This window comes from Thermobia domestica, chromosome 10 (assembly GCF_964235325.1).
Source record: "Thermobia domestica chromosome 10, izTheDome1.hap1.1, whole genome shotgun sequence".
Taxonomy (NCBI): Eukaryota; Metazoa; Arthropoda; class Insecta; order Zygentoma; family Lepismatidae; genus Thermobia; species Thermobia domestica.
This window is the reverse complement of record NC_137463.1, coordinates 133,003,404-133,147,582: the sequence shown is the minus strand read 5'-3', so window position 1 is coordinate 133,147,582 and position 144,179 is coordinate 133,003,404. Positions and strand designations below refer to the sequence as shown.

Sequence of the window (144,179 nt, the reverse complement as noted above, 5' to 3'; positions counted from 1 at the left end):
TGGCCACAGTCTTCTGAGACAAGGATGGAATCATCCTCATTGTCTGGCTAGAACACTGAACTACCATTAACAGCAAATCATATGCGACAACACTTCGCAGTTTGCGCCGTAAATTCAGAGGAAACGAACAGGAAAATGGTCGAAAGGTTGTCGAAAGGTGTGCTCCTGGAACACAACTCTCGTCCCCACATGAATCGGGCAACCAAGACTGTCAATAGTGAGCTTGGGTGCTGGGTGCTGCCACATTCACTTTATTCTCCTGACTTGGCTCTTTCTGATAACCACACATTGAAGAAACCGCTGCGTGGACATCATTTCGCCGACTTCGAGGAACTGCAAGACGTTATTCGGAAGTGGGTGAGACAGACTTCGAAAATGTGGTTCACAGAGAAACGTTGCTACATCGGTTGCTCAAGTGTGTAGTTACTAATCGAGACCATGTTGAGAAAGTGGACGTATGTTCCGAGGTATAAAGGTTCTTATAAGTGTTAAAAATAAAGTGTAAAACAATATGAAACGCCCCTCGTACGTGATCACAAACTCTCGACGGGGATTTAAGATTGGAACTAAATGTATATAATGCCTACTTAAGAATTTACTGATATATACAGTTTGTAGAATATACTGTTTGTTTCAGGTCCAAGATTTAAAACTTTCTAATTGTTCTCATTTCGACTTACAGGCTAAATATGGTTACCATACGTCCCGTTTTTATTGCGATAGTCCGTTTCTAGGCTCTTCTCCTACTGTCCTAAAAGTTTACACTTTGTCCCGGTTCTCAGTTTTTACTATTTTCACCCCTTCTCTGTATGCCGTCATCATTCAAGTATTCGAGTATGTTTTAGCATTCTATAGTTTTACATTAATAATGTAAACACACATAATATTTTATGCAAGTATGTAGACCGAGCACGCCACTTCACAACCTTTGAATCTAAGATGCATGTCAGTTTTCTAACCACCATAACTGATACATCCAAGAGGAATGAAATTAAATTGTTTCTTATGTTGATTTAGACGTAATGCAGGGAGTCAGCAGGGCAAATCCTCCCTTTAGTTGGAGACGTATATAGACATTTTAATCAATAATATAGTAAAATACAAAAAAGAAACTAAACCTACTTATGCCAGTGGATTGTCTTGGCCCCCATTCCGTTAAGCAAAACCTGAAATAACGTTGCTGTAGTTAGGTTCTTTCTGTGGGTAGAAGGAGAGAAAGTTAATCATGCCAAAAAAGAGTTTTGATTTTGAAGAATTATCTTTCATCAAAGTGTTAGGATTTGGAATACCACAATCATTTCTATAGCACAGAATTTTTTGGTTAGTGTATAAAAATAATAAATAAATATTTAAAAACGTTTCTACTTAGAACCATAGAGTTACTACTACTTTTAACAGAAGTTAGAGGTAGTAACTCTATGCTTAGAACTCAACAATAGAAACAACTCCCCTCAGGAAGATTCAGTTGATAAAGAGGAAGAATCTATAGAAGAATAGATAGTATCAAATTATCCATTATAAAAATTAGCTGTTTTGAATGAAATTTAATTCAGAGTTTAAGAGGTCAGTTCTTAGAAAACTAACAACAAAATCAAATATTATTAAGACTCCTTTAATGCATTATAATAATTTCCTTTAATTTTGCTTATGACTCTGTACTTGTATTAAACTCCTCATTACTTTCTTGTTGATGATATCTGACAAACTTAAGTTGGCCTTCCGAATGTTATAAATAAATCAACGCCAGTGAATAAGATTTACTTTCTTTTGATAATTTTAATAGTTGCGATTAAACTTGTCAGTGGCTCCTTTATGTCTAAATAAAACTACACTACTCAAGACACCTCGCGAAACCAACTCCATATAACACTTCTATCGCATGCTTATCTTTCATTGGAGTTCATTTGAGTTTAACGTCCCGTTCAGCAGCGAGGCTATATGAGACGTGGACCTACTGATTAAGTGGAATCCGACCACATTAGCTCCCGCCGGGAATCGAACCCGGGTCTCAAACGCCAAAGGGTTCTTTTCATCTTTAACATGCTATTAGTCTATGTATTTTAAGCAACGGACTCTAAATAAACGGTGTCAAAATATTACAAGTGGTAGTTTATTCTTGTCCAACCCGGAGTGACGTTGGAATTGTTCTGCAATTCGATGGGAAAATGATATTGTGAAATAATAATGATAATAATAATAATACTAATAAGTGAGTATCGCTCCACAGTATGAAACTACAATAGTCTTCCAATTATGCAAATTCAATAGTGAAACCGTGAATCGATTTCCGAAAACAGTTTGTGGCTAGCTATTACCTTTTCTGATTTATTGCCATTACGGTTAGAGTCGGATGTGGTCATTTAAACCAATTCCGGTTTAAGTAGAATTTTGTTGAAGGAGATGTAATCTATTCTTGGTATGCTGAATCGATTCCCTGAAACTGCTTGTCTATAGCTCTTATCGATTTTACTGCGAAACCTGTTGACAGACAAATAGACAGACGGACATAGCCATCCTATAAGACATCCTATACATATGCATAGCATAATTTGGATGTCTACTAATAATAAAATAAAATAAGCCAGTAATGATATAATCAGTATATAAATATATTTAGCTTGAAGTTTATTGAATTTGCTCCTAATGCTCCTAAAGGTATTAGTTATTTAATCAAAATTAATAATATATTACCCCCACGACTTTAGAATAATCAAAAGTATGGAAAAGTTTTGATAGGTGATATTATTGACAACTTACCATTTGAGCTACATGTTCCTTGTGATCTCAGTACTAAGTTAAGCAAGAGATTAGCAAGAGCAGTTCAAGGAATCAATGTATTCGATAAATCTTCTAGAAAGCGTGATATTACAAGAAGTACTCGGGATTACAAGAAAATAAAGCAGAAGATAAAATAAATAAAATGGCCCAAAACCGGAGTGTACACTACAGCATGCCCATCAAAATCCTTACAAATCTTCAAACAACAATAGAAAAGTATATAGAAGAATGCACTCTTACGAAAAGGTGTACTAATAAATACAACATAAAAATCAAATCATGGATGACAATGGCTATACTTAATTCAATTGAAAGAAAGGATACTCTTTGGAAAAGGAATACTCAAAATCCATTGAATTTAGGGCTTCACGAAAAATTCACGCAATATTGCAATACTTTAAAGAAAGTTATCGAGAATGCCAAAAACACCTATTATATGAATAATATGATAGAAGCAGGGAATAATATTAAGAAAAAATGGGAGGTCATCAAATCGGCAATACATATTCAAACAAGAGGAAAACATGCGGTAATATATATCATTAATGAACTTGGAACCATATTAATAATCCGATAAAAGTAGCAAATGAGTTCAACAGTTTTTTTTTTCATAAGAGTTGGGACCAACTTGGCAGCTAGTATAAAATCATTACCAGGGGACTTTTCTCACCATATATATATATCTAAATGTTGAAGCAAGTCTATTTCTCAAGCCTGTAAGTGAAATTGAAATATGTAGCATAATTCGGTCTTTTCCTAACAAATCAAGCATAGGATATGACAATACATATACAAAAATTATCAAAGATTCTAGTAAGGAAATAGCACCCATTCTTGAACATACAATTAATAGAACTTTAGAAACAGGAATATTCCCTGGTGAATTGAAAATCGTGAAAGTAATACCAGTGTACAAAGGCGGTAAGAAAACATGTACAACTAATTACAGACCAATTTCGATACCCCCTATTTTGAGCAAGGTATATGAAAAAGTAGTTTATTTGGGATTAACACAGTTCATAACAAAACATAAAATAACTGAGAACAACATGATTTTCAGAAAAATAAGTATACACAACTTGCCATTAATAGTCTTTCAAACTACATCTCAGATGCACTTGACGAGAGTAATTATGTCATAAGTGTGTTCATTGATCTTAAAAAAGTGTACGATATCGTAAATCACAAAATATTACCGCAGAAACTACAATGTTATGGAATACGGGAAGTCGCCTTCAATCTTATGAAAAGCAATTTTAAGAATCGGTTGCAATACAGTAGTATGAATCGACAAACATCAACCACAACATCTGTAAACTGTGGAATTCCTCAAGGTTCCATATTAGAGCCATTACTGTTCCTTTTGTATACTAACGACTTGTCATGTGTATTGAAAAATTCCCAGTGCTGTTTGTTTGCGGACGATACAGAACCAGAGCTTAAAACAATACAGAAGTCGATTAATTTTGAGTTAGACAGATTATCACAGTGGTTTCGAATTAATAAATTAACTTTAAATGTTGATAAAACTAAGTGCGTATTTTTTAGAAACAGACATAAAATGTGAAACATTAATAACTATTCTATTACAATAAGCTCTCAAAAAGTAACAGTTGTTGAAAACGTAAAATACCGAGGTGTTTGGTTTGATGAGCATTTCACATGGGAGAAACACTGTTCTGAAATCAGGAAAAAAGTTTCGGTATACACTGGGTTATTGTCTAAAATATCAAAAATATTTCCGGAATCTATCGCAAAAATATATTACTATGCATTCATCCTCCCATACCCTTCATACGGAATCGAAGCCTTGTATGAAAACTTAAGTGCTGAGCTTAAATATAAGCTCCTTGTTCTTCAGAAGAGAGTAATAAGAATAATAAAAAATGAGCATTATCTGGCACATACAGAACCGCTATTCCATGAACTGAACGTATTAAAATTAGATAAACTTTATATTTATACGATAAATTGTATAATGTACAGAATCCTCAAGAAAGATGCAGTTATATTTTCAAAACAATTTGTTGAAATAAAACACTCAGTTAGTACAAATGCAATGACAAACAAAGAACTTGAAAAACCAAAAGCACGATTAAATTACGGCTTCAAAAGTATCAGGTATCAATGTATTAAGATCTGGAATGCCCTTCCCCTAAGTATCAGAGAACGAAAAACTTTTAGCAAATTTAAAAAAAAAACAGCTGAAAGAGTATTTAAAAATTAAGACAATACCATGTTAATGTGTCATTATTATTATTATTATTATTGTTAATAATAATATTTGGCAAACAGTTGATTTTATCTTGTTGTGTGTGCAAAAATCGATTTCATGTCAAAAATTGTTTGAAATTTGGATGTGTTGAGTATGAAATATACATGGCCATGGGCGGCGATTAGGGGGGGCAAAGGGGGGCAGTTGCCCCCCCACTTTTTTTAAGTAACCAATTAATGTATATGGTTTCATTTGGAAATGTAACGATTTTGTATGTGTTACTGATTAATAGGAAAAAATGCTGCCATATAATATTTGCCGTTGCGTGAATACGTATTGGTTGTCTTCCCGTGGAGTAAAGAAAGCTACAGTAATTGCGTTTTAATCGCCACAGAAAATACTCCCCCCCCAAAAAAAAAACTATTGAAGCACAATTTCAGCATACTTTCATTTCTTCTTACAAGGGCTCGATATGTTAGTGAGCCGCTTTGAAGCTAATCGAAAGAACATTATGCAAAAAAGTAGGGCCTATTTCACAAGTTATTCTTTAATTGCACAAAAATTGACAGTTCCTAAAATATCTTTTCTTCTTTCTAAAGTAAGGAATATCGATTAAAAAGAGCGTGATAAGAAACAACTTCTACCTTTTCCATTGTTTTGTAGTGTAATATACGAGTGAAGTGTTGTGTTTAAGGATGTACGAGTGTATATAAATACAATAAAATTTAGTAAATTGAACATAATTCTAGGTTTTAAGTTTATTTTGTATAACTGAAGTGTGGATTGTAAGTATTATTGTGTTTTGATGTGTTCCAAGAAAGTGAAATCTGCACCTAATGGCAACGAACATATTTCAAGAAGTTGCAAAAGCAAATATTTCTTTAAATGTCGTAGCATATGCTTGTAGTATTTACTGTCTTCCATTTCTAAGAGTAATAACATACATTTAATAGCATGTGTGGAATTAAATATTAAGTTTTTCATTAATCCTCAGTTTCAATATAACTTTTGCAAAACAAGCATCATTATTCATTACTATGATTAATATTATCCTTTCTATTTATTTGTTTTGCAAATTTATTAAATAATCTGATCACACAATTTTCCAGACAGAATTTTAAGATGTTCATGAGCAAGGAATCAAATCTCTTCTTACACTTTCGTTGTTTAAGAGTACAAAGGGCTAGTATCTACTTGCGTTGTTCTTCTCAATTTACTTAATAAACTATTATATACGATATACGGTATTTTAACTGAAAATATAGTATCCTATTAGTTATACAACCTTTCGTCAAACAAAATGTTAGAAACAACCAGGAAAACTAACATTTATATACAAATATTCAAATCATGTCTTGCCCCCTCACTTTTAACGTCCAACCGCCGCCACTGTACATGGCAAAAGGTGTTTCAACATATAAATGATAATGATTGTAACAAGAAGAGGGACGACAACACAGTAGTGATCCCAACTATTGTGAAGACAACGAAAGTATCTGAAGTTTTAAACAATAATAACTCATTAATAGAGTCGTGTAGTGAAGAAGAATTTGAAAATAACTCAATTAGTGACTACAAAACAGAAAATGAAAATGAGAACTGCAGCAAATGTTTTAGTGTTGTGTCTGTATGTTTGACAGAAGTGCTGGCAGCTTTACAAAATGTGAGTGATAATTATGAAACCCTTAAGGCTGAAGTCATTTCTCTCAAGCAAGAAAATGTGAAGTTACTTCAGTTGTTAGAAAAATCCAACACAGTAACGAACGCAACGTATGCTGAAATTGTAAACAAACCACCTCAGGATACAACTCAGGTGCAAGGACAACAACTCCAAAGCAATAGCAATAGTGTACAGGTTAGCAGTGCTAAGGTCAGTTCCCCGAGGCAAGACACAGACACCGAGTGGCAAGTTGTGCAAAAAGCAAGAGTTAATAGAAGAAAGCATTTGGTTTCTGATAACACGAAGGCACATGAGCCTGTCAAAACTATATCGACATTGGTGCAAGGAAGAAAGGTGAGTGATAAGCTAAAAGTAAACAAAAAACCACAAACAAAAGCAGTTTTTGTTACTAGACTTGATCCGACCGTTACATGTAAAGAATTTTCGAATTTTGTTAAAGACAGTGCTGATATAGACGTACAAAAATGTGTAAAATTAAAAACAAAATACAACAGCTACTCTTCTTTTTATGTTTCCGTCTTGTCAAATAATTCTGATGATATTTTGAATGCTAATGTATGGCCGGAAGTAGTACTTTTTACTGAATTCTATGGAAGATTCAGAGATAATATGTATGTAAATACTTTTTAAACTAAATAGAAACATAATGAGCGATCAATTAGATAAGTCAATTATATTGTTTTATAAAAATGTAAATGGTTTAAATAGTAAAGAATCAGACTTTATTGACGAAGTTAATTGCACTGATTATGACTTAATATGCATATCTGAGAGTTGGTTTATAAATAAAATATTAATGTTTGTAAATAAAATATTAATGTATGACGTAGTACAAGTACCGTTTCCGAACCTAGACGTGATTATTATAAAGTTTTGTATACCTAGTAATCCCCTAATACTAATTGGTTTGCATTATCTTCCACCTAACTTGCCACCCAAAGAATTTGTAAATTATTGTGATTGGGTTAAGAAGTTATTAATGAGAAAATATTGAAAATGCTGCTTCTTGGGGATTTTAATTCCGCACATATTGATTGGCATAATGGAATCGTAGAAACTAAGCATTCTCATGTAAAAACAAAAGCAAGGAAGATATTAGACTTAGCGTCTATATTTAGCTTGAAGCAGTGTAATCAACCATACGACTCTCAGTTGCCGTATCTATCAATTATACGAGGACATTAAAAATGAGATGGAAGTAGATAGGTTTTTAGGAAATGTGAATAACAGTACGGTATTATTGAATGATTGTTTGGAAAATATATTGAAAGCAAATGTACCGAAAAAGCGTATTATACAAAAGAGGAAATACAAAGCTCCTCGGATTACTGAAGAGTTAAAAGCATTAATTAATAAAAATACAAAATATTTTGTAAAATTTAAGAAAACTGATAATTTAGTCGTTTAGAAAAAATGTTAAAAGAATGTACAATAAACTTAAAAAATGTTATTTTGAGCAATTGGAAAATAGTATCTGTACCAACAAAGTGTATTTTTGGAATAACTTTAAAAAGTCTCAAGACGAAAGTGTACCAAATAGAATTTTATTCAATGGTATCACCATTACAGGAGTAAAGCAAGTTGCTGAAGTTTTAAAAGATGTATTTTACAATAATTTTAATTTAAAAGTTAATACCCTAGATTGTGCTGTAGTTAGTAATCTGAACAGCAACAATATAACGATTTCCGTAGGATGTGAAAATGATGTTACTGAAGTAATAGGTAAACTTCGGCCATTAGCATCTTCAGGACCTGGGAGCTCTCTAAATTATATCCTTAAAGCGTGTTCGAAAGAAATAGCTAAAGTCTTGTCAAAAATATACAATACCTCATTAAGAACAGGGTCATTCCCATCTAAATGGAAACAGGTATCGGTTTACAAGAATAATGACAAGTTAAATCCGAACAAATACAGGCCGATAACCTTATTGAACATATTCTCTAAAATTTTTGAAGCCATCGTTCACAAACACTTGTTTTTTAATGTAAAAAATATATTGCAAAAATCACAGCATGGCTTTTATAAAGGGAAATCAGTTGTAGCCAATCTCTGTGAAATAACGGATTTTATCTACTGTGCAATGAAAAGTAGATCACAAACTGATGTCACATACATTGACATGAGTAAAGTTTTTGATTCAGTTGACCATAGATTACTATTTAAAAAACTGTCAAATACAGGTGTAACACCATTGTATCTGAATTTTTTTGAAAACTATTTGACTGGTAGAACACACCAAATTAAAATTGGAAATGTCATGTCAGATTCAGCCAGTATTAGTAACGGTGTTCCTCAAGGTTCTCCTCTGGGTCCATTACTTTTCTCTATTTTTATTAATAACTTACCAACAATCTTAAATCATTCTAATGTTTTACTTTATGCTGATGACATTAAACTTTTTAGTGTAGTAAATAATATTGAGGACAACGATAGGCTACAAGATAACTTAAATAGAATTATTATGTGGTGCAAGGATAACGAATGAGTATCAATTGTCTGAAAACTAACTGGATGACCTACAGTAAGTAATCGCAATACTATGTAAGTCAATACGAAATACAAGGTACTGTAATACAGAAAGTTGACACAATAAAGGATTTAGGTACAACATTTGACAGGTTGCTACGCTTTGGTGATCATATACAAAATGTATGTAATGAAGCAAGAAAAATAATTGGTTACCTGCTTAATCAATGGCCTGCTTTCTGTCAATCAAATACATATGCACTCTTATATAAATTACTGGTAAGGTCGAAACAAGAATATGCATCAGTGACTTGGAACAGGCTAACAAAAACTCTCGTAAACAAACTCGAGATGGCGCAAAAGTGCTTTATTAGAATACTTTGTTTTAAGTTAAGACTTGACTATTATTCTAGCAGGTATGAATATTGGATAACGTATTTTAATTTGGAAGACTGGCTGACAGGAGAAAATTGATTGAATCCGTATTTGTAGAAAAGTTACTTGACAACCAATGTACCTCAGACTATATTTTGAAAAATGTTGATTTTAAAGTTCCAACAATGGTACAAGGGTAAAAATTTTATTGCAACCGCATAATAGAAAACATATTTTAATCTGTAGGATTTTGAAAAGTTATAATGAATGCGTATCTTAAAATATGACTATTTTAGAATTTTAAATATCACTTAGTAGTTTTTATATTTTTACTTTTAATTTTTGACACTTCCTTATTTTAATAATTGACGTACACTACACTGTCAGTGTTTTATTATTAATAATTTGTTATAGACGTAATCATAATTTTATCACTTGTACTATATATTCATTTCTAAAATAATGTAGAATAAGACAAAGTGCTGTATTTTAGCTGTTCTCAGCACGTAAAAACAAAGTTTATTATTATTTTATTATTATTATTATTATTATTATTATTATTATTATTATTATTATTATTATTATTATTATTATTATTATGAACTTGTTAAGTATTTATAACCTCATGTAACTTTGTGTTATCTACATATATTAAGTATTTACCCGCCATCCTATAATATGTAAATAATTTCTGAAAGGGAGAACCATAAACAGCAGAAGCTCGGCCTCTCCCTGAATCGCTATAAAGATTGTTAAGTAACTGTTTTGTACTCATATACATAGTAATAAATCCTAAATTCTAATATTGTTTAAGATAAAAATAATGAATTGGAAACATGACATAAAACTAGTACTCTTCTAAGGAGATAAATCATTTCGAAGTGTATTTGGGATAAGATTAAAACTTAACTACACAGAAGTTACTAGCTTTAGATATAAGTACTGTTATGAAAGTAAAGAGAAAACTTGGATTTAGATTAACATTTGTGAAGGTTTTGTAAATATTAAGTACAAACAAAATGAGACTTATAACTTTACTTGTTCCAAATGAAGAGGATAAGAAATTAAAAATTGATAATATTTTTACAGCTAAACAAGTTCAAAAGAAAGAAAACGCCATTTAAAAAGTCAGATTTAAAATTACTTTACCAATTCCACAAATTAAAGGAATAAATATTTAAGAAAAAATAAGAAAGGAAATTACAAGGGTTTTGTGTTTACATTTCATACAATATTAGCTGGTGCAAGTATAACAGGTCGATTGCTTAACTGTTACAGAGAGTAAGAAGAATCAAGTACAATTAAAAGAGCAAAAATACATAATAAGGAATTGGAAGCTATTACTGCTGCAAAAGTTGGTACAGACATTTAAAAAGGCGGCCAAAAACTCGTAGCTAAGAAAAATTTTGATATTAAAAATCTTGTTAAGGAAATTAAAATAAAAAATATTGGAGGAATATTAATGACTAATGAATCATCATTAAAACCAAATAAAATGAATGTGTATCTGTAAATTTAGATAACTCGAATAACAGTGGAACTCATTGAATTTGGTATTGGAAAGAGGAAAGTAGTAAATGTACATTTGATTCCTTGGGTTCCGTTCTTCCTAATAATATTATTAGATATTTAGAAAAGGAAAATTTGCCTTATGATGATGAAAGATTTCATGAATTTTATTGTTTTTTTTGTGTCATTGTTTTTGAAAGGAAATAACTTTAGTTGGATACTAAGTAGGTTAAGAAATATTTTTTAAATATATCAACTAGTTGAACCTGTGCTATCTAAACAGCGCATCATTTACAAATGAGTATTAATCTCCTTGTCATTTCTCACAACATCTATACGTGACCCTTTACATACACAAGTGAAAGACGTCTTGATAAAAAATCGATAGGAGGTATCACATTAAGGGAAGATTTTTTTCAATATCTCGCATCGTTTGCAAGATTTGAGCCTACTTCCAGTTGGAGTTTCTAATTCATGTATGATCAGTGTTTTCTTCTTGCATGCAGTATGTAATAGTTGAGTTGATTCTGAGTTTAACGTCCCGTTCAGCAGCGAGGCTATATGAGACGTGGACCTACTGATTAACGTGGAATCCGAACCACATGAGCTCCCGCCGGGAATCGAACCCGGGTCTCCCGCGCCAAAGGCGCGTACGCTAACCGCTTAGCCACGGAGGAGCTCCAGTATGTAATAGCAAATACATTACATACACACTTAATTATAAAGTCAGTGATATATGGTGTTCATTGGACAAAACACTCCAAACAATAAAGATTCATCTTAGCCTGAAGAAATGGTTATTCTTCGTTTTAAATTATCATTTGCCCATGAAACAAAGGACTCAGAGGCATACAACCCCTGTATACAACTATATGGTGGAATTTCAACACTTTCAAAGTACCCCTAAAAATGCGTTAATGGATTCTGTGAAATCCCAGAGTATGGTATGCTGCAAAAGCTGTGCACCTCCTGGAAAACAACGCACCCGTTCACTGTTCAAATGTTGGCCAGACAGATGCATGAAATTCGTCATGGTTCCGTGCAGATGCATGGATATGAAATTCGTCATAGTTTGCGTTTCTTCTTGGCAGCACACAATCTTCGTTCCAACTCTTCCCAACCATAGAGTCATTTCCTAGAAGCAAGTACTTCTGCGATCTTGGCCTGCTGCTTTCTGAGGTGCAATAATGGATTTTTGGACCACTACACCTTACTTCACGTTCGGACCTATAACACAGCAACAGTGCAGAGTTACGATCTGTACATTACCACATGACCTACGTAGGTATGCAGGATTACACACGCAAAACTTCAGCGCTCTACGATATGTGGAAATGGATGAGGGAAAAGCTTTCTCGCCTACTTCTCGTTAGTCGGTAAATTTCAAAGAAATCACACATGTGCAAACTATTCCGAAACCGTTGATTTGCGACCACTGGTTCATTATTATTATTATTATTATTATTATTATTATTATTATTATTATTATTATTATTATTATTATTATTATTATTATTATTATTATTATATAATTACTATTATTAATTATTATTAATGGTATAATTAATATTAATGCATTCTGCAGATGACCACTTTTCTTTTGTGAAACATACTGGACCTATCTTAAGGCCAAATCTTCTGAAATTCTAATATTTTGTATTCTTTTTCCCTACTTCGTCTGCTATCCAAGTACGTTGTAATGTTCTTTTCCCTCATTTTGATCGTAAATTGATACCTAATTTAATTCATCATAAGAAGTACGACAGAGCGGGAATTAGTTTTTTTATTATTTAATTTATAAGGACGAACGAAGTGATAGAGCTTCATTAATTATTCTACATTTTTTTGTTTAGAATATTTGCATCTCTTGCTAAATAGATGGTTGGATGTCACATTGGATTTTTAAAATTTATAGAAAAACGAATAAAATAAATTTGCATCCAGATACATGACTTTTTTCTTCATTATCTTTAATTTATGGTACATTTTAACTGAATTAGTATAATTTCCGTAGAATGTGTGACAAGGATATCACAGTGTTTTGCTTGTTAATGGATGGCTTGTTACATACTTTTCTCGTTTCTGTATTTTCTTCTAATTCCATCTTAAAAATTCTTAATCACACAAGTTAAGTTCTGTACTTCTTATTCTTCTTTTTATTAGTAATGGCATAGATACTTAAAAACATGCATGGTATCTTTTTCTTTGTTGTTTCCCTACTGAGCGGAGCGGGCAGCTTTCCCTGAACCGATAGATGGCACTCAAACATGAGTCATTGGTTTAAACGCACGACTAACAGACCGAAATTCAATCGTTTGACTAGACAGAATCAACACATGAGAGAAAGGAAATGTTTGCTGGCTACCTCTAAAGAATTTTATAGCTAGAAAAACTGGAAATGTCCGTTCTTATTATGTATCTTTCTGACATCGGAGGGTCACGAAGTTGCTCCACTGAGATCCGGACGAGAGAATTGTGTCTGCATTTAATATCTTATAACTAGACGAATCCCAAAGTTATACGTGCTACCGGGCGGGATATCGTGAGTTACAACATATGTTGTAATCTAAAACCTACAAAAAATTACCTGGCAGAATAGCTTGAATCAAGCCATTTGTTCGGAACCGGTCGAGGAAATGGAAAACTCGGCGAACACGCACCCCATTATTTTCAAGGACAAACTTTTTAGGGTACAAAGTTTTCCCCAGGGTCCCCGCAGGGTCAAGAACGGGTTTCAACTCAACATTTTCAAATGGCAAGTGAAGTTAAGTAGTACATCGTTTGAAAGATGTTGTAAAATGAAAGAAAATGGAAGAAGCCTCGACTCTCTACCACAACCCTGTGCAAAACGGCGGCGGGTCAAAATGTAAACAAAAACTTAATTGAAAAACTCCATGGCCACCCCTCATAAATCGGAAAGGTGAGGCAAATGTGAAAACAATAAAGGAAGCGTGGTATTATTTTCATAGTACAACGATTTATGTTAAAATGTCTTGTCCTAGGGCCCTCACAGGGTACCAGGTAAGGTCCAACTAAAAAGTTTCAAATGGCAAGGGGGTTAAGTAGCACATCGTTTGAAAGCTGCTTATAAATGAAAGAAGATGGAGCAAGTCTCGACTTTCTACCACAACCCTGAGCAAAGTGGCGGCTGGTCAAAATTTAAACAAAAGCTTAATTGAAAATTTAGGGCCACCTTGAATCTAAGATGATTGCTTAAAACCTATATCGAAAGGGTATGCATACCAAACCGCTGAAGCTAGGAAAAACAAATTTGGCATGAATGTTGATCAGTAATTGACGAAAAGATTTGAAATGTTCAAAGCCGCGACATCTGGAGTTCAAAATGCTGTACTATGTATCGAACGCATGTCCAGCCCAAACCATTGGTGTTGAAAAAGCAAAATGTGGTATTTACGTTTATGGTTCATAGAAGTATCCACAAAATATCGAAGAGTATCATCTGTAATCCAATATGGCTTCCAGCGTGAATAATGAGTATGAATATAAATATGGTATTTTTTTGGAATATTGTGACAAATCAACAAAGTTTGCGCAGCTCGATGTACTGAAATGATTTACAAGTGGTTTGATACTGCTTGCAAATCTTGTAAACGAATGTTTTTCTTTTTTGGCATATTTGGTATTGCTTGAAATATTGCGATCAAACCAACAATGGCATACAAATGTAACCATCACGAATACGTTACAATAGAGCCTCCAACCTGACAGCGCAAAAGGTCATTTATGTATGAACTACATATGACAAAATTAAAAACATCCGATGATATTCAACATTTGTTTAGCAGTATGAATAGGAAGTCAGAGTTTGTGTTCATCGCATACTCGTTATATTCACGTAAATGATATCGAGCCCGCTGTTTTGCACAGGGTTGTCGCAGGGAGTTTCTTTCATTTTACAACAGCTTTCAAACGATGTACTACTTAACTGACCTTGCCATTTCAAATGTTGAGTTGGACCCTGCGGGGACCTTGAAACAAACTTTCTTTTATCCCCCAAAAAAGTGTGTCCTTGAAAATGATGGGATGCGTGTTCGCCGACCTTTCCATTTACTCAACCGTTTCCGAACAAATGACTCGGTTCAAACTATTCTGCCAGCTTTGTAGCTTTTATACTCGTATTACAAAATATCTCGTAACTCACGATATTCCGCTCGGTGGCACGTATAACTTTGGTATTCGTCTATTTATAATATATCAAATGCAAACACAATTATCTCGTTCGGATCTCAGCGGAACCAATTCGTGACTCGCCCTTGTGAATGCCTTTCATTCTAGCTTTGTAACTGCTATGATTAGGAAGTAAAATATTGCTTAATTAAAAAAATAAAATTTAATGTGTCTCGTGAAGACCTTGATGATGGTACATTGCGAAAACTGCAAACTGTAAACTGTGGTTAGCGTAAGCGCCTTTGGTGTTTAAGACTCGGGTTTGATTCTCGGCAGGAGTTCATGTGGTTCGGTTCCCCTGTAGGTCCACGTTTTATATAGTCTTGCTGTTGAACAGTACGCTAAACTCAAGATCAAACTTTAATAAATTATTTACTATAACTTTATTTTCTAATTATATAAAATACCTTTACCTTAGCTCCCTACTTATAATAATAATAATAATAATAATAATAATAATAATAATAATAATAATAATAATAATAATAATAATAATAATAATAATAATAAATAATAATAATAATAATAGAATGGTGGTGGTTTTGGTGGTGCATATTTTAAAAGCGATTATTACTCCTTGTATATATAGTGTAATATACAGTACATAAAAAGTAATGCTCGTATTGGAAGTTTGAGTAGCTTCCTATAATTAATTTCTATTTATTGTAGTAGATATATATTGGAAGTAGTTTGGCGTTTCAGTATCATAACTAAAAAATATCATTTTTTTAACCTACTGTTCGAGTTCGTCTTTCACTACAATTTCTTTCGCAATATATATTGTTATACTGCTGTTTTCCTTAACCTGGGCAGGTAAGTGTGGAGACTCTTAACAATGCTCATGAATTACTAACTGTGAAATGGAGAACAACACATGAAATTATAATAAATAAGAACAACACATGGAAAGATTATATTATAATAAATAAGCGTTATGCTTTTTAATATTTGAAACCATTTGATACAACGTAAATTATTTAATTGAGCTCCTCCGTGGCTAAGCGGTTAGCGTAGTTCAATTCCTGACGGGAGCTCATGTGGTTCGGATTCCAATTTAATCAGTAAGTCCACGTCTCATATAGCCTCGCTGCTGAAAAGGGGCGTTAAACTCAAAATCAACTCAACAACGTAAATTATTTAAATAAATATCCGAGGAATTTATTAAAACACATAGGCTTTTTGGAAAGAAATTAAAGTTACATATCATTGCAAAATATCTCGTTCCCATTTATAAAATTACATCGGTTCATGTTGCAGTTATTGCTAATACATTTATTTGTGAAATGTGAACACGATAATAGCTCAGGGCCCGCGGTGGCTCAGTGGTAGAGCGTTCACTTCTGGTGCTTGGGGTCCCCGGTTCGATCCCAGCCCCCGCCAAGTGAACTTTTTGGTGGACAAACACCGTGTGCGGGGGTTTTCTCGGGGTTCTCCCGTTTCCTCCCACTTTCTTCATTCCACCATTTCACTCATTTCTCATTATCACCGTCTCCTTTAGCCTAACCGGCATAACCGTAGGACGTAAAACTCAAAAATTTCATTTCAATTTCATTTCACGATAGGTCTTTTCGGAAAACTAATAACACTTACTTCCAAGGACTGAAACAGTTTCTTGAACTTCACCTAAAAATGACGTATGCCAATTTTTTTTACAAAATTGTAGAACTCACTCCAAGAGTAAACTATTCCTTGTGGACATTTTCAGAAGACATGACTCAGATCAAATTAAAGAGTTGTGTAAGAAATACATATGAACGAATTTTTCTGAGCATTGTTTGACAAAATTGTCTTAATTAAACTTGCCGTTGGAGTAAACAATCAAACGGCTTATAATACGAGTAGTTAACGTAATATAACAATAAATCATGAAGAAAATCGTCTAAGAAGTATTTTGAGAAAATCGTTCGATAAAATCTCGTCCCAAAGAATATAACTTTTTCTCTTTAAAAATGGCTTATATCATGTCATAGAAGAACGACTTGTAGCATATTATAAAGTACCCGAAATTAAATCATAATTTATTTTGGGAAGTTTATAAAATTATAGTACATTGTACATTGTTTTCTAAAATAGTGTATAAACTAAAGAATTAGAGCTGCTCTTCTTTTCAGAAAATCACAAATCTTAATCTTCAACGTCTAGTAAATCATCACTATTCTGGGGATAGAAGGAAGATTCGAAGTGCCCGTAGGGAATCAAACGCTTTTAAGTTTAAAATTATGTTTAGACTCTTGAATGTTGTGGTCTCTAGGCAAGCGAATACACATTGGGTCCCATGAACGGATGAGTTAACAGATAGATACAACCGAAACGTTTTTTTTCTTAGTGTAAGGGTCATGAAAGAGTAAATTTTGGAAATGTTGAATTCGATTATTTTCACGATCACCATAGCTTCTTCTGTCCTATGGTCGCTAGAAAATAAAAGCAAGCACAGATAAAATAGCATATCGTCGCTGCGCCTCGAAGAACCGCTATGTGTTAAAACCACAGCTTTTCAGAAGAAGCAAAAAACATTTCAAACCTTAAATTTTGCCAAATATACACAGAAACACTTGAAAAATATAATAAAATTGATTCTGAGTATATTATGCACTGGACATTTTTGTTTGCTTCAACAATATTGTATTGCTATTTTTGAGTTGAAGTAGAACATGTCGGTTTATCTTTTGCGCCTTTACAAGCACATGGAGGATCAATAGATGCGTGATGAGAGCTTGAAGCCTTTAATTTCAATCCATTATTTTTTCATTGTTGTGTCGAAACAATTGAATATTCACTTATCACATCCTAAGGGACGCTGTGATAGCTTTAAGGTTTATCTACACGTCATAACTGATTTTCAACAAAAAGGTCACATAGCGGTTCTTCGAGGCTCAACGACGATATAAAGGATTACCTAATGTACAAAGTTCATTGGTATTTAATTTACGAAAAGTAAGGAGAGCACAATATTATAAAACTTCCCGAAACCATGCATTGCTAGTCATACCAAACCTGCACAACTACAGTGTACTTACATTATTTCTTCTTAAGTAACCACCTTCTTCCAAACTTTTCAAATTTGTGGTGTCGTGTTTGAGTGCAGCACCAATTAAATCTAAGATTCAATAATTACCACGTTCCTATCTTCTAGTAGTTTGGAAAACAAAAATAATTACACTAACTCTGTTTTCAAAATTAAGTATATTTTCCCTACTTTCTCACTGAGTTATCAATTTATTTTCACTTGCAAGATCCTAGACTCTACTCAGGTATAGAAGAACGTCCGAAGTTCTGTCGGAAATCGCAAGTTCTGACACTTACTTTTATACTTCATGCCACCATCTAAATCAATATCTATTGCGCATCATTCTGCTTAGTACGATTACTATCATTCAATTCCACTCGTTACATTTTATTTATGATGTCATTGAGGAATTAGCAAGAAATCTATGTAGACATTATGCTGTTTTCCCTATCTGCCATTATTTCTAGCTTTTTCTACATTTCTTAGCCTTGAATTTTCCTAAAAGGATTAAAGTAAATTTAAAATAAACCGTACAAATATTTAATTTACATTTTTAAATCTATATCGCACACAATGAAACATTGTGTCTGGGAAACCAAGGGACATTTAAAGGGGGGAGATACAATAGCCTCCTCCTTGCTAACGGACCTGCAACTCTACACCTGATTAAGATCTTCTGGAACAAGATTTGGATCTCTGAAAAGAAAATTTGGATATTTATACTTGAATGAAATAATGCTTCTGAATGTGAAATATATTGCGTCATAATTTGCATTCTTTATGATAGGAAGTATTCTGACATCACATCACCATATTTCAAGTTTGATTGTCTTTAAAAAGAATAGACGTGCTTCTTTCTTCGTCCTTCGGAAAGTATAATATCTCATATTTTTTGGTGGGCACGTGAAAGATATATAACGCAACTAACTCTTGTACTATGCCAATATATGTCTGAAAGAGAATTTGGATGTTATGGTGTACCGAGTAGAGTGGAGCGAAAACATTATATTTTCAAGTATTGAATTCCAATAGGGGTCGAAAGTTCCGTATTCGCGTGCTAAGCAAGGGAAAAATACCGTAAAGAATCACACTTAGGATCTTCGGTTCGCGCAAACGCCCAAAAATGTTAAAAACTACAAAAAAAAAAAAAAAACTGTACCTTTACACGTAATAATCAGGTTTTCGAGTATCGAATTGTAATAGGGCTCAAAAGCTGCGTATTTACGTGGTAGTTAATGAAAATATGACGAAAAAATCATACTTTAGATCTTCAGTTCGCGCAAACGGCCTAAATTTTGAAAAATACTAAAAACACCAAAATTTATCTTCACGCAAGAAATATACAGATTACTTTTTTTATTTCTACAGCATGTAAGTACTTTATTTTAGTTGTGTTAGGTTATGTTTGTTAATAATTCGTCAATATGAGTAATTTATACATTTTATTTTCACTGATTTTGCAGCTCTTCGCCCATTTTTCAACATTTTTTTTCATGAAATGGCTCAGAACCTACCACGAGGAGGTGGCTGCAATTCGAGTTCCACCCACACCCTACGCAATCATCCTACCAATTAGGGTATGCAAAATTATCTTATTTAGTCAAGGACGTTGCCTTAAATTCTCATTTTTTAAAAATCAAATTTTGGCATTGTGAAACTTGAGAGCTAAGTTACCCTTTTGTAGCCATCTCTGTTTTCTTGTCCGCACACTTTTGGTGAAGACTCTGTAACAAGTTTTATACATCCTTTAGCTTCCTGTGTACGACATGGAAAAATCAATAAAGTCAAACTCATGAGCAGATTTGTCATGCATAAGTGATAAGATAGTATCTGTTGTCAAGCTTACAGTTTCTCTAATCTTTCCACTCACTGTAGTCCGTGGCATCAAAATTGTTTTAAGGAACCATAAAGTTCTAACCGAGCAATTCACACAGAGCATTGTGTTCCAGATGTGGCTATAAAAGATCCTGGATCTTTCAGTCACTCCTGACGACTGACATGTGCAAACCGGGTCTTACGGTTCTACGATTGTACTGGGTCAAACAAATCCTGCTTACGAACCCAAAGTGCTTGTAAACTACATTATGAAGACATGTCCCCTGTCTGGTTCGACATAAAGACATATCAGTCAGTAAAATAAGAACCTAAACATATTTTGAAAGTAGTTCGAACAACGAGACATTTGCCATACAACATTAAAAGAATAATCGATCCTGTGATGGATAGAAACGCGTCCTTCTGTCATCCAGAGATCATATTGTTTGCTATAACAGTAGATGAGAGACAACACGTATCAGAGTTGAGTTACAGGAGTGTGCTAGAGGCAAGAAATCAAGATCCGAGTGGAAATCTGTTAGAACTTTTATGGTACCTCAATAAATGTTGATGCCACGGACTACAGTGAGCTGATAGATTGGAGAAAATATAAGCTGATCACCCCTACAGTGCTCGAAAGCTCTTATCACTTATGATGGCAAATTTGCTCATGAATTTGACTTCTTCAATTTTCCATGCCATACTTACACGGGAGGGTCCAAGAAGTTGTCGTTAAAATCTGACTGCCAGATAGCACATCTGATAGAGCATCATGAGAAATGAAAATGAGCAAAATTTAAGGCACTATGGACCAAAACGACAGGAGCTAGGCGGCTTCAAAATGGAATTATGTACGTTTAAAGTAAATATCTTGAAAACCGTTAAAGCAATTAAAACAAGAGTTGGACAATATAATGAGAAGAAAACACCATATCGAAAACAGCAAACAATGTTGCCATAGGTGAAGGAGTGTTGCCAACTCAACATAAAAATACTTTGTTTGAAATAGAAACCATATTCAATACAAAGATTTGAAATGCGCTATTATCACTAAACAAAAGAATAAAGTTCAGTGATACAGTGTTGCACATAATTAGAACTACGTGTGATGAAAATGTACAATGGAGAAGTATGATATGTGGCAACAGATGGTAATAAAGAAATATGGGTCTCATGCTATGAATTTACTCCAAATGCATAACACAGATAGTATAACATAGCAAAATGTCAGCAGTGTCACAAAATATTGATGCATTTGAAAAACGAAATTGAGTGATGCCATTTTTAAGTCCTGTGTCAGCTCCGAATCTTTATAGGAGTGTAAAGTGGGATCCGAATCACTATGAAAGAGAAAGATTACATTGAAATGTAAGGTGAAAAATACAACAAAAACATGTCCGAGGCGGGATTGGAACCCGCGATGCCTAACATGTCGGTTGTGTAGCCTTCGAGACCACATGGCCTACCTAGCCGACTAGAAACGAAATGAGGTAGTAATAAACTAATTATATTTCCAATGTGAATATGATAATAATACAGTGTACAAACGTAATCATATGGTGTGTAGGAGAGGAAGTAAAAGAATATGTCACTTAACACGAAAGACACAATCCGAGAAAGTACTCTTCCAAATATTGATAAGATAATCGAGAACCAATTTACAGAATTAGAAAATACGTATTTCTTTCCTCGCGTGTATCATTTTGTTTTCGCGAGTAGTCTGCTTATTCATCGGGGCTACAGAAGTACAATGCAAAATCCTCACTTATTTCTATTATCGAGTTACTGAAAGGTGGCCTCGGACAGATAGCTGCACATGTAAACAAAACGAGAGGTAGGATTGTTCGCCAATCACAGTAGTATTCTTTCATTAGTAGTGTTGCTAGGCAACGAAGGTCACTGACCAAGCTGATGCCGGTAGTTAAAACGACTTTTTAAACATTTTAAATTTGTCGACAGAACTGCTGTCTCTGTTACCGAGACTCTGGCAACTGCGCCCCCAATACTCCACGTGCTCTACCCAACTGTCAGAAGCCACCTTTCCTTGCGCACACAGTAGTGCATTCCTTTATTACCCTTTGTTGCCACATATCAGACTTCCCTATTGTACATTTTCAGCACATGTAGCTCCAATAGTGTGCAACACTGTACCACTACACTTCACTGTTACGTTTATTGATGATAGTGCATTTTAAATCTATGTACACTTATATATGGTACTATTTCAAACAAAGTATTTTATGCTGAGTTGGCAACACTGCTTCACCTATGGCAACATTGCGGTTTTCTATAGGGCATTTTATCTCATTATATTGTGCAACTTTTGTTTTGATTGCTTTAACGGTTTCTAAGATATTTACTTTAAATGTACATGATTCCATGATATAATTTTTTGGATATTCAAATTTTGAAGCCGCTTAGCTCCTGTCCTTCTGGTCCATAGCACTTTAAATTTTGCTCATCTTCATTTCTCATGATGTTCTATCAGATGTGCTATACGGCAATCGGATTTCAGCGACAACTTGTGGGACCCTTCCGTGTTAGGAAGTTGAAAGATGTGTCTAACTAATTACAAAGTCTGCAGGGAAAGTGGGCTTACAAGAAAACAGAGATGGTTACATTAGAGCAACTTTGCTCTCATGACTCACAATGCCAAAATTTTATAAAATAGTCTGAATTTAAGGCAACGTCTTTAACCAAATTAACATAATTTAGCACACCCTAATTGGTATGATAGTTGCGTAGAGTGTGGGTCGAACTGGAATTGCCGCCGCCTCCTTATAGTGAGTTCTGGATCACGTCATGAAAAAAACATTGAGAAATGAGCGAAGAACTGCAAAATCATTATGAAAATAAAATGTATAAAATCACTCATATTAACTAATTATTAACAAACATGACCTAACACAAATAAAATAAAGCAGTTAGATGCTATAGAAAAGAAAAAAGTAATCTCTATATTTCTTGCATAAATATAAAGTTCGGTGTTTTTCGTATTTTTTTTTCAAACTTTACACCGTTTGCGCGAACTGAAGATTGAAAGTGTGATTTTTCATTATTTTCCTATTGATTAGCACGCGAATACGATATGTTTGAGTCCTATTAGAGTTCGATACTCGAAAATCTGATTTTTTGTTTCATCCTAATACCTAGGGTTTTTAACAAAACAAAAATTAACGTTGAAAGAAACTTGCATACAAAAAAAAAATTATGAATATTCTTCATACAGTTATTACCAACTATGGTACGATTCATTTCTTTCTTTTTTTCTTTTTCTTTTTTTCTTTTTTTTTTTTAGATTTTGATGGAAATATTGACGAGTAGAACATTTAGTAACTTGCGACATAAGTGGATTTTGTATAAATTTCTAATTCAATCCGTCAAGTTTCTATATCAATTGTACGTTACTAGTTGTTGAATATTTTGAGGTTTGTGCATTTGGCTTGACATTGAAAATCTCTGCTTTTAAAAGTGAGTTGAATCTTTATTATTTCTTTTGTGAAAGTCGAAAATAAATTTAAACCATAATATATTAATTTATGAAGCATCAAAATCAAAAGAAAGATGATTCTGTTCTTTGATTCCTGTGGCAATATATATTATAAATACGTACAGGAAGAACGTGCAGGTATAAAGGCTTCTTTCTATACATTTTCCTCGTCCATTTGACGCCTTTCGTCCGAGATGACCAGATCAGTGGAACTCAAAGCCCAAGGTTGCATGGGGGTAACGATTCTATTCATGTGTTCATGTAATTGTCATTTTCGATACAGTCCAACACGTCGATGGTTCATCAAGCTTCGTAATGAGCCTCGTGAGATTTTATCTTTTTCCGAAAATCAAAAAGCATCAAGAAGAAACTCGCTCTCGAACCCGAGAGGAGATCTAGCACAACGCGATGACTGCTCTCGCAGAATGTTACGATGAGAAGTACCATGCCTCTTTCAAGCGGACAAAAGATCACCAAACTCGATGTGTAAAAGCACGAGATAATTAGTCAGAGGGAGACTAGGACCACGAAAACATTGTTCTCCGGGACCATGGTCGGCCACTTTCCGACAGGCCTCTTTTGGTAAAGTTCTGTTCAGATATTAAATCATCGTAAACGCACTAATTTGAGTACTTGCGAAGCATACGTACACTCATGTCCAAAATTATTGCCGCATGTCTATAAATATGTTGTTGTAGGAATATAATTTGATAACGAATTCGCCTCTTATTTCTTATAATATTAGTATCTGTATAATCGGCAAAAACAGGTATGTTGCAAATTTCATGCTAAAAGAGCAGTAAATAAGAACAATGAAACGAAAATAAAATTTTCTTGTCCATTTAGTAACATTTTGTTTTACTCATTCTAATTTTCGTATTTATAATTCTCTTCCTATGAAATTTACCACAAATATGCATTTCCCGATTATACACATAGTAACAGTATTAAAAGTACCGTGTAAAATCACTATCAAGATTCTTACAAGAAGGCAGTTGTAGATATGCGACAATCATTTTGGACATGAGTGTACGTGGGTGACAGAACGGAAAAGTAAATTCAAGTTTTGTGAGATTTGTTTCTTAAAATATCCGTTAAAATTACACACAGTTCTACGTGTGTTACTATTGCTGTTTGACAGTTGCTGTTGGAGTAATACTTTAATTAACTTATTAATTGGAACCACTGTCTTACCCTTGAAACATATCTCGCCAACAGTAGATGTTTAGCTTTTGAAATCACGATATTATAAAGAACAATGTTACGTCTGCCTATTTCTACAGTAGAATTAACTTATGAATCTGGTTTCGAAATGACTAGGGACAATTTCCTTTTCGAATAAGCACTATCTGAAAATTTGAGCCACTATCCAAGTCTAAGGAAGAAGGTATTAACAAAATAATTGGCTAAGAGAAGGAGGAAAAGTTAATATGGAATGTAAATATGTATAAAGAGTTTCTTAGCTCTATTTTCCATATTAAAATAGTCTTGTTGTGCATTATATGATTTAAGAAATCTTATGAGAAAATGAGAATTCACCATTAATATCTTGTACTTACTAGCTCTTGAGTAGTATTCTAAGAATTGGAAATGCAAATATAAATTACAAATAAAAACTTACTCAATGTTATCTCCCAATATATCGTTTTGATCTTAACATTATGGATTACTTTTCAAGTTATTATCTCTTATTCAGTGAGAAATAATACATTATATATAACAATAAAGTTATTATTCCCATTAATCTGAATTTTACTATTTTATTGTATTCCGCACCATTATAAGTAACTGCAAATTTCAAATTTGCAAATATATATACTATATTTCTTATGCAACGCTTCTATTTCTAATTTACACGCTCTGCAAAAGCACTAGGAATATATTTATATAAAAGTATTCTTAATTTGACCTACATAAATAATTACATAACGTATGAGAAATTTCACCCAGGAAAGTAAAACTGAGTATCGAAAAGCTTAATTGTCTACTCCTGTTGAATTTCTCCCTCAAAAAAGTGGACGAGGATCTTATCATTAAAAGTTGAGATATAAAAAGTAAGTCAAAAATATTATAGTAGCACAAAGAGTCCTCTCTGTTAAGTACTATTACAAGAAGTATTCAACGATAAAGAGTTCACGCTTGAATTTGAAATTGGTCGTAAAATACTGAAGTAATGAGGATACATTGATAATATTAGTTGAGAATCACTATCAGTGCCGCAGTAATAGCAAAGCGTTGAAGCAACTTGCTTTTGATAATACTGTCATATTACAATAACGAAATTCTCAATGGTCCACGACGTACAGTATCATTAGTGCTAATTGTGAGTGTGATATTAGTTGCTAAAAGACATTTACAAGTAATAATTTTCATTGATTTAGTTTCTGCACATCCCAGTCCTTTGAATAATTGTTTTGACAAATAATAATAATTTCATCAATCCGTATATGAAGGCCTTATCCTCGTAAATATGGTCAATTTAGTACAATAGCTACCTCGCACCATGCTTCATTTAAATACTAAGAACGAGAAATTTGTGGAAATTCTGAAAGACAATACCTGGTAACAAAGCGAAGCAAATGAACTAAGGTTTTAAAAATCTTGTCTTTACTTCTCATTTGCTTCCATCATGAAATATTTTACGCCTTTGATTGCGTTATTATTTACGACCGTTGCAGTTCAAACTCAACTGTTTAAAAGTAAGTAAACTTATATTTACTTTAATATAAGTTCTTTCTTTTACTTTACAGAAACATTTTCATCACTAAAAGGTATTCTAAAATCATAATTAAACGTGTGAACACAGTATGGATATAGATCATTTTTTGTCGTTATATTATAGACTCGTTCACTTAAAAAGGTAATTGTGGTGTTATCATAAATACTTTTAATTGTTTTGACAATGTTATTGGTAGTGAAAACAAGGAAACCAAATCTGAAATCAAAGTCTAGTTTTGCAACCCCTGTATTTCCCTATTCTTCTGAAAGATAATTTCTACATTGGCGAAGTTGTATCGAATTGCACGGTTAGGTTTGTTATTAAAGTATTGAGAGTAAGTAAACCCAGGGCAAAACCTTATCTTCAATGTGTTTCTTCCTTTTTTAAAAGACCCATTCAGTTAAAACTGGACAGCAATAACAATTTTCTCATTTCATTGATAAAAGTATAAATAAATAATTTAATAACTTATTAATTTTCCCCAGTTACCATGGAATAATTAATTGTATTCCGTATTCCGTACAATTTAGGTATAGTTGCTAACGTATTATTTTAAAATTAATAATTATGTACCGGTAGTCCATTACCTTCTACTTGCAATAAAATTGTTAAATATTCAAATACTTTTATTAATATGTATTTAGTTTGAACAATTTCTTAAAGTTTCTTGTCACAATATTCTGAAGAAAGCTGTATTTGCATAATATAATTATGGAGTGAAGAGATACGGAGATAGGATATACTTTGATATTAACCAGGGAAATATTTTGTTTTAAAATTCATCCAGTTTTTCCTCTTCGAAGTAGATACAACGGATAGCCTATGATTTGCGTAAACGTAATGTTGTGCTATATAGTTTACGATTACATCCTCATAATGATACACCATCCATTTACTCGCAAAATTTTGAAGAAATATTTATATCCAGTTACTTAAATAAAAATACCAGAAGCCAGATATATCCTCAGGTTTACAGTGTTAAGTACATGAGACACACATTTAATATTAATGACTGTTGTTTTAAATTGATTATTATATGGCACAAATAGATTTTTTGTAAATGAACTAATGATTATGCAAATATATGATAGCAGCAAAATAATAAATTCAACTTGAATTTTGCCTTAGATGCGCATTTCTTAAATATTAAAATATATAAACTACCATATGGATAGAAAAATAGTTTAAACTATAAAGTATATTATCATTTCAGACGCTGTATAGCGTGTATTCCTACAACGAATGTAAAACAACTAATAACATCCGAAAGTGGTAGAAGACCTTCCCAACAAAAGCGAGAACAGTAAATGAAAAATTTCATTTTTATAAAGACTAAGTACATTATTTTCACATTTTCCGTGAACATGTCATATAATCTGTAAACATTTATCTAGATTTGCAGGTGTAAGTTTCTTTATGGAACAACCTTAAAAAAGTTATTTAAATCTTATGTCCAAATCTATATTTAAACTAATATTTCTGGATATAATAGAAACGAATGCTCTTCATTGCCTATTTACAAGATTAGAACATTTTTGTTGGAGTACATTTTAGTAAAATTCTTATAAGAAATTTTGAAAATTAAAATATATAAACATATTCCATTTTTTCGTTTCCTGTAAATTGTGTTGGGACAGTGAGGAGGAAGAAGAGCAGAGCAATGGGCAAATAACTGCACATGCTGTGAAGTTAACCGAAGAGGGGAGTTCCATGGTACATGTGGTAGTGTTAACATCTCTTGAAGTGAGGTGCAGAAGAGGAAGTGGATGAAGTGAACATTTCTCATCGTACACTTTTAATACAATTTTACAAATGCTCATGAAAACATCTCCATTCATCTACAACTACTTTACACGTCTTCATTTAATTTAGTTTCCACTTTTTCCAACTTTTACACCCTGACTACCTGGGTAACTGGCCCTCTTTTTCCCGTTGGAACTCCTTCATGATTTTGACTATTATTACACCCTACTGTGACTATATATTTCTTTGCCTGACTTTGACAGACTGTTATTCCTGTTCTTGAATTGGCACAATTACAATTTTTACTTTACTACATTTTTCTTACTATATATTACGGGCAATTCGACTCGAAAGTGGGTCAAAAAATGCAAATGGTGTCATCCACCATTTGTAAACTTCTTTACAAGTTTTAATCCAAGTAATTCAATTTTCGAATAAGTAATTCAAGTTACACACAATTATAGCATACTTGGTCAATAAGGCTGATGCACTTATTAATTAAAAATACCGTTAATGGTGAAGAACACAAGACAAAAGTTGGCTGAAGAGAAATATAGTGAGTTTCTTAAATTACTTACTGAAAGAAGATAAATGATTTAAATAATTACGTTGGGGTAAAGCTCAGTAATTATGTGCAATGTACTAGCAAACGCAGGTGGTTCGCAATTTTCTAATGATATTTTACAATAAAATACAGCAGTTCGGTGTAGTTGCTCTTCTTCTTGGCGTGGTACACCCTCTATGTCTTCCACCTTTTAATCCCAGCTTTGCTACAGAAAATCTTTGGCACTAATAAGATATTCTCTTTTTTCTATTTATATTTACATTTTCATTATTGTTAACGATGTTTGTAATCTGTTTGATTGTCAATGCTTGTGTATTCTAATGTCTTTACAAAACAGTTGGATGGAAATAGATGATACAAACTATTTACATTATAAATAATCACTTAATTCTGAGACATTCTAAACACCTTTTCTGGAAGAAAATAAATGATTAATATAGTAATTTATCCTTGATGTACATCCTTTTAACCGGTTCGTAGAATTATGGCGACTACTTAGAAAATACCTAATGTAAAATTTTCTTTTCGTCTTAAATCTGTAAGAAGAGGGGTAAATCTGATATTTAAATAACTATACACTACCATAATATTCAGTGAACGAAAAGAACACAATATCACTTGAATTGTATACAAACTTAAGTCTACTCAATTTTATATAAAAATTATACCAAATAACATACAATCTGATACAAAAGGATGAACAAATTCCTTTGTTCCTTAGCAAATTAAAATTACTTAAACAAACTGAGCTGTATCAGTTGCTAAATGCCAGTTTACTCACTACACTGGTAGGAACAGGCCAAACATTCACAAATTCCTCTAGTTCGTTGCTATGTTCATATTTGCTTCATTTCATTCCGAAGAAAAGATCCCTTTCACCGCTGATAACATCTGAATCGCTGATTTGAGAAACATCATATGTCATCCATATGCCGAAAAGGAGTTTACATGCAGCTTTAATTCTTGAAAGGAAGCTACAAAGTTGGGTTGTTATATGTCCGAAGTCACGCTAATAGTTCGTGCAATATCGAGCTGAAATAAGTGTCCATGAATTGAGAAACGTCACAAATCATTAACTAGGGTACTACTGACATTATTGACTATAACTTTCCTGAAATCAGAGATTCAATTGAATAGTGAACTGAACGGCGCTGCATCCTTGCAGAGCAGACAACATGGAGCTCGCTTCCACAACAGAAAGGTAGTGACTGGACTCTTTTCCCAAGAAAATGCAGGTTTTTGGATAATTTAACTCTTACTTAGAAAGGCACAAAAGGGGAAACAGGCTGTTTCGTTGTTTCATGGAGGAGTAACTGTGTGCAGATTATAGAAAATACTACGAACACAATTTTGACTACTAAAAATATGATTGTATGCTTTTCTTCTTATGTATAACTGCTATAGATTGAAACAAAATTGCTTCCTTTTGCTATATGGCTACCAATTCCTTTTTGTATAATTATTAAAGTGATGGAAAATTTTGAAGGTAGTATCTGCTTCACGTTACTGACTATAATGACAGATAAATTTTTAATGATAGATATGAGCATAGTTTACTTTTGGGGAGTTAAAATTGTTAGACGTTAATTATACAGTCTATTTACTTGTTGAAGAATTAATTGGGATATCAGCGGTGAGGAAGCAGTGCGTTCGTCCCTGCAATGCGAACTACTTGAATTTTTATCAGAACTTCTCGAAGAGTTCAAAGTGGTTCTGCGTCCTTTTCAAACCCTCCGAGTCAATCAATGAAATACATGCTTTCCTCCGCAAAAGTTGAGCTGTTTGGTCATATATATGGAGAGAGAGGCAGTGAAGAAATCGAATAAATTTTAATTTATTTATATTCTTTTATGAAGCATCGTTATTTGGAATGAGGACGATAAGAATAATTATGTCTAAAATGGTTGATTTTAGGTGTACTGTTGAAAGTGAATTTGTACTACTAAAAACTGACATAATTAATTGTGAATACAACAAATATCTGGAAACTTTGGTTGATGATTTGTAATTTTTTTTCAAATGAAAGTTCTGGGATTTTACTAAATCAAAGAAATTGCCAGAAAAGTTGAAGTGATACGGAGAAGAAAGTAACTTACGGGTTGGTGATAGGCTTCAAATTTAATTATCTGATCGGATCTGATACGATACATAGAATTGGTTTCAAAATGCCAGAAATGATAGTGTTATTGTATGCGGAAAAAGTAGAAGTAATGCATTCTTTTAAAAAATACGTTGGTCCAATATACATGTTTAGTGAGACTGTTTAAACTTGTGGCACAATGAAAGAGATAAATCATTTCTATAGAAACGCTTCAAGCAATAACTTTCACGTAATTGCCATAACTGAAACTTGCCTGACTAATAACCATACTGACAATACTGACAATAAACTGCTTTGCAACAATAAATTCCTGATTGTTAGATTGGTTAAAAGTTCAATTTCTCGGGATCTGGTTGTTTCTTTTCTGTTAGGAATAAGGAAGAACTTCAAAGTCCAACGACTATCTCATCAGATATAGTTTTAGATTCTTTCTTTAGGAAATTTAATATAAATAATAATTTGTCTGTAATTGTAGATCTTGTATATTTTCCACCTGAATGTAAGAGCACTGTATATTAACATTCTATAGTTTATTTCTGTAGTTTTCTTGATATTTGCCAAGTAGGTAGTGGGAATATACTCCACATAACCAGATTTTATTTTGATTGTCCTCTTGGTTCTTCTAAAGCAATCAATCAGAAGACTACGCGATCGATGAAACTTACCCAATCTTGACCATAATTGATATGGTGATGGATCATTAAGGGTTAGTTCACATATAAAATATTATTATGTAGGTCTTTCGTTTCTGAGTTATAAGCAATCAAAATTAGGTATGGAACTAGGAAAGGAAGTTATATATCGCTTGCTATCAATGAAACTATTTCGATCTTGACCAAATTTAGAATGGTGATAGACGTTAATGAACTCAGTTTGTATAAGAAACATTATGTATGTGGTTATGGTTATAGTTGATTCTCTAGTTATTGGCCATCAAATTTCAGTTTGTATTTATTAAAATGAAGAAAGTTCGCTGTCGATATCGCTATCGATAAATCCTATCCGATCTTGAACAAAGTTGGCATGGTACTTAGTACGTATTTGAGCTTAAAGTGAAATATTGTGCTGCACAAAGGTTTGGTCCCCGAGTTACTTTCCATCAAAGCTGGGGTTTCGACTTCGTGAAATTTACAAAGAAAACATCAAACGCGATCGATGGAGCTAACCCTATCTTGACCATATTCAGTATAGTGGTAGGCCTTAATAAGCCTAATAAGCATATGAAATATCATGTGTTGAGCTTTGGTTACTGTTATTTGTCATCAAATTTAGGGTTACTTTCATTTGAGTGAAATCTCCAAAATTTAATGGCGAATAAGTCAAGTACCATGATATTTTATAAGCTTATCAAGTTTGTTAAGGTCTATCTATATTGCAAACTTGGTTAAGTTAAGGTATTTCACTTACAAGTTACTGCTAATTAAATTTCGGAAGTACGTTATTTGAAGAGGTTCAATGTGTATTTGTGACAAAAGTTTACTAAAATTAATGAATGATTTGCTTCGCTATAGGGAAACACACTAGTGCTCTTAGTTCTACAAAAGCTTACGAAAAGTTTTTAACATACCTACGTATATCGTTTAAAATTAACTTGTTAGAACGTAGAGGATTATTTGTAAATTTGTTGAAGTTCAGTGCCCGTTTTCAGGACCATGATTATATGAGACGTAGAACTACGGTTTAAGGTGAAGCAGAATCACCAAAATGGATTCAATGCTTTCCTACCGGGATTCGAACCCATCTCATGGACTAAAGGCACACACGGTAGTAACTAGAACATCAGGAAGGGTTGGAAATTGACTAAGTTCTTGAAATATCAATTATATTGAATTAGAACATGAACTACATTATTAGTGTCTAAAGATGCTTGTTATCCATTCTATATAGCCTATTCACTTCCACTATGATAACAGAATAAAAATAAATCGAAATCTTTAAGTTTTACGTCTCACGGTTATGATGCCTAGGCTAAAGGAGACAGTGATGATGAGAAATAAGTGAAATGGTGGAATGAAGAAAGAAGGAGGAAACCGGAGAACTCGGAGAAAACCCACGCACACAGTGTTTGTCCACCAAAAAGCTCAGTTGGGAAAGAACCAAGAACCCATGCATCAGAAATGAAACTCTACCACTAAGACACCACGAACTTCCGCTATAATAAGAGAATTTGTATCAAATGTGCACATATTAAATCACATCAAATCTTTTACAAATACAATTATCGCAGTTTTATTAAGCAATTATGATCGACAATTAGGAAACTGTGGCTTGGAGTTCAAGAGTGACAAAACTGCTGATACTATCTATAAAATATTGAATGATATTTCTGGTAAGGATGCAACACGCTAGTAAATTAATTTAGAAATAAAATTTTAGTTCATACTTCAAATAATCAAACTTACAAAATGTATTGCTCAAGAAATTTGAGACAACGATTCGAGGATATTATCTATCAGTTAAATATTTTAGAGAAATATGTACTATATCCAAACGGGAGATTTCAAATTTTGTGACAGATATGTAAAAGTTCGCGGATCAGTATTTCTGAAAATTCAAAAATGAAGTCTAGAAGTAGATGTTGCTAATCCATTTACTCAACATGTTCTGATTGCTAATGCATTTACTCAACAATCTGAGTATGGTTTAGAGCATTTATTACATTATGTTATTTGTGATCTGCTTAATCAATTCATATTTAGTCATGTCGAAAAAGTTATAGATGCTATCGAAAGGTTTTGGTCTCAAACCTCTCAAGATCGTGACAAAATTTCAGCACAAATGATGGAGGCTTTGTCCTAACTACTTAAAAATAACCTGCCTGTAATATTTCGTACTTTATTAGCCAGTTCTTATTTTCCAACTACAAGAAAAGTAACCAATATTTGCCCAATTTCCAAAGCTAGCGGAAATGTACTGATATAAAAAGTATAATACCGATACTGATATATGTACGACTAATAATATAACCAATATACATATGCTGAAGCGGAAATATAGTGATATATAACGGTTTTAGTTCGCTACTGTTTCTGTTAAGACAGAGAGTTTGTGCATTGTACCCAAAGTTACAGTCTTCTTAGTGCAATTCGATTCAGAGACATTTTGTATACTTTGGTTTCCAAGTTCGCAAGCAATGGAAAGTAAGATGAAGAAAAAGCCCCATAGCAGACCAAGGCGGGAAAGTGTGAAACAAGGCTTATTTGGCACTCCAAGTGAAATAAGTGAAGTGCAGTTACCCACGTACGCTGACGTTATGCGACATTGTCATTGGTTTCGAAGTGTTTTGAGTGGTGACAAAAGTGTAACTAAATTACCAGTGACTGACATTTGTAAACTAGTTGGAGAAACAGTTGTACACATTTGGCGTAAAGCAAGCATCCCTGTGGTTTCATAAAAGAGAGTTTTTGACATGCTGAAAACATTTTATAATAAGTGTCGCACCAAGGAAAAACATTTCAGTCGACAAGGACAAGAAGCAACACTTCGTGAAGGTTTTGTTGCACACGCGGAAATGTCTCTTTTTGATATTGCGTCTTGCAAATGTAAAACCGCCGAAGATTGCAACTGTGGGAGGACACGCAAGATTCCAAAACGAGAATTCAAATTTCTTTTTGACCAGAGAACATCATGGAAAATGAGGATTGGTAACATTGACGCCGGAACAAGCAAATCTCTGTCAAAGATGTTTTCCCGTAAAGTGAGAGATTTAAGGGACAGACTACCAAGAAAGACGCTGGAAGTGTTGAAGCAAGTCCATCAACTAGTGGGATTAGGCATAGGCACAGTTCAAAGATACTGGCGTTGTCAGAGGAATCCAGTGAAGCTATTGAATCGGGAGGTACGTCAGGATCTGACTTCGATGCGCGTCCAAGAAGGAAACATAGCCTAAAGTCCAATTGTCTTCAAAATACAGCGGAGGCCGCGTTTAGAACTGGAGCTTCAGGCAGACAGGTTGCTTTAATCAAAATCTTGTTGTTGACAGATCTAAGATACGAAGAGGGAAATATAAACTGGGTGACAAGATCCAGAAAAAAAAGGCTCACCTAGTCCGGGCGATAACAAGTACCTACTTGGACGGAAAAAATGATGAAACTCTTGTGCAAGAAAAAATTAACGGCAAACTACGAAGACGAGAGATTACAGAAAAGCGTATTACAGTTCTATCGGAGCCCAGTTCAGAATACTTGGGCCATGCCACACCTAAGTCAAGCACTGGCAAGGATATTGCTGACTCTATATTGGAGCCTTTAGAGAAGAACCAGTACGACTGGCAGTTAAGTCTTGAGGCAGTCGGCAGCGATGGTGAAGCCACGAACACAGGATGGGAAAACGGCGTGTTAAATCAGATACAAAGATCCCTAGGAAAGGAACTGCAGCATCTTTGCCTTCTTCATACCAACGAGTTGCCATTTCGACATCTGGTTACCGAATTGGATAGTGGGACTACCAGACTCAACACTTTTTCCTGCCCCATCGGAAAGAAATTAAAGGATTGTGAACTTCACCGATCGTCTCCTTTACACTCATTCCCGTTGAATGGGTGTCTGAGATGGAAAAACCAGATGGTTTAAGCAGCGACCAGAATTATCTCTGAAATTTGTAAGGTTGTTCCTACAGGAATGTGTACTACCGATCTAGCAAACAGAAAACCAGGACCATTATTACGTTCACGATGACTTACATTGGTCTGTAGGATGCTTCGCCACTACATCAATACTGATCAACCTAATTCAAGTTTGAGTCTACTTTGCCAGTACATTGTTAAAGTATACGCTCCCGTCTGGTTTTCAATACGGCCAAATCCTTCGTGCGAAATGGGCGCCATGCATCTGTTTAGCATAGTTAAGCTATCACGTTTCCTGCGAGGAAATCTACAACACATAGTTCATTCTGTTCTACAAACAAACGGATACTACGCTCATCATGAAAACCTGCTGATAGCGATGACAACAGATGAAAATCCACATATTCGAACGTTAAGCTGGAGAAGGATAAAAAAACTACCGCAGTCAGAAGACTCCGAGATCAACCACCCACGTGACTTCATTGTTCCGAAATTAAACTTTACAGCTGAAAATTACTACGATTAATTGGCCTAAATGTCTAATAGAGCCACCAACCATACGAAACATAAATGATCAGCAGCTTGAAGAAAACATACTAACTTCAGTTACTCTAACAACAACATTCCCTTGCCATAGTCAACCTGTGAAACGCACAGTGAAACTGGTGTCCGAGGCAGCGTCGAAAAACTGCGACCAGAACGCAAGATATATCTACGTTAGAACCAAACTGAAGCCTAGAACAAGAATGTCCAGCTTGGAGACCAAGGAGAACTACGTAACATAAGGTCAAATGTCCACGTATGCCTACTGGGTGTGTTGGTGGGCGGAACTCGATGTGCAACCACCTCTCTGTGGTGAGTTCTGGGTTATTTGCGTACAGAGCAAAATAAGCGAAGAGTTGCAGAAAGAAAATCGTGTTATATCAAGGGCTATACCTATAATCGTCGTTAACGTGGCATTCCAAACAAAATCTGGACATTAATTCCAACAACTGAGCTAATATGGCTGTACTTTAACTCATAACCATTTTAAAATTATTTACTGGTATTGCTACAACTTTCTTTTAATAAAATAATTGTATTATAGCATCAGGTAACTCTTTAAACGACCACAAGTAGCTTTCTGTCATTGGTGTTGTGCGTATTGCCTAACTAAACACTTAAAAAACTTTAAGTCCGTTGGGGTAGGGTAAGTGGTTGTCCAATTTAAAAAAAAATCAGTATGGTCGGTGCCACTAATGGCACCTTTTCCGCACTAGCCGTCATCGAATTTCCAACAGAAGTGCAAAACGCTCCACTCTAATAACCAATCTTCTGTGCTAATAAGTCAAATCTCTCATTCGATAGTAATTTGAATCATATTGTGAATGATATGTACAGAAATATTGGACTTCCAATGACACTTCTATTGTGAACTGAAGAACCGTAATGAGTTTAAAGTATATAGACATCTTTCATCAATACGAAAATGTGATACATTTATACCTAATTATTCATCGCATCTATTGATAGAAGAAAAACTGTTTCTCTTTTGTGTTCTCTAGATAAGAAATGATACAGATTCACCATATTGTTATCCGAAGTCTTTTATCATGTTCCGAATAAAGAAATGCGCTCGTTGGTACTATCACTTCATGACCATCACAGCTTAGAAATATTATGTATATAAGCTACTATAAACATTCGCACTGTAAATAAAACTGTCTAAATAAGAAGTTTTACAATAATAGATAACTAATGCACATTTAAGCTATATGCAAACAAGTACTTGGAACATAATTTTACATAAAGAAGAAATATCTATGAATTGCAAGTACAAGTGTATACTACTGGACTCTTACAGTATACAACAAATTTCGAAAATATGTAGCGAACTACTGCCTTGGAATCTACAATTAGTGACACTTGGTAATTGGTTCATCGATGATAGTATTATGTTTACTGAAGTGATTGTATTGATTATATTTGCTAATGGTGATGGTATCGAAACAAACATTACTTTTATTTTGTTTCTTGCATTCAAATGTACACAGATTATCTCATATATATTAATAAACTAGTAATTGTGAATATTATAGAAGCAAGAGAAAGCTATTTTTTTAAATGAGTATGTTGAACACTTTACCCTTTACCAATTTCAATACCAAGCAACATGAGTAATTCTAGATCTTGAAAATCACCGTTTCCTTAAGGAACAAATTTTGGAACGTATTTACCTTGAGTAGGGAAAGGTAAGTTCACTTCCATACAATTTTCGGACTTACATCAAATGAGAGGCAATGATTCGTTAGAGTTTAGTGTCTCGTTTCAAAACGGAGGTTATGTAAGACACCACATACAAAATTTTAATAATCTATATTAATAAGTGTTTGCCAAATTCAAAGGCTTAACATACCGATTCTTTTACAGATATTTTAGGCACAAGTTTATTTTTTTTTTAATTTTTGGATTTTGCGGGTAGACTAATAGTACATTTTAAATTTAGTGTTTCTGTATTATCAAAACACACCGTGATAAATTGATATTTACGATATTTTCTGTAATTTTATTTTCAATTCAGGAAAGAAGTCATGTGTTGTCGGCTCCGATTACTGGAACGGATGCAATTATTGCCTATGTCTGCCCCCTGGGCAGAAAGCTTGTACCACTCTAAAGTGCGCTACAACTCCGAATGGTAAGTCATGTTTTTATAGACATTTTGGTACACATTGATCTTATAAAGTATATATAGAACGTTGACTTTCGCGATGTCTCCTCTAACAGTGATTTAATTAGGTTTGGTATATTACGTGAATTATTTAGTACAAAAAGACAAAAATAGTTATGAACAGTTTACCTGTGTTTTTATTGAAAGAGCAACCAATAACTACGTACGTTGGCTGGTCCTAATTATAACTTTTGAAGTTTTTTACTTGATCATATTGTTCGAAAAAATGTCTTTGCTCATAATGAACAATAAATAATAACACACACATATATATATAATAATATATAAAAAAGTGTGTGTGTGTGTGATTATTAAACGACTGGAAGTTATGGCAAAATAGATTCCAAACTTGTCACTTTATGTGGTTGAAATAAGCATATTCGTTTCACTTTTAAGATTTCTTCTTAGTAAGATAAAAAAAACGTTTCGTTGATCTCTAATAATACAAAGATCGTTAAAATTAATAACTAAATAATTATTATGGATGTAAATAGTGATTATTAAAAATAATCATTGCAAGTATCACTGATTTAATTCATGACTTCGGAATTATGAAAAAAGAAGACATCAACATTTTTAGAAAAATGGTACATAGCACATTATATTAGCAGTGTTTTCAGCAGAAGGAAAGCTCAACATGAACCAGCTTATGCGTCTTTGAAGAACAGACGTCTAACAAATGAGATAAGCCTATCTTGGCTCGCGGGAAAGTAGTCCTGCTATACAGCACATAGTTCACTTCTTGTTGCGTGAAATAACAAGAAGTTTTCTTTTTTTTCTAAATTTTCCACCGTAAGATTATGTCGCCTGTCTGTTAAGATCCATTTCAAACGCAAAAACCAAGTTTCAACATATGCCGATGTGAGAGAAGTATAAGGCATTCGACATCAATGGGATTCAAACCCTCATCAACCGTGCTCTCACCCTCTGAAACTTAAGAAATATTACTAATTTTCTGCAAGTCACGGTTCTCACTAACAAGACGGCCACATTTTTAGTTCAAAACTTCACCTTTTTCACCGGGAATATTGGACACATCTTTCACACTGTTCCAGATTTTGTTTTTCCAGGGAAGTGATTGACGTTGGTATCTGTAAGAAATTTGGAGGGAACAATGTGAGGCCCATTGTTCACAGATGTCTGTCCGAGTAACTCCTGAGCAATTCTAATGGAAGAAGCATCCTCTTCATCAAATGCATTGACAATTTCGTTGATTTTCCAAAATGCTCGTCATAACACTGACCCATCTGTTAGAAGCACGTCCGATCGAAATTCTTTTATGGAGTTAGCAATTTTGTCTTTCAACCTTTGGCATGTTGCAAGAGGAACAGTAGCTCACACAACAGCACCAAGTAACAAACAAGACTGAATTCCCTTACTTGAAAAAATCATTTGTTATCTCAGCATCTGCTACCTTTTATTTTTTTCAGGAATTTGTAGGACTTGGTTGGTCAATAATATAGTCATTCAGTTCCTATGTCGGGACTGAGAGAAACCTTAAATTCCTTATCTCACTGAGTGACAATGCATTCCATTCTATCAATTAGCAACGTGACATGTATTTTCGTAGTCAGTAAATTACAAATATGTCATTAATTTTTAAAATGGCATTTAGGCTATTAAAGGTATTTTTAAATAGAAAAATATGTCATTTATGACATTTTACCATTACTTCCGTTCTACAGTAATTGCGTAGTTCTATTATTGTGCGACTGGTGCAACGAATACAAACACCGTATTTTTTTATTTATGGACAGGATTTTAGTTTTTATTCACTTTTAAGAACTTACCTAATTTTCTTTTTCATATCTGCAGACCTTGTGTTTCGTTCACTGGAATCGCGGATTAGTGCTGCTTTCGTTCCAATTAAGCACATTGTAAAATACCAGAGAATTCTCTGCTTGCATTATGCAAGGTCTTTGACAATATCTGGAAAATGGAGATTTTTTTTTAGATTGTATGATCTGAGGGACATCCAATCTTGAAACCAGAGAAAACTACAACTACCACCAGCTATAGATCAATTGCTCGCACGAGTCGTGTTTGAAAGCTTTGAGAGAGCATGATGAAGAAATGTCTCGTATGGTGTTTTGAGTCATATTGTTCCGTAATGTGAATTTCGATATTCAAGTCTATTACAGGCATTCTTGGTCATGTCGATTATGAGTTAACAGATTCAAGAACCATTCTCCTGTCTTCAGAACTTTACTACTACTTTCTTAAACGTAGAGAAATACTATAACACAACTTGGCTTTACGATATAGTAGAACAGTTTAATGACTGAGGTATATATTGTCATACTGCAAAATTGATTATGATCTTTCTGGATGAACGTTATTTTAATTTGCTTTGGGTTCTAGTCACTCGAAACGATTTCTTTAGAAATATCTTTCCCTGAGGACAATGATTTGGTGTCACACTATAAACAGCGTTCTGTCTCAGATAGAGGCTTATGTCTGTGGTCTGTTGTTCATTGAAGATCTTGTTATATTGCTTCTCCAGATTCATTAGTGCTTTTGCTCGACATCTTCAGCTGGTATAAATCGTTGTGTTTTCTGATCGAATGAAACAGACTTGCCGTTTTTGGCCGGAAACCAGTGTGCACATTTTTGTCACCAACAAACTTGTGTTGTTAATGTGACGTGAGTAATGGTGACACTCGCTTCTCTTTTGTTGATAGTTACAAGTTCTTGGTGTATTTATCATCGACTAAGGTGAGTACCACACATTCGCATTGTCTTCAAGTTTTGAATTTATTTCTTTTCTTTCCTACAGTACCTGGACTGCTATTATAGTCTAATTTGATTTAAGTTATATAACGATTGCATTGCTTGTTCATCTGCTTCTTCTCTACTGAATTGAAGTGATATTGCTCATTACCTGGTTACCTGGGTAGTTACTGGTTCTTCCCGAACTCGTTCTCTTGCTAGCTTTAATGCTGAAGCAAATAAACGACCGTTAGTCTGTCGTCATTGGAGAGTTGTACGTATGCCTGCATTTAGTTTGTATCGTTTGTGTTCTGTTTCCACTCCTGAACTAACAGCAGTTCAGCTAGTTCTTAACCAATGGCTTCATTTATCGTTGTCTCATGTGGTTATCTACACCGATTCTCAAAGTATTACTTAAAACGTGCCGAATGTTTTCGCTAAACACTTTCTGCGTATTATTCTTGTGAAGTGTCAAAAGGTTGTGTGTTATTTTTTTGTGTTAGATACCGTGACATATCAGTATTTCAGAAAAAAAGCAGCATTCCGACACACCTGCTAATACACGGCTCTCCCTCCCATGCCTCGATGTTTGTCTATCGATAGTTGTTCTTGTGTATGACTCACTGTTACGAGAAATCGAACAACAGTAGATATGATTAGCAACTTAACGGCACATCACTTCATATAGTACATAATGTAATAATTAAAAAAAAAGTTTTGCAGGAGAATACAGAGTATCAATCGCATCTTATTGGCAACAAACGACATATAATTTGATGCCATAAATATATATTTCAGATGATTTTCTCGAAAATTACATCTTAGGTTCACCCTCAAGATGTCATGTTGTTCACCTCAATGTGATATGTTTTATCTTTAGACCATGTCATTGTAAAACTAAAATTACACTTTAAGAGCTGTCATAATTTTAGGAATATATCTCCTTACTTATGCTATAGTCTGTCGTTCTGCTGGCGTCATAATATATAGATTGATTAGTAAATACTTCGTGATCAGTTTCAGCTTAACTCGCTGCATGCTGTACATTCTTAGGTTTACAGAAATGAATTTTATTTTTATTTGTTTTCTAGAGAACTATGCATGAGGATTTACACTCACTCATATAATTTTGTTAACATGAAGAAAACATATTGAATGATATGTCTCTCATCATTAGCTTTTTTTGTCTTTAAAAACTAATAGTATTGTAGAATATTCAACATTTACTGTGAGATAGTTTCATGAATATGGGACTATTTTTCATTTTGAACGTACCAAATAGTCCGGAATCTTAAGCTTTATTTTGTTACCTTACATTTATTCGTTAGAAATCATTTTCTTTATTAGCATCACCTCGTGAATCTGAACCTTGAAATAAAATTACATCAACAGTAAAACTCAGAAATTAAAACATTTGGAGAAAAGTATACTGTAAACCATATAATCTTACAGAAAATTATAGTAAATAGTAATATATATGTTCAATTAATTTATTCTGAAAATGGTTCTAGTATATTGTTTTGAGTGCGCTTTGTTTACGTATTTATGTTTCCATATCTTTAAAATACATAATACACTGTATTGATTTGAAACTACACTTTACAAGTATTGAAAATTGGAATTTTAATTACGAATATTAAGACATAGCAATTATTGTGTTAATTTTTTTCCTAGTTTCTATTTTTGGAAAAGAACACAAACACCTGTGAAAATCGAATCAAAGTAACCAAATATTACCAGATGTTAAAGTGTGTAAATAAAAGACATATACCACTGCTAGTAAAGCTCAAGATCTTATATTTAACATAGTATTGTTTTAAAATATCCAGAACATAAATCTAATTATAAACAATCTGTTCTAGCGGAAGTATGAATTATTATTGGCAACGGACGACCTAGTTTATAGTGCCATGAAAGTTTGTGTTTTTGTTGAGTTTATCGGAAATCACGCAACAGTGATTAAGCTCGATGATCTATTAACTGATGCATGTCTTAATGTTGAACAATATTTTCGTTAAGTACAAAGTAAATTTAATGTGTTACTTATAATTTTGGGCAATATCTGATTAACCACAATACAATAAGTGGCGTGGTTTCCGTTCAGAGCCAATTTTTAGGATTACAAAATAATTTGATTTTATAAATTTTCTCAAGAGCTACACATGAGCTTTAAATAATGACATGTACAATTTTGTTTAGTTTAAGAAGTTTTCTCAATTGGCATATGGCTGACCTTTGAACAAATATTTACCTCATTAAACGCTAGAAATATAATATAATTTTGTCCAATGGATGTTCTTTCGCTGGCACGAGGATTGGAATATTGTGAATAGAAACAAGCCCAGGGCTGGATTAAGGGCGGCTTAGTGGGGCTATAACCCTGGGCCTCCAGATTAACAGGGGCCTCCACTCTGATCAATATCTCAACTTTCTATCTAAAAAGAGTAACAAAGATACAATTATCATTACAAAATAAAATATGATCAAAAATATAAAATATATTCCATTAATCTTCCTATAGTACTTTCACAGAGATGTATTAGGTGAAGTCAGCATGGGCCACATACTTTTTCTAGTCCCGGACCTTCACTTGGGTTAATCAATCCCTGAACAAGCCTCATTCTATTAAACCTATTTTGAACTTTAAAAGCAGTCACACACACAAGTTGGCGAGTTGAAATGATCGTTGCGAATTTGCGTATTGGAAAATCTCATTCCTCGCTTTCTTATTTAGTGCTTGCATACAGCATTTCTTATGGTAAAAACTGAATATTCAACGCATTCTTTTAAAATGTCCAGAATATTCAGATCTCAGAACATTTAACACTACCTAAGATTACTAACAGGTCTTGAAGAAGAACCCTCTTTTTTTGAATTGCTCTAGTATTTATTTGTGAAATTGAGCTGGTTAATGTTTTTTTGAGGTTTTTCATTGTCTTCTGCTTTGTTTAACTTTATTATTATTATTTATTTTCTTAAAATTATTTTCTTGACATAAGTTCCCTTCTTGCGTTTCACGATGTGTGTTAGATTTGACATAGGTTTTTCTTTTTATTAAATTTTTCCGTCGAACTTATTTTGTATCTATCTATCTATCTATCTATCTATCTATATATATATATATATATAAAAGAATATATAGATTGTTATGTTAAAATATGAAAAGCATATGCCGAGCATTAGACTTTTCATGACGAAGACATAGGTTCGCCAAAAAACAATCAATAAAGCACCAATGTTTATATAATTCCTGTAATATTTGTTACAAAACGATAACACTGAAGGTCCAGAGAGGAGTTTGCAGAGTCTAATTATCAAACCTTGGTATCCATTTATGTGTCTTTATCTAAAAATCGCCTCAAATAACATAAGATATTTTATACAAAATCTATTGACGTATTTTGCAGTGAATCATTATAGTCCGTCTAAACCCTGGTAGAAACAATAAAGAGGACCTCTCGACAATTCTTCGGGTATTTGTCTCGCTTGCAATGAGAGACTCTTACAACCCCTTTAAAAAGCTTGTAATTTTAATTGTATAGCAAATAGGTACTATCATAAGACTGTCTCAAAAGACCCATCGTCAAAGTCGTTGTAACGCATGAAGATACTAAAAGATTGACTCCATTAACAAACTCTGCCGAAATAGCCACTCTACATATAAATTGCAGAAAACAGATTTTAAAACTCACTTTTTCGAGAGTTATCGTGTAGAGTAATGGGTGACGTTACCTATCAAGGTGTTAAAAACTTATATTAATAAACTCAATAGAAGTTATGGTTACAGCTGTATAAATACAATTGAAAAATTCAATTTTACTCAACAGCTGTATGGAACATTGTGTGGAACACTGAGCATGCTCAATATGCCATATATGATTGTAATATTATTACGTCCGACAGCCCGAACTTCGATTGCCTTACACTATAACTTTTGAACAAAAGAATTATCTGCTGGAATTCTCGAATTCTGTTTTTGCAGTATATGACTATAGCTATTATCTATGCTGAGCTCGTTAACGGAGCCAATCCGGTATCATCTTCATGGTTAACAGTGACTTAAATAATAGGCCCTTGGAGACAATATTATAATAATACGAACGCTATGCAAAGTAAATGACAAATTTGTCGAAGAGATTGGATATCATTGCAAAAAACACAACATCCTCTAAGAAGTTTCGAGTGATCCTCTTTAATGTCCATACCAGGGTTTATTTGTATTAGAATGGACGTTCCCTCATTTTGCTTCTAATTACTCTCCGTACTTTCTCTAATGATGTTTTAACTTAGTAAACATTTTGGGAAATATGTATTTATAAAATGAGAGTCTGTTTAAAATGGTACATTCCAATGTTAAAAATGAATTATACCTACTTTCAATTCCATGTATGTCAAATCTAGAGGTTGCTACCTCAGAGGACAATAAGGTAAGATTACGAGTGTGGCATCTCTCCTGGACATACTGGGAGAAAAGCCATGGATTTAGAAGTGAGATGCTACATAGTAAGAAAGTAAGAAATATTTTAAATCCTTCTTTCATTTCAATTTAATTATCACAACTACGAGAATATGTTTTCTTATAAAAGAAAGTGAAAGAAAATTATTTATATAGCCTACTGCTGTAATAGAGAACTATAAAATAAAATTTGATAGTAATGGAACAACAAGAAAGGACAGCCTTCCCTAAAATTCACAAGATAAATTAGTGAATAACCCATACTTCATAATATAAGCCTAAAGAAATAAAACACAGTTATTCATAACTGTTACGTGGCAGTTGAATATCGTAGGAAAAGTTGTTACATGTTATTAGAAATCTAACTCATTTAGGTACTTGCGTATGCCTATAATTTCATGAAGAACTAAATTAGAGCTAGACAATTTGAGAAATTTGGAAAGCAGGCCTATTTTTCTCTTTGAATGCCTGTCTTTTATAATCGATACAAGAATCCGTTTATAAAGAATATAACTCGTTTAACCAACGTTTACAAGAAGTACATTAGATCCAGTCATCTCTTGCTTTTACATCTCACGTTTCAGCAGCCGCTTTATCTAAAAATGTAGTATGTTCAATGGTGTTAATCGAACTATATTTTTGTTTAATAGACTTAAAAATTTTTTGTGTACGTTTTCGCTTCATCACACTTCTTTCCTCTTTCTTTGAACTTTCATCCTGTTTTTTTTATATTTTTATTTCGTGTTTCAGCATTGGATCTGAACATGAAACCATTCCTACTTGAGATCTAGTAAAAGATTTTCTTTGTAGCAATTAGGGAATATGAGAGTTTTTTTTTTTAAATCTATTTGGTATTTTCCTCCATGCTGTTTGTGGTGTAAATATTATAGGATCTGGCATTAAAGACAAATGCACAATTACAAATTCATAGGATAAGGTTGTTCATTTTTAATTAGTGCTGAAGGGTTGTTTGGCTGCTTTGATTCTCACTGATCGTAACACATGTGATATTAAGAAATATTCTTCAAGAATTTAGTTTGAGTTCATGGTATAAATACATATTGACTCCAAGCCACTTGCATCATTCTTTAGGGTTGCTATTTTTTTTTTCATTACATAAAGTTGTCCTTTGTCTCATCTATATATTTTAAGTCCCTGATTTTTTAAAATTGCCATCCTCATAATTGCTTTGGACCGACTTTTTCTTTTAGAGTTTAAGAAAACATTTATCTAAGGGTTGTAATTAATGTTGTACATTTCTCGGGAGTTTTGAAGAGTGGAAAAGTTCCCGGGAAAAACGTTTTTGGGGGAAAATTGGTAAAAATAGTATATTCGTAATATAAAAGACAGTTTTTGCAATTTAGTTTGATTTTCTAATATAGACCGTTTTTAAATACTTGTATTATTGAATATACCATCGACATAATCGATTCGATTCCGAATATACTGAAAACTAAGTACGTAAACTAAAACAGGATAAGAAAAATTTGGAAAACAGAGGATTACTTTTCCAAACACAGATGAATTATTTCTCTGTTGTGTAAAACATGTAATTGTAATCTAAAATTTACAACACCATTCTAAATAGGAATTGATTTATTACATACGTATCTATTTACGAAAGAGTAAGAAACAAAAGTACTTCTATCTCCGCTTTTGAAATCATATAAATAGTAGTATAATCTCGAAAAGATGAACAACTTACAATAATGTAAATTTACAATAATGCACATAGGTTTGAAATGTAACTTAAATGAATATGTGAAAGGTGGTAACTTGACATACGTAAGCTACCTATAGTATTTCCAAAAGATTTCTCAAACTGATATTTAACAACTGACAGTAAAATAATGAAGTAACAACCAGCATACTGTGAACTATGTAAAGTAAAAGAAATATGTTAGTAAATATCACACGAAGTATCATACATTGCAGCTTTGGAAAATTCAAGATTGCTAATAAATCTCCAACTGACCAAAGTAGTATGTATAATCTTGAAATATTCATACTGCTTTGGTCAGTTGGAGGTTTATTAGCAAAGTAACATTGTATAGAATACGAATATGTACCAGCATGAACAGGTGCCCAATATGTCTTATCTGGACAATGGAATTACCCCACATCTTTGCCTAGCCATTTCTTTAGCTTATATCAATGCGAACACAATAAAACATTTCTTCATTGACATATTCAAAAACTTATTAACTATACAGGGTGCACGCAAAATGTCAAACACAGAGAACTACCCAGTAGAAATCAATTTTCCTTGTTACTTCCGAAAGCAAATTATTTCATACAATATTTGTCCTTGGTAAAACATACATATAGAGACAGTAGTATGCACGAGCTTTAACATACCGAAACTATAAAAACATGTGTTGTTTGTGTTCCATTGTTCTGCTCAATTTCTACTTGCTAATCGATATCCTCTTCACTAGTGGCATTAACTAAATCTTCTATTTCCATACTTTCTTTGCTTAGTAAAATTAAGTTAGATGTTATCGAAACAAGCTTCGATACTTTATCGTTACTTAATCTGTTAAGCAGAGATGTTTAAGTATTCCGAAAAGCAGACTAAATGAATGCTAAAGAGCAGTACTGCGATTTCAAAAACTGGTTGATTGCTCAACAAATCTTTCCACAAAACTAGGGGGACATAGGGTTAAAACTTTCCCACAGAGCCTGTTTAGAGCAGATGCTACTGCAAGCTTTGAACTCTGTAAAATTCGCAACATTTTTTCCAAAATCACTATTTTTGTTTCCCATTTCAGAAATAAACTCCATTCCAATAGCACACTACCATGGCCGGATCTACGGGGGGAGGGCGGAGAGCAATTCGGGGCATTTTCCCCGGGGCGCAACTGATTGAGAGCATGTAGGGGGCGCCATTTCGAGGCAATATTAACGCTGGCAAGTTTGGAAGGCTGTGCATCAAGTATGGACGATGATCGAATGGTTGGTGGAATGAAGAAAGTGGGAGGAAATCTGAGCTGGAAAATATTCTCGCAGTATTTGATGAAATTATAACCACTTTCTCTAATTCAGAAGTCAATCAGTTGCCAAGAACTTAATGAAACCAATCAAAGATCTCAAATATGTAATTAATTTACTATTTTAGGATTCAGTTTTGCATGAAATAAATTGAATTAACAAAGAAAAAATAAACAGTGTTTCTTTCAGAAAAATATGTTCCTTGGGGGCACACTCAGTATTCGGAGGGGCATATATTATTTTCACACGGTACTACTCTATTTATTACTATATTTATTATTATATTATATACGCATTAATTTGGTCTCCTCCGGGGGAGCAGTGCTCCCTAGAAACATGTCTGGAGAAACATTGAGAATAAAGAATTGAGTTTGCAAATGTCTCTTGATTTGTTATCTGATCTTTTGAACACAAGCTTCAGGTTCAGAATTATGGATTTGATAGATGGCTGTCGGAAGCGAAGGTTCCTGTTAATTTGACAGATGTGGAAGGTCAGAGAAAAGTGTATCTTTAAGAAGAAGAGAATGTCAGGAGAGGAGGAAGGAAGACTTTTTACTGAAGAGGATCGCCTTAGACACTCTTTCTCCAGAATTCTTGACCTCTTACGAGAGGGACTCTTCAGTAGAATGAACAGGCTCAAAAAAATAAGCAAGGACTTCAGCTTCCTCAGAGGAAGTACATTGTGTGAAATGTCTTCGGAGGACCTGAAAAAATCGTGTGCGGATCAGGCTTTGAAATATCAAGACAATTTGAATGATGTACAATTATGTGTAGAAATTGCAAGTCTTAATGAGCAGGTTGTTGTATTCTTGCCGGGCCTCAAGAGGTCCACCCCAAGGAACATACTCGACATGATTACCGAAAATGGACTTCAAAGTGTCTGTCCAAACGTCTCAGTGGCTCTTAGAATTTTTCTTAGAATTTTTCTTATCCTTTCATGCAGAGTGGCACCTTGTGAAAGAAGTTTCAGCGAACTAAAACTCATTAAAACACACTTATGTTCATCCATGGGACAGGAAAGGCTCTTAGATTTGGCAATATTAGTTAATGAAACAAGGTTGCTCAATCAACATCTTATGAAAACATTATTGAGGACTTTGCATAAAAGAAAGCCAAAAAACTATTTTTGTGAACGCGTTACAAAACGAGAAGGGAATTATATAGAATACGCTTTTAATAGATACTGTAAATAAAAGTGCTTGTTCTCTCTATTTATTGTTACATCTAAATGGATGTGAAATGTGTGTAACAATCTACCTTAAACTTACAGGTGAAGGTCCACACATATAGACACGCGAAAAGCAAGGGTAAAAGTGGATCTGAAAAGGTAGGGAGACGCATGACGTCACACTGTCCCCCTTGTTTATCTTTACCCATTGTATTTTTTTAGAAAGTGGGGGACGTCAGAGATATTTTAGGGAAGTGGGAGCACGACATCCCCCTCGTTCCCCCTCACTTTTGCCCCTGGAGAAAAGCCAATATATACATGAGAAACTCCAATATTGCATGTGAAAAGCCAATATCACTTGACACAAGTCAATATACATAATTATATACATACAGGTGGAAGGCCCGCACATAAAGTGAAGCAAAGTATACAACTAAAAAATCAAAATATACACACAGGAGGAATCATAAAGTAAGTAAATGAAGAATCTTCTACTGAGCCAACAGAAGAAGAGGAAGCTACAGGTTTTCAAGTTAAGGGTCCATATTTAAGGAAAAATGTTTCTAAATATAAAGGTAACCAAGAAAGTTCTGTGGCTTTTTAACCCACCACTTTTGAATATCGATATGTCATCTAAGACGTAGCTGGAAGATCAAAAATAGTCCCCATCAGCATCAATGACCTTCTGCCAACGTTCTGGAAGGCCATGGCTACCATTTGAAACGCCCCCTTCCGCCTAGCCCCGTCCAATCGAAACCAAATCAAGAGTTTGTAAAAAAAGTAAAATATAAAAAAAACTGTCAACCCGGGCTCAGATGACAAAGCCTGGCAGAGAGGGCTTGAGAGAGTGGGGCTGAGCCGTATCGCGAAACCACTTCGATGCACAGGCAAAAATCACAGATCCAATATTTCTCTTTCAAAAGGCAAAAAGGTAAACACATCAAACATAAACAAAGTAAACACCAGCACAATTTTTCAGTTTTGAAAAATTAACAATTTTATTGACAAACGAGGGAGATGTATATGTGCTAAAACGTTAGGATAGAATATATACACTGCATTCAAACATGAAATAAATAACTATCAAAACAACTATTTTCCTGTCAGTTAATAATCTGACTAATTTTCAATCAATTAATTTTAACTTCAGTTTCAATGTCAAATATTCTTTATAATCCAATTTGTCAATATATTTTTGAAAGAAGCAATAATTATCAGTTAATAATCCAATTAAATCTTGAATTTTTGCAAGTAACAAATCTCTTGTTCCTTTCTATCAACTCTATTACTCAAATCCAATCGCATTCGTGAAATCTTAATCAATGAAAATTTTATTGAATCAGTCTTCTAACAATATTTTAAAAACAATCTTTGATAAATTATAATTCAAAAATTGATCATTAATTATGTTCTTGTTCAAATTAGCAAATCGTAAACCCTATTAACAACTTCAGAGAAAAATCGAGAAATATTCGTATTCTGAGAAAAGTAATTAATTTCGTATCTGTATAAAAATATAGCAAAATAGCTGCAAAGAAAATATATAAATTAAATATTGGAAATACTGGATCCGGAAATGGTTCTAGTCTTAATCTGCGGTTTCCGTCAAAATCAAGAAAATGAATATCGCCACTTAAATAGGGAGGAGTCTTCCTACAAGTGAAATGCAAAGGTCCGCGAGTTTTATCCCTTTTGGAATCAAAACTACACACAACCGCACCAAATTCACACTGTTAACGTGATACAACTACTTTATAAATATAAATCAAAGTAGCCACTCACCTATTTTCAGATTGTTTAAATCTTTACCTAACAATAGTAATATAAATAGGAATATTAATGTATAATATATACAATTTTTCTCCTTGTACGCATCCATTCTTCGTTTTACGAGAACTCGAAAGGATGGTATGGTACAACCGCCGCTCCTTAGAATAAAAAAAAATCAACAAGAATTCTTTTACTGCAGGAAATCTATAACATAGAAAAAGAGACTATTAGCCAAACAAAATATATACAAATTTAATAAATAATTACATATATACAATTTTTTTAAAATCCAATAATATTAATTCAAATTCTCAATCTTTAATCTGAAATATATATATATCTATTAACAAATTAATATATATTCAGAAACTTCCTATTTACAGATAGATCTCTACATTCTATATATATATATACATTTACTATTTTTTGAAATTTCATGGTCATGAAATGTCATCTCAGAATAAATATCACACATAATATGAACAAAGTATATATAAAAGATATAAACGAGATTATTGAATAACAGGATAAATAAATGAGTAATAAATTTAACTTCACAATAAATTCCTTACTAAATATTTTCAAATTTCATATCTCTTCCAGTTTTTTTATTCATTCAAACGTCTAGATTCCCGATATACTTTAAATTCTGAAACATGACTTCTTCTAAACGAATTTAAATCATTACTTTCGTCCGAAACTAGGACAGTACTTGGTGTTAGGAACCGACGTACCACAAATGGACCAAGCCATTTATCACTCAGAGACTTATCAATTTTATCCTTTAAAGAGGATTTCACGTGAGCACGTATCAAGACTTTATCTCCGAGACCGAACGATACTTCTCTTTTTCTCTGAAACATTAACTTCTTTCTCTTATTCCACGATTTTTCCATGTTTCTCATGGCATTCAACCAGAGCTCATGGGTTGATTTACCCAATATATCTGACTCAGTGATGTCCCATCGATTCTCCAAAGGGGTGTTAGTAGGACGTCCGTAAAAGATTTCGATTGGAGCCATCTTTAAGCCAGAATGCTCGCTTATAGTAAGAGTATATTGTAAATCGGGAATACGATTTGACCAGAGGTGCTGCTTATCAGAAAAATAAGCACGAATTGAAGCCTTCAAGGTTTTGATGAAACGTTCGGCAATGTTTCCTTTTGGATGATATGGACTTAATTTTATATGTTTTATACCAAGTCCAAACATAAATTTCCTGAAATGCTCAGAAATGAAAACTGAGGCATTGACAGTAGATATAGCCTCAGGAAAACCCACCCTACTAAACATAGACATTAATTTCTCGGTTATGGATGCTGAAGTCAATGTTCTTAATTTTTCCAGCACCACAAACCTACGTGCATTGTCTACTCCTATTAGGATATATTTAAAACGTTTAGAGGTGGGTAATACTCCTATAATGTCTATCATCCAGTGAGAATCTATTCTCTTGTTATATTCGGAAATTAAATGACCCATTTTCTTTTGATTTTCCTCTTTCGTTAATTAACAACGATGACAGCATCGTACAAACTCTGAAACTTCATGTTTTATATTTTCCCAAGTAAATCTTTTAGACAACTTCTTCAAAGTTCGAAAAATGCCAGAATGGCCGCCAAACAATTTATCATTATGATAATACTCAATTAAAACATGCCTCAAATTCTTGGGAATAACTATCTTATAAGGGTTATTTACTAAGTTAGTCCTTTTCATTAATTTTTTTTTCTTGTTCAGAATATAACCTGAAACAGACTAACCCTTCTCAATCTTCTCTATAATATCCTTAAGGTCAGAGTCTTCTCTTTGCAATACATCGATAGGTTCTTTAATTAATGGAAGTCTCCACATATGGGCTAACCTCAAATTTTCATCAAATGCTGCTAGTCCCATTGGCCCATCTATAATTCGAAATTCAAAGGGATCATATACCCTTGTCAATGTGTCAGCTACGAAGTTATCGCAAGACCTAACATGTTTAATCTGAAAATCAAATTGACAAAGGGTCTCGACTAATGTCCCATTTTTCATTAGTCTCTTTGAATTACTAAGTATCCAAATTAGAGCCTTATTGTCCGTTAGCACATCAAATTCTTTCACCAAGTAATGTCGGAACCGAGCAATCGTCTTAACTAAACTAATACATTCAATTTCGTATATGCTACGGTGTTTATCAGCTTCAGACAATTTCTTATTGAAGAACGCGACGGGTTGATACTCCCCCTTGCTGTTCTCTTGTTGCAAACACCCAGCAATACTTTTTCCTGAACCATCAACATTAACAATGAAACGCTTGTTAAGGTCAGGAGTTTTCAATACATTCTCCACCAATAAACATTTCAATTTATCAAGAACCTTTTGATGATCTGAGGTCCATTCACATTTCTTATTAACTGACTTAAGTTCAGTCAAGGGTCCCATTAAGTCTTGCATTTCTGGGGCGAATTTAGAAAAGTAACTAAAAAGCCCTAAAATTTTCATGAGACCTCTTCGGTTTCTTGGTGGAGGAATATTCCTGATTGCCGATACTCTTTTCGGATCAATTTCCATTTGGTCTGCTGATACAACATAACCTAAATAATTAATTTTCGTATAAAAAAACAAACATTTCTCAGGAGAAACAGTTACATTGTCTTCTCTAAACCTATCGAAAACATTTCTAATGGTATTTTTATCAAGGGTGGATAACTTAACGAAATGTGCAATATTTACAATTTGTTATTTGTTACGGTTACTATTTTGTAACCCATTTCTGCACCTAGTTAATAACGTTATTAGGCAGTGTAACTTTTAAAATGGTACGCTCTGAATTACGTTACAATGAGTAACGTTATTCAATGGAACATTCTGCATTTCGGTACTGTAGTTACAGTTACCAAAGGATTAGCGTTACTCGAAATACCACCTATGTCGTACCTGCTTGAGATTGTTAAGATAAAACTGGTTCCACTGAATACCAGTTCTCTCTCGAACCCAAAGTGTTTTGTTCCTTGATTTTAGCGATATGAAACGTATTGAAATTCTGCAGAACATTTTTGTGTAAGTAGCCATATTTTTGTTATGATGAGTACCATTTCTATGTTTCTCTTTTCTTTATTGGTTACCTTTTGTACCTGTATTTCATCTTCTTCAATTCTGAGGGTCTTGGAGTTACACTTGAGTAACGTTTAAACATCCTTGGCGACAGGAAGTCTAAGGTTGGCTTTAAAAGAATCTCCATTATACTAGCAAATAAATTGCACGTTTTTCAGTCTGTTTTCTTTTTCCTCATACTTAAGATTCAGTAAACACCTTAGGCCCCCAGGCACATGTCCTTTGAGAATAGCATTACTTTGATTGCTCTGTATTTAAAAAGAGGAAAAAGAGAAATGATCAAAGAGTGAAGTTTTTAATATAAGCTTATTGATAAGATTTTCACTTTTTGTGATAACACTGCCGATAGTTGAGTTGATTTGGAGTTTAACGTCCTTTTCGGCAGAAAGGCTTTATGAGACGGGACATATTGATTAACATGGAATCGAAATCACATGTGCTCACGCCGGGAATCGAACTTGGGTCTTGCAGGCCAAAGGTGCTAAGCGCTTAGGCATGAAGGAGCTCACTGCTGGTAGTCACCATATATGTTTATTTTACAACAGTTCTTTTCTTTTAGTTTCTTTAGATATTACTCACTGGACATGAATATGGGCATATGCAAAACAAATTGGATCAAGTACTACTTCTGAAACATGTTACCTACCCCGCCGCCATCTTAGATCCGCCATATTAGATTTTACTTTTGGTTTTTTCAAATGGAAATAGGTGCAAGTGTTACATCGGACACGTGCAAGTGTTACGTTTACATTCACTGGTGTAATGTATTTTACCGTAGCTTGCACCATTTGGAAGGCATTACATGTTTATTCCCTCCAGGCACTTTGCGAATAGACATTGCAGATTAATATCAGTTACGCTTACGTTTTTGATGTTGACAAATCAAAAGAATTTCTAACTGGAAAACTCCTTACAACATAGGTGTCATAATCCTATTACATTTCCATAAGTGATTGTTATTACTTCTATGTTATACTATAATAATGAAGTTTTGTATTACTGTCAAAATGCCTAATGTAGATCCAGTTCCTGCAGAGTTGGGTGAAGACGTACCATTTCCGTATTGACGTCTGTGTGTCTGCATGTATATAAGTTCAGAGAATATTTCATCAATGATAACACATAAAAGATTGCATATACACACGGGACCCTGCACAACTTTCTATTTGGTTCAATATGAAGTGCTTGATATTTAATGGTACAACATCCGTTCGGCTTACGCCGGGAACTAAAAAGAAAAGTCCTAATATAAGGATCACAAATAGAACATACTATATGTAAGGGGAATCCACTTTCAACATCGCAACAATAATGGGGGGGGGCTTGAGCCGGGTGATCCTCCCTGGCTACGCCACTGTCAGACATGACCTACAGCTTAAGGTGATGTCTTCCCATCATCAGAGCCTTCAGAATCTTCATAACATGTAAAATTTAATTCATAAATATCTTAGAAAATACTGCATTTAGGAACTTGTAATTTTGTACAAAGTTGGTAATTTTGTTGCCAAAGAGTAATACAATTCAGATGACTGTCACAATTTTGCACCTAATTACTTGGATTAATTGTAATGCCAGTAAGTACGCCAGAAATTTTTACTTAGGGGGGTGTTCAAAATAAAAGGGGTGTGTGCTCTCAGAATAGTGATATAATTTTTAAACAAACTCAAGCAAGAAAACATTATATTTTTTATACAACTATTGCAATATTATTATTATTATTATTACTAATACTAATAATAATAATAATAATAATAATATCAACTCTTTGCAGTGGTAGGTTCAATAAAGTAAGTTTACACATTTGAGCATTTAGTATTACTATTAAACTAAGTAATACAGTGAAACCTCTCAAAACGGACATCGGTAAAACCCATTATTTGTACGTAAATGAGAGGTGTCCCTAAAAGGAAGGGTTCTCTCTCATAACACCACATCACAGATATTTATGGCATGGAAAAATAAGAAAGTTTGTCCTCTTACGAAGGCGTCCACTATTGAGAGATGCCCGTTAAAAAAGGTTTCACTGTATTAGGAATTAACCTCCACTATTTTACCTAGTAATTACATGTGAATTGATTACATACGAATTATTGTAGTCTAATTATTTTACAAAATTCTGCTATTATTTCAAGTAATTCACCCCAGCAAGTTTTAGTGTTTTTTTTAAATATTAATTGGGAAAAATTCACTCGTCCCACGCTGAAATCACATTCGTTTAGTAATTAATACTGTACATAGTTCAAATTTCATTTCATTTAATATTCTAACCCTGTTGTTAACGTTAATTGTTGTAATATTATTTGATCTCTTAATGTCCTTTCCTGCCCCTTCCTGGCTACGTTATTGGCTCTGAATATATTTCATAAGAAAATTATTCATTGATTTAGTTGTTTTCCAAAAATCCAGTTTTTCAATTTACGAATATGTTGTATCTTTCTGTTTTGTCTTCTTTAATATACCCTAATTTTAATAATCCCAGGGCACATAGTGGTCTGCTCTCTTGTAAATAGTGGAAAGTGACCAAAAATGGCCAAAAGCACAAGAAGTGACCAAAATCTCATCATGCCCCTTTTTCCCTTTGTCAATTTCTCTGTCACCTCTCTCTCTTTGTTTGTTCTTTTGTTTCTTCTTTACTTGTTTTTGAGTTTCCTCTTTTCTTAGGTTTTCTAAGTATGCTTTGTAGTTACGGTAAGCAGACTTAGCAGATGTAAGAAGTTTCTGAGTAAGTGAAACCAGTTCTGGCCTATTTCCGAATTTCTTCATCCCAGACATTATATTTAACTTCGCATTAAGAGTACTCAATATTCAAACGTGAAATATTCAAATTCATCACCTACTCTTAAGACGAACATACAAGAAGCATAACACAAGACGAACATGATGAACCACACAAACACACTCACACAATGTTGAACGGAGCGTTAACTATTACGAGAGAAAACTAAAAGATTATTATGATAGAAGAAAGAATAGGCACAGAAGGCTTCTCAACCCCACCTTGAGAGCTTAAGCATCCACCAACCGTCCACTGTGCTTTAGAAAGAATAAAAGCTGAAGTGAGAATAAAGGTGACCGTTTCACATGTGGCAGCAAGTTCTGAAGTTTTCAGAAGAGCAATGAGTAACAAATTTCTGCCTTTTTTCCATTTCTTTTTATATTTTTCTTAGAAAACTGCTAATGCAAAACATAAATCACACGAAAAAGTCACTTTACCTCTCCAAAAAGTAACTTTTAGTGACAAATTTTAAAGAAGTAACTTTTAGTGACCAACTTGAAAAAAAAAGTAAATTTTAGTTAAAAAAAGTGATTCGCTATGAGCCCTGTTCCGCTCAATGAATTTATGTGAATAAAAATATACTTTACAAAAATTAAGCTAGTGCCAAATGCGTTCCTGGATAACACTAGACTCAGTCTAAAAAATATATAATTCTTACTTTGATCGATCTCTTCATTTCTAAATACATCTTGACTACACCCATGTAACGTCCGTCCGTTGATACACCACTTGCAGAGCAGGCTCGAAATCAGCCACAGAGCTTTGGGGTCCATGAATATGTTAAGAAGGGTCAAATCATTAAAAATTATCTTATAAATATCTAAATTGTGCATTTTGTATTGAGCTCTGGACTGGACCTAAAAATTTAGGGAGTGCCAGGCCCTCCTTAGCCCCCTTCTGGTTGCAAGCCTGTTCCAGAGTAGCACTTACCAACTGAATCTGATGTAGGCTTATTACTATATTATCACATTTTTCCTTATTGAGGAGGAGGCAGGTGAATGATCGCTCAAGATGTTGCCAATTTAGTAATCTGCACCTGTCCATCAATCTCTTTTCCCGGAAACGAACGCGGAGCCCAGGAGGGTAGGTATCAGCGGTCTGTTTTGTCAATTGTTTCGATCGAAACACCGCCCGAAACAACGAGGTCATGTGGTTCTCGAAGCCATAAATGAGAACGAGGTCGCTTCGTATTTTGAAGTGAAATAAATAAATAAGAATATTGCCTTCTTTCCTAAACGCTAAATCTTTTTTAACTTGTTGTAATAAATAACCTATATGATACTGATTGATACAATTGGATTTGGGGGAGTATTCCAGGGGGTGTGTAAAGAAATTTGGAGGGGTATTAGGGGGTGTTGGGGGGTGTAGATTACTCCCTGTGTAATGCATTCTTCCGTATTGAGTTACTGCAGGTAAAGAGTCAAAAGACCACTTGCAAACCTCATGGATGACATTCTTTGAAGAACAAATGCTGAGGAGGGATGTATTATGACAATCTGAAACGTGAAACCCGTGTCTACCCCTCCAGTTTCATAATCATTTATGCCTTGAGCAGTCTCCCTTCCCACTCCCACCCCCCACTTCCTACTGATTTCCCACAACTTTACGACGCAACTATCTGAATGTGCTTTTTCGGCGTATGTTGGTATGATTCACGTGTCAACAAAATACTTCGTAGAACAAAGATAATGATCTTTAAAACCTCAGTATGGAATGTCTTTCCAATTGCTTTTCTACATTTTTTCGTTGCTTGGAACGGATGGATTCTCCTTCGAAGCAGTAGCTTTAATCTCTTCCACTCACAAATGTACAACCAAAAGAAGTCTAAATGTTTCTTATATATTTGCCTATGTCTTTTGTTTTCTGGAAGGATAGATTTCTTTTCATTTTATAATATTTATCACAAAAACACACATAGTATGATGTTTCTGTGGTTAGAATGGATTAATTGTGTGCAGGGATGGGAAAAATCAAGTTTTCGCTGTAAGTTTTTTTAAATAACTAGAGCATTACCAAAACTCCATTATATATTTCGCGTGTGTCCGTGTGTGACAAAAAGTAAATAAATAAATAAATAAATAAAGTATTTCATGGATCATCACCATTTTTTCTAAATACAAAGAGTCAAGAATTAGGAAGTGAGTTTATTATTAAAATAGTCTTCTCAAACCGAAAGTGGTTTAAATAAACCATTTCCGGTTTGATCATTGATCATCATAGATCGAAAAACGTAATACGTATTAAGATTCGGGTTTCTGTTTTGTAAGAACATATTTAATCTATATTATTTACTCTCTACTAAAACCGGAAGTGGTTCATTCAACTATAATTTTTCGTTTCAATAAATATTGGTCTACATAGAGCAACAGCGGTAAAAGATAGATTAAAGCAGTTTGCTCCAATCGAATAACTCTCAAGTGTCTCAAAAGTGTAGTGGCGTAATCAGGGAGGCTCAAGCTCTCCCCATTAGTGTTGTGATGTTGAAAGTGGATTCTGCTTACATGAAGTATGTTCCATTTGTAATGTTAGAACTTTTCTTTTTAGTTTCCTTAGTAAGCATAAGGAGGCTTGTAGTTTTACTGCAGATGTAATTAAGTATATGTGTATATAGTACTTTATTCCTCGGTAACTACCAGCTAAATTTAAACCAAATTAGATGTACAAGTACCCAATCATATAAGGAATAAAGATGTCTACATGTGATGGCCGAGCTTGGTCGGCGACAGGCTCGGCTAGGCTTTCCTTGTATGTTCTATTTTATTTCTCCGTAACTACTGGCCAAATATCATCGAAATTTGGTGCGCAGATAGCCCATTGTCGAAAGAATAAACATCTATATACTTGGTGGCCGACTCGGTAAAGGATAGGCTCGGTTCGGCTCTGTTTGTATGTGGTACTTTATTTCTCGGTAACTATTGGTCAGATTTAAATCAAATTTGGTTTCCAAGTATCGCTTAAGGAATAAAGAGCATTATACATTATCTCTTGGCTCGGTCGCCAACAGTGTCGGCTCGACTTGCCTTGTACGTTGTATCTTCTTTTTCAGTAACTACTGGCCGAAATATTTTAAACAGGGACGCAAGTGGAATGCAGGACAAAATTGTCCTTCTCTCCCCTTGCCTTATGTTTTCTTACTTACTTGACAAAAGTTATATTATTTTGCTTGGTGAATTCTTTTCCTTCAACCTTCAGAAAATCATGCTTTTGCAAAGCTCTGCTTTCTTTTAATCTCCAAACAGAAACATGATGGCAAAAAGTTTCGGAATGTGTTGCTATTTTCACTGCTCGCTTCTCATTTCAGATAGTGTATATTTACAACGAAGGGGGGCCCTGTATATCTATATCTATATCTATCTATCTATCTATCTATCTATCTATCTATCTATCTATCTATCTATCTATCTATATATATATATATATATATATATATATATATATATATATATATATATATATATATAGAGAGAGAGAGAGAGAGAGAGAGAGAGAGAGGCGGTTCCAGGATATGAACAAGGGAGGGGCTAAACCATAGCTTGCAGCTTTATCCAGTGTGCAGAATTGAAGCCCATTTTAACCAGTGTATACCTGATCGTCAAGGGGGGACTATAGTTCTAGCCTTCCCTCGGATCCGCGCCTGTATACAAGGGCGCCGATTTCTCTGTAAAATGGGGGGCCTCATTTAGATGAAGAAGGCATATATGAGAATTTTAAAACAAATTGCATTCAAATTATTTCAAATATTATATCTTCTTAAATACAATAAGGGGCCCACATGTGCTTTGGGGGGGGCCCGGGTCACCTTGGTCCCCCAGGATCGGCGCCCATGCTTGTATACATATATAAGAAATGCCTGTGTGTGAGCGCCCCCTTGATGAGTTTCTCGCTACGCAACTGCAAGAATACCTTTCATGTTCTCTATTAATCTTCAATTGAAACCGAAAGTCGTAGGAATGAACCACTTCCAGTTTCAATAGTCATATCCATAGAACAGGAATTGTAACAGTGAGAAGCAGTTCTCTGCATTCTATTCAGCGTTCTAAAAATAGCTGCCATCTTCTGTCTTAGGCCTCTATTCAAACCTGAAGTGGTCGAAAATCAGAAACTTCCTGTTTTAACGTTGAGAGTTATAGAATAAATCTATAATAGATAACAAGAAGCTGTTTTCTGCAATCAGTTAAGCGTCCCAAAAATATACATTTGGTCTGTACTCTAATCTCTCTACTAAAATCGTAAGTGGTAGAAATCTACTACCTTTTGGGGTTTCAATATTAATTGTGAAAATAAAAATATTGCACTACAGAAACCTACTTTGTTTTATGAACTTTTTTTTTTTTTTTTTTTTTTTTTACTTTCTTGAGTAGCCCTAACGTGTATTTTCTTTTAAAAAATGAATTAAGTCAAACTCGAGGTCATACGTAAACTAGTTTTACAAATGATTTACCAGTAAAGCACAAATTATTTACCACTCTGCTCATTCAGTACTGTCTAAGGTTGACTAAGTCAAACGGAGTAGCGCGTCTGAACAAAGGATTATGAATTAGGGAAACTAATATATAACACTGCCGTATACTGGTTTGATGGCTTGGGCTACCACTAACCTTTATGATACCTGTACATTATTATTATTATTATTATTATTATTATTATTCAATTTGTAATAATAATAATAATAATAATAATATTATTATTAATAATAATAATAGCTCTTCTTCTTTGGAGTAATGAGCAGTTGCTAGTCGAGAGTAGTTCCTCTTTAGTAATGCCTATGCTCTTCCTGCTGGTCTAAAAACCTAGAGCCCGCTCCTTTGATGGACGTGGTTCCGGGATGATTTTTGGTGGAAGAGGTTGAAGGCATTATGATGGTTTAGATCCTACCTTAGGCTGTTGGTCTGCATCTCCTGTAGCCTCGGTACTACACCGGAAGGATGTCAGTGTAGCTCTGGGAACACTGCTTTCGAACAAACAAGCAAATAATAATAATAATAATAATAATAATAATAATAATAATAATAATAATAATAATAATAAAGAGGAGGAAGAAAAAGAAATGAAATGAAATCTTTGTTTTACCTCCCACAGTTATACTGTCTAGGCTAAAGGAGGCGATGATGATGGTGAGAAACGAATGAAATGGTGGAATGAAGAAAGTGGGAGGAAACGGGAGAACCCCGAGAAGACCCACGTACACAGTGTTTGTCCACCACAAAGTTCCCTTGGCGTAAGCGAAAATCGAACCACGGACCCCATGCACTAGAAGTGAACGATCTGCAACTGAACTACCGCGGCCTCTTAAAAGAGAAAGAGTACAGATGAAGTGTAAAATCAAATTTTTGTGCTATATCAATCATTTCCATGTTGAACAAATACAGTTTTATTGAGAAAGTGTACAAATATATATATAGTTAGGATGTTTTGAGGGGGTCCAGACCTGTTGGACCCCGTTAGTGTGTCACTGTGTACCAGTTATAAAGAACGCTGAACTAGGCGATTAGCAACAAAGGAGCCCAGTCTACAAGAGTTAAGATGTCCGACACAGTTCCCAAATACTCCCAAAATGAGTTGTCATTCTCGTATAACTTCATGTTACCTTCGCCCACGCCCAAAAGTGAATGCTGTATCACTGAGCCACGCGGTCCTTTGTCGTTGAACAGGATCGTGTGAAAATACATAATGGAGAACGCATAAATGCGATTGGTATTTTGTTCAAGTGTTCAAGTTAAAATATTCTTCACATCTAGCCGCGAAATACAAAATGGATATGCTCCAGTAGTGGTGAATGAACACACTATATGGTATTGGTTTGTAAACTTTCGTGCCAGTGAAAACATTGAAAACTAAACCCCGCGTCCACCGACTAACAACATGTTCTGATGAGCTTCTTAGGATGACTGTGAAAGCAGATCTTCGGAAAAGTATTCCTAAAATTGTAAACGAATTTGATACAGATCATGACAATATTATTTGAGGTTCCACACAATCAGAAAGTAGAAAAAGTTGGATTAATGGCTACATGAGTTACATCGGCTAATATCGTCGTTAAAACGTATGCCATTCTTTGAGTGTATGGAATAACCGAGAAGTTTTCCTGCATTAGATTGTGAAAAATAGATATGCAATTGTAAACAATCAGGACTTTAGACAACAATCGAAAACGGTCAGGACAGTAGTTGGATCGTGATCACTTCAGGAACATATTTTCCAATACCACCACCCACGTACAGAAGGTGCTGATATGATAATGTTTTATGGTGGAGATGATAGATCATGTCTTTCTGTGTCGATGAGAAATTATCACTGCGGATCGTTCAACGGCAAGAAAGTGGAAAGAAACGGGAGAATTCACGTACGCAAGGTTTGTTCACCACAAAAGCCCACTTGGCGCGAGCTTGGATTGAACTGAAGATCACACGAACCAGGGGCGAATGCTCCATCACTGAGCCACCGCAACCCCCTGTCATTGAACAAAATCGTGAAGGTGCATCACGGAAGGCGCTTCGGCTAATAAATATCGAGGATCTTATACCTTTTACCATTGGTTTCTCAGACCTCCTAAGATAACGTAAATTTTACTTCATGAATATCTAATGAAATATGGTACTCAACAACTAAAAATGCTCCAAATGTACACAGAAAAGCAATAGAAGTTGGATGATTGTTTCAATTTTACACTTAATTTTAGATCAAGAGTAACGAACATTTTTTGGTAACATTGAAGGTTGTCAGTTCCAATTTGATCTTTGCGATCAGATGTGCTGCTCACAGGCAGGGATTTTCTTCCCCCTCTCAAGACCTTTTCCAATTCATTCTCGTTCTGCCTCCAGCACTTTGTAGAGAATATTTTCAATGATCTTATCTGGAAACACTATGCCATTTCTAAAAGAACTGAAAATAATTTAAAATACTGCTGCTAGACCAACATTATCTTAAAAAAATGAAGTATAAAATAAATGTAATTCGTGCTCTACTTCCACTAAACACCAACTGGTGCTTCTAGAAGTAATACAAGTCTTTATTGAGAATTTAAATTCTGCGGACCCAAATATTAGTTCTTGCCCTTCCAGGGAAACTTCCCAGTTACGGCGCTGTCATCTTCATAGCTATATACTGTTGGTAGCCATACACTCAGCAATTATAAACAGCCTGCGGAAGAAAAATATACAAGTATTCAATGTACTTCATTATAGCAAAGGAGAAACTTTCTAATAAACACGAGTCGTAAAACAACTTTCTTCAAAGCAAAGATGGCTCCTATACTGAGACGAACAATACTGTCTCGAGATGTGACTGAGATTTGATGTGTCGAGACGAGACAGAGATAAATTTATAATTCGAGACGATATCAATCCAGTCCAGGCCAAGAATACTATTGCAAGGAGTGCGTGTTCTGTATAAATCGATGTATTTAGCAACCTTAGAAAATAATACAGAATTTCATTTTTCTAGAAACAACGGGCATAAAGTAAAATCTCGGAGATACCCTAGTATAATAATAGTGGCTATAAATTGGCTCCGTATCTGTTAAGATTCTACTATACTGTACATAGAGTAACACAAAAATTTTACTTTTTACATTTTTGCTTCATTCGGTGTAAAATACATAAAACTGAAACCTAAATAATATAAAATTGTTTCATGGTTTTCCCGGGAGAATTCTGAACTTCTGGACTATTTTCCATCAGCCTAACCTCTGGATGGTAAGTTAAATAATGAATTACGAAGAGAAACAGACAAAGCGAGGGAAGAGTTTTACAAAAGAAAATGCGAGGACATAGAAGAATTAGAAAGAGTTGGGAAATATGAGGAAATGTACAAGGAGGTGAAATCTATGGAATTTCGGAGGAAACAAGGGAGTATTATGATGGCAGTAGAAAATAAGAATGGGAAGGTAGTCAGCGAGAGAAATGAGGTCATAGGAAGGTGGAAAGAATACGTTGAAGACTTATATGAGATTAGGGATAGACCGTGTAGCCTAAATGTTGAAGTGGAAAATGAAGTAGGCGAGGATGATAAAGGATTTAGTATTCTTCGGGATGAGTTTGAAAAGGCTATATCCGAGATTAGGAATGGAAAGGCAACAGGAATAGATAACATACCAATTGAATTCATTAAAAATATAGGAGACAAGGGAAAGAAAGAATTGTTCCGACTATGCAATGAAATATATGAAACAGGAGAATGGCCAAGAGACTTTCTGAAAACGATCATGATACCGATGGCTAAGAAATCGAACCCAAAGAGATGTGAGGATTATAGAACTATTAGTCTCATAGCTCATGCAGCTAAAATTCTGCTCCGAATACTGAACAGAAGGTTATATGGAAGAACAAATAAAGATGTTGAGGAAGAGCAGTTCGGGTTCAGAAGAGGCAAGGGCACAAGATATGCTATTGGATTATTAAGGGTGATCGGTGAAAGATTTATAGAAAAAGGGAAAGAGGTGTATGTTGTATTTATTGATCTAGAAAAGGCTTTTGACCGCGTGAATTTGGAATTGTTGTTGGGAGTTCTAACAAAGATAGGGTTGAAATGGCAAGATAGAAGACTCATAAGAAACTTATACATGAACCAACAAGTAAGTGTTAGGATAGGGGAAGAACTGACGGAAGAGAGTGCAATTGGAAGGGGAGTTCGACAAGGATGCTGCCTCTCGCCAACACTATTTAATGTCTAACTAGAAGAAATAGTGAAAAAGAGCCTACATGATGATGATGGCATTTCGGTAGGAGGTAGAATGATTAGATGTATAAGATTTGCAGACGATATGGCGCTTGTTGCAGAATCTGAAAAGAAAATCAATAAAATGTTAGAAAAAATTAGAAAGGGCTTTGAAGAATATGGGATGAAAATAAATGTTAGAAAGACAAAAGCCATGGTGATTGGAACGTAGGGGTCTGTGTCAAATATAAAAATAGGAGGGGAGAAAATAGAACAAGTGAATAGTTTTCTTACCTGGGTAGTGTTCTTAGTAATGACATGAAATGCGAACGTGAAATAAAAGCAAGGATAGGAATGGCGAAAGAAGCCTTTAAAAGAAAGAAAAGTCTATTTTGTGGGACCTTGAATAAAGAGTTGAGAAAAAGACTCATAAAATGCTTCGTGTGGAGTGTTGTACTGTATGGGGCGGAAACGTGGACATTACGTAAAGGTGACGAAAATAGACTGGAAGCCTTCGAAATGTGGGTGTGGAGAAGAATGGAAAAAATTAGTTGGGTCGAGCGGAAAACGAATGAGAGAGTGTTAGAAATGGTGGGTGAGAAAAGAATACTTTTAGATATTATTAGGAAGAGGAAGAGAAACTGGTTGGGACATTGCCTAAGAAGAGATTGTATTATGAGGGACGTCCTAGAGGGTATGGTGGCGGGAAAGAGAGGGAGGGGGCGAAAGAGACTACAATTAATGGATGATATTAAAACAGAAAGATCATACGCGAAGACGAAAAGGTTAGCGGAGGACCGTGGAGCATGGAAGCTTCTCACCTGCGGCAAGTGACCTGCCAATAAAGGCAGAATACCTATGATGATGATGAACCTCTGGATTCATTCCTGTTCAGCTGTTGTACAAAGTTGCCATTAACTCTTTATACTAGTTTTCACAGAACAGGAAAATAAACATTATCTCTTATTTATTGTTGCTATGTTTGCACTAAGTTTCAAGTAAATTGGATATGGTTTTCTATATTATTTATTATTTAAAAGATAAGTTCACTACCTAGTTTAAATCGAAGTAGTGGAAATGAATTTAAAGCTTCAAAAAGTATATTCCATGAAAATCTAATATTTTTACGAAAGATATCTTGGACATATTTCTTAATATAAAGAAAGGGGCGAAGAAGTGATTCATCACTCATTTATGACCGATTTTAATTACAAGAACCGGAGATTACGGAAAAAGTCAAAGAAAATATATATAATACTGCATCAAACCGAATGAGATTTATATAAGTTATTGTGAAACTATAAGTAATCGGGGAGAGGGTAAGACCACTAAGCTATTTTTTACTGATTTCGGCTCCATGTAGAGTGAATGATTAGGAAGCCTTAAGGAAAATATACGGCATATTACACTAAAATCGAACAGTTGTAACCGGGGAAAGCGACTAAACGCCTTACCCCACACAAAAAAATAACTATGGCATTTCCCACTTCCTAAAAAAATTAAAATGGGCAAAGATAGGCTCGGGAGACGGAATGACGTCATGCAACCCCCCTTCCTTCCTTTTCAGAAAAAAATTAAATGAAATCTTTGAGTTTTACGTCCCACAGTTATGCCGGTTAGGCTAAAGGAGACGGTGATGATGAGTAATGAATGAAATGGTGGAATGAAGAAAGAGGAAGGAAACGGGAGAATCCCGAGAAAACCCACGCACGCGGTATTTGTCCACCACAAGGTTCACTTGGCGGGGGCTGGGATCGAACCCGGGACCCCAAGCACAGACGTGAACGCTCTACCACTGAGCCACCGCGGCCCCCTTCTTTTTCAGATCCACTACCCATACACTGAGAAAAATTCGTTCTCCGGACAGCGGTATATTGTACAAATATACGGAATCCACTTGCTTACTAGAGAAATCAGTAGGGAACAAACATTATTCGTATGCTACATAGGCCCTGGCCTTAGATGTTACATCATGCCGTTGCACGATGTGGAATATCTAATTGTTTTCCTTATAATATACATATATGTATGTTACCTTCGTCAGCTATGTTATATACGTCCATTTGCATGTGAGATCCTGATAGCCTATATTGTTTCATACGGAAAGTACGTACGGATGGAATTGGAATACTTATGCAGAAAGTATTATAAAACATGCGTTTTCAGTTATACGTTTGTTGTACGTTAAGTCCAAAAACTACAGAATAATACAAATGTAACATACAATTTTACGTATCACTCATTTTTTTCTCGCTGTAGTTGTAACGGAAATTAGCGAGAAAAATATTTTTTAAGTTCAGGGGGAAGAGGGTTGAACTCACCGCTCATTCTTGAGTGATTTTAATTCCAAGCACTGGGGATTATGGAAAGAGTAAAAAAAATATATATATATATATTGTATCAAAACCGAATGAATTATAGAAAATTTACCATTGAACTCTAAAAGAAATGCACAGGGGCTAGGAGGGTAAACCCACTAATTTATTTCTTATTAGTTTTAACTCAGAGCAGAGGGAATAAAAATCGGGAAGCCTCAAATGAAAGTACGCCAAATTACCCCAAAATCGAATACTTTCTAACGAAAATTATCGTTGACCATACATATATTTTTTTAAAAAAAATATGGAGAAAGGTGAACTTAAACTTTTATTCTTGGCAGATTTTAACCTAAAATTGAGGGATATACACGATGTCATAAAGAAAATATATTATACACCAACTTTTGTCATAAAAATATTTTACATAGTTTAAATTGAAATATTGTTTTCCATGTACATGTGTAAACTTGCAACATGGGATTGAATTTACTCCCCCTTCCTCCCGCAGTATACTTTATGAATTTTGACCCTAAACAATAGCATTATTGCTGCAAGTGAAAGGAAGACACATAGGACGTAAGTAGATTCCGCTAGTCTACCGTAGTTTTAACTTAGGAAGTTTTCCCATTGTCTCAAGATGCTGGGTAACACTTTAGCTCCTACTGAGAATTGAAACCAGGAGCTACGTGGGGTCTACTGAATTCAGATTCCCCGCCCCCACTAAACTTCGTAGGTCGACGAATGTTTGTGAACTTTCTTAACACAAGTATATTTGTTTCATATCGAAATGAATGATATGGCCTAAAAATTGTATTTTATATCTCTAGCACTATCATTTTTTCTGAGAAATAGGAGGCACTAATTGACAATTACATAGTCTTTTCAGATGTTGAATAACACAGGTTAAATACTACAATATACGTATAAGACCCCCAAAAAATCTTTGGATCCATCAAAAAAAAAAAAAAAAAAAAATGGATGCGTGCCTGATGTGCTCTAAACATTCATTTATTTATGTAACAATATTTCAAATACAGCCTCTAAGGCCAATTTACAACAGAATATTTTAACATCAATAGTGGAGAAAGGAAAGAAGAAAATCAGGCAGGATTTATGCTTAAAGATAACATCCCGACATTCACCTTGTAGAACCGCGAAATAACTGGTGTAACTAGTCAGGGTAGCAAGCCACAAGCTTTGCACCTAGGATCTCCCTTTTGCGAAGGAAGAACGCTAACCACTAGCCTACGCTCGTTAGAAATAATAATAATAATAATAATTATATATATATATATATATATATATCCTTACTCAATATAGTGAACCAATTGGGGATCTACGTGGATTAAAAATCAGCAAACTCCGCTGAAATACCCCGTGGCCATGCATCACGCAATTTTCTAGCTATTTTGTGGGCTGTATAGAACTGTAAAGTTTTGTTTTAGTAATAATAATAAAAATATGATTTTCACAGGCTTGCGCCCCCATTCATGGAACAGGTCTCACACCAAATAATCCTACTCTTGTTGTGGACAGCGAAGAGCGCTATGAAAACAAAGCAAGATGAAGAATGAAAGACATTGTCTATTTTTCTCTCCCCTTTGCTACTTTTGGCTCACTCTATGCTTCCCCCTGAAACTGCTGCCCCTTCCACGGTGCCACCTGCCTTGTGACTGACTTTCTCCTGTGATATTCACAGAAATCAATCAAGTTCTTTTTTCTCCCTACTGCTTTAGATTTGCAATAACAACATATGAAAGTGAAATTTCTTTCTGCTTCACCACCTGAAGAACGAAGTTCAATGTGACCCTCTGAAGAACGATACAATTGAAACCATGCCGAAGGAACTCTCCAAAGATCTGATAAGATCTGTAACTGATGAACACAATACCTTTATCAAACCTGTCTGATCAACTGTGTTACTCATGTGGCAAATACTCTTTGTAACGAAATAGCTTCTGTTCCGCACATTTTCGTTCCATTAGAGACCCGCATAGGAAAGAATCTCATTCTGGTGGTACAAAAGCTGGACGTTCTGGCCAGAAGAGTGATAAAGCATACCAGAAACAGATTTGTTCCTTCAATTAGTTACGGTACAAAAACGTTACATGCTTGAATAACATTACTGCCTCATAACGAAAATGTGTGTTATGTCTTGTACCCACCGACATTAAATAACCAATAATTTTGTTACAGAGAGCTATTTTCGTTACGTTACAGTTACGTTAAGTTATCCACCCCTGATTTTTATGTTCTTCGACAGTATCAGAAAATATTAATACGTCATCGAAATACGTTTTAACACCATCCTTTTCTAAATCTCCCAACATTTTCTTCATAACACGAGTTAACAAGTTACTTCCAGTTTTAATACCAACTGGAACTCGTGTATATCGATATAAGCCTTTCGGGGTCACTATAGTTGTTATGTCTCTTGAGTTATCATCCAATATAATTTGATTATACGTAAGGCGTAAATCTATTCTTGAATATAATTTCTTCCCTGATAACCCCGTAAGACATTCCTTTAGGTTCGGAGCTGGAAAAGGATCGTTAACAATTAAAGAATTAGCTTTAACCTAATTACCAACAATTCGATAAGTATTATTCTTATTTTTGACCAAGAAACAACTACTTGCGTAGTTTGAATGGTCCACTTCCTGTAAAATTCCTTGATCTACCAATTCCTGAATCTGTTCATCAAATATTTTTTCTTTTCCTTTAGGGATTGGAAACGGATACTGTTTAAAGGGTTTATTTTCCGTAAGATAAATATGACCAATAAAGTCTTTAATGCACCCTACTCGCTATGAGATAACATCAGAATATTCATTGGTAATCGAATCAATGAATGAGACAACTTCCTGATCACGATATCGCCAGTCTTCCTCAATCGGTTTTTCTCCCTGTGTAATTAACGGGTCTTTCACCTGTTGAGATCGTTTGTATGTGGTTTCCCCCTGTGGAGTATCCTTAATAATATATGTGATTTCTATTCACAAGTTTGTGGAAATTTTCCGCTTGTTCAATGTCTACATCGGATGCCTCAGATGAACTTTGAGATTGTACTGTCCTTATCTTAGATGCAGAAGAAATATTTCTAACTGTGTTATCAACCTTAGTACTCTGACCATCATCATTATTCACACGATCCGTACTCTTCTTCTTCTTCGTCTTCCTCTTCCTAGACTTCTTGGAAGAACCTTTCATTTTTGAACAATTCGATGATTGATCAACCATGTCGCAGATCTTCAATTTCGTTGTTCTTCTTCAAGGATGACTGATGTTTAGTTTCATCTGGTTGAATTTTAACTGAATCTCCACCATTTTCATCCGTGGAAATCATTGCCATATCGACACAAGTTGATTTTCCAGGAATTTCTTCAGGTTGGATGGTTGGAAATCCTTCAAGTCCAAGTTCTTCACAATTCAAACCAGGAGATCTTAGTTCATCGTTCACTGCATTCACCGAAGTTCCCTTGGCGTTATAAGTTCTTGACAGATCGCATTGATCCAATTCTTCAACTCTAATAATTGCGACGAATTAGGAACATCAATGGTAAACATCCGCTCTTCTAATTGATGCAGTTCTAATTCACATTGAATACCCCTATCACAATATCCATCTGAATTGTAATCAACTCTAATAAAAATAGATGAGACACTCGCTGAATTCTGTTTCACTGGAGTCCTTCCTGCAGATCTTCCTACAAATTGCTGCTGGCCTTTCGGATCAACAGATCTAAACCCACTTTTAAACAAATTCTTTTGAAATGTCAATCGCACTCTCTTTCTTCCTCCATTCAAAACTAAGACTTTGTTCTTATAGTCCAAAACAGCCGATGTTGAACTAAGAAAGGGCATCCCTAATAAACATTCACACGGGAGTTGCTCTACCACTCGAAACTTCACAGTCTGAAAATATCCGGGTAGATTAACGTTCAAAGTTATTTCTTCTCCAGTAGAGAAATTCAATCCCGAAGGGGCATTAACTGTTCTTTCATCAACAGTACGTATATACTGTTCAGCACCACTTCGTCGAACCAAAGATCTCGTGACAAGATTAAAACTGGAATCACCGTCCACACAAACACTGGTTAAGATATTATTTATCTTGCCAATCACGAACGTTGCAACTAAACCATCCATCTCTGACGGAATTTTCTGATTAAGTTTCTTTCCTATTATTTCAGAACGATCTCTATTACCATTATAATTAGAGAATCCTGAAGGTATCGAAACCTCAGAACTTCTATTCAATTGATTCGATTTTACATTACTAGTTGAGGAATAATTATAATGTTTCAGATAATCTTCACCCACCTTAGACTTACTATTCGACAGAACCATTTGATTTTTACTTTTAATCCCCATTGATCTATTGTATTCGATTTGTTCACGGGTACTCATAACAAATCGTTCGGCTATATCTAATAACTCCAATCTGTTATTAGGGAAATAACTTCCTAACATTCCATTTCGCTGATTTGGATTCATTCCCATTAGAATGATTTTAACCAATTCGCTTTCTTCCATATTTAAACCTAGAACATTCATTGAGATCAACACTGATTTTACATATTCGTTCATTAGTTCAGATAATTTTTGTTTCCTATATACCCTATCACTCACCAAAGAAGGAACGACGGTTGGAGTAACAAACCTAGATAACAAGTTATGTTTGAAAACATTCCAATCTAAATGATCGTGTAAAGCCGATGTAACTATCCTTAATACAACACCATCGCATTTTGGAATGAGTACTGACAAAATCATATTGAATGAATAGCTGCTTTCCATTAAAATTTTTTCTATCTTGAATAACAATTCAAAAATTTGCAAGCTATCATTTACATTTACATTTTTAATACCCATAAAGCTATTTTCCAAATATGTCAAAGATCTTACATGGGTGTATTTTACCATTAGCTTATGTTCAGCATTCAATCCTGAATGATGATCACCTGATCTCAAATTAGTTTGAATTCCTCTTTCCAAGTTTCTACCATCTAAATTTCTAAATTCCGAACCAAAATTTGCATTACCAGTATGTATATTATTAACGCTTACTCTTGGAGTTGAACTGAGTATATTAGAAACTCTACTGTAATAATTTCACAATTCTAGGTATCTATTACGAGAACGAATATCTTCAGAAGAATTTAAATTAGGAGGAGAAACCCCCATCTCGCTTCTTAAAGGCGGTTCAATAAAAGTAACTCTTTGATCAGCTCTCGAAAAATTCATGCTAGGAGGATTGGCTACACGACTAAAGCCATAAGTCCCCGTAGAATTATTAACGGATGAATCTAAATTATTTCTAACTGGTGTAGGAAAAAATCTAACACCTGAATTATTCCGCATAGTTGGCGTTAAACTCATACTTAATGAGCCAAAATTTGAATTTAAACTAAGTTGACCAGTAGCATCAATCGTAACAAATTCAGAATTGGGTATATCTATACTGACGTAATCACGTTCGCTTCGAACATTCTCCATAATACAATTATATATGAAGCAAAACAGCAAAATATGTAAATAATACTTATTACTAATTATACACATACACTAAACAACTAATACTACTAAAGAACATAAACTAGAAATTGATTCGAAAACTCTGGAAGAGATTTGAAACAAGTTACTAACTACAATAATCATCGACCAACTAACGACCCAAAATTTAATGAACTCAAACGGAGTGGCGATTTTTTTTGAATAGTCAGAAATGTATATTTTTATTTTGAAAAATAATTCTCAATTCACTTCAATTTATATTTAGAAACACTAAGGAATTCAAAATCATTCAATTTATGAAACTCGGATATAATTATAAACACTAAGTAGAATGACTATGTTGGAGGAAAAAGTCCAACTGACAATTTAACAAAGCAAAAATGTAAGTCTTTTCAAATTAGGCATTAAATGACTCAATAACATTCATATTATTGTACACGAACACATTTATAAAATTTTTTGGTGGAATTATAATGTAGGAAGAAAAGACTAACTAACCATAAACAGGGCAAAACAGTAGCAAATTTCAATTCTAAATGTATTGGCTTAAATAGCATTCAATATATTTTATTCTAACACTATTACAAACATTTTAGTAGAATTCGAATGTTGGAGGAAAGTACTAACCAACACTTTAAAAGTAGAAAAATTATAAACAAATTCAATTTAAAGTATTCAACAATCCAAAGCATTCATAATATTGTATCTCGATTCAATAATAATCATCTAAGTGGAATGCTAAAGTCGGAGGAAATTGATAATGCAACAATGTATTTATCAAAAAAATTTTAAAGTTAAAAATAAATTTCAAACTAATATTATATTAACTATGTTTCCAAGTCTTATATCTTTTGCAAAATTTTAGTGGAATGATAATGTTGAAATAATGTCTAAGCATAAGAACATAATAATGTTAGACGTGATCTAACACGTGTAAGACGGTGGTCTAGTATCTTGGCAATTGAAACGTTCCCTTCCGCTTAGCCCCGTCCAATCGAAACCAAATCGAAAGTTTGTAAAAAAAGTAACATATAAAAAAAACTGTCAACCCGGGCTCAGATCAGTGGCGGCTAATGTTAGTGTTGCAGCGTTGCGCAACGACCGAAGTATTTCAAGAAAAAAAAATTATCATCAATAGTAGTAAAGAACAGAAAAAATATTTTTTAATACTTGCATATATATACTTTAAATAACATATTTTTTACTTCTGTAACTGTCCGTTCCGTTAATCCATTTTAAAAAGCGAAAAATAATCCGTCACAGAGTCTCTAATTTACATTGTGTTGCAGCGAGCATGCAACGACCAGATTCCTTCAGCGCGGGAATTGCAGTAAATGTTAAGTCTCCTTTCCCCTATCTCAGAAGTTAAAGGGACTGGTCGTTGCAGTGCTTCTGCAACACAGCACGTTTTCCAGTGAATGAGAAGGTTTTTCACGCTAAATAAGATTTCTGAGTTTTATTTCACTAGCAATTAACAAATGGAATTTGTTTTTATGCATTCATATTTTTAAATTACGGGACCATACTGAAGCAAATCAATATAATGACAATTAAAAACAGTGATTGCAAAATTACAAAATAAGAAAGAAAATATCTAGTAGAGGAGAAAACAAATGAAAGTAGACCCACATTTACAAGTTAATTCTTAGCTTATATTGATAATGAAGGCTTTTCCTACAGTAATTTGTGAATCAAATATTAATAAGTCATATGTAGAATTGCTCCCCTTCCCTCTGTGGATAGTATTTTAGTATAAACATATTTCTTTTATAAAATAAGTATATTTTATACTCTTGGTAATTTCCACATAAAACTGTATGATGGGGAACGCAACATTGAATTTGGGACTAATTAGCAATGCTCAGGGGCGTAGCCATGAGGGGGTCCACCGGGTCCGGACCTCCCAAAAATTTCGAAACTTGACTAACATTTGTAAACTTTCTTAATAAACTATACTTTTCTAACACAGAAACGATTGATGTAGACTAAATATTTTATTTTACGCCTCATCATGTACTCTTCTTTTCTTATAAAATTAATCGTTCTATCATTTTTTCTAAAAATATAGGTGACAGTAAGTAAGAAATACTTATCGTCTTTTCGGGTGCAGTATAAGACAGGTTCCATATTATGTAGACGTATTGGACCTCCCTCAAATACTTTGGACCCTCCCAGTTAACATTTCTGGGTGTAGAACTGGCAGTGCTGTTTGTTTTGATGTTCTTTGATTTTTTTGCCTTCTGTTACATGCTGATCCTTCATCTGGCGGGTTTCGAGGTTTCCTTTCCAGAACATATCACATTGGTAGGCATTGTTTCTCCTCATGTGGAAGTAAGTGTATTGTGTTCATCGTGTATTGCGTAACAAGCAAGACGGATGATTTGGAATGTAGTTTTTTCTTTTACGCACATGTGTGTGTGTTGATGTATGAATATGTGACATTCGGAATTGATATACCAGTACCTATTTTATATCAGCTGTTTTGGTTTTTAATTATTAGGTTTAATTTTATTGTGTGTGCTTTAATTCTGTAAATAACCTACAAATTCTGAATGAATTGTATACCATGACTTCTGTAAATAACTTACAAAAAACATTGACCAGTTTTCAACTGAGGAAAAATTTACAATTAAGGCTTAGACAAAACAAGCAAAGGGCAATTCAAGAGAGTGTTCGAAAAAAAAATCCAGTTTAAATTTACAGGATATCTTACGCAGTAGTGTTGTTTGCACCAGATACATTTCCTCAATTTATTTTAAATTTTCCTGGATAAACTGTGAATAAAGTGTGTCCAATGTACATTTTTTATAACACTAATCTCTGCTACGAACTCTCTACAGTCAACGCTGAAGAATTCGGATCACTGTCAAGGACTGAGTTTGCTAGAATGAATCGTTCGCAATAATCTAGAAAAAATATTTAATAAATCTACAAAGCTTTGAAATTAATATTAACAGTACCTATGGCGTCAACAAAAGACGAAAAGTATTTTCTACATGAGAAAGAATTGACACTTACAAGGAATTGAATGTCCCAAGAAAGGTTATCACCATTGGTTATGCTTTCCATCGAAAAAGGCCTGACAATAAGAATACCAGAGTTCAACCAGCATGTATTAGTCAGATTTGCTCCAATCAAAGAGAGGATAATGAACTTACTAATTAATTAAGGTGATTAATCGGATAAAATGTTCTGCATTTTTTATTTTTTAAAAACAGAATTTTATTTAATTTAACGTGTCATATAGCATTTGCATCTAAAGTTATGCTGATTAGTCAATGAGTCAACTTTATATCTTCTGTCTATTATCGCTCGTACTGCAACACCCGAAACCACAATCCACCGACCGCCACTGGCTCAGATGACAAAGCCTGGCAGAGAGGGCTTGAGAGAGTGGGGCTGAGCCGTATCGCGAAACCACTTCGATGCACAGGCAAAAATCACAGATCCAATATTTCTCTTTCAAAAGGCAAAAAGGTAAACACATCAAACATAAACAAAGTAAACACCAACACAATTTTTCAGTTTTGAAAAATTAACAATTTTATTGACAAACGAGGGAGATGTATATGTGCTAAAACGTTAGGATAGAACATATACACTGCATTCAAACATGAAATAAATAACTATCAAAACAACTATTTTGACTGTCAGTTAATAATCTGACTAATTTTCAATCAATTAATTTTAACTTTAGTTTCAATGTCAAATATTCTTTATAATCCAATTTGTCAATATATTTTTGAAAGAAGCAATAATTATCAGTTAATAATCCAATTAAATCTTGAATTTTTGCAAATAACAAATCTCTTGTTTCTTTCTATCAACTCTACTACTCAAATCCAATCGCATTCATGAAATCTTAATCAATGAAAATTTTATTGAATCAGTCTTCTAACAATATTTTAAGAACAATCTCTGATTAATTATAATTCAAAAATTGATCATTAATTATGTTCTTGTTCAAATTAGCAAATCTTAAACCCTATTGACAACTCAGACATAAATCGAGAAATATTCGTATTCTGAGAAAAGTAATTAATTTCGTATCTGTATAAAAATATAGCAAAATAGCTGCAAAGAAAATATATAAATTAAATATTGGAAATACTGGATCCGGAAATGGTTCTAGTCTCAATCTGCGGTTTCCGTCAAAATCAAGAAAATGAATATCGCTACTTAAATAGGGAGGAGTCTTCATACAAGTGAAATGTAAAGGTCCGCGAGTTTTATCCCTTTTGGAATCAAAACTACACACAACCGCACCAAATCCACACTGTTAACGTGACACAACTACTTTATAAATATAAATCAAAGTAGCCACTCATCTATTTTCAGATTGTTTAAATCTTTACCTAACAATAGTAATATAAATAGGAATATTAATGTATAATATATACAATTTTTCTCCTTGTACGCATCCATTCTTCGTTTTACGAGAACTCGAAAGGATGGTATGGTACACATTGCGGTAGAACTTGGTGAGCCGTAAAGCGAAAAAGGTATCAAGTGTATTTTGCACCTCTACTAGGCGTCCTCTAAGGTGATTGTTCAAGGAATTGAACAGGTGATAATTAGACGGGCAATGTCCAGGGGCGTAATCTTTGCATCCAAGGCGTAGAATGGTCTCCAGGGTCATCCTAGCCACGGGGAGGTTAGATTTGTCCCGTAACAGGAGAATCCCTTTGCGATTCAGAAGTGCTGGCTCCAGAGTTTTGAGTTTTTCTTGAACATGGCTCAGCTGCTGACAGTACACAGTTGCATTGATGCTCTGACCAGCTAGTAGCAGTTCTCGATGCACAATGCTGTGTGCAGTCCACCAAATACCCAGGAGGACCTTCTTTTCGTGCAGTACTGGCTTCAGCTGTTTTGGAACCGGTTCATAAGATGCTAATGAATGATAAGGGCCCCGTGGAGCTTCGTACAGGACCCACTTCTCATCACATGTCAACACTTTGTTCAGGAATGACTCCTTCCTCAGACGAGACAGCAAAGAAACACAGGTATTGCTCGTCTTGCCTTTTGGCTCGGAGTCAAATCATGTGGGGCTTATCGAGCCAACTTGTATTACTTCCCAAGTTGATGGAGGTGCTGCGGATTGGTTTCTCCACTCACACTGAATTATAGTCCCAGTTCCTCACACGTCTGGTCATTGTTCACCTCAACTGCTGTCTGAAGATCTTCATTTTGTACATGTGTTGGTCTTCCGTACGTAATGCGTCTTCGAGTGTTTCGTCATCGTCCTTAAACTTGTTGAACCACCGCTGCAATGTCCACGTGGTCACTACACCCTCACCAAAGGCCTGGCATACCTTCGCCACCAGTTTGGACTCGTAAATATACACGCCCTTATGACACTATGAGGATGGAGGTCCCATATTCACTCTGTCCTTACGCAAGTTCACGGTGTAACTGAACTGTCACTACCATGTAGTATGTTGAATATACTCACACCAACAACTGGCCTTCGCCTTTTCTCCATTCACATTCAACTCACAATGTGAGGGCCAATGAAACACAGACTTCCACAAAAAGCAACAGAACTTGTTTACCTTTATAGCTTGTTTGAATAGTTATGTATTTGTTTTATTTTTCTATTACAACACTAATATTACTTTGGGTTAAATTCTGACGGAATTTCAAAATAGGTCACAATACCTGTATATAACAAAGGTGCATCTTTTACAACTATGTATTTCTTAGAGTAAAATCTTGAGAATTTTGTTTTCAGTATAACAGAGTATTTTATTTGCGAAACAAATGAGCTTCAGCCGAAGAACCGATTTCAGAATTTAAGTTTTAAAAGATCATAAATATTTAATATAAATGAAATGTAAACATTGCATAATGTATCGGTTTTTGTTTCGATTAAACGATAAAATGACTTTTAATACTTCTCAGTTTGAACTTTTGGATACGCTTCGTAATTGGTTTCAAGCTCGTATGCGTACACAAATTTCAGTTAAAGTTATAAAAGGTGGAAAGATGACAAATAATTTAAACTTTTTAAAATACATACTTTAACCTATGATTTGTTCCAATTCCTAACATAAAGTACTTCGACTTGGTGGAAGGAAGCGCCAGAAAACCTTCTTTGTCCCGAGCGCAATATTCCGTAGATCCGGCCTTGCACACTACTCATCTATAAGATTTTTTCCCAGTGTAGCGTGGGTCCAGGTGATTAGCAGAAAAATGAATGGACTGACAGTAAAATTCATTTTCTTTCTGCACACAGGCTAAAACCTCACTATCTTCTCCTTCCAAGAAACGAAATGACGCTGCAGTTGATGTTGCAGTTGTTGGTTATTTTCCAAGAAAGTTTCAGGTATATCGGATAATAAAGTTTCATCGGACTATTAATGTAGTACCTGTCGCTATGTGCTTTAGTAATGCCATAGTGCTTTCTAATGATTTCGAAAAGCCTGGTTATCCAACAAAATTTGCCTAATATCTTTATCCACATTGACATAAGCAAATATCATAGTTTCTTGGAGGGATTCCTTTCCTTTTACAAGACTTTCCAGCATGATAATAGTACTATTCAATCGTGTCGGGAATGGAAGTTTAAGCGCAGATGCAGTTGATCCTTTTCTCGATTTTGTTTCTCCCGACATACGGAGTGAACAATGTGTTAAACCTTTAATATATTTCACTATTGTTTAGCTTTGTTGCACAAATCACTGATTTCAAAAAAAATCAGAATTTCGCTACACAATAAATTTAGAACGCGTGCTGCACATCCCATCGTGTTGATATGATTGTATTCTATGCTGCCTTCATGTTGGCAGCATTGTCTGTAACAAGTGCCATGACTTTGTCACTTCCAATTTCTTCTTGCAATTATTTTAAACGTTTCTCTTGCAATATAATCACCTGTATGTTTTCTTGCACCGGGCTCTAGTGACTTGTAAAAATGTGCAACTGGTGTAACAACAATGTAATTAGTAACAGTTAACATTGTCTCTTCTGACATTGCTTCAACCATATGTGATTGCTGTCACATAAGTAGATTTAACAATATCATCTTTCACTGACTGACGTACTCGTTCGTATTCATCTGCGTTATCTATTGCTTAAAACGTATCTTTTGGTATTTCGTATGCTGGTCGAATTGACCTTATGAATTCCTTCCAATAGAAGTTCTCTGAGAACGAAAGAGGGCTATTCGTTGCATATATCGCTTCACGAAATTTTTCATCAATTGTATTTTTCTCATCGTCAAACATAGTTTCAAACTACGAAAGGATTGTACGCTTTTTAGGGTGAATGGGCTTTGATGAGCTGTCCTGTGAACGGCTTGAAGATTCGACTGAAATGTCGCATGGGTTACTCGTTGACTTGTCAATTGTTCTCACCTAACTGAAACACAGCACAGGTACAGCACAGATGCCTAGTGACATTTCACGTGGAATTTGGACTTTTTCACACGTAGGGGTAGGGAGTGCTGTTGAATTGAGTTTGCATAATTTCACGTCTTTATTGGAGGTACACTGGACAATAATCAAATACATGCATTATGTAATTAAATTTATAGAGCTTTTATAAAGTTTCATTAAAATTAAATACTTTATAACTGATATTTCCTGTCACTAGATTCAATATTTTTATTCCCATTTTTTTCAATTTTCCCACTACCAATTTTCCCATTCCAAATTTCCCGGTTTTTAAACCAAAAAACGGTTTTCTCCCGTACTTACAACACTACTTGTAATGCGTGAGTAGAATAACTAAGAAGGAATGCCAAAATAACGTCATTATCAACACACTGGTGCAGTAACTGCGGTGAATTCCAGTGTTACTGTATGAGACATGATCATCCAGCAGTAGCACTGTGTTACCTTCTGGTTTGTGTTGCAAAAATGTACTTTAGTACTATTTGAAAAAAAGTTCACTTGAAATAAAAGATGATTTGCATTCATGAATCCTTGATCCCGGTGGCAAATCGCGATTGTATCCCCTTATCATGTACATATTTGACAATCAGTTCTGGTGGCAGAAACTCACTATCAGCATTGCAACAACCAATCACTGCCACGCTTTCTCTTCCTTCAACCAATGTTATAACATGCACGGTTTCCGGGCTTTTTCTTGTGATAACAGAGTCTCCACTATTAATAGTTTATAGCCTGTTTTCTTTAAGGCTTAAACATACTATGATGTTTGTCAAACACTGTTCACATAAATAGCAAAAAATCAACGTTGTGTTTATTCACCCTTGACCTCTTGTAGTAGACAGTTCATATAACTTTTTCGCATGAGTTATTTAGGCAATCTCATCTTGATTATTCGGTTTTTTAATTAAACGTATGTGGTAAACGTATGTTGCAATCCTAAATGCTACAAACCTAACCGTTGCTTTATGTGGTGCTAACCCTGGTGCAGGCAACGCATGAGTACGATCAAATACTTTCTTTTCATTTCCAGATCGCAGAATTCCTGTAACTAACAGAAAAATAATGGTATTAGTTTGTTGTCAATTGAATTCGGTTGAATTATCACAGATCATGTACTGCTTCTTTGATTGCATCCATACTCTAGCTTCCCCTTTTCACCAAGGCTTTCTTTTATAGTGTGTAGGCATTTTTCTTCCTCTAAAATAACAAAAATAATGATGATATTACTACTATTTATGAAGAATTTAATATCGTGCAGTTTACAACAATGACCTAATACAATTGGATTAATACTGTGTCGTTCTCTATTAAGAAGGCCAAATTATAAAAGGAATAATACTAATAAATTTAGCTATATATCTATAAAATTTATTTACGTGCTTATATCTGTTGTTAAAATTAAACTAACATACATATTATTAATCTTTGCCTATCTAAAATGAAAAATTGGAAATGCAATACAGACAATGGTAAATACATTGTGGAATATTTTTCACTTTGGCAGTGGCAGATGCCCATCCTTATGCAAAGGTAAGCTTCGCTTTAGCATGGCTACATGCACTTTAATATGTCCATTTAACGCTATTGGCATTATTGCTGTTTAATTTAAGGTAGTTAATTCAACAAAAGACATTTTAGATAGGCCCTGACAATATTTTCGTTAAAGGAAACTATATGTTTCCTTACAAAAATCGTTACTAAAGCAAAACAATTCTGATAAACACTTAAATGTAATATCTTTTCCTCTACAACTATGACATAAGTAATACCTATAATTGATTTTTTTTGGAAGAATAATTTTTATGGTGTGACATCTTACCTGGAATTACCCTATAGTGATATGAGAAATAAAATATTACGATTATTTTAATTGTGAACTTTTTAAAATGAATTTGTAAATTTATTACATATAAACTTTACACAAGCTATTAAAGCACTTCATCGCAATAACGATAACTAACTAACTTTTGGTTCTTTCTCGGCTCGTACCAAATGGACTTTGTCGTGGATATACATTGTGTGCAGGGTATTTCTCCGGCTCCGCTCGTTTGCTGTTGCTTCTTTCACTTCACATGTTTTTTTGTTCATTATTATAATCACGTTCTCCTTAGTTTCGAAGCACAATCGTTCTCTGTTAAATAAGAAAACAACTTACACTTTTCTTGATTTTTGTTTCTTTTTCTCCTTCTTTCTTTGGCTAAACATGTTGCCAAACTTTTTTCTTGGACAGTTGAAACATACATTTGGTACTTACATTCAATGCACCTTTTCATTAACCTTAGGGTTGCTAAGCACAACTGTCAGGAACCTATACATATAATTTTCTGTTTACAGAGTCTAGAGAACAGTGCACTCCTGGAGAATCTTTCCAAGAGGATTGTAACTATTGCATGTGCAATTCAGATGGAATAAAGGCTTGTTCTGCGGGTAGATGTTTCAGTTACCTACGAAGTGCATTGTTGGGAGGTAAGAACGACGAAAATTTTCTATATTTACAAGTAGATGTAAGTGTATAACTTTTTCACCTCTGTATGTTTGCTCTTCTTTTACTTATATACAACACAAATCAGTGTTGTTTTTATATAAAAATGAAGTAACAATGTTTAGTTTAATGTCCACCGATTGTGCCTTTCAAACTGAAGTCGATTAATGGAAGATGAAAATGAGTAATTGCAAAATTCAGTTTTTCTGCTCTACTATCAGGAATGGAACTTGGGACCACATGCCCTACATGTATACGCACTAGCTACTACATAAGCGTCGAGGGCATTATTTTCCATGATATATAATATTGAAATTAGTAACTTCTCTCAGATAACGATAAGTTAGTAATACTTCAATACTAAAGCAATATTTTTACTTTTAATTTTGTTCAGTGTTGTTCCTTTACCTAATGTTACCACCTCATAAGATCTTTTTCAGCAGTGTACAGTGAGCCACCGAAATTCTTGATGTACAAAGTCCGTGAGTTAGGCAACCCAAGGATCGCCTGCTCGAAGATTAATTAGAGTAGGTAGAGCAGCAGCATGGAGTTGCCATACCTGTTAAAAGAACAAATCGTAAAGTGAGTTTTTGTGCAGGAGTGAGGAGAAACGCTGGCTGATGAAATGACAGAAGGGAGTCTTTGGATACTTGCACTCACAGTAAACAGCACAATACCAGAAAAAATATAGGGAGGGGGCGCGGTGGCTCAGTGGTAAAGCGTTCACCTCCGGTGCTTGGGGTCCCTGGTTCGATCCCAGCTCGCGCCGTGTGGACTTTGTGGTGGACAAACACTGGCGCCACTGATTGATACGTAATGTTACTTCGAAAGAAGAAGAACTCTGATTTCATTATTCGTTAAATATTTTTCAAAATGCTAAATATTGTTATGCAGTAATTTATTTGAAAATATTAAAAATGCAAAATTGGATAACACACAAACGAGTTGGAGAACTTACCTGTACTAAGCGTATTTCTCATTAGATTGCAAATATAACAGCGGGTTCGTGATTTGTTTAATATTTGTGAAAATTTACACATTGAGATAAAAGAAGAAGAAAGGAAAATATAGTGTAAATGCACAAAAATTTAAAAATGCACGAAATTAACGGTTAATATCAAATATAGAACGATTAACAGAATTAACTCTGTAACTCGTTTTCTTCATTCACTTTTCTTGCTTTATTATCAGGATTACATCATCACTGATTTTCTCCACTGGAGATTATCTTTCATTTAGCACCATCCAACTGGAGCTCAGCCTTGTAAATCAAACATTTTAAAGAGGATAAACGGCGAAGGCGGGAATCGAACCCGGGCAGCCAGATTAGAACACTAGAACTCTAACCACTCATCTAAATTGTTACTTCTGTCGGCTAACCTAAATAAAGAGCCTTTTCTAGTCGTTCAAAACAGTAGCTTGTTAATTGATTCATTGGCAAAACAGATGAATATGTAATTGACTCGGAGGGCATTATGTCACTGTATTCACTAAATTATCAACATTATAGATTTTTTAGAAACAAAATACAAAACTCCTTTATTTTGAATCAAATACGGCGCGTGTATCATACTCATAAAGAAAGTAAGACAAAGCAATTGTTGCGTAGTAATCGTGGAAATCAAAACGAGACGAAAAGTATCGTAAACATCTCACGTTTTATCTCCATTCTCGAAATAGTGTATGTACATTCTTTAAGTAAAAATTGCTTTCTAGACTTAACCTTATACGCTATTTTTTAACTTTGTATTTCGGAGCTCAATAAATTTATTATGGTTTGTGTAAGTATTTTTGTAGCAAAGCTTTTATACGGTAATTACTTCTCTATATCCTAAAAGTTACATGCCTTACTGTTCAGTGATATTAAGTTATTTTTATTACAGTTATCTTCCTCAAAGCGTAGAGTAGAATTCTCTCTACATGAAACTTCAGTGGAACGTTTTGTTTAAAATTTTTGGTAGTTGCAAAGGTGTGTCCTTGATGTCGAGACACCCTCCCAAAACTCCGACTTATCTGTAAGTTTTGCCTATTTTAGGCAACTTTAAAAATTTTAATGCAATAATAATTATTTTATTACTCAAAATTTAAGACCTCAATATTACATCGTATTGCAATGTAAATAAGCGTACTGAAGTTGATAGGAAAGGAAAAAGAAAGGATAAAAGATAGTGATAGACAAAGGATAAGAGCGATTAGTGTCCGAAAGGAAGGTAAAGGGGAGAAAGAAGGTGTCAGCTCCTGGACAACATTAATATCGAAACTTCGGATGCCTAAACAGAAATTAAGTGGGATTTGTCTTCACCACGATACATAGTAACACGCTTTCTTTGGCTGAAAGACTTTGTATTATGTATTGTTATATTGATATTTTAACAAAATATACATACCAATGTAAGAAAGAAAAGTTCCTATTTACAAATTATGGTTGAAGGATATATGGAGCGTGTTGGAAATGGCGAACGAAAATATTATTATTTCTAGCAGTAGGAGTAATAGTGGAAAACGTTAGGAATAATTGCTGGGACACAATATCGTTTCAGACACATTTATGACTCATACTAGGATCTAAGCATGACCGTTAGTGGTCGTTTTCATGAATTGTTTGCTAAAGACGTTACGTTTTCCACCACAGTACGAATCAATGCTGTAGACAGACATGTGACGTAATTTATTTCCCCTGTGAAGAAAGCCGTCTCTATTCTAACTTGTAAGACCGAAAGAAATTGAGTATTTTCCCTTTGATAACTGTTACGGTATTGCTATGTCTTCTTTCCTTCTTTCTTCGTTACGATCTATCATTTCTATTCTCTGTTTCATGTTCTTTATAAAATTCTTCTTATTTCCCCTGTCTACCTCTCTTATTGTGACAGTATATCCCGGCATCGCATTTTTTCCTGTACCATCTCGTTTCGAATTTTTCTCCTATTTTCTCTATAGTCATGTCTATGAAGTTGATTTTCCTCCCTTCTTCTATCTCCATTTCTAGCCTAATCCCTTTTTCTCCGTCCTGAATTATTTTAACAAATTTCTCCAACTGTCTCTTAGTTCCTTTCCATATTCCAAGGTGATCAATGGAAATAAAAAAAACGTTTCAATTACGTTACGCGTGCAGTTTTGCTGCACGTATCCATAGTATAGGTAGTAATAGTAGTAGTAGTAACAACGGGTCAGAAGCCCCACAGGGTTCGTTTCGTTCAAGCTTGACTGCCATGATATTTATTTAACCTCAGCTGCTTCTTCAATTTTCTTCTTCTTTAATTCCAACAAAGTGACAATTTTCTTCTATTACTTTAATACACAATAGATACACGAGGTTTGGACAATAGCAAACTGCAACCAATCAGAAACGTATAATTAGTTCCTATGGCTAGGGTCGCGGGGGAAATAAAAATGTACTTTTCAGAAGATAATGTCTGCAATGCAGTAAGTAGAGTGGGTCGGTAGAATAGATTGTGTCGATGGATCGCAGTGTGTCACGGTGGCTGGTATATCGCAGTGGGTCACATGCTGTTCACCCTCGACCCACTGATCCACTCAGAAAACTCGACCCACTGATCCACCGACCCACTCCAACTCTGATCTGAGGATGGGGTATTTGGTCCGTTCCCAAGGCAAGTAAGTTTGAAGTGGACAACATCGTTCTCGTGGGTTTTCTCGAGACACTCCAATTTCCTCCCATTTTCTCCTTCCAATAATTTACCCATCATAATTCACTTGCTTAAATCACGGTCTCCCTTAATTTAACATGCATAATCATAGACCATTAAACGCAAAGATCACGAAATATCAAAAGTGCTAATAACAGTATGCCAGAAGTGCCTAAAAGACATGATGAGTTGCAACGAAACTTTGGGTAGGGAAAATACGCAAAAAATAAACGAATGTTTTCTTTATTTTCTGTGGAAAAATTGTTTTAGTGGACAAAAGCCCCCGTCCAAAATTTTGAAATTTGACGCCGGAAAATCAAAATGTGGACCAAAGCGAACGAAATTGTGCACATATATTTAGACCCAAAATGAGGGAATATGTGTTTCATATTTTCCTGGAAAAAAAGGTTGGGTGGCCACGGATTCCGGAAAGCTTTAGATCATGAAATATCAAAATTGCTAATAACAGTATGTCAGAAGTGCCTAATGGTCATGAAGAGTTGCAACGAAATTTTGTGTAGGACAATACGCAAAAAGGAAACCAATACATTTTTTTTTAGTTTCTGCGGAAAAACTGTTTTAGAGTCCAAAAACCTCTACCCAAAATTGTGAAAGTTGACGCCGTAACGGCAAGAAGTAGTGCACTTAAGTTGTGCACAGATATTGTATACATAAAATAAGGCAATATATGTTCCGTAGTTTCCTAAAAAAGATAACTTCCACGCCTTTGATTACGAATTATCTAAAGTGCTAATAAGTATATGTCAGAAGTGCCTAAAGAAATGGAGGATGGAGGAGAAATGGAGGAAACGAAACTTTTGTAGGGACAATATCCAAAAAAAAAAAAGCAAACATGTGTTTTTAACTTGTTGGGAGAAACAGTGTTAGGGGCCAAGGCCTCTTCCGCAAAAAGTAAATATTATCGTAGAAGTACGAGAAAGAGTGGATCGAAGCGATTGAATTTGTGTGTAGATATTGTATATGTAAAATAAGGCAATTCGTGTTTCCCAATTGTCCCCATGTAATCTATTTCGTAAATATATTGATATTACAAGTTTTATATTATAGTTAACACAGTCATTGTGTAAAAAGTAATCTTGACGCTTCGTGCCTACATCTGTTGACAGTGTGAAAATTACAAGGGGGATGAGAAGGACATTCTCTTTGGTAATACTGTATGTTACTATAACGAAAGGAGATTACCCCTTAATCCACTTCTATTAAGCAGCGAAAATCTGTCTCCAATCTTGGAGGGAGGACGGGTAAGACAGTTCACATGTTCTTTTAAAGCTATGTTCAAAATATTTATGATAAGCGATGAAAAACAATACAGTGGAGGATCAGGGAAGTAGAGTTGTCTTCAACATTGTGAGGCGGGCAGATTCTGGGAGTATCAATCTCATCTCATTTTCCTTTATGGCAATCGGACATAATTCATCACATTTCTCACCAAAAAACACATTTTAAATCGGATTATTGGGGGCACAATCCCTCAGTTCCAAGATTAGAGGGGACATGTTCCCTTCATCCCCCCACGTCATTTGTGCCAGTGCTTGTAATATACACACTGTCAACATATGTAGACCCAAAGCATAAGAACATTTTTTTTTCACAACGACTCTGGTAACCATAATATAACTCGTGATATCAATATATGTACGAAAAAGCTTATATTTTGTTGCCAGTTACCATGAAATATTAAAAGATTTTACAACTGATTTGAATATCTCTATTGTTTTAATTCATTATGAACGTATGAAGAATTAACATTTTACTTTTAGCTACAACTGACTGCTTTATTGATTGCAGCAAAAAAACAAACAAAAAAACAGATGAACCGATGTTAATTTACCAAAGTCTGCTTTCTCCTTGTAAAGGGGAAAAAAAGAACTTCAGGAATTTTTGGATATTCATATTCGTAATTGCAATAATAGCAAGATACGGAGATACTTTCGGTGAATCAGAAAAGAAAGTGGTCTGAGGCACTATATCTATATTCTTGTTTTTTAATTTAAATTTGAAGTCTTTCGACTATAGTATTATATCATGACAGAAATCAGTGTGTTTCGTCGTTATCGTAAACGTGTGCAATTTGCTTCATAAGCGAGTCATTTCTTATTCTTGCATAACAGAGCAGTCTTAGCATAGTGGCATGAACATTCGTTCTGTCATTCACGGGTCCCAGGTTCGATCGCCGCCGTAAGTTATTTTTATGAACTATAATATTCATACTTCTGATGTGTAATAAAATGAAAAATACTCAATTTCTTTCGGTCTTACAAGTTAGAGTGAAGACGGCTTTCTTCACAGGGGAAATACTAGCAAACTGATGTCACATGTTTGTCTACAACCTTGATTCGTACTGTGGTAGAAAACGTAATACATAATCCAAAGTCTGTTAGCTAAAGAAAGCGTCTTACTTGTATCGTGGTGAAGACAAATCCTACTTAATTTTTGTTTAGGCATCCGAAGTTTCGATATTAATGTTGTTCAGGAGCTGACACCTTCTTTCTCCCCTCTAGCTTCCTTTAGCAAACTAATCGCTCATATCCTTTCACTATCACTATCTCTTATCTTTCTTTTTCCTTACTTACCAACTTCAGCACGCTTATTTACATTGCAATACGACGTAATATGAGGTTTTAAATTTATAGTAATAATAATAATAATAATAATAATAATTGTTATTATTATTATTACTATTATTATTATTATTATTATTATTATTATTATTATTATTATTATTATTATTATTATTATTATTATTATTATTATGGTATTACAATTTTTAAAGTTGCCTAAAATTAATCAAAACTTACAGATAAATCGGGATTGGGAGGATGTCTCGACCTCCAGGACACACCTTTCCAACTACCAAAATTTTAAACCAAAACGTTCCACTGAAGTTTAAAGAATTCTACTGTACGTTTTGAAGAAGATTAATGTAATAAAAATAATTATTTATCACTAAACAGTAAGGCATATAATAAACTAACTTTTGGATATGCAGAAGTAATTTTAAAAGCTTTTTACACAGACCGTAATAAATTCATTGAGCTCCGAAATACAAAGTTGAAAAATAGAGTATAAGATTTAGTTTGCAAAGCAATTTTTACTTAAAAAGTGAACATACACTTTTTCGAGAATGGAGATAAAACGATAGATGTTTACGATACTTTTCGTCTCGTCTTGATTTCCAAGCCCAAAGCAAGACGATAATTTGAGTTAGATTGGTCTCGTCTTGACTGTAAAATGTTAACTCTCGTCTCTATTTTGTTCATTTGGTATCAGAAACGAGATAAGAAATTCCTCTTCTCGTGAGCAACACTAAACAAAACCGTAATATTCTTGCCAAATGTTACATTTCTGGTTGTAATGTTTTGTCGTGACTTTTAATCTTCTATGAGATAATAATAATAGTTATTATTACTATTTTTATTCCTGAAGATTTGATAGTTCAAGTATTGAAACATCCGAGTATTCAAAAATCAGAACAAAATAAAACGTGTGTCATCGCCGATCAATCGCCATCAAAAATTCTAAAGTAAAAAAAAAAATGAAAGCAATTTTTTCGTTCGTGGTCGTTCGGTACTGGTCGTTCGTGGATCCGATTTGATTCGACTATCTTCAGATTACTGGTCCAACCACTTAACCACGTTTACTATGCAGCAATTGATTTGTCTTACTTTGTTTATGAGTATTATGCTCGCGCCGTATTTGATTCAAAATAAAGGAGTTTTCTACTTTGTTTTTAAAAGATCTGTAATGTTGATAATTTAGTGAATACAGTGATATAATGCCCTCCGAGTCAATTACATATTCATCTGTTTTGCAAATAAATCAATTAACAAGCTACTGTTTTGAACGACCAGAAAAGGCTCTTTATTTAGGTTAGCCGAAAGAAGTAACGCTTTAGAAGAGTGGTCACAGTTCGCACCAAGCCGCTGTCAAGACAACACGGGTATTCTGGTGCTTACACATTGTACTATAGCCTATAGTATAGTGGACCATATATACGTTAGGTGTATTTCATTGCTTTCATTTCTATATCGAAGCAATTCTACTGAATTAGGAGTTTTCCTCCTTACTCTTAATTATTGCCGTTTCGGCGTAGTGTCGGTGTATCAGTGCAAAAGTGAATATGGAATATAAAAAAGACCTTCAATTTAAACTGGAATTTGACAAGAAGTTCGACCAGTCTCCCTGGAAATCTACCATTGGATGAACTCCACTTTCCCAGGTATTTTTGATCACATCAGTGCCCTGCAGTTAAATAGTGAAAATTTTTGTATTTTTCTAAAATTCAAAACGCAACATGAATACGATGACTTTGCAGCTCAGGCCCCTGGTCAGGTCCCATTCACTCATTCAAATAAGGAAGTGATTTAAGTTCGAATCATTTACGCCGCAGATCCGACTACCCTCCTGCTTGTGTTTGAGTTCTTTATCGAGGCACCGAATAACTTATTGAATGAAGCTCTTAGTGCATTTGGTTCAGTGATTAAAATAGAAGATCAGGAATGGGCCCCTCCTTATCCACCTGGTATTAAAACTGGAACTCGCCATGTACATGTGCCATCCTGACTTCTAGTCCATGGTTATAAAGTAGGAGTATCATACAGTGGACAACTGATTACGTTTTCGCTGCCAGAGCTCTACGCACACAGTAGCGAACTGTGTACTGCAACGGGAGGCTGAACCCCGGGGGAGCGAGTGTAATCCTGACCACTTCCCCGTGAATTTCTCGCATGACAGAACTCGGAAAAATGCCTCCTATGACATCCTAAAAAGTAGCCTCACCTGTCATTTCTACGAAATCTGGTGACCAAGAAGATGATCTTGAGCATCGACCCTCGGTACCAGACCCAAAGGAGTTCCCTGCGTTTACAATAAAGTCTATTGAGAAAGCGAAGGAAGATACCCAACTTCCCAGTAAACAAGTGCCTTTATCGACTACATCGGAGGTTGAACGCGGCATACGAGTAGAGCAGCATATCACCTCACACACCATGGAGGTTGAATCCAACCCATCACCAGTTGAGGATAGGGAGGTCCCTCAAGAGCATCTTGAACCCCTTGGAAGTGATTTTCTCCAGCATAAGACACAAGGGATTAAATTTAGCGATGCTATTTCTAAACAAAAAAGACGCAAGGAAGAACTGAATTCTCACTTGGAAGGCAGCCAAGTCTCTCTGTCTTGCGAACGAGACCCACGTACTCGCCTAAAACAGGTGTTCGACACAGATACATAAGGTATTGGTCTTCAAGTTCAATGGATACGAACTCACCCCAAGTAGTGTGGTGTGTGCCTCCTTTTTGTTTTGTTTTTGTACTTTCTCTACGTCACGTGTGTACAATACAAGTGCCCTCCGATTCTAATAGTGCAAGTGTGGAGAGTGGAACAACGCTAGCTATCGCTTCTCCTACAAACAGGAAATCCTTGCGTGTTAGTTGTGTTTAAATCTACCGTCGACGTTTGTGTTTTATTTTAACTGCAGCACTTAACCTATTCATTAACATCTATCATAGATTTTGTAAGTTATTTTTTGCTTCCCTTCTTAGTTTTAAGACTTATATTACATTTTAGTAGAACAAACTTACGTAGATCTCGACATTGCACAGAAGTGTTATACTACAAAATTTTCCTCGATATGACTATGATAAACTCTTTATCCTTTCTCACGATAAATTTAAATCGCGCAAGTAGTGACGATAAAAAAGCATATTTAAAACAATTTCTCACATGCCATAAACCGGATGTAGTTTGTGTGCAAGAACTTATTCATGATTCATTTCACAATATGCTGGACTATGATGTGTTAGCTAATTTAGGACCCACCACTGGAGTGGGGATGTTTATCAGAAAAGGATTGGGTCATACCAATCTTACTTTCTTCCCTGACGGACGCATTATTCATTGTGTTATACAGGGGCACTTGGTTGTGGGACTATATTCTCCTTCTGGCTATACAGTTAAGAAGGAACGGGCTGAATTTTATGGCCAAAGTTTGCCACAATTCCTGCCTCCTCATATTTCTCGTATGGTAATCATGGCCGATTTTAATACCACTAAAACCAGCACAGATTGAATTCCGCCCACCCCCCTTGTCCCGCATTTTTTGAATTTTTGCGGGCTTATCACTTAAGGGATGTAGTCATTATATTTCCAATTCACCGAGGATCTATACCCATTGTACTTCACATTCGAAAAGCAGGATTGACAAAATATATATCACAACTGACTTGTTTCACACTATTATTGACGTACAGACTATTATACCATCTTTCACCGATCATGCAGCGATCAAGCTCTACATAAAAACAGATCAACCCCTGCCAGCCCTTAGCAGGCGAGGATACTTGAAGTTAAATACATCCTTACTTCAACACGACGGTTATCGGGAGGAACTGGCACAACAATATTCCTATTGGGAACGGATGCAACAAATTTTTCAGATCTCGCCTCTTGGTGGAAGACATTTCTTAAACCTAAGATCGCTTGGTTCTTCCAAGGCAAAGGACGCGAAACACGACACGATCGGCAGTTGATGTTTGAATTCCTCTATCAGGCATTGCGTCAGGCATGGTGTGCGGTCCCCTTACTTCAGAATAAATGCACCGTGCAACAGCTCAAACTACGACTACGAAATCTCCAAGCTCGCACACTCATGCCTTGTTTTATTAATGAGACCACATATTATCGGCTTTCCTAGGAAACTGTCACTATTTACGAAGTTGCACGTCTATTGCACCGGCGGAAAAAGGATACAATAGTAGCTTTCCGTCTCCCGAATGGTGATATCACTAGTGATTCGATTCAGATCCTAAAAGTTTTCCGAGAGTATTACTATAAATTTGTTCAACCCCGACCTTCTGACACCAATGTTACAACTCAGTTTGTTTCGCTTATTTCCAAAATGATTACACAGGAAGAGGGTCGTGATCTCATGCGCCCCATAACTTCTCAGGAAATATGGATGGCACTCCAGGCAACAAAAGGAAAGGGCGCGCTAGGATATGAAGGTCTGCCGTACGCGTTCTGGACCTTTCTTTCAGATACCCTTGTCAGGTTGTATAATACATATTTAACGGGAGGCTCCATCCGCGGTAACGCCGGAATCACAATATTCATCCCGAAATCCTCCACTTCCCAGACTGTACAAGAGTACAGACCCATCACTTTACTGCCTACCGATTTGGAACTGTTCATCAACCTTCTGACGGCACGTTTAAAACCCATATTACAAAAGTATATTAGTCCATATCAGGCAGCCACCCACCCCAAATATAACATCTATTATGTGTTACGTTCGTTACGGCATTTTATAGCGTACGTGCAAACTCGGCGAAATTAAAACGGGGGTCCTTGGCATAGATTTTCCTTCCGGATATGACTGCGTTGATCACGAGTTTCTTCTTCAAACTTTAGACGCCTGGGGATTTCCTCCTGCATTTCAACAAGTCATAAGATAACTCTACCAATCGGCCCAATGTCGAGTACAGATCAATGGTGATCTTTCCGACCCATTTGCTCTGCAACGTGGATTAAGGCAAGGCGATAGCACCTCGACGAGCCTCTTTGTGATAGTTCTAGATACCTATCTCCGGGATCTGGCTCAGATTACCTCTCTCGGTATACAGGAATACCATCGGATTTGCGTATGAAGTAACCTTAATTGGAACTAAGCCCGAAGATATGCTCGCCGCCATCAGCATAACTAACGAGTTCACCTAGTGCTCCGGCTTGGCATTCAATAAACACAAGACCAAACTCCTGTCATTTCACGGATTTTCTCTACCCTCCTTACCTGAATCACGCTCTCACATTCCCATGGTTGATGCTTTAACAGTACTCGGCACAACTTTTCATAGTGATGTACGCAAACAAATGGATGCTGTCTGGCGACCTATCGTTCACCAGATTAAGAAAATGTTCTACTTACAACGGTTCCGTGGTCTGAATATAATACATAAGATTCAATATCATAACCAGTATGTTGCTGCTAACGTTTGGTACTACGCGCGCACTTTTCCCCTCCCTTCTGTTTACGCTAGCCAAATTGAATCTGTATTCATGTGGTTTCTTTGGCGTGGCTACTTCTTCCGCCTTCGCCACAACACTATTTATCTTCCTCGTAGCGAAGGGGACCTTGGACTCGTAAACATTTGTCTTAAAAGTCAAGTATTATACATGCTAGATGCGTATCAAGAAGTTGAGCCCCACATGGACTATACACGGGTGTGGATCGAATGTTTCTGTCCCGAATACTCTCAAACAAGGAATCCGCCTTTCTGCAGATTTGGCAGCTTATGTCCTCCATATGTCATCAATCTTTTTCAAGCATGGGCATATTCTGGTGAGCTTGCTTTCCCTACTACATATACTTCCCAAAACCTTATACCGGCAATTGTGGAGAGCGTTACTTGTAGATATGAGAGTGCGGGTACAAGATATGTTCCCCAATAAACAATGGCGCCATATTTGGCAAAATCTACGAACCAATGTCCTCGCTTTGCACACACAAGCAGTATGGACGACCATAGTTCATCAACTGTCTGCCACACAAGAAAGACTTCTTTGCATTGGACGTACCACAACCCTCACCTGCAAATATTGTGGCCACTCCGACACAGTACAACATCGCTACATGTCATGTTCAAGTGCCGATATTATTTGGAACCTCCTCCTTCGAATGTTGAGCTTGATCTGCCGTACACCTGTTCCTTTATTTACCGTAGATTTCCTATTCTTTCCTGCATTTTCAGTATTACCCAAAAACCAAACATAATACGGTCCTCTGGTTAGTTGGTACCACATTGTTATACGTTCGTCGTTCCATGCCGTGGAATGATGAACGCTTATATTTTGACTTTTTACAACGGGAATGCCGCAAATATATTTCAGTTGATCTAGAAACACAGTCTTTCAGTAGCATTTTGCAAGCAGGTCTGTCCCACCTGTCGGGAAGGACCGGGAGGCAATGAGTTGTGCTTGTGAACGTTTTCCTTATTGTGATGCATAACCATCATCATCGTACAGACGAGTAGGTTCGCTCAGAACCACATCTTGGAAATTTTTCCTGGATTACACCTATATTGTATCCATGTAATTTTTCTATGTAATATTAGTGACAGTATAGTAAATACTAAAGTGGTTAGAGTTCTAGTGTTCTAATATGGCAGCCCGGGTTTAATTCCCACCTTCGCCGTTTATCCATTTGAAAATGTTTGATTTACAAGGCTGAGCTTCAGTTGGATGGTGCTAAATGAAAGAATTCCAGTGGAAAAATTCAGTGATCTAGAAAATAAAGCAAGAAAAATGAATGGAGAAAACAAGTTATAGAGTTAATTCTGTTAATGGTTCTATATTTGATAGTATCCGTTAATTTCGTGCATTTTTAAATTATTGTTTATTAACACTATATTCTCCCTTTTCTCTGGGTGTCTCAATGTATAAAATTTCACACAAATCTTGAACCCTCAGTTATATTTGCAAGATAACGGGGAATAGGTCTACTTTAATAAGAATAAGTTCTCCATTACAAATAAATTACCAATATTTAGCAATTTCAAAAATTATTTAACGAATAATGAAATTAACGATTTCTTCTTTCGAAGTAGTATTACGTATGAATCAGTAGCGCCAGAACCTAGGAGCTCACGCCCTGTTAGACCACCAAAATTTTCATTGTTGGTTGGGTTCTTCCTCCCAAATGATCCATCCAACCTTTAATCGATTTGCAGCTAGGACTATTGTTAATAGTTTCAAAACTCAGCGCAAAGCTTTGAGTTAGTTGAAAAAGATAACCTGCCATATGTACCGCGTAATCTATCCGTATATTATTTGATACGCGCATATGTATAGTTATTTGAAGTTGTTTATATAATCCTCATTTGAGTTAATTATAAGATTAACTAAGTCCAGCGGCTGTTATCTTCTCATCAGCGTCACTGATATCCGTATATATTTTCAAGTAAGTGGGTGTGTATAGTTTTACGTGTGTATCATACAAACAATAAGTACTCTGAGTACAAGTATCCAAAGACTCCCTTTTGTCATTTCGTCAGCCAGAGTTTTGCTCCACTTCTGCACGAAAACACTCTTTACGATTTGTGCTTTTAACAGTTAGGGGCAACTTCACGCTGCTCTGCTAGCTACTACCACGTGTAATTAATCTTTGAGCAGGCGTTAGTTGGGTTGGCTATCTCATGAATTTTGCACATCAAGAACTTCTGTGGCCCACTGAACATGTGATGACATTCAGACCGGTAGCCAGCCCAAAAATGTAGGGGGGTCCGATCCAACTATATTATAGTCCATTTGCAAGCCCACCTTAAAAATTTTAGAGGGGCCAGCAAAAATTTAGGAGGGCCCGGCCCTTTAGACCCCCGTGGATACGGGCCTGAAAGGAGACGTTAGTTAAACATGTTCCCTAATGTTCTGTTGACATTCTTTATTGTGGAAAATAGTGTACATTCAATTATTGTAGACTTGGACGTAATTGTATATGATTTCATTCGATAAGATATGAGACATTTGTATGCTCAAAGGAAAAAAGAAACGCCCATTCTGTTTAAAAAAGCCACATTTAGTATATTTCTTAAGTCCCTTACCATCCCTTGTAAGTCCCTTACCACCCTTTGTAAAATCCGTGTTCTTGAAAAATAGTGAAGAACAACCATGTAGTAACATAGCAGGCCGAGGGGAAGTCGGATTGTTATGGTGACCAAGATGGCGGCCAACTCGAAAGCCGCCATCTTGAATTAACGTCAAGATTTTTAAATGGGAACATGATCATGCGGCACATCACTTTAGGCTAGAATTTAAAGACAAAAACAACGGTGAAATCAGTTTGTTGAGATCTTAATATGTTCAAAAGTTACAAGCATTTCAAATTGCTAATTTTACCTGTCACGCATGACGGAGCACGTGCTGTACGTGGCCTCCAGCCCGAGTTATGCACAAGGTAAGTCGTTCAACCCAATTGTACATGACCCGCAAAAGAGTTTCTGGTGAAATATCGGCACAGGCTGCAAATATGCGTTCTTACAGATGTTCAAGATCCAGGATCTTTTCGGCGTATACCTTTGCCTTCAGATGACCCCACAGATAAAAATCCAAGGGCGTCAGACTGGTGATGGTGCTGGCCATTCAATGGGATCACAGTGCCCAATCCAACGTCCGGGAAATTGTTCATCCCTATAGGTACGGAGCTGTAATCTGTAATGTGCAGGGGTACCATCCTGCTGGAAAAAAGTGGAAATGTGCCGTCAACGGACAATATGGAAGGGAGGATGAGATCCCGCAACATATTCAAATACCATTCAGCAGTGAGGGTACCAGGAATGATGAATGGATCAATTAATTTGGTGCCCTATAGACCACACCACATCATTAATTTGCCTGTACCTACCATTTTGCAAAGGTCAACCCACTGAGGGTTTGTCTGGGACCAATAACGACAGATTTGCTTATTCAGTTCCCCAGTGACATAAAAGTTGGTCTCATCCGAAAATAAAATTTGTGTGTGGAATGTGGGATCCGTTTGAAGTACCTTTTTCGGGGCAGTGTGAGAACTAATAGGAGAAACAGTCACCACACCAAATGAGTTCTTTCGCTATAATAAAATACAATTATCAATCCAATTGTGAAGTGGATGTAGTAAATTGCACACATCCAACGATTCCAATCTTGTAATGAGACTAAACACTGATTTCAGTTATTTTAAAATACTAAAATGTTATGTAGAAACAATAGATTCACATTTAAATTGGGAACGAAAAGGACATACAAACACACATGGACATGGAAAAGAAACTAAACCGTAACCTGGGTCGGTTCGATTTGAAAACAGGTATTAGGTTGGCACTTTTACGAATATAGTTACATATTTTGAATAGTTCCAAAAGATATCTAATAATTTCTTGTTATGTTAAGTAATTGTAGATATTTTGTTTTATTTTCGTCGATTCTCTATGTTTTTATTAGTATTTTTGGGAGAACATGTTAATGATCAACAGAAAAGGAACTGTTTTTGGTTTCAGTTAACTGTTTGAAACCAGTTCATGCTAAAAGCCGAAACTGCTGTTTAGGATTCATCTGACCGTCCAGTTCTACTAGCCACACACTTCAACTACCCTAGATGCGCATCTTTGTATATATTAATATATGTATATAATGATCGCGCTCTAGCTCAGGGATGACGAACCCATCGCGCCACTTAAGCAGTTTGGCATCATGTTGCGGGCTACAACGAAAAACTATAAAGGCAGTGTTGTCTTCAAATATTTTTTTTTCAAATTGTCAACATTTTTGTAAAAGATACCAGAAACTGTAGTTTTGTAGTTGTAAATGTATTCTAAAAGTTAACAGTTGGTAATATGGATTTAAAATTTCATTCCTTTCATTTGTATAGAAAAGTGGAAAATTGGAAAATTTTCTTACGCTTTAGCTTTTATTTCTTCCATAATGGGCATTATTAATAAAGTGTTATTTATTTGAAAACCATTTTACATTTCATTGGGATGTTAAAGCCAGTGGCTTCAGTCTCAGTTTTCTTTACATTATAATTCTTCGTCTTTTACATTTCACAAAAATGTTCACATAAAATAATAAATATAAAATATGTATAAAACGTACATTTGAGTGCGCGGGCCATACATAACGTGTTCGCTGGCAAACGGTTAGATACGCCTCTTCTCGAGATTTGGATTCCCGCAATATTAATGAGACTAGATGAGAGACTAAACACAATAATTTATAGTGCCTTACGAAAGAATATAATTATAAAGGAATATACCGAAAGATTTCTAAAACTCTAGTTTCACATAACATATAGCCTTGATGCTCAAACAGGAGCACAAAGTCCCTATTATTAAAATGCTGCAATAACATCCACTAATACTACTGCTACAAGTCATATTTAAATAACAACACCACCACACCAACTACTACTACTACTACTACTACTCTACTACCGCTATTACTATTACTAAAAATAATAATATGCAAGTAAAATATACGTTTCGTTAATTGCTTTCTCTGGACATTTTATATTTGATATCATTGCTATTCGAACATTTGTTTCTCATCGTTTCTACTACATGTATTTTTTATGGTCATTTACTTCCCATTCATAAATAGTCCTGTTGTGTGAAACACTAGATTCCAGTCAAGAGGAGTGCCAGTTAAGGGTTGGAAGTCCTCTAACGATCATTTTCTCTTTCATGTCCTTGCGTGTTTTCATGTCTCTTTCATTTTACATTTTAAAACTTTGGATTATTGTTTCTCCATAACACTTTAGTATTTTATTATGATCGAAATCAGTGTTTCGCGCTTATTACAATGTTAGAATCGTAAAAGTGTGCAATTTGCTAAATACATTTCACATTGAGTCTTTTTTCCTCTTACTTATCAGTGATGTATTAGAGTAGTGACTTAAGAGTCAGTTTCACAAGTTGGATGTTATGGCTTCGATTCCATTGAGTCAATTAAAGAAATTTATACCATTTGCAATATTGATAATTCCGGTGCCTAATAATAAGGAAAATTCAATTAGAGTTAAAATGACTTTCTTCGTTGCACAGACTGTAGAAATGTCAAACATCTAAGAAATCACATCATCCGTATCAACCTTGACTCGTGCTGTCTGGGAACGTTACATGTTTAGTAAACAATTGATGAATATATACGGCACGTCCTTAGTATTGGTCAAAAATAAGACTGATCAAGAACAAACGTTATTGTTTGTTAGCAATTGTATAAATGTCTTAATTGGGGAAAGGTTCATAATGTCTTAATTCTTCTACTACTACTAGTAGTGCGAGAAATAATAATAATAATAATAATAATAATAATAATAATAATAATGTCTTAAGCAATTCACCATTTTCAATACATTTCATATATCCGTTCAACCAAAATTTGTAAATCGGAGCAATATTTAGCAATATTCCTGGTACACCTTGTCTCAAAAAGGTTGAGCGCATTCTTTATTGCTATTTCGAGGCAAAAATTTTCTAAGTCCAACTTCGGGTATCTTCGGGAAAAAGTAAACCAGGTTCGAACCTCGAAGCCAATCTTTGCAATCGGGAAAAATCTTGCAGATGTGTTTTTCTTCTTTTAAATAGAATAAGACTTGTTACCAATTATATATAAAAAAGCAACATTGATTGAAATACTTAATGATACAATATTTCGAAACTGTATTAATGCCAGCACATGCTTGTTTGTCATTTTGCTCTCCATACTTAATGGAATATTTAGATACGTAAACGAATCTTTCCATATGTAAAAGAATGGTGAAAGTTAAGACATAGAACATTATTCTCTCCTGAGTACTAAAATAAAAGTCAAAGTAGAACAAAAACAGTGTTTGCAGTGGATATGAATGTAATTATTATCTTAAATATAGTTATATATCGCTAGAAGTATTATTCGAGGAGCGCTTGTGTTAGCTCAGTGGTACGCCGTTGGATTTCAAATCGTAAAGTCGAGGGTTCGATTCTCATCTGAGACAATGTTTTTTATGAAATTCTATTTTCCGCAATGCATGAAAAATTATATAAAATAATTACATTAAAATACGTCAATTGTATATATATAACATACAATCATTGCAAAACAAAGTGATTATTATGTTTAAAATATAACAGGTGTTCGCAGTACGTTGGTATTCTATGATATATGTGAGTGTTAAATACAAATTAAGAAAATAACATCATCGCAATGAATAAATTATGTAGTGTATTTATTTGGAGCTATTTGTCATCGGAAGTTACTTCTGAATTTCATCATTACACAAGTGATTTACGCTTTCTGAAAGATAAAGAGACTATTCGGGTGTAAACAGAAATTATTATACAAACTCCAATCTTCGTTACAGACACAAAACTCTCGATCCCCAAAACTATGTAAACAGGAAATTTACGAACACGAAGTCATGTCTAAGAGACATATTTATACTCGAGAAAGAAGGCAGAATAGGATTTCTTTCCAAAGGATTTCAGTTCAATAATCTGCAAGGCTTTTGTATATGGATGTGGTCCCTTTCTCTCCGCCAATATATATAAAGTAAAAGCGATCGATATTAGTGTCGAATCCATAGTTCTCGTTGTTGCAGAAATTAATAATTACAACTCCGAAAGCGTTAAAGTCCAAATTTAACTCTCATCGTAAAGCTCCTTTTTGGTTAAGCGTATAGCGTACACGCTTTCGGTGTGGGAGACCCAGATTCGGCCCCCAGCGAGAGCTCATGTAGTTCGCGTTAATTAGTAGGTCTACGTCTCATATAACCTCACTGCTGACGGGACGTTAAACTCAAAATCAATTCAATTGATTCAAAACCCATTATTATGGCGGCAGGCACGTAGCCAGGATTTCGTAATAGGGGGGTCCGAGACATGAAGTACAGTGGTCATCACACCAGAGTTCGATTATTCTAAACTATTTTAGTGGTAACATATATTGGTTCATTTAGTCAGGATTTCGTAATGAAGGGGAGGGGGGGAGTTTGACATGAAATATTGTTGTTATCACACCAGGGGCTTGATCAATTTAAACGATTTTACTAGCAACATATATTAGTTTGTTAAGACTTTAAAATTAGGATATTTTAGTAAGTATTTTAGTAACAAACTATGAAGAAATCTCGAAGAAAAGAATATTTAAAAAAAGATTTGAAATGAAAATGAATTGAAATCTTTAAGTTTTCGTCCCACGTTTATACTGGTTAGGCTAAAGGAGACGGTGATGATGAGAGATGAGTGAAATTATAATTGAAGAAAGTGGAGGAAACGGAAGAACCCCGAGAAAACCCACCAGCACAGTGTTTGTCCACCACAAAGTCCACACGGCGCGAGCTAGTATCGAACCAGGGAACCCAAGCACCGGAGGTGAACTCTCTACCACTGGGCCACTTTGGGGCCTGATTATATACCAAATGTCATTTCATTTGACTTTGCAATTTGACCGTGATAATCAGCAGACATAGTTACTTTTAGTTTTTTATACTAGGTAATTCATATATTACAGGTGATTCAAATTTTTTTCCAGCAGTTAGCTCCTCTAAAAGCTTACAAGCTGTATCTCAAAATTGAACTTCTATTGCTATTGCCACTCTTACGATTGCAAATATCAAAATCCAAAAATGCTGAGCTTTTTTCATTAGAAATGGAGATTCAGAAGAAGAAAAATGGAGATATTGAAAGTAAAACGTAGACAAGCTCACCAGTGTTCAGAAGATGCTGTCTACAATGCGCAGAACAGAATGGGACGGTGGGTAGTTGGGGGTCGTTTCGTCCAAACATATTTCGTCCAAAGGATTTTCGTCCAGAGACATTTAGCCCAAACACATTTATTCCAGGGACATTTCGTCCAAAACACAATTGGTGCAAAAGACAATTGGTCTAAAGGACATTTCGTACAAAACACAATTGGTCCAAAAGATATTTGGTCCAAAGGGCATTTCGTCCAAAAGACAATTGGTCCAAGGAACATTTCGTCCAGGGATGTTTAGTTTAAAGCACATTTCGTCCAAAGAACATTTGGTCCGGTAACGCTTGGGGGTCAAGGGTTTGCTTCTATTAGAAGAGTAAAAGTGATGCATATAACATTATGACTCACAAGTAATACCTCCCAAGTGTAACACTCCGATTTTGAAAAAAATAGGCAGGTAGATACTACACACAAAATAAACGAATACGTGTTTTTCTGCGGAAAAGTGGGGGAGTTTTAGGGGGAGGGCAAAAGCCCCTACTCAAAATTTTGAAAGTTGACGCCCGAAAGGCAAGAAGAGGTGGACCGAAGTGAACGAAATTGTGCACAGATATTGCAGACGTAAAATGAGGGAATACGTGTTTCGTATTTTCCTGGAAAAAATGGTTACGTGGGGCACAGACCCCTCCAAACCTTTGATCACGAAATATCAAAAGTACTAATAACAGTATGTCAGATGTGTGTAAAGAACAGGAAGAATTGCAACGAAACTTTGAGTAGGGACAATACGCAAAAAATAAATAAATACGTTTTTTTATTTTCTGCGAAAGAACGGTTTGAGGGGACAAAAGCCCCCATCCAAAAGTTTGAAACTTGAGGCCCGAAAGGTCACAAGAAATGAACCAAAGTGAATTAAATTGTGCAGAGATATTGTAGACATTAAATTAGGGAATACAGGTTTCGTATTTTCCTGAAAAAAAGAAAAAAGGTTTGGGTGGGACACAGACCCCTACAAAACTTTGATCGTGAAACATCAAAAGTGCGAATAACAGTATGTCAGAAGTGCTTAAAGGACATGAAGAATTGGAACGACATATTGTGTAGGAACAATACGCAAAAAATAAACGAATGCGAGTTTATTTTCTGAGGAAAAACGGTTTTAAGGGACAAAATCCCCCACCAAAAATTTTGAAATTTGAGGCCTAAAAGGCAAGAAGAAGTGTACAGAATTGAATGAAACTGTGCACAGATATTGTAGACGTAAATTGAGGTAATTGGGTTTCGTATTTTCCTTTTAAAAAAACGGTTGCGTATATCACGGACCTTTTAAACTGTTGATTACGAAATGTCAAAAGTGCAAATAATTATACGTCAGAGGTTCTTAAAGAGTATGGAAAATTGCAACGAAACCTCGTATAGGGATCATTCGCAAAACAATAAACGAAACGTGTTTTAATTTGTGCGGAAAACAGTGTTGGGGCCTAGGCCTTCTCCGAAAAAAAGTAAATATTACCGTAATAGCGCAGGAAGTAGTGGACCAAAGCAAATGAAATTGTGGGTAGACATTTTAGAGACCCTATGTAAAATAAGGTCTTTCGTGTTTCTGAAGTATCCCTATCTGTTTTGCTTCAAATTTGGCACATCAACAGCAAACAGGAAATTAATCGACACGTGTTTTTGTTTATGCGGAAAAACATTGTAAGGGTTAAAGGTGCCTCCTGAAATGCTATAAAATACACTATACTGTTTGTGCTTGTTGTTGATCTGCCAAATTTGAAGAAATCAGATGGAGACACTTGTGAAACACGAAAGGCCTTATTTTACGTATCCAATATCTACGTACAATTTTATTAACTTCGGTCCACTTCTTCTTGGCTTTCGGGCTTCAACTTTCAAAACTTTGGGTGGGAGTTTTTGCACCCTATAACCCTTTTTTCGCAGAAAATAAAAAACCCGTGTTCATTTATTTTTTGCATATTGTCCATACACAAAGTTTCGTTGCAATTCTTCATGTAAATTTAGGCACTTCTGACATACTGTTACTAGCACTTTTGATATTTCATGAGCAAAGGTTTGGAGGGGTCCGCGCCCCACCCAACCATTCTTTCTAGAAAAACACGAAACCCGTATTCCCTCATTTTTCGTCTACAATATTTGTGCACGATTTCATTCATTTCGGTCCACTTCTTCTTGCCTTTCGGGCGACAACTTTCAAAATTTTGGGTAGGGGCTTTTGCCCCTAAAACCAATTTTCCACAGAAAATAAAAAAAAACACGTATTTACTTATTTTATGTGTAGTATCTGCCTGCCAAATTTTTATCAAAATTGGAGTGTTACACTTGGGAAGTGTTACTTGTGTAGCTTCTTATTTCTAAAGGAAATTTTGAAATAGAGATTTATTCCGCAATTTTCTTTTCGATAAAACAAATATATGTTGAGATATTAAAAAAAACTTAAACGTCTGAAAACTAAATGGCCACCTTCCTTTGCTTTCATTAATAATTTTACAAAAATACAGTTTTAGCTTCGCAGAAATACAGTTGTAGCTTCGTTGGTTAAGGAATTCACCTCCCAAAATGATAAACAACCCTTTGAAGAGCATACTCCCTCTTCATTTGCGGACAACATTGCCTCCGCATGGTCATGTGAATCTTCTATTTGGTTTGAGACTTTGCAATGGATATCTTAAATGTGCTGTGCTGTACCGAGAAAATTAATATGAAAGCAAAAGTATATACTATATTTGCATAAGGAGTAACACTGAAATAAAAATACAAGACAAGTTAACAATTCTGGTTTGTCATACAACTCACTAATTATGTAGAAACGTCTGCCGAAGTTACACACTATCAATAGTCTACAAATAGAAACCAGACCTGTGGTTAACCTGAAAATATACGTATATTCTACACGAAATGTTCCAACTTTCATCTTATATTTGTCAATCACTTTTCACAATGTTGCAGCCAAGAATGTGACTGTTTAAGAGTATTATCTTTGGACACTAAGAATATATTTCACACATGTGTATTTTTCTATTCTCAGTATTTCTTCAAAGATACTTGACACATAATTTTTCACTTTTCTAACAAAAGGGTTTGAATACCTAATATTTAACTTACTCAAATTTAAACTCCATTAATTTTAGTTACCGGTACTTACTTTAGAACTATTTCATTCACAACATGAAAATTTTAGATGTCATGTAAGCAGTTATTACAGCAACATACTTCACACTACAACCTTTCCCTCACTCCTGTTGTTCGGCCATGTTGTTTTCAGGCGTTTACGTTTTTCTGAATATCTCAGCATTATTTGTTCTATCAAAATGAAAATTGCGGAATAAATCTCTATTTCAAATTTCCTTTAGAAATAAGAAGCTACTGAGTCATAATGTTATATGAATCACTTTTACTCTTCTAATAGAAACAAACCCTTGACCCCCAAGCGTTACCGGACCAAATGTTCTTTGGACGAAATGTGCTTTGAACTAAACATCCCTGGACGAAATGTCCTTTGGACCAATTCTCCTTTGGACGAAATGTCCTTTGGACCAATTGTATTTTGGACGAATTGTCCTTTGGACCAAATGTCTTTGGATTAAATGTCTCTGGACGAAATGTTCTTTGGACGAAATATCTTTGGACTAAAAGGGTGGCCACCGGGTGGGCCAGTGTGAGTCACGGTGAGTGGTGTTTCGAAGTAGGTCACGTCCTTTTGACCCACGATCCACTGATCCACTCACAAATCTTGACCCATTTCACCCACTTACCAACCGACCCACTGACCCACTCCATCTTTGATTTTAACATGTCTTGTTTCATTTAAAAGACGAAACATACATCCACATAATTTTTTTCATCGATTGCGAATGTTGGCTTAATATCATAATTGTAATGGTAATTTCTTCTTAAGGTGAGAAATTGATATGATTAAAAAGCCCATCTTGACGTGGGTACAAATTACCTTCCAAATTTATTAGAAACGCTTTCTCATCCCGAAAACTATGAATTCGACAAATATTTAAGTAATTTTTGAGATTTTATTTTTAGCTCTCCCAGGCCATCATCTTGTGAAGATGGGGATGAATTTGGATGTAACCTCCATTGGAAGCATCACTATCCATCTCAACGACCGAGAAAATTATGGATAAAACACTAAGATCAGTCGTTTTACATTATTTTTACATGTCACACCTCCCAACTTCCATAACTTCATACTACCACAATATTTTCTTCTTAGATTGAAAGTAATATGTCCCCCAAGTTTGGTAAAGATTGTCCCAGACATTCCAGAACAACGCTCTCCTTATTAGATGTGCTGGGGGATCTTACTCTTACTGGAAGTTGAACTTAAACTTAAAGGTCGTCAGAACTGCTCCCAATGAACTTGGCGACCACGAAAGATATGGGTTGTATACTAACATTGGTTATTTTCAATTATTTCTACATGTCACAAATTTCACAAACTCTTCATTGTGTTAATGAGGGCTTAACTTACATGGCATCTGAAGTTCCAATCTTTACCTAAGAGACCCCAAAATTATAGATTCGACACTAATGTAGGTCTTTTTTTATAATTTTGATGTCAGTCCCTTTCATTCCCCCTAGGACAGCAAACGGATACTGCCACTGCTAGGACTAAATTTGGTCTTAAATGGCATTAAAATTTCTACCAATTAATTTAGCGAACAGTGCTGCATTTAGAAGCTCGGCGTCCCTACGCACTTTTGCTCTCGGCGCCCCAATAACTACACATTTCTCCGTCCCTTGATCCCTAACTTACAAATAAAACTTAATTCGAATATGCTTAATTAGTGAATTTATTGCAGTTAAATACCACTCACTAGATGCTACAGCTACAATTACGTAACAAAAAATAAATGGGAAACATGTTCTGAATTATTTTCAGATTTCTTACGCCATCCTTAAATATATTAGAATAGTAAAAGAGGACTGCTCATGAAATAGTATATTTGCTCTCGATTTTTTAAACTTTTTCATACGAAAAAAAAAATTTTAAACTTTGCGCTCTTCAAATATGTTGCCCTCTAGGCACGGGCCTAGTTGAACTAATGGGAAAAGCAGCACTGAAAACTTACGCTTCGACTCTAATATTGGTTGATTTCGATATTTTTTTGTCGCTACGTAACCACCCTCGGTGCTAATGGGAGCTTAATTGGACTTGAATTGAAAGTAGAACTGTTTACCTAAGCGACCACGAAACTATGGATTCGATACTAATATCGATCCTTTTCTAGCATTTTTGATATATATCCCGACAGTACTCTTTTCCAGATTGTAAGAAATATGGTTAAAATTGCTCTAGACATATCAGAATTATGTCGAAACACACACATACATCCACTTTCATATATATAAATACAGAGTGAGCGAGCGAGAAAGTGAGAGAGAGCGACCAAAGGCATCACCACTTCCACATTGCAAAAGCATATATCAGGTATTGAATTGAAAATCTATGTAAAGACCTTTTGCTGTGGCATGCTTCATAAGGACAATTCCAGTCTGCTCACGTGACCTTTGGGGTTCATGAATTTCTTGCGAGCGTTCCGACTTTGGATTTTCTGTTTATACCTTCTTTTTATGCTTCGGATATTTTTTCAAGAATATCAATGACATGCTGTAATACGAATGTTCAGAAGTAACCCCTATATGACAAATAGCTGCAAATAAATACACTAGATAATTTATTTATTGCGATGATATTATTTTCTTAATTTGTATTTAACATTCACATATATCATAGAATACCAACGTACTGTGAACACCTGTTATATTTTAAACATAATAATCACTATGTTCTGCAATGATTATATGTTATATATATACAACTGACATATTTTAATGTAATTATTTTATATAATTTTTCATGCATTGCGGAAAATAGAATTTCATAAAAAACATTGACTCAGATGGGAATCGAACCCTCGACCTTACGGTTTGAAATCCAACGGCGTATCACTGAACTAACACAAGCGCTCCTCGAATAATACTTCTAGCGATATATAACTATATTTAAGATAATAATTACATTCATATCCACTGCAAACACTGTTTTTGTTCTACTTTGACTTTTATTTTAGTACTCAGGAGAGAATAATGTTCTATGTCCTAACTTTCACCACTCTTTTACATATGGAAAGATTCGTTTACGTATCTAAATATTCCATTAAGTATGGAGAGCAAAATGACAAACAAGCATGTACTGGCATTAATACAGATTCGAAATATTGTATCATTAAGTATTTCAATCAATGTTGCTTTTTTATATATAATTGGTAACAAGTCTTATTCTATTTAAAAGAAGAAAACACATCTGCAAGATTTTTCCCGATTGCAAAGGTTGGCTTCGAGGTTCGAACCTGGTTTACTTTTTCCCGAAGATACCCGAAGTTGGACTTAGAAAATTTTTGCCTCGAAATAGCAATAAAGAATGCGCTCAACCTTTTTGAGACAAGGTGTACATATTGTTAAAATGTCAATTTAACCCAAAAATTATCGTGACTTTTACCCAAAGAAGGAGTGCTACTATATATCGTGATGAAGGCAACAAACCCAACACGTTTTACTATCAGCATGACTTTAACCTTACTATCATCATCAGTGTTCTGCCACATTGACAGATTCTTACAACAAGCAAATATTTCTCCATTCACTTCTATTTTTTTGTTTTTTGTTAAGGCGTCAGAATTTTTGACCTTCAAATCGTCCAGGAGCTGCCAAATTCTTTCCCTGTTGTTCCTTTCAGAAACTAGCCTTTCCAAAGTATCTCTTATAAACAAATTAATCCTTAAAGAGTGTCCCAACCAATTCTTTTCCTTTCTCCTATCAACTTCAGTATTGTTCTTTCTTCATACACTTCTCTCAGAACTTCTTTATGTCTTATTTTTTTCTTTCCAACTATTTTTTTAAATCCTGCTCCATATAATGGATATAATTATAATTGAGGCCTATTCCGGAAGAAGGGCACATAAGCCTATGTGCCCTTTTTCCGGAAATCATTGAAAACGAACCGCCATGTTATACTATAGCTGGTGTGAAACTTTCATCTTGATATCTTTATTTTTGGCAGACTGGCGATATTGTTTTTGTAAGCCTTTGCACTACTGTTTTGGCTCACAGCTGACTTCAGACCCTAGCAGCGGTAGCTTTTTTCTTATTTGACTTTAGAAAAGAACATCAGCAAGTTTGTGAACTAAGAACAGTAGTATTGTTGTCAGATTCTATAGGTGGACAAAACAAACACTACAATAATAAAATGTTGTTCTTGGTTCGCTAAAGTTCATAAAGAGGAAATAATTTGTTTATATCGTGTGCGTGGACACCCGTTTAGCCAGTGCGACCACAACTTCTGGTTTGTTCGAAACAAAATAAAAAACTTGGAGCGAATCGGATCTGCTAAGCCATGGTTAGAAGCCATCGTTACCTGTCGACAGAATCCATCTCCTTTTGAACTGACAATGGATAAAGATTTGATTAAGGATTGGGACTCAGCTCTTGATCCTTTCTTTCGTTCCAACCCATCATCAAAAAGTTCAAACTACACCATTATGTAATATGTAATGATAAAGTACACTGTATCAGGCATTCTGCTGTGTTCTATTACGTACATGCCAACATGCCAACATCTTATCTTTCAAAAACTAATATCGAAGAATTGAGTGATATTGACCCTAATCCTGCCCCTTTTGTTGGAGTGAGCGAACAGAAATAGAACGACGTTCGGTCTTTAATGAAGTTCTTGTCAGCTGAAGACAACAACTGGATTGAATATATATTGAATGAGTATGAACAGGACTAAATCATAATACATCTATTACCATGGGTAATAGCTTATATTTGCTAGAATAAATACATTATTTTAATGCATTAATAGTTTGCTATTTCTTCAACCAACAAGGATTTTCGAAAATAGAGCACATAACATTTTATACAAATATGTTTATAACTATTTAAAATAAAATATTTTTTCATTTAATACAAGCTATTTATTAGTCAAATAGATCTTTTATATTAAGAAAGCCTGTAATAGGCATTTGCAAGCTTATGTTATTGTTATATACTCTGATAAAGTTTTAAGGGTCTTTTTCTCCATTCACGAAAACGGTCTATGTGCCCTTCTTCCGGAATAGGCCTCAATTGTAGTGCAAACATGTGTCAAAGTACAGTAATGCGAATATGACTGTCTAACTCAATATAATAATACTGGATAGAAGAGTCAGAGCACGTTCTTATAACCACTTTTTAAAGAGTGATCATTTATTAAACATATCGTAAAAATCAGGTAATTATTAATCTTTCGTTTTATTAATGATGATAATAGCATCTTATTATAGAAATAAGACACATTTGGTGCGGGGTCTGTTTTCCTTATTTGTGCTCACCCTGCCCCGAGAAAAAAACGTATTTCAAAACGGGACTGCATGACCCGTATATCATACAATATTTACAATGAAGAAAAAGTGATTTTCATTGTTTCATTTTTTAACACATAACTACCACCCCAGGCAAGTAACATTTAGTTTCTGTAAGTTTACTTACTAAAATAGCTTGATTAGGTATATACCCAACTTAATTTTCTTCAGTTGTTAAATTTCCTCTACTCATTAATTAAGAAAGACTAATTGAAATTTTGAGAATCTCAATGCAAAGACCTGGGATTCTTTTACTGGCAGCCATTATTTTGAAAAATACAGCAGTTGATAATTACTGTTTGAATGTCGGATGATCATTTTATATTATCAGCGGTTGTCTCAAAGTTTACGTTCACACGTTACGCACAGCAAAGATCTATTGATATTTGTGGATATTTCATACCTCTTTTCATTACAAAGATACCAAATATTTTAAAAATTCATATCAGACGATTATTTACGAAAAGGTGACATGATGTGGAAATTCTTCATAAAGCTGGGAGCACAACTATTCGTTTCACAGCAAGTAATGAATATTTATATTCGTGATAGTAAATAATATAAAGTTACATTCTTTTCAGTGAATAAATTTTACCTAAATTTTAACATTTTGATTTTTTAACATGGTATGACTAATTGGTAATCAAATGTGTTTGCAGTAGAAAGGTATTTTTCTCAGATATAAAATAAGATATACATTTCTATTACATGCTTATTTGCGTTTATTTCAGTGTGATTTAAAACCCATCGAAATGTCACTGATTATTCTAGGGATTTTATACCGAGTAGTTTTATAATTACTTATTTTGGAACTAAAAGTAAAATAAATGCAAAATTGGTTGTAAATAATAATTTTAAAACCAAAGCAGTAAATTTAAACTTTATTTGTGTAACAAATATTACATTTTTAATTATTTAATCATATTCTGACCTTAAATTTTACAAGTTCTTTACGAAGACTCAGTGCCTCTCCACGCTCACCTACTGTCCGTGTCAAGTCTTTCTTGGAGGTAGTATCTATATAAAGAATTAAGCGAAAATGCAATTCCCTCTGTATAGGTTTGTGGGAATTGTAATGGATCTACGCTCGCTCTTTTGACTTAGTCTCTGAAAAGGTTTTGTGAAAAAAAAGGTAGAATATCTATATGGTAGATTTTCCAACAAAAATCAATACTATTATCGCAAGTTTTGCCGATTATATTGCACTTTTAGCTACCAGTAGAAACATCAAGTATGCACACTATGAAAACAACGGCTCTTAAAGCGCCTGTAAGACTGAACCAAACAACAGAGAATGAGTATTAACCCGGAGATGATAATCATCATTTCGTTCTAAAGAAGATGCATTTATTTTCCAATCCAAGTAAATTTTAGCTTTCATGGAATACAACGACCAAACAACGTTTGGTAATTAATTATTTAAAAGGACACTCACCTTTCGTCAGCATCTCCAACAAACCTCAGCAAGAGAGAAACAATGTTTCAGAGCTTTAACTTGCCTCCTAAGGTTACCGTAATTTAATTTAAAAAGGAGGATTCATCTATACATCATCCTTATAATGTCTGTGCTCTTTTATGCTGATTCTGAGTGGTAAACCCCTATCGGAAGACTTATCTCCTAAAGTTTCAGATAGTTCACTATTATGATGCTCCTATCAACACAGATAAACCTGTATAGTGCAATTATGCAAGGAACTAACTAAGAATTCCATATCTGACCGAATTTATGCAAACCGAATTTGTGCCAGTGGCTCCTAATTTCGGTTCCCATGCTTTCTGTGCAAATGTTTAAGCGAATAAGCAGCTATTATGTTTGAAATGGAATTTCTACTATTGATGATAAGAAAAACATGTATGTGAAGTGAATAAATATGTGAGATAATTGTATAAGTAATACATCTCTTTTCAAATTGTGGTGTAATTCATAACGTAGTACCTTGAAGTTTACATGAAAATTCTTAGTTACTAAAACTGTTCCCTTTATAGGCTGCTGTTTTAACTGTACAGTACGATGTAGAGCTTTACTACTTATTTTAAGGCAATTACTAGTAGTTAGTTTTAAGAACACAAATATTAGTGATAAAAATTTATTGATAAAGAAGCAGTCCATGAGCTTTATATGGAATTTGTCAATGTTTGTCAATATATTAAAGAACTACAATATAATCATTACATTCTGGAGGCAAATAAGTAAAGAAAGTGTTTTTGCAGTATCTTTTTCTTGTTATATCAATATGTTTAGTCTTGTTTTAGTGTCATATGTTTCCTGATTTACTTTTTGTTTCGCTTCTCTGCAGGAAACGGCAAAGGAGGCGTTAAAGCTTGTAAACCACGAACTTCCTATAAAAGATTATGCAACACCTGTCTCTGTCTGGATGTAGGAATAGAAGTTTGCACAACCTATAAATGTATTTCAAACGAAGTTAGAGATCAAATTGTTGCCGATTAAATATTCAGAATAAGTGCTGTAAATGTTAATTTTTAAGAATTATTTATATTAGTTCCTTTTTATAACCTTCAACTAGAATTTAAAAATTTGAACTTAAAATGAACATTTTGTTCTGGTATATTCATTTACATATATGAAACTGCAGTGACAATGAAACTGAACCAAAGACCATTTAAGGTTTTAATAACTACAACATAATTTTACAACACATGTTACTTATTCAGTGCGTTTTAGATTCTTCCTAAATTCGTACATATATAGACACAACTACATATGATACATATGATAAAAATACGTAGATACATGTAATTAATTTTTAATCGATCAGAAGAACTGACACACATGAAGTAACTAGAAATTACAAATGATTTACAAAACTTTCGAAATAAACACATAGAATCTGAACAACTGAGGAACCTAAGATACAATCTTAAGTGCAAAATAATGTGTGTAATGCGAATATTAAAATCAGGATTTATATAATTATTTCTTACTGAACAAAAGACATTCTTAATTTGCAATGTTTCTATTTGCTTGCATACAAATATTGTATACATATTGTGTTTAGAAATTTCAAGGTGAAACTCCGGTAGGTGGTTCTGTATCAAGTCAAAGATAAAGTTTTAATAAAGATAAGTCGAGAGATATTTCCGTTCACCGATAATGTAAAACCTTACGTTCTAAAACTCTCTGGCTTAAAAACTATGCAACATAGGAACTAGTATATGCTTTATCCACATATTAATATATCAGAATCCTCTGGTACCATGAAACGAATGCGCAATTAGTACTTAAAAGACTTACCGCAACTAAAACTAAGGCGACTTTGGACCCAAGCATTTAAAAACTCTTTTCTCTCCTTAGATACCAGGAATCAGCTCTAGGAATTTGGTCACCGAATTTCTAAACATACTGTATATAAAACGTTTTTCGATTTATGCTGTGTTGGAAACGAAATGCGTTCTATTTAATAATGTAAACAAGTGTGACAACTCTTCACCAAGATTAAGAAACAACTTGATAATTCAGTAGCAAGTAGACGATCTTATGTGCCAGAGCACTTTTGATTAGAATACTTGTAAGGGAAAATATTTAGTAATCGACACATTGTAAGTCAATATGTTTCCGTATGGAAGAACATAATCGTAACTGAAAATCAAATGTTGGATGTCTCCAATTGCAAATTCGCAAAAGTAGTAAGATAAAATAAATCTATTCACTTTATATTTACAGAAGTTACCACTATATCACATAATATCACTATTTAACATTATTGTCTTTATAATAACGCTTTTTACGATTCGAATTTAGAAAGAAACAGTTTATATTTTAAGTACGAACCAAGTCAAATGTTCAGGATATATAAGTAATTGAGCAGGGGATATATAAACTTAACCAAGAAAGTTCTGTCGTTTTTTCACCCACCACCTTCAAACATTCATATGTCACAAAAGATGTACCTGGAAGACTCAAACTAGCCCCCATCAGAGTCGACGATCTACTGCCAACGTTGTGGAAGGCCATGAATCCCATCGCGATAGAACTTGGTGGGTCGTGAAACGAAGAATTGCATTTTGCATTTTGCACCTTTACTAGGGATTTGAATTGGCGTCCTCTAATGAGATATTCCAAGGAATCGAACAAGTGATAATCGGACGGTATAATGTGCGGGGAGTATGGCAGAAGCAATAGTGTTTCTCACCCGAGGCGTAGAATAGTGTCCCGGGTCATCCTAGTCACTCGAAGCTCAGCGTTGTCCTGTAACAGGAGGACCCCTTTGCGATTGAGAAGTGCTGGATTCCGAATTTTGAGTTTTTTTTTTTTAACACGGCTCAACTGCTGACAGTACACAGTTTCATTGATCCTCAGACAAATTGGTAGCAGTTCCCGATGCACGATGCCTCGAACAGTCGGCAAGTACACAGGAGGACGTTTTTCTGATGCAGTGCTGGTTTCAGCTGTTTAGAATTGGTTCATGGGATGCTAACCAATGATGATGGTGCCGTGAAGCTTCGTACAGGACCCATTTCTCATCACATGTCAACACCCTGTTCAGAAATGCAAAGAAACACAGCTGTCTGCTCGTGTTGCCTTCTGATTCAGAGTCAAATCAAGTGGGGTCCATCGACCTAAATTGTAGTGCTTCCCGAGTTGATGGATGTGCTGCACATGGTTTCTCCACTCACCCTGAATTGTAGTTTCAGTTCCTCATATGTGTGCCGACTATTCTCCTCAATCGCTGCCTGAAGATCTTCATTTTGTACATGTATTTTTATTCCGGCACGTGGTGCGTCTTCGAGAGTTTCGTCACTGTTCTTAAACTTTTGCACATAGTCACACCACCCTCACCAAAGGCGTGGCATATCTTCCCCGCTGCAGCGGCGTTTGACTCCAGTTTGAACTCGTACAGCATACGCCTTGTGGAGGCCCATGTTCATTCTGTTCTTACGCAGGTTTACGGTGTAACTGAACTGCTAAAAGCAGGTAGTATGTTGGATATACCCACACCAACAACTGACCTTCACCTTATCTCCATTTCGCAGTCAACTCACGGTGTGAGGGCCAATTCAGCACAGATGTCCATAAAAGGCGACAGTACTTATAATTTAACTTCTGTGCCCTGTGGCAACATATGTATAAATGAAAAATCTTGCTGGTTGTTAGAAATGATCGCATCTCATTTTTGAAATACGTAAATTGTAGTCTATGTAAACAAATGGCATGGAAGATCCATATAAAATATAAAATATGTAGTAGATCATAGTTATGGTTGCATTCACTTATAAATTACTACAATGGCGAGTTATTACTTTTTTAAATATCATCTACTGCTATGCTTAATACTGCTATGCATGAAGTATTAGGTTTCAAGATGAACATAGTTCTATATTACCAGGTGTTCAAGAGAATATATTAGGGACATAACGGAAAGGAATTAAGATTGGGTCTTAGTAATATATACGTTCTTACGTGCTACATTCTATAGATGTGATATATTCAGTTTTAAATTTCTCAGATTCGTGCACATATTCTTTCCTAGTGACATGCATATTCTTTATCAAAAAATGATATAAAGAATTACAATCTATTTTCGTACACAAACACTAAACCGCAAAAACATTACTTTGAACTTTTCCTGTCCATCTCTGTCACTATTTTGATTACTTTCAATCATCTGCAGGTTTGAATAATCTATCACCTAGTATGTCATTTTCGTCATCCTTTATGACTGGTTACTACATGTTAACTACATATTTATTGAGTAGGAAGTGAAAACGCCCATTGTACTTATTGCTTCTCGTGGCATGACGTTGGGAGAATATATAAATTAGTGAGGAAGACTAGTTGGTATTTGAAATAAAGTAGTGTTATATGCATAGGCTTAAACTATGGAAGTTCCTGTAGGTTTTTGTGACCAGGCGTGTATCATTAATAAATGGAGGATCCAGTTGTGTCAGCAAAGACGAACTGCTCTGAAGTCTAAACTTCAAGAACTAACGAAGTGTACAATAATGTTAAGGTCTTGAAATTGTGTTGACTATAGAAAGTCTTGTACTTTGTACTAATTGTAATGAAACCACACATCAACAGTTACAGGAGTGTAATTTAGAGCATTTCTATATTTAGAAAATTACGTCCTTGTTGGGAAATAACGTCTGGACCATAGGGGCACGATGATACTAGAAAATTATTTTAAACAGCATTATATATCCGTTCTCATATTTCATTGTATAGAGAAAGGAAATCGGAGCACAAACCTTCATGGGCACTTGTACATGGGAAAATAATATAAAAGCGAGTCATTAGACTATATTCAGTGATTCGCTTTTCCGTTTTTGACCACACTCTTCTTTCCATTAAAGTATTGTTGATGTTAATATTTGATTACAAAACGCGTTTGAATTGCGACTATTCAGATTATAAATATATTTCGCATGGGATTGTAATTGCTGCAATAGGCTGATTAAATTGCCTATATTTTTGTCGCAATTTCTTTACAGTCTTTGGCGACAATCCTCATCAATGATTGGCGATTCGGTATCTATTGTCTACTTTTATTACTCTTAAGGGACGGTGGTGTGATATTATAGTTTTAAATGTACATGATCCAACTGAAGATAGGAATGACGATATAAAAGACAGTTTTTACGAAGAAGTGTAACGGATATTTGACCAACCCCGCGATACCATATGAAAATTCTATTATTTGATTTCAATGCGAAGATAGGATGAAAGGATATTTTCAAAGCGATTATAGGGAACGAAAGTCTGCATAAGGAATGTAATGACAACGGTGTTAAACTCGTGAACATTGCAACATACAAAAATCGAATCGTGAGAGTACAAAATTCCCACATCGCGACGTTCATAAATCCACTTGGACATCAACAGACGGAAAACACATAATCAAATTGATCACGTTTTAGTAGATAGAAAAAGGCAATCTAACATAATTGATGTCCGGTCCTTTAGAGGGGCTGATTGTGACACTGATCACTACCTGGTAGCAGCGATAATACAAGAGAGATTATTGTTGAATAAAGGTAATATTCATTGTCCGAAAACGGAAAGATTTAATTTAAAGAAACTAGAAGAGAGCCAGGTAAGAGAGGAATACCAGATTGAAGTTTCGAATCGATTCTCGGCTTTAGAAGATTCGGAGTGCACTAGTGTTGAGGATACCTGGATTGAAATTAGAGATAGCATTAAACTTTCAGCAAAAGAAAAGTTGGGACAAGCATAAATACGTAGGAACAAACCATGGTTCGACCAGGAATGCATTAAACTAGCAGACAAGAGAAAACGGGCAAAATTACGCTGGCCACAAAATCCGAATGAAATAACTACACAAAATTTCGCAGATACCAGGCGGGAGACTTTCAAAACTTTTAGAACAAAGAAACACGATTTTCTGATATCTAAAATTAAGGAACTTGAAGATAATAATAAAAATAAAAACATCCGGGACATGTATAATGGAATCAACGAATTTAAGAAAGGCTATTGACCTCGTGCTTAAATATTAAAGAGATCTCACGGTACAATTCTTACTGACACGGATAGCATCTTAAATAGATGGAAAGATTTCTTTGACGATTTGCTTAACAAGCAACCAAAAACTAGTGTGCGTGGAGAAAAGGAGATACACACCACAGAAAGAAATTAAAGAAACTCAAATCTCCGGGTGTAGATGAAATTCCGGCTGAGTTAATTTTAGCTGGAGGCGAAAAATTGTGGAACAAGATACACAAACTCATCCTCCTTATCTGGAACAAAGAATTGCCACAAGAATGGAAAGAATCAACCATTGTTCCAATTTACAAGAAAGGCGACAAAACTGACTATAATAATTATCGAGGCATTTCTCTTCTGTCAACATCCTATAAAATCCTTTTAAATATTCTATTAGCAAGATTGACCTCATACGCAGATGAAATTATTGGAAATTATCAGTGCAAATTTAGACGAAATCGATCAACTATCGACCAAATATTTACCGTTAGCCAATTACTCGTAAAAAGTGGGAATACAATACACCGGTACATCAACTATTTATTGATTTTAGAAAGGCGTACGACTCGGTTAGGAGAGAAACATTGTACAACGTTCTTACAGAACTTGGAAAACTGAGAAAGATAATTAGATTAATTAACATATGTTTAAATGAATCCCAAAGGAAAGTCCGGGTAGGAAAATTTTTGTCCACGAGCTTTCATGTCGAAAATAGCCAGAAACAAGGAGATGCGTTGTTGCCATTATTATTTAACTTTGTTCTGGAATACGCTATAAGGAAAATCAAAGATAGCAACCAGGGCCTACAATTGAAGTGTATTCACCAGGTTATGGCGTATGCTGATGATGTAAATTTAATAGGGGATGATAGGAGCACAATAGAAAGAAATGCAGAGATCTTATTAAACGCTTGCAGAGACATGGGTTTAGAAGTAAATGCAGAGAAAACTAAATACTTGGAAGGGCGTCGGGACCGTAATACAGCAAATTATGGATGAGTTAAAATATTATTTAATAATTTTGTTAAAGAAGATAGTTTCAAATATCTAGGATCAATATTAACAGAGGAAAATTGTATTCACGAAGAAATTAAATGTCGACTATAACCAGGTAATTTGTACTACTATTCTTCAAAATCTGTTGTCGTCGCGAATTATGTCGAGAAATTTAAAGCTTAAAATATATAAATCGATAACCATGCCTGTTGTTCCGTATGGTTGCGAAACATGGTCGCTTACACTGAGGGCAAAACATAGACTGCAAGTATTTGAGAACAAGATCCTGACACGAATATTCAGGCCCAAGAGGAACGGGAATGGGGAATTGCGTGAACTTCACAACGAGGAACTACATAATTTATATGGCTTGTGCAACATTGTAGGGTCGTCAAGTCTAGGAGGCTTAGGTGGGCAGGTGATGTAGCTAGGATGGAAGAAAGTAGAAACCCTTTGAAAGTCTTGACTGGAAGACCAATCGGAAACGACCATTAGGATGACCTAGGCGCAAATGGGAGGACAATATTAAGATTTATCTCGTGGAGATAGGAATACAAAGTAGAAACTGGATACAGTTGGCTAAGGATAGAAGTCAGTTGAGAGCTTTTATGAACGCGGCATTGAACCTCCGGGTTCCATAGGCTATAGAGTTAGTTAGTTGTCTACTTTGACTATTTGTCGATGTGGTTTTGACATGAGTTATAGTATAGGCCGTCATCACTTTGGGAACTTTCTCGCCGTACACTTAAAACACTGGTTACCTCTTATATACTTCAGCAAACAAAACTGGAACCCTTAATTTAGTTATTTTGAAGTTCAGAGAAATCTTCCATTTCCTAAACTCCAGGGACTGTCTGGTGGCTTGCTTCAACACACGTCTCACAAAATTTAAAAATAAAACTAGACGAAGTAAGATAAACAATGGGAAAAACTTAAGAAAAGGATCATACTGCACTAACTAGGAATGGTTTCAAACTTGAACCGTGGAGACAACCTTTATATTTTCTGGAAGGGTTTGTCGAGTAAATTCCAAAACAGATTTCAGTTCCTTACCCGGAAGTAACCCCAATCTTTCAGCGTTTGAAATATATAGAACAACATGACTTATATGTCCTATATATCAAAGAGCTCTGAATGAGTAGTAGATTGAGAATGAGTAGAGATATGCACTACACAATTATATCTTATATCAAGATAATAAAACTAGCAAATGATTATTTTACTATAAATATCCAGGATTATTTTACTATAAATATATAATTTCCAACCCTCAAGGAATGCGGTCACTTCCGGGCAAGAAATTTTAATCTGTTTTAAAACCTTCTCGACAAACCCTTTTAGAAAATATTTAGTGTATCCCCAAATTCAAGATACAACTTTGGACTCGTTCCTAGTAAGAAGAAAGGAGCCTAAACAAACAAGACTATACTGAAAATTTCTAAATATACAATGATAATATGACAAACCCCAAAGCAGAAGTATACTTAAAAAAGCAAAAGAAAAATATAACATACACAAGGTAGAAAACAAATAGTCTAAGGAGCTAGTTTGGTATGGCTACTATTTAAAAGCGGTCAAGATCAAAATGTATTCTACGATAACATTACAATCAATCAAAGTAATATAGCAATGTTTAGGAGAGGCGTGAAATTAATGCCAACGTTACAGGTAACAATCCAGAAAATAAAGTTTTGTTATCCAAAAGAACAAAGTGAAATCATGAACCAGAATAGAATCAACAGTAAAGAAGTGTGGTGACAATCGACAAATAAGCTCTAAGAGATATGTAAGTAAAGGTTATTGCGGACAACAATCGAACAGTTGGCATAACTATTCTCGAAATCATTTATCTTTGCTGGCAAGTCGAACATAAATCCATCGGGAAGGAGTAAATGTTGTTGGTCAATCGATGCACAACCCAATACCAGTCAGCTTGCATATACGAACCACAAGTGTAGAAATATTGCGTAAAACCTGACTCCATTAATACCGCGTGAATCGCTTCGGAATCCGCAAAATTGTAATAGCACTTGCATTATTACGTGGGTCAGTCAGAAATTTACTTGCACGCCTTCGTAAATATTTTCGGTTAAAGAATATTTTGTTGAAATAGTGGAACAACACTGAAAATATATATCTCTATCGTGCGACGTAGCGACTTACACGAGGCAAGTGGAGGTGTGCTGATAATCAGTTGCAACCATGTCACGACGGGTGCAAGTGGCGTCCAAATTGGAAATGAGTGCAGTGATTACTTTTCTGTGGGAGAAAAGATGTAACTGCACTGAAATTTATCGGCAGTACATGAAGTGTATGGTGAAATGCAATGCCACGTCAAGCTCTCACGAAGTGGTGCAATATGTTTGAGAACGTATGTACACATATTGACGATACTCAGAAAGGAGGGTCACGAAGTTGCTCCGCTGAGATCCGAACGAGATAATTGTGCTTTCATTCGATATGTTATAACTAGACGGATCCCAGAGTTATACGTGCCACCGGGCGGGATCTCGTGAGTTACAACATATTTTGTAATGTAAAACTGTCAAAAATTTTACCTGACTGAATAGTTTGAATCGAGTCATTTGTTCGGAAACGGTGGGGTAAAAGTAAAACTGGCGAACACGCATCCCATCATTTTTAAGGACAAACTTTTTAGGGTAAAAAAGTTTACCCCAGGATCCCCGAAGGGTCAAGGACGGAGTCCAACTGAAAATTTTCAAATGCCAAAAGGGGTTAAGTAGTACATCGTTTGAAACCTGTTGTAAAATGAAAGAAAATGGAACAAGTCTCGACTATCTACCACAATCTTCAGCAAAACGGCAGCGGGTCAAAATGTAAACAAAAATGTTATTGAAAATTCTATTCCCACCCCCATAAATCGGAAACGGTGAGACAAATGTGAAAACAGTAAAGGAAGTGTGGTATTATTTTCAAAATATAACGATTTAAGTTAAAATGTCTTGTCCCAGGGCCCTCACAGGGTTCCAGATGGGGTCTAACTAAAAAGTTGAAAATGGCAAGGGAGGTTAAATAGCACATCGTTTGAAAGCAGCTGTTAAATGAAAGAAGGTGGAGAAGGTCTCGACTTTCTATCACAACCCTGTACAAAGTGTCGGCTGGTAAAAATGAAAACAAAAGCATAATTGAAAATTTATGGCCACCTTGAATCCAAGATGATTGCTTAAAAGCTATATAGAAAGGTTAGGCATACCAAACTGATGAAGCTAGGAAGAACAAATTTGGCATGAATGTTGATCAGTAGGTGACGAAAAGATCTGAAATGTTCAAAATACCGCACTATGTATCGAACGCATGCCCAGTTCAAACCACTAACTGACTAACTAACAAACTCTATGGCCTATGGAACCCAGGGGTTCAATGCCGCGTTCACAAAAGGTCTCCACTGACTTCTATCCTTCGCTAACTGCATCCAGTTTCTACTTTGTATTCCAATCTCTGCGAGATCCATCTTAATATTGTCCTCCCATCTGCGCCTAGGTCTTCCTAATGGTCGCTTTCCGATTGGTCTTCCAGTCAAGACTTTGAAAGGGTTTCTATTTCCTTTCATTCTAGCTACATGACCCGCCCACCTAAGCCTCCTAGACTTGACGACCCTACAATGTTGCGTAAACCATATAAATTATGTAGTTCCTCGTTATGAAGTTTCCGCCATTCCCCATTCCCGTTCCTCTTAGGTCCGAATATTTGTCTCAGGATCTTGTTCTCAAATACTTTCAGCTTATGTTCTTCCTCCAGAGTAAGTGACCATGTTTCGCAGCCATACAAAACAACCGGCTTGATTATCGTTTTGTATATTTTAAGCTTCAAATTCCTTAAAAGAATTCGCTACGACAAGATATTTTGAACCAAATAGTAACACGAATTCCCTGCTTTTAGTTGACATTTAAATTTTCTCCGAGAATATGATATTCCTCTGTTAATATTGATCCTAGATGTATGAAACTATCCACTTTATCAAAAGTATTATTTAATATTTTAACGCATCCATAATTTGTTTTATTCCGGTCCCGACGCACTTCCATGTTTTTAGTTTTCTCTGCATTTACTTCTAAACCCATGTCCCTGCAAGCGTTTAATAAGATCTCTACATTTCGTTCTATTGTTCTCCTATCATCCCCTATTAAATTTACATCATCCGCATATGCCATAACCTGGTGAACACCGTTCAACTGTAGGTCCTGGTTGCTATCTTTGATTTTCCTTATAGCGTATTCCAGAACGAAGTTAAATAATTATGACGACAACGCATCTCCTTGTTTCAGGCCATTTTTGATGTGAAAGCTCGTGGACAAAAATTTTCCTACCCGGACTTTACTTTGAGATTCATTTAAACATATGGTAATTAATCTAATTAGTTTTCTCGATATTCCAAGTTGTGTAAGAACGTTGTATAATGTTTCTCTCCTAACCGAGTCGCACTTCTTTCTAAAATCAATAAATAGTTGATGTACCGGGGTATTGTGTTCCCACTTTTTTTCGAGTATTTGTCCAGTAGTAAATATTTGGTCGATAGTTGATCGATTTCGTCTAAATCCGCACTGATAATCTAAAATAATTTCATCTGCGTATGGGGTCAGTCTATCTAATAGAATATTTGAAAGGAATTTATAGGATGTTGACAGAAGAGAAATGCGTCGATAATTATTATAGTCAGTTTTGTCGCCTTTCTTGTGAATTGGAACAATGATTGATTATTTCCGCTCTTGTGGCAATTCTTCCTTGTTCCAGATAAGGAGGATGAGTTTGTGTATCTTGTTCCACAATTTTTCGCCTCCAGCTAAAATTAACTCAGCCGTAGTTTGATCTACACCCGGAGATTTGAGTTTCTTTAATTCTCTTTTGATTTGAGTTTCTTTAATCTCTAATTAATTTGAGTTTCTTCGTTCGGACCTCAGCGGAGCCACTTCGTGACCCTCCCTTGTAAGTTTAATGTAAGATATTCAACTGCGACAAATCCGGAAGTCGCTGCTCGCGTGAATGAATGCATTCTTGCAAACAGACGCATAACAATAGATGAAATCGCTAATGAATTGGTATTCCTCATTATAATGTGGTTATCAAGCATTGGACGGGATTACGTTGCAGATAGCAAAGAAAACTTCTATCACTCCTCGACAAATACTTAAATGACGGAGGTACAGAATTACGTTGAAAAGTAGATTGTGAATGTAACTTTATGATATAAATAAAGTTTTTGTAAAATTTCTATTCTGTTTTATTTTCTTAAGCAGTGCAACTAACTTTTTGACTGACCATTGTAAATAAAAATTGACAAATACGTTCGCATGACAACTGAAGAAAAAGAAAACCCGACGAACTCCATGCAAGAATTAGTGTGGAATATAAGCAGAACAATTCAGTGTAAGCTGTATATAGGAAAGAGAGGCAGGTCAGACGTAAGAAGGCCAAAATAACTGACAAGTTGATGTATATAAGACACCCCATTCTGTACCGCTTGGTAACAGTCACGCTTATACGCGTATACGCGAATACTTTATATCGTGATCTAATGTGTACTAAATCAAGTCATCTTCGTGATTATGTATGACAGAAAAAAAGTTTCGAGCAAAAAGAAGTCCCACCATTTGACACACAGAAATATATATATTCAAAATATTTGGCCAAAGATCTGTAAGAGGACATAATCGGACTTAATACCACAATTTCGAGTGCAATACATAGGTTTAAAAATTTTACCCGATATACTAAGTGTAAATCGTGGGAACGTTCCATAATTAACTATGTTCGAACTGTATGGAGAAGAGGCGTCCAAATGTCAGCGATCACAAATTGTTGAGCAGTTAAAGGTAGTTCTTACAATTTAGTAGTAGTACATAAGGGATATCACAATGTGAAATATCGGTGTTATCACAATGCAAAATTTTTACAAGTTGATAACAGTAAGGAACAATAATTTCGTTTTCTTTCCAGAACTAAAGTCAAATTGATGACAATGGTTAACGCCGTGAAGATAATCTGGTTTGGCTCCCGTTAAGCTCATATCATCTGCATATCACATAAAAATAATTATTCGCCGAAAAGAATGCATTGGAGCTGGAGAAAGTTGTACCAGTCAACGTAATAAAGCATATACTACCAATATAAAAAGGCCATGGACAAGCTGCAACCCTGTCGAAGACCCCGCGTCAGAGATAAAAGGGGTAAGATGTCCATTAAATAGCAGTTGGAACATGATGGATTGATACAATTTGAACGATTGTGAAAAATCGAGAAGCAAAATTGGAAGTATGCAATACACTTTACTGATAGTGAAGAACTACTACACTATCGTACACCTTTTCAAAATGAATACAAAGGGGGTCAGCTTGTAAATTTCGAAAGTTGAATTCTTCAAATATATGCACAAGGAGTGAAGTACATAATACAAATTTCGTTGGTGATGGAAACTTCCTTGTACTTGACTGGCGTAACAAATTAGAAAGGCTGAGCATCAAGCTAAAATCTGAGTAAATTATTTAACACCAACTGCAAGAAAAGAAATAGGGTGGTGAGGGTCTGAAATTTTTAGAGACCAGTATCGTGATCACTAGATTACTGCAAAAGGGAACTCCCGAACACATGCAGTAAAAGTGGTGTAAGCGTTGCTTTGAGCGTTCTCCAACAGGTCTTATATAAGTTGAAGGATCAAATCGTGGCTTGCCATTGCCTTCCGCAGTATCCGAAGCTATAATAGGTTGGAGCAATGAAGTCCCACTCGCCATCGAATGAGCACTCAAAAAATAGGTAGCGACGGTATTGGTATTCTTGTGTAAATCGTCTATATTTCTTTGTAAAATGGGCAATGTCGTTGTCATATGTGTCCTTGGTGTGAAAGGCGAAGAAATAGATTAATCTAGATGGTTTTCTGTGACAATGATTGCAAGAATCCACTGCAAGATAAACTTATAGTGATTTTAATAGCTTTTAGTCTTTGTGTAAGTAGCTGTATGGCAGGCATATTAGCAAAACCGAATTCCATAAGTCAACAATATGCAGCTAATAAAAATTATATAAGTGATAGTCTCCTTGGTGGACATGTTTTCCTCTCCGCTGAAAATACCAAGCTTTTTTTTCCTCAAGAACGACGTTCCACCATAAAACACATCTCCGTAATAATGACCTGGCACTGAAACAAGAAATGGTTTCGGACTATTCATAAGTATTGAAAGTAGATATTAAGTGGTAAAGAGGCTTACAGAAATCTGGGGTTTGTAATGAGACTTAGAAGTGAATTGAATAATACTAATGTTCTTAAAATTATATATGCTGCAATGCTGCATATGTACGTACCAAACTGGAATATGCGTCCAGAATATGAAATCCTAGTGCGTAAAAATATACACACTAATTAGAAGCAATTCAATTAAAATTTGTTCGCTATTTAATATATAAAGACAGAGAGATTTATCCTGGACACGAAAAATATCTTGAACTCTTACCAAGCAATTCAATATATTTTCTTCAAGCAAGAAGAGTAAGTTTCCTTCTGTGGTTATTGCTTAAACTTATGCATAATGAGATAGATTCGCCAATATTATTGTCCAAAATGTCCCTTCATGTTCCGAACAGGAAAATGCGATCACGGCTACAAATATTTAAGGAACTACCCCGTGTCCTAATGCATTAAGAATATCGCCTATTAGTAGAATGTACACAATATATAACAGTATCTAAATAAAACGCATGTCCTACGATAGGTATATTTGATGTACACATAAAAAGTACTTTGACTAAATAGTTTAGCATAATAGAACAAATATTATGTAATGTAATCATTTATGCTGAACAATGCCAGTGGGTATACGCCTGTTATGTTCAATATACAAGAAATAATTAAACAAAATAAATAAATAAATAAATAAAATAAATAAATGTTATTACACATAGGCCCTACTGTGTTGCCAAGCAGTTGATAAGAGAGTATGTAAAAACAATTTTATTATAAAATAGATTGTTGTAAGTTAAGTCTAAGGAAGAATGTTTTTGAGGATAGTGTAAACTCAGTAGGTAAGACCTTTAGAGTGGTTGGTGGATGTAGAAGTGCTACGAGTAAACGCAAAAGTGGCAAATAAAATACCGGAAGTCAAACTGGCGTATTCTTAGTATTGGTGTATTACTCTATAGGTGGCAATACCAAACTCTTTTGTTCACATTGGTGCTTACCAGTTAAAGATTTGCATTATCCTCAGAAAGTACTCTTGAAAGTTACTGTTTTGCTGAGAAGCAAAATTAGCGCAGCTGGTTTTCAATTTCTGTTCATACTCATGTCAAGACAACTGATTTTGCAGCTGAAGAATGGAATGAACGTGGAACAGACTAAGGGGAGACAGTAATCTCTGAATTAGAAGAAACGTTTGGTATTCTTACTGATCATCAAATAATATCTAACAACAATCATAATAAGAATACTCATTTACACCTTCAGAAGTGAAAGTCTTGTTTCAAGCAACATTTTATTGTCCTTGAGCGCTGTTTCTAACGCTTGGGCGGTAGGCAAACGATGTTATAATTCTTGGAATTCCAATGGTTTTCTACAGGCTTATGCATCGTGTCTGTTCCAAAAAGAAAACAACAAGCAGATTTGTTTGTTCACCGTTGGACACAGGAAACCTGAGATCCAAGTTAAATGATATTCCCTTTATTTTTCTTGTACTAACTACAAACTAGAAATATAGTTACAGACCTGCAGAAAGGTATATACACGAATTTCAAGAACCAATTAGTGTACAATATTCCCCGAAAAGGAAGAGAGACAGAAAGAGAGAGAAAACTGGCTATTTTCACTTTTAAATGGTTTATTTATGTAAGAAAGAAATTAAATTTTAGACTGTAAAGGATGAAGAAGTGTTGAATGTAATGTTAAATGACAAACAAATTAAAAAAAATATTATTGCACATACTTTTTTATTGAGGAGTTAATAAGATAATCTATGAAAACAGTTTCGAGAGTAAATTTATTGTAACTTGCGTTTTAGGATGATGATTACGGATATAATGTAAACTCAGAAAGTAAGATGATTATAGAGATTGCTGGATATAGAATGGTTGAGAGCAAACTAATAAGTAGTTAACAAAATAATATAAGTGGAACTATTGTGTGTTCTTGGTATTTGTTGTTGTTGTGATCGCTTGTTTGGAGTGACAAGATCGTAAATCCTTTTGTTCACTTTAAACAAAATATAGTTTGCAACATCTTGCGAAAATACCCTTGAATGTCCCTTCTTTACTAGGAAGTAACATGGGAAATGGTTTTTCGTGTTTCGGTTTGAGTTTAGTTTCGCTTTCAGCAGCCAAACTATATGATACGTAGATCTATAGTTTAAGATATGATCTGAACCACATAAGTTAATGCTGGAAATCGAACCTGAGTCTTCCACAGAGGACACGGTGCCTCAGTGGTAGAGTACTTTTCTCAGGCGCGTGAGGTCAGTGGCTCTTCCCTGGCCAAATGAATTTACTATGAAAAACATCTTGTCTGTGAAAAACATCTCTCCTGTGGTAGTCCCGTTTCCTCCCATATCTTCACTTTACCGACTTTTCAATTATGATTCACTTACTTTATTCATCAGCCTATCTTAGCGTAAAGGACATAATCTTGTTACGTTAAACTGAACGATTTCGTTTCATTTAATTTCACTAGAAAGTATTAATAAGATGGTGGTTCTTTTCAGAATACGAAGTACGGTGGGTAAGCGGCATATGCATGGGGAATTTCAGACCTACTACAGAGCAATGATTTGTTTTTTGGTAAAATAGTAATTTGGAAGGAATATGACACTATCAGGCGATAGTGCCACCTATCAAGTCTCGAGCGGAACGTAGTATAGTGATGAGTATAAACCAACAGGAAATTAGAAACGAACCATACATCCTGGAGCTTGAGAAGACCTAGAAATTTCATGAAAGGCTGATAGCGTTCTGAAATTTCACGAAAGCGTAGGTGGAAACACTCTTTTCTAAAACCACTGAAAGATGATAATTTAAAAATTGTATACAATTTGTTGAGTTCGTTTTACAAACTGATGAAGTATCTAAGATACATAAGAGCTGGTGACGATCCATCCAGCCAATTCCACCTGAAATATAATTGTTTTGTATACTTCGGTTCTGTAATACATTACTGACAAATACCAAATGAGTGTTGCAGTTATATTTTTACATATATAATATTCACAATGTTGTGCTGGCATCATACAGAAAATTATGTTCAATGTTAGACTAACATTATTGTTTATTAACGAAAATAATTTTGGAATATCTATACACTGTAGCATATCATTTGTGATTCTTCTCAAGATTGGGCAGTTAAGTATGTGTGAACTTTAAAGAACTCACATGTTTGCGAAAATGAATATAGTAACACGTCGAACATAAAATGTGATGAGTCGTCCAGTTCCAAAACGGCTCTAGTCCATTTATATCAAATTCCAGAAAAACGAGAAAAACTGTAGAACTGGAAATATTTGAGCGTGTTCAAGTCTTTCACATGAACACATTGAAGTACTGAAGTACTCCTAGTTCTACAAAACATACAGATACGATATTTTTTCTAAGTTTTCTGGGATTTTCTGTAAATGGACAAAGGCCGTATTGAAACTGGACAACTCATTTATAAATTAACAGGTATATGGATGGCAATTGAAAATATTACACCATCAAATGGAAATTTCACTTTTAAATTTTGGAACATAGGAGAATAAGTTTAGGTAGAAGGAAAATGCAGATGGGTTCCACCCATCCATAAAAGTCCATGCTTCAATATGAGACCTTTGTAAAGAGAGATATTTAGATTAACTAACACTTCACGAGAATTGTTTTCCTTGAAAATGTAAATACAGGATCTCATGAAATTGGTTATATAAGCCAGAACTATGTTTTCCATGTAGAAGTAGTTATTCTCAATTCTACTTACAATAATTACGAAATAATATAGAAAGAAACTATCAGTGATACTGATAGTGGAAAATATTGTATAACCTATAACCTATAACTTAGAACTTACACTTGTTTCACGCATTTCTTTAAGTAAACAAGTCCAAGTACTATACTTATATTTATAAGTTTACACAATTAGGTTCTTCTCTTAATTTTGTAATTATCGTAGCTACAGAAGTGAATAATTACTTACATATGTGAAACGCATGTTTGCTTATAACCACTTTTCATATGTTCTCCTGTGTACTTACATCATTAACCGAAATAATATTCATAAAATATTAAGAAATTTAATGTTTCACTCTCTACAATAGTCTGGTATTGAAGCATAAATCTATACGGGGGAACAATAATCCATAGGAAAGTTTTAGTGAGCGGTGTAGTAGTGGAAACTGCATTAATAAAGGGTCTACAGAAAACCTGACACAATTTGGTGTTATGAATCTCACATCCTATTATACGAGGTAGAGGCATATTTCTAAAAAAAAAAAAAAAAAAAGTAGTGAGGCAGTTGCACACAAGATAGTGTTAGTATCTCAAATCTCAGGGTTTATAAGTCGCGAGCTGGTAGAGTTTAACGTCATTTGACAATCTACAGTTGAAACTAGCAGATGCATTGAAGTTGAATGCAAGAGCTTTTTATTCAGACGTAAAGTCTGAGACAATGAAGATGACTACGTTTCCACAAGACTGTGCTACATTTTACATTTTATTTCGATGAAGAAGCAAATGTTGCGCTACTCTGCGAAGAAATTAGAGCCGGTTATGACGAAAATACGTTATCAAACTATCATGCAGATTCAAGTTGGCTCGGTCGCTTACATTTTAGAAATTTTGATGTCCGAAATGCTCCTCGCAGTGAGCAAGCAATAAGAAAACAGTGGATGACATTCAAGGAAACGTGTGAACCAAGATCGGTACGTAAGCATTAATGACAACGCCAATGACCTAACATATATCACCAAGCAGTGTTAAACTATTTGTAAAAAAACTGGTTACAAACTGAAGCTCGACGTTTGGGTGACAAAAGATAACAATTGGATTGAATTTCTATCTGCGAATCTTAATGAAACGCAACCAAGAACAATCTACGAAAAAGATTGTGGTCGAAGCAAGGAGAAGCTCCAGAAATGCCACACTGTGCTTCGGAAGGTTACGTTGACCGTTTGGTAGAATTGAAAGAGCACCGTGCACACGAATTACTGCTACCGGGCAGAACGATAGACTTGGACCTGTGCTATCTACAATTAGCGAGAGTGCGTCAAGTAATTAACAGAAATGTGGTTGAATTCTACGCTGACAACGCCAGACCACATACATATTTAACAACGTGCTAGAAATTGAGAAAACTGGTTGAGAATACATATTTCATCCATCTTATACCTCAGATCTAGGACTGTCAGATTTTATTTGCTTCAGTCTGTGGAATCGTTTGAATGGTGTTAAGTTAGTTTTAACAAGTGGCTTCTGGAAACCATGTTTCGCGTTTTTTTGTTTGTTTTTACCAGAAATCACAAGAGTTCTATAACGATTCGATTATGTTGTTACCGAAAAAATTGCAAAAATCATTGAGTAAACTGGTGCATATGTGGTTTCATATTGTTAGTTTTATATTGCAATTAAGATATTCTCATCTTTGATTTCCAACGGCTCAACGTTTTTAGAGAACCTAAAACTGGATTTTTTTTTTAAATCTGTATACTTACTAACAGATTTTTGAGTGGGGGAACTACAGCTACTGCGTACCTACTTAGCTGAATAATACATACTAATTAGACTACGTTTGTTGCTCTTAGATTTGGATCGTTTTCCTTAGTTTTTCAAATAGCTTTTTACGTGATTACTGATATATACTATAAGATGCATATTAAATATTCAAATCAGTAAAAGTCCACTGCCTCAAACATCATTTAAACCTTGTTGTCACATATGATTTTCTAGTAAAGTTCGATCTTTTGCAATCAAATATCAGTTTTCTTATTACCAGAATTGTGTGACTAATCTTTAGTGTACAATACCAAAAATTTGTAGTTTAATGTCTTATTTTATAAGTTACTTTTCACTTCTAGGTATATGTGAACGATGGGATGTTACGTAACGTACCGGAATGCATAATATTAAGAGAGTAAAATTATATTTCCTTACTAAGGTATATAAAATAACAGGAAGCCCCATTTCGCGTTTAGCGTTCTGATTGGCTCCCTGTCCGTGGCGTCATGCAGAGGGACGTTAGCCCATCTTGAAATAGTATACCATCTAGTGTAATTGTGTTTGCATTATTTCGCTTGTTGTCGTAAACGATACCTGGCTATACCAGGGATGTTGTAAAATAGAGGATCTGCCCATGTGTATCTTCTTCCTATTACTGAATGAAGCCAAAAGCAACGTAACATTGGCACTTGTGATAAGCTACTCTCATTTCTGCCATATATGTTAGCTCAAAACACTGCGATTTTCATTTGCAGATATATAGTGTGTCTATCGTTTATTTGTATTTAAGTTTTTGCTTAAGATTTATATTATACACTGGTTACATGCTACACGTATGAGTGTACAAATAGGAGTGAGAAGAAATTAGCCGGAATAACCTTTCACAGGTCAAAAAATCAACAATTATAAGATACGTATAGCCAGTGGCGTATTTACGATTTTGTTTCGGGGAGGGCTTTGCTAACTTTCAGGGGAGGGGGCTTTGACTGAAAATGTGAAAATTCTGCAAGATATTTCATATACTTTACTATAGTAAGTAAGATTTCGGGGGGCTTAAGCCCGGAAGCCCCCCTAAATACGCCACTGCGTATAGCTGTGACGTATGGCTTCACGATTTTATGGTATAGGCAGACCCTCTATTTTGTAACATCCTTGGTGATACCTCCACGTGACGTCACTGACCGCAAAGTATGTTGGGAAAAATGAGAGCAGAAGGACTGAGTTGAGAGTCCCGTGTTTCCTTACAAGTGGGCAAAAGAGCAGAGACAGACGCTAAATACTCTCAACATTATAGTGTACACAAAGATGTAGTAGTATGTAGAGAGAGTTTAGAACATATAGAGGATTAGATGACAGTGACTGTTTCATCATTTATTCTTGTACAGGTTAAGAATATGTGGTTAAATATATATAACAATGACACTCATTTCTTCATAGCGATAGCAATTATCATGGCTTCTACACAATTCTCTTGTAGGCGCATACCGATACCCCACTAGGAAGAGGATATATTGATAGATGTCAACAAAAATTACAATCAGTAGTGGCTTCAGAGAAAAGTAACACCGGTTAAAATTAAAGTTCCATAGCTCCAAACTAACGGAAAAAAATCTTAAGAAACTCCGCTAATGTTCTGATTATAGTACACAGGGGTTAGTATAATAGGCAATTTTCTCTTAATTTGAAGTGAAAAAAGTTTAATTTTTTAGTACTTTAACTTTTAATGCCTTTTAAATTTATTTATTGATACATATCCAATAACTGCATACAGATTATAACATGTTTGCAACTTTATGTTACAAGAAATAAAATTGCAAAACTATGAGTCAACCTGGGCCAGATGCCGTTATAAGCTAGTATAACATTTATTCCGAATCAGAACAGGGTCGGTTTGGACGATCTGCGCAGGAGTTCATGAGTTGGGAACATGGACCTCAACGATGGTGAATATCCGCATAAAGGAAAACAAATGCGAAAATCATACACCACCTAATATTAGATATCATTCTCTCTTTTAATGGGTACCTAGCATAAGTTGGTTACTATTTTTTGCACAGTAGTTTTTATGGTGTATATTCCAACTTGTATGCCATACGCTAAGTAAATGTAACACTAAGTCTTCGTAAAGTGAATCTGCACCCATGAATGCAACTCTTTCTCTAAGTAATCTAGAACACTGCGATTAAATTTTTTGCTGAAATAATTGCATATAGTAGGGTAACATGCACTAGGATAACAAATACCCATTTCCAGTGCACATCATTGTGGAAGTATATTATCAATTTACACAGATGATGTCGCAAGCAACGGAGCATCGAAAAATCCGACCTAGAGCTAAAAATGAATTCATTGCAGAAAACCCTATTAGAGTCCTTTCAGACCGTACAGTAAATATAGGATTATCTTGACTCATTATTTATTTATTTATTTATTTCGACTTATTTTACATGTCGAGGTTAAGGCTATATGAAGCCTTCTCTAACACCTAAACATGATAAAAAATTGAAAAATCAATAAATATAGTAAACAATAGCAAAAGAAAAAAGTAAGAGAGTAAAAAAGAAACATACAAGAAACAGACGGTCACTTGAACACACACACACACACACACACACACACACACACACACGCACACACAACACACAAATATAATATAGTGCTACACGAAAGTACATACATGTTACAATATGTAATAAATGTTGAGTTTTATATCTTTGTGACAAGCTTCTCTATTGGCTCTTCTATCTCTGTGTCCATTCAACCCTGCTTCGATAACAATAAATTATAAACTGCTCTTCTGAAAGATGCTAGAGAGTTTGACTCACTTACCGAGGTTGGCAAAGTATTCCAATCACGACACGTTGAGATTATATAGGATTTTGAGGAATAAGTTGATCTATGAATAGGAATTGAGAGCTGGCTATTAAAACGTGATCTTGTGTCCCTCTCATGGACATCGCTTAAAAAGTTAAGGTGTTTTAGAAGATAGGAAAGTTCTGTAAAAGTAAGTGTTTTATACAGCAGTACCAACGAGTGCAATTTTCGCCGTTGCTGCATCTTCAGCCATTGCAGTTTTTTTAAAGAATGGCGTTAGATGATCGGAGAATTTTAAGTTAAAAATAAAACGTACACAAGCTTTTTGTACTCGCTGCAAACGCTTTTGTAAATGTATATCAGCGTCAGTTAAGGCGGTGTCACAGTACTCCAACTGTGGTACCACTAGGGTTTGAACAAGAGTTTTTTTCAACTGTGTTGGTAAAAAGTTTTTTAATTTGCTGAGAGAATGAAGAATTCCAAAAGCCTTCTTACATGATGCGTTAATTTGATCGGACCAAGTTAAATATTTGTTAAGTATGACGCCAAGATTTTTGACAGAGGAAGAAAAAGGAATATCTAAGCCTTCTAAAGTTATATTGGGAACAAGTGAAGCTTCTATTAACGTCGTTGCACGTTTGGATCGAATTAAAATTGACTTTGATTTGACTGGATTTAGAATCAAACAATTATTTGCTGACCATTTAGCCAAATTACCCAAGTCTTCGTTCATCTTTGTTATACAAGTATCTATGTGCCTTGGTGAAGAAGATAGATACAGTTGAACATCGTCCGCATACATGTGATACTTACAGTGTTTTAGAGATTGAGGTAAGTCATTAACATAAAGGCAGAAAAGAAGCTGCTCTAAAACACTACCTTGAGGAACCCCACAAGGGAGTTTACGCTGACCAAAAACTAAGTTGGCAACCGCCACATACTGTTTTCGGTCGCATAAATAATTTTGGACCCACTTGGCAGCTGAAGTAGAGAAACTAAATTTTTGTACAAGTTTCTGTATCAAAATGTCGTTTACTGACTGGAATGCTTTGCTATAATCCAGTAAGGTAAGTATGGTTATCTCTCTCTTGTCCAAAGCCGAACGTATATCATCAGTAAATACTGTAAGGGTAAGGGCTGTAAAAGTGCTGCAATGTTTACGAAACCCGGATTGAGAAGTGTCTAAAAGGTTATAAGTTCGAAGGTGCTCACATATTTGGTCGCTTACAAAATATTCAAGAGCTTTAGATAGGACAGGTAATATTGAAATAGGCGTTAAGTCTTCTGCAGACCGGACACCTTAGTCTTAGGGAGAGCCAGGACTTGTGCTGTCTTCCACAAAATTGGGAATGTTCCGATAGTAAGGGAAAGATTAAATAAATTGGTAATTGGGGAGAGTACTAAAGGTAATATTTTCTTGATCAAGGTTATGCTTATTTCATCAGCTCCTATAGCAGTGGATTTTATCCTCTTAATCGCTTTCATTACATCCTGTGGGGTAACACAAGTGAAAGAGAAAACATTTTCTTCAAAATTAGGGATTTGTCCTGTATTATCAGATCTTGCATTTATCTGTGAGCTAGAAGTATCAATTCTACAGAAATAATTGTTAAGATAATCGGCAGAGAAAGGAGTAGTTACATCAGACTGGACTCTTTTGCTGCTACGAATGCCAAATAGGTTCAAATTTCTGCAAAGATGGGAGGGATTCTTGTTCTCAAGCAAGGTGTAGGAAAATTTTAATTTCGCATTACGCACGGCTTGATTACATCTATTTCTAAGGATCCTATATTCCTCAAATTTGTCATGTAAGTTGGGTAGAATCAATTTACGTGCTTTCTTAAATTTACTATACGCTCTGTCGCGACAAGCCATTAAACTTCGAATTTCAAATGTAATCCAGGGCGAAGGAGAACGAGAAACACGCTTTTCTCTCAAGGGGGCATGAATGTTCAGAAGATAAATAATTAATTCATTGAAATAAGATAGTTGGTTATCCACAGAAGGAAAAGAACTCCTCAGATGCCAAGGCAATAACGCAGCATCACGCAAGAGTGCTTCATTGTTAATGTTGGCTAAATCTCTGTATAAAACCACTTTAGGCTTCAATTTGGGAGTCTTAATAGAATAGCAAACAAAGATAAGATTATGACGCGAAATGACAGGTACTGAAAATTGACCGAAATGAAGAACTCTATCAATGTCGGAAGATAAGATTAAGTCGAGAAGTGAATCTGAGGTGATAGTATGAAACGTAGCTTCAAGCGGACAGATGGAAAAATTTAAGGATGTAGTAATCTCGCGGAATGTTTCTACATCACGTTTAGAGGACAATAAATCAAAGTTCATGTCCCAAAGTATCAGACTATAGCAACACAACCACACACGCATCAGAAAAAAGCGAGCACACCATACTTGTTGAAAATATTGTCAGATAAATATAAAGCTCAATATAGGCTGTGGAATTATCACTACCAATTTATTCCGCTCCTTGTTAGCCTTCTAGTACCCTACATATGCCTATGGATGAGTGAAATCCACCTGATGTGCTAACTGATCAACAACCAAACCTACAGTCTATAATATTCCCCAAGATTGGAAAAATTTCCAAAATCCCAGCCATCATCACGAAGGATATTTATTCACATAAATATTCGCATTTTGGGATTGTCAATGTAGTCATCATCGTAATTGTTAAGAAATAAATCTAAACAAGTCGAGTGCTATTGACGAAGAAAAGAGAATTATTTAAGAAAAAATCAATTGGACGTTGTTTTGTGTAAATTAGAATTCGGTCGCTTGCCTTCTGAGTTATCGCTTTCTTTCCCCTAGCTACTATGTTCCATGGCATTTTTAAGCTATCTTTTTGTATCAAAATGGATGCCCACGCCCAGCAGTTTGGATAACCAGTGTACTTCATAGATCTTTAAATTACTGGAAGAGTACTTGAACAATATATTACTTGAATTACTGTAAGTTTAAAATCACTTCAATATACTTTGGTTTTGTGTCTATATGTATTGGCTTGTATTCTGTGGGTAGGTATAAAATTGGAGAGCTTCATTCTTGAAATTTCAGATCCTCTTTCCTTCGTTTCGTGTACTCATTTATCTACTCCGAGATGCTAACACTTTCATTCTACTCTAATACAGAGAAAATTAATAGACCGACTAAATAGATAGAAAGGTTGAAGCAGAACTCTCACATATAACGGTCCAAATGACGTTTGCCTTATATATCTTTTGAATATTCTCTGAGAGAAAATAACAGAAAAAAGCTTGCTATTTGGATATTTAATTTTTACGAAGTGAATTTTTTTACTTATTTTTAGCTTACAACACTGTTTTGGTTCGTTACAATTAGAACTCATTATTTCTGATAAGAAATTGTAAAAACAACTTTTACACTTTAGGGGAACGCCTTACGTTGCGACGATAGCCAGTTCTGACCTAGCAACCTTAGATAGGAAACGGTAAGATTTAGAGCAAGGAGCTGCTGATTCAGAGTGACGATGCCGACATCCTTACTGTTTGGTGTGATTACCACAGATCTGATCTTGGAATGGAGGACATGTTGGACTTTCTTCCTGAAATGACATATTGACTGTCAAGTTTGAAAAATGTTACAATGTGTTTCAGAACGTCGAAAATAAAAGCAAAAATGCTGAACAAAACAATTGCTAATTTTCATACTTTTCTTGCCTACTTCAAGGTTATGGTTTGGTTAACACTTGCATACATTCATTGCCGCCGTACACCACAACTTTCCTGGATGCAAGATGGTTTGGGAGGTAATTGTCAGGGAAGGGGAGAAGAAGGATTGAGCTGCTGCCAACGGAATGTTAGACGCGTGGGCCGAAAATTCCATTCAGTTTAAGCTAACAGTTCTCATGCATGACATCACCAGTATCTTCCAGAAGATGTAGAATATTCTTCAACGATCCGATTTTCTACTGATTGATGTTCTTATATGAGGGATGTAGCATAAAGGAACTAACCTTAATGTTGGAGATTCCCTTTCCCGGTGGAAAGGAGGACTGCGTAGTTAGCGACAACGTGAGGGACCATGAACAGAGGCTACAGTGTCATACAAATCATAATATGCATGCGACTCGTCGGAACAGAAACTGGGAAGCTGTTCGAAGAGAAACAGTGCAATCTTGCTTAAACTTTCTTGGTGTTCGACTGAACATAGAAGATGACAGCATTCTCAGCTTCAATCAGACTACTTTGTCCGAAACTCAGCATAAATGCTGTTCGTCCATTAGCAAGAAGCAATATTTGGAAAAGAAGAAGTACATGCTTTTGCCTCAAATGTATGCGACAGCTGGCTAGGAATTCAGGAAGTACCATTAGTAGTGGATACTGCTGATGTAGAAATGAAATATTTTGTGAGACTGAGGAGACTATTATCAGTCCCTCTGGGATGCTGCAGAAACTTCCTGGAATGCTGTCTTACAATATCGCCTCACACCATTTCAGTTGAACGAGCTGTTGCACACTATAACCAGCTTCGAAATATTCATCGTTTGTCAATGAGTGAAAACGCGACTAATGATCGACTTCTAATATCGCTAAATAGAACAGGTACTGCAAACTACGACGTAAGACCGCTGTAGCGGAGTTCTTGAAGCAAAAGGACAGATGGGAGAGCAGGCCTAATCGTGGTATCTATAAAAGAAGGGGGTTTGTGTAAAGGTTTTTCAGAGTTGAATAATCTGTTATATTCAAAATCAACATATTTGTGCCACATAGGCATTTGCTGCGATGTTATCAGTCAGTGTCCTTAATTTAGTGATAGTAGATTATGTGTCAATTGCCGTGACAGTAATACAGGTGTTAAGACTGCTGATGATTTTAACGGCTCTGTCAAACCTATGGCAACAAGATGAGAAACTTACTCAATTATATTCTAAACATATAAGAAACCTTCAATGCAGAACACATTAAGATGCAGTGTAAAAATAATAGCAGGAGTATAACTAATAACAACTGGGATAACACGGCTTTAAGTACTTGATGCACCAAACAATGTGAAACAATTTCTGATTTAAAGTATGAAAATAGTAACAAAAGTATAATCATTAACAAATAGCCTAAAATGCTTTAATACAGATAAGAAACCAAATAATATGGGACATTTAAAAATTTGAAGTGTGAAAATAATTCTAGAAATTAACCAGTTACAAGTGAAATAACACGCTTTAAAACAGGAGAGAAACCAAACAATGTGAAACAGATTGATATTTAAAGTGTACAAATTATAGCAGAAGTGGAACCACTAACAAAATGGCTTACATACTATGATTTAAACCATTGATAATATTTAAACCATAAAGATAAATTTTTGATTACATTGTTTCTTTAAAAAAGTAAATTAGTAATAATATTTAGTATTGAATACATACATATATACAGAAAATGATTTCGTTAGGGAAATGTTTAGTTAAGTTCACGTATTATTTCCTTGTTAAGTAGTTTGTGTCTTGTATTGTGTGCTTTGTATCCTCTCCATCCGTATCAGTCGCGTTTCTTTGTCCTTGTCCCGTCTATGTCGAATTTAAAAATAAAGTTATAAAAATAAATAAATAAATAAATAAATAAATAAAGGAAAGTATCGAATTATGGTTTTATGTTTAAGTACCGGCCTGAAGGAGGATCTGAGCCAAAATGTAAAAAAGATATGTCCTCTCCTGTATTGATGGCAATGTGTTGAATCGGAAATGAAACGGTTTAGCAGAAGTGTGACGAATATCTCATTTTGTGTGTCATTATTTCAAAAGTGTACATTATCCAAAAAATGCACTTTAAAACATCTCTGTGGGTTTGAATTTTGCTATGTGTTTGCCAAGGCCTCCTTTTGTACCTGGATACCCAGTAGCGATTTCCTAAAAAAGGCACTGCTATGTTCCCAATATCTTTAGGTATAGTCCAAACTATTGAGAAACAAACACACAAATTTAATATGATAGACGCATTGTTCACTATATATAGCCAGCTCTAAATCTGATGAAGTCTTGTATAAACGTGTGATGTGAAACTAGAAATACCACTTACCTTTTCTAAACCTCATTTTATGTACCAAAACATGTTTACGGGAAGATTAGGAAATAATACCAAGATCATTTTTAGAAATACTTTTAACTAAAGCGCATGAATTGCTAAAATAATTCAAGTCACCATTCAGTACACAAGTACTCAATTATTTTCCAATCATATATTAAAGTCTATTATTTCCTGTATTTATCATTGTGGTTGGTTGTAATTTTATAAATTTTATACACTATTCAGTATTTGTTTATGCATTTATGTTATTAACAACTATATGTTGTATTCTAAAATGTTTTGAAATGTAAAGAAAGTCATATTAGTTTAGTCGTATGCACAAAATCTCAAACCAAAAAGTTCTATTGGGAATTTCAGAAATGTTCTAACCTCTATAATCGAAGGGATTTAATTGTTTTAATATGTTAGAAAGTACTTATCAATTGCCAAATTTGGGATTCCTCTAACCTTAGTAGTTCTAGAAGGATTGCGCGTTGTATGCCTATTCTTGTATATTATCATGTTCATTTTACTAATACATAAACATGAAATAAGTTATGAGGTACTGTTATAAAGATTACTTTAAATAAATATAATTTAAAATATTTTATTAAGTCAGGTACGTAAGTAAACTTAGCATACGTATAATTAATGTCATGGTTTTAGTTTTCTTTGTTCTGCTTATATATATGTGGTCTGGCGTTAATTCACTTAGCATATCTTATAAATGAGGATGTAAAACTCTTTCAGGCTGAAGCTATCATCAGAAATGTAAGTATTTACTTTGGGAAGCGATTTCACCTATTACTCAAGGTGGAACGCCTTTAAACGAAAACTCCTTCAATATTCGTTATACTTGTTCAAACAATACTACAGAACACTTGTATTCTTATTTAGAAATACTACTCTTGTTTCCAGAGAAAATGCTACGGACTAAGATAACAATAACTTTTTCTTAAAGCTTTTGTTTACGCTTCCAGAGAGATGGATAAAGAATGAATTCTTTGTAATTTCTTTCAGGGAAAAAATAAGAACCGTGATAAAATTGTGTTTACAGCTTTGAGTGCTCATAAACGTGCATATGCGCATGAAGAACAGTTCCAAAACACAGCCACAAATTTCTTTAGTGCTGATTCTTCATGGCACATAAAAAGTTATAACTAACAGAATAAAAAATAAGATTTCCAATGTTTCTTTTCTTCTATTAACATTTCATCTATCAACATTTCATTGGATATGGACAATTGTAAACTATCAACCTATAAGCAAAACTTTCTAGCTAAACTTTCTCGCTCATTGAAAAAATATGATTCCGTGCAATTGTAATATTTTAGAAGATTTGTTTCTGGTTTGAGGTGGAGAAAATAGAAAAATGTGATCCACACTGACAAAATGAAACTAAAATATTTTGTTATTAGACAAGCTTCATACTTTAAACTTCATTTGTTGTTGACTAACGGATGGTGATGGTCGAACAACTAATAATGTGCTTTATAAAACAACACATGTTATTGCTGATAAAGAGGAAGAAATAAATTATTTTACAATAGCGCTCTCTTGATTATTTTAATATACAGTATTTTTTAAAGTAAACCTTAGATAAAATTCTTAGGTAAAGCATTTCCTTCTACTTTGACACTAAATACTTTTATGAATAGAAGCCCTGCAGAAAAAATTCCTATATATACAGTTCTTCAATTAACTATATTTTTTCTCAATATACTTTTCAATAGCTTGTCTGAATTAAACTTTTGTCCCTCAACAAAATACCAGGAAGACTGAATAGTCATGTACAGAGTTGTAAATGTCAGTATGGCAATTGGAAAAAGTATATAACATGGAGATTACTACTTCACAACAAATAAATGATATTCTGCTTCCAGGAACAAATAATATGCTGTTTGTTTAGGAACGTGCGGAAAAACAAAAAAAAAAAAAAAAAAACACTGATATTGAAACACATAGTAACACTTAAATGTTGATTTTTATTTTAAAAATGCAATTTAATAACCACTGCGTTGTTTGCAGATGCATGATCAAAGCAGAAGTCTGCATCTCTCAGTTATAATATAAACTTGTGCAATAAATAATAATTAATATGAAATATTTTCTTCAATGTTCGCACCGAAAACAAAAGCAAGCATATGTTCTTAATGTTCTCAGGTAAGATTCCAGAATATCAAAAGGTAAGAAGTATTTATATTTATCACTTAAGTTAGTCAACTTATGTAATAACTTAAAAGAGGCCTAACTAAAGCCTAGACCATACTGTAACCAATGGTCGTACAGAATAACGAAACATACGGGGACGAAACTACGGTGTTCTAGTAAGTTACGGGGATCCATAAAAGTATAGACAATCAGCTTTCACTTAACATTTAAAATTAAACGTTTTCCATTTTCAGAGTGTTTTTTGTACTTCAGTGGAGATAATATCTTCGTCTGTGAAGTGGGTTGCTGCTTGCTACATTTTTATGTATCACGTAATAAAGAACATGAAAGCACGGTCGTAGTGGGTGAAGAAATTGTTTGCGAATCAACTCTTCTACACTTGAAGAAATAAAACAGTGTAAAAAAGACTTTTGTAACAGAGTTTACGGAGACAAAGAGTCAGAAAGTGTGATGGTTTGACGAGCACTAGT

The 144,179-nt window shown here is 34.9% G+C and overlaps 1 protein-coding gene across 1 annotated transcript; it reads left to right on the top strand.

Moving 5' to 3' along the window:
- The first annotated feature begins 26,087 nt into the window (after positions 1-26,087).
- LOC145661613 (uncharacterized) lies at positions 26,088-114,002 on the top strand. Its single transcript, XM_081726933.1, has 4 exons — positions 26,088-26,224; positions 37,778-37,891; positions 83,108-83,239; positions 113,851-114,002. The coding sequence occupies exons 1-4, from the start codon at positions 26,155-26,157 to the stop codon at positions 114,000-114,002; spliced, it is 468 nt and encodes a 155-aa protein (XP_081583059.1). The 5' UTR covers positions 26,088-26,154.
- Positions 114,003-144,179: the final 30,177 nt, after the last annotated feature.

Excerpts from the sequence above, each read along its gene's own strand:
- LOC145661613 (XM_081726933.1), top strand. The coding sequence starts at position 26,155 with ATGAAATATTTTACGCCTTTGATTGCGTTATTATTTACGACCGTTGCA. Across the intron at positions 26,225-37,777 it reads TCAAACTCAACTGTTTAAAA|GAAAGAAGTCATGTGTTGTC; the intron begins GTAAGTAAACTT and ends TTTTCAATTCAG. Across the intron at positions 83,240-113,850 it reads ACGAAGTGCATTGTTGGGAG|GAAACGGCAAAGGAGGCGTT; the intron begins GTAAGAACGACG and ends GCTTCTCTGCAG.